Here is a 144,179-nt window from a genome sequence, read left to right on the forward strand (position 1 = left end):
GTACTAATTAATGCTTATTCATCACGATTCTATCATCTAAATGTAAATAAGTTTAATATAGATATAACAGCAGGTGGTCTTCTTCTTGTCTCCCAGAAATGACAGGACAATTTCTCCTGTTTTGGGGCCTTGGTTATCATCTCTGCCTCCCGTGAGGAGTACCCTGGTTACTCAGCTTCAATTTCCTGTTTATCCTTTAAGTATCAGGTTGAGTCCCAACTTTTCAGGCAAGAGTTCAGGCAAAAGTATGGTTATCACTGTTGAGATTTGTTATTGCTTCTATTCCTAATATGCATGGAGAATTTAAACCAAAGTTCCCTTTGTTAATGCAAGTCAGTTTGACCAACCTTATGTTCAAGTTTCTTGCTCTTGATGTTTTCTGAAAAAGTCTCATCTTGGGTCTAGATCCTTACCCTGACTGTTCTAATTTCCTAAGGTACCTGGCCCCTAGCCCTGGTCACATACTCTATAAACCTGATTTGGATCTCCTTGCTACAGGAATTGCACTAAATGATACTCTGTCTATATTACTGGATTTTTCACTTCCATCTGATCTTTTGGATAGTGAAGCTAGCTGAGATATGAATACACTTGGATTGGCTGATTTAGACTCATCATTCTTTACAGAAAATTTCCAGGCATCCATTATGTTTATTTGGTTCATCACTCCAATTTTCTGTTCCAGTCCTTTCTTTCTCCTCACCATTTATGTCAAGCAGAGAGGCAGGAAAAAATTAAGGGAGATAGGCTATCAGGGGCCACAATATGCTATTTTATGAGCATTTGGGTTCTGGTATCACAGCTTGGATTAGGGACATTGCTCATTTCCTGGAAGTTGTATTTGCCAAACTAAAATGCCTTCCTAGCCCTCAGATGTGAATGGGAACCAGTCAATGTACGAAAATAGAATAAGGGCACTACATATCAAGCATAAACCCATCTACAGAGGGTAACATAGTCATGGGATTCAGAACAGGCAGGAAAACTATTCTGGCAACACTGTATGACCAGTGGTCAACATAGCGAGCACACTGATTTTCATGTCAACCTAATTGGAGAGAGGACTAAATAGGAGAACTCAGAGACTAACACTGAGTTAGTTATCATGTTGCTGGGATGATTTTTGATTACTTGGTTCCTCTGATTATGGTGGCTTGGAGAATCAGAAAGGACAAAATCAACAACAATGACTTTCTAGAAAAGAGATGAGTATACATAAATGTTCAGTATCTATTTGATTAATACTATCATTTTATTGTTAGTGGAGATTTTTTTCTTTATGTTTATATACATTTGGCTAATTTTACTTATGTCATGTGGATTTGTTGTGTTCTATTGTAAAACTTTATTATTCAAATGACTTAGATCCTTGCCAACTGCAAAGCTCTATGCAGAACATTAAGGATTATTTGGTGGGGATGATATAAATATAATCAACTCTCAATCATTCAGGAACTTTTAGATATTTTCGCCTGTGACTAACAGCTAGTCATTTTTCCAAACCTATTGAATGAGTATATCCATGTACTATAAATAACTTTTTTCATGATTTTATTTGATAAATTCCTCAAGATTCATGATTTTCAAACCTGCATTGATTGAAATAATGTTGGTCTGATGATAATTTTATACCACTAAGTTTTGAGAGTATTCTGCAATTCCTTAAAACTCTTCTTTCATGATTCCCTCAAAATTCAGTTTCTTTAAAATATTCATTTAAATAAATAAGTAAATTTCTGTATTCTTGCAATGGATACTACCATTTCTGGTTTTCTTTCATCCTGCATAAATAGTTTCATATTAAAAATATCACAGACATATGAACACTCATTTTAATGGGAAAATCTGGGGTTGGGAACATTACCATTTTTTTACATAAATCTTAAATTAAAAAATAGTGCTAGGCAAATAATTATTAATAATAATGGGAAAGAAGTAAATGTTTTATTTGGTGCCTCTTTCTTTTGGGTCACCATTGTGTTGAATATCAAAGCACACTTACCTGTATTTGGGAGTTAACAATCAAATGCAATGATTAGGCAAATTCAAAAGTTAATATTTATTTCATTCTTCCTTTGGTTTCTTCCTTACTTCTTGCTGCTTTCCTTCCCTCCTTTTCTTCCTTCCATTTTTCTGGATTTTTCTTTAATAGCAAACATTATTTTATTTATTCATATTCTTGCATGAGTGAGAGTTGGGAAATGGTCTCAAAGGCACATTTTATTCTGCAAGGTTAATTAAAGAAGGAAAGGGTCAGGACACTTTATTCTTCCCATGAATCAGAGATGAAATATTTGTTGGAAACTCTAAACTTGTCACCACTTTGCAATAGTTAAATAAAATCTCATACAATTCTTAACCTATATTCTTTCACTTACAAGGAAATAAAGGATAAGCTTTACTATTATTTATTCTCGCATAATTGAAACTTTATATCCATTGAATAGCTTCCCATTTCCTAGGCCGTGGCAGCACTATTGTATTCTTTCTATGAGTTTGGAATCATGCATTATTTGTCTTGTGATTGGCTTATTTTACTTAGCATAATGTCCTCCATGTTCATCGATATTGTCACAAATGGAAGGATTTCTTTTTCTTGTTCCTGAATAATATTCCATTGTATGTATATACCACATTTCCTTTATCCATTCATCTGTCAGTAAATACTTGAGTTTGTTTCCATATTTTGGCTATTGTGAATAATGCTACAATGAACATGTGAGTACAGATATTTCTTCAAAATTCTGATTTCAATTTTTTTGGATATATATTCAGAAGTAGGATTGCTGAATTATACAGTAGTTTTATTTTTTATTTTTTGAGGAAACTGTATGCTTTTTTTCAATAATAGTTGTACCATTTTATATTATATTCCTACCCATGGTATAGAGTTTCCAATTTCTCCATATTCTTACCAACACATTTTTTTTTCTGGTAATACCTACCCTAACTAGTGTGAGGTAGTATCTCATTGTGGTTATTTGCATTTCCCTGATAATTAGTGATTTTGAGCATCTTTTTTAAATCGATTAGCCTTGAGCATGTAATCTTTGGAGAAATGTCTGTTCAGTTATTTGCCCATTTTTAGTCACTTGTTAAGTTGCTATTAAGTTGCAGGAGTTAGGTAACAGTTATTTGCCCATTTTTAGTCACTTGTTTAGTTGCTATTAAGTTGTGGGAGTTAGGTAACAATATGGTATTGTGCACTTCAAAATTTATTAAGAGAGTAGATCTCTTGTAAAATGTTCTTACCACAAAAGAGCCCAAAATAATAAAGGGACAGAAAACATTGGAAAGTGTTGGAAATATATATATTATATATATATATATTATTTCCTTGTTTGTGGTGATAGTATAATGGGTGTTTGCATATATCTAACCTTATCAAATTGTACACATTAAATGTGTGATTATTTGTATATCAGTATAACTCGGTAGAGTTGTTAAAAATGAATAAGGTTAATTATTAAAGGGGGTTAAGATGAAATGAACTTTGAAAAGAAATTCAGTTAAGTCTCATTAACTTGGGGCCAATTTGGAATGTTAGATAATTTTGCTAAAGAATGAAATAAGGTTGAAGTATTCCTTAATTTTTTTGAAGAACAAATGATTGGTTCAGTATGATAACTGCATGAATGTGTTATGTATTCTTCCTTCAAACTGCATTTAAAATGTTCTATTCATTGCTATTTTTTCATTTCTTTATTCATAATAATCTCCAATTAGTAATAACAATGATAGCAAACAAAACTGTATTGGATTGACTAATGTTTTCCCAAAACTTATGTGTTTCCTGAAACCTCAGGATGTGACCATTTTTGGAGATAAGGTCTTTGTATATGTAATTAACAGGAGTTTCAGTTAAGATGAAGTGATATTGGAGAAGTGTGGGCCCTTAATCTATGACTGATGTTTTCATATGAAGGGAAAATGAGATACAGAGACAGACAAGGAGAATATCATATGATGAGGCAGAGATTGAAGTGATGAATCTACAAGCCAAAGAATACCAAGATTACTAGCAACACCAGAAAACAAAAGAAAGGTGTGAAACAGATTCTTCCTTAGAGACTAATAGAGATTGGAATGGTGGATTCAGAGTCTGGCAAAAATGGGGAAATATTGGTCAAAGAGTACAAACTTCAAGTTATATGATTAAGAAAAAGCTTTGAAGACTCTTATGTACACCTTGGTGATTATAATTGACAAGATTGAATTATACAGTTGAAAGTTTCTGAGAATAGATGTTAAATGTTTATCACCACACACACACACACACACACACCACACGGTAACTATGCAGTTGATGGAGGTGTTAAGTAATGCTGTTGTAATCATTTTGCATATCTAAGTGCATCAAAGCAACATGTTGTACACCTTACAGTTACACAGTGCTATATGTCAATTATATCTCAGTAATGCAGAAATATAAATAAAGAGGGACAAGATGTAATCTTAGACCTTGATTCACTGTTGAATATGGAATTCAACACTTCACTGTTGGATATGGAGGATAGACTTGTAATGAGATAAGGACAATAGAGTATGGTAAATGCTGGCAAAGAGGTAATCACAGGCTTCAATGGAAGCCCGTAGAAGGAACTTCTTATTCATTCTTGTGTGAGCAAAGGTTTGCTTGAAATGGTAATTAATCTCAAATTAATCTTAAAGAATTATCAGTTGTTAGAAGTAAAAGGTAGACAGGAGAGCACGAAAGTAAATCAAGTAGAGAAAATAACATGTGCAAAGGTCCAGGGTAACAAGGGCTCCTTGTCACAATTGCAGAATGTTTTATTATGACCACAGCCTGCAATAAAAGGAATAGCATGATGAAATAAGGCTAGGGTGGTTATTAGGGTATAGATCAGGGAATCAGGGAAGGCCTTGTGTGACACAGTAAAGAGTTTGAACTTTACCTGGAGAGTATTGGGGAACTGGTTAAGCATTTTAAGCCTGAAACATCCTGCTCAGATTTGTCATTTAGAAGAATCACCCTGGCTACACAATAGATAATAGATTTGAGACAGGCAAGACAGAGGCAGGAAGATTAGTTAAGAGACTGTTATCATAATTGATACTCAAGGGAATTGTAGCCTGAATTGAGATGGCAGCAGCATGGATGCAGAGAAATGGCTATATTCACTTCACACTGAGAAAATAGAATATTTAGAGTTTGCTAATTGATTTGATTTGAAGGATAAAGGTAGGTAAGCAGCCCGGCCTGATTCCCAGGTTTCTGGTTTAGGCATTTAGGATGTCACTAAGTTAGGGAATAAAGGAGAAGAAAGTTGTGAAATAGTTAATTGAGATAAATCTTCTGTAAGAAATATTATACAGTTATTAAAAATCATAGAGTATTTACTAAGACTATGTACTTTTTTAAAAAAGATTTTATTTATTTATTCATGAGAGACACAGAGAGACAGAGAGAGAGAGGCAGAGACACAGGCAGAGGAAGAAGCAGACTCCATGTAGGGAGCCTGAGGTGGGACTCAATCCCGAGACTCCAGGATCATGCCCTGGGCTGAAGGCATGCACTAAACTGTTGAACCACCCAGGGATCCCCAAGACTATGTACTAGTAAGAAATTTATGCTACCAACTTAAGAAAAGTAGCATGTAAATTTTTTTTAATAATAAATTTATTTTTTATTGGTGTTCAATTTGCCAACATACAGAATAACACCCAGGATGTAAATTTTTATATGCAACTGTGATTATATCTAAGTATAATATGCAAAGAAAATAATATAGGGAAATAAAAGAACATGCTGAAAACAATTCTGTTAGAGCATTGGAATTTTATTTTCTGTTATCTGTTTTATAATTGTTAAAATGATTATGTTGGTTTTATAATGGACACTATTCTAAGAATAAAACATTTAAAATAATTGATCAATTTAACTGACCAAAATGCTCTCTCTTATGTAGTTATTGTATAAATTTTATTAAATAAAAACTTTTTCAGGTCATCTGGGTGGCTTAGTCAGTTAAGCGTCTGACTTGATCTTAGCTCAGGTCTTGATCTCAGGGTTCATAAGTTCAAGTCTATCATTAGGCTCCATGCTGGATGTGGAGCCTACTTAAATTTTTTTTTTTCTTAGGGAAACTAATTCTCTCACAAATGTATATTTTTGTAATTTCAGATTTTAATATATTCCTTTAGAGCAGACTATATGAAAAAATTTTTTTATTTTTTTATATGAAAATTTTAATACATTCAGAGGATTTATGGATTGGATGTTTTGTAAATGAATTAACAATAGGATTTCCTTAAATGGCCAATTTGGATCAAGCTTTTATTATATCATTTATTTTACCTTAAATATATGTATTTCTTTGGAACTTTCTTGGAAAAGATCAAATATGAGAAGGATTTTTATTGAAAGTTGGCACATATTTGCCTAATTTTGGATACATTTATGCTCCAGAAGGTTGAGAATTCTGGTTGTAATAGCTAAGATGATAATAACAGATAACACTTAAAGGCACTAAGTGCTTTATTATATTAAAGAATTTTACTTCCACAATAACTCTAAGAATATAATATCCTAGTCTTAAAAATAGAGAAAAAGAAGCCCAGAAAGGTTAAATCAGCCAATAAAAGAGCCAGGATTTGAAGTAGTAAATATGGCTTTAGCATCTTTACTCTCAACCACTGCATGTTGAGCTCTAGTGTCTGTACTCTCAACCACTGCATGTTGGATCTTTTGTAAAAATTATATCTTCCCATGTAGGTTGAGATTGACAAATTTTGCAGACTTATATAGAAATGTGAGATGAATTAAGTTTCTTCGTATATGAAACTGTTACAATATTTTCAATATTGACTTTCAAGGCAAAATGGTAAATGGTCAGGACTCACTGTTTAGGTTTATTTTTGGTATTCATCATAAATTTAAGGCCTTAAGACATTATCATATAATTTAGCATAATTTCTAATTTAAAATCCAGATTATTGTTAAACAATTTAGATTTGGTTTGAATTTCAAAATAATGTTCCACTTCACAGTTTAGAAAATGCATACTCTTTACTGCTTAAATTTATTCAAAGCTCTTAAACATGAAGTGTTACAATGAATAGCATAGTCTTTTTAAGTGTCTTGCTTGATGTCTTAAAATTTATTTTGAAAAATCGAGACCATGTTATTCATCATGTAATCTACAAATAAAGTCTAATGACCCATTTTGTGCATTGCATGATTTATCACTTCCCTTATTTTATTTAGGCAGGGAATGCTATGTGTCTCTATGATGGTATCTGGCTTACTTTTGGAAGATACCAAAATAATGTTCAATTAAAATTCCCAGTAGAGAATTCTTGGTAGAAAAATGTACAGGCTATTCATCATATGATAATCATAGGTCCTAATTTAAGTTTACATTTATTTATTTATTTATTTATTTATTTATTTATTTATTTAAAAATATTTTATTTATTTATTCATGAGAGACACAGAGCAAGAGAGGCAGAAACACAGGCAGAGGGAGATGCAGGCTCCATGCAGGGAGTCTGATGTACGACTCAATCCCAGGATCCCAAGGATCACTCCCTGGGCTGAAGGCAGGTGCTCAACTGCTGCTCAACCCCTTAGGACCAGGGGTCCCTAGGTTTACTTTTAAAGTATAGATTCAAAACGTATTTTTACCTAACACAGGATGTGGTGCACTTCTCACATAGAAAACACTAAAAGTCTGTTAACTATTCCTTTTGCTGAACCTTGTTTTTTGTCCCAGTTAGATATTTTCTCAGTAATCTGTAGGATATGGAAGGAAACAAATTGAATTTTCATAGATAAAATAAATAAAAATGATTATTTAAAATCTCATCTACAATATCTATATAGATTCAGCTATAATTTATAAAAATCATTTTACTCTTCCTTGTTAAATATTTGAGAATGAAAGAAATTTGTTAGAAGATTTATAAATACTTGAAACATTTTACATGTCACATTAATGTTTAGTAGCAAGCTTATCACCTGTTTTCTTTATGGAATTCTTTTTTTAATTGAAATATAACTGATGTACAATATTAAGTTAGCTTCAGGTACGAACTCTACACATTATGCTATACTCAGTGCAAGTGTAGCTACCATCTGTCACCATGACACTATTATAATACCATTGACTATATATCCTGTGCTATACCTTTCATTACTATGACTTATTGTTTTTATAACTGGGAGCCTGTATCTCACAATCCCCTTCACCCACCTTTCCCATCTCCATTCCCCTCCATACTGGCAACCATCAGTTTGTTTTCTGTATTTATGGGTCTTTTTGTTTGTTTCTCTGTTCATTTGTTTTGTTTTTTTCTTAGGTTCCACTAAGAAGTGAAATTACATAATATTTGTCTTTGGCTTATTTCACTTAGCATAATACTCTCTAGGTCCATCCTATTGCTGCAAATAGCAAGATCTCATTCTTTTTAATGGTTTAGTAATAGTCCACTGTGTGTGTGTGTATCTGTGTGTGTGTGTGTGTGTGTGTATGAGCATGAGTGTACAATATCTTCTTTATCCATTTATCTACTGATGGACACTTAGGTTGCTTCTGTATCTTGGCTACTGTAGATAATGATGCAATGAGCATATAATGTGACATATATGGGGTTACTCCTGCTATCCATTCTCCTTAGGAAAAGAAACTTCAGTTTTTTACTAGATTCATGGATACTCATAATAAAAATTAAACTTACAAGTGTCTATTGAAACTAAGAATGCTCATGCGATTAAATGCTGTCCAGGAAGATACAAACAGAAGCATACTACTTCTTCTGCTTTCTCCTTTCTTATTGGCCAGAATATTTACATGTAGTTGAGTGATTTCAAATCACAAAAACGAGAACAACGTTCCATAATGGTACAAAGAAATAAAAGATACTGTATTCCTGGCATCATGAAATCATCACTTTAATAATGGAATATTTGTACCCAAAGAGCTAAAATTCTATCTTGTTGAATCAACTGTTATTTTAGGTTTCTACTGGAGTAATCAAAGCCTTAGCCTAATTTATAGCTGTTTAGCTAAGAGACCGTGCTCTTATTAATGAGCTAACTTCTGTATCTCATTTCTCATTTACCAATTATTCCCCCTCTAAAGTGAAATCAGGAATAAATTATATACATATTTATATATAAAATATTTAAATTTCTATATAAATTTTACAAATATTTATATATAAATTATATATACATTTATATAATTTACCATGAAAATGGTTTTCAGTTGTCATTAGTCAGGAGATATGGAAAGTGAAATTTACTTATCTATTACTGTCATTCAAATTAAGTTCCAAATACATAGAAACAGATGGTCTGGATAGTAAAATACAAATTACAAACTTTAAATCCAGATATTTTATGGTCTTAATAAAATGTCAATGTTAATAACATAAATAAGAATATGACATCCTAAATTTTATTGCTACTCAGAAATGTTCTCTCAGATGCTCACATAATGTTTCAACAGAAGAATAGGGAATGCAATAATCAGCACTTCTATTACTAGATTTTAAGTCATATTCTATTAATAGGTAGTTAGAGAATAAAAATAACCAGTGCTATAGAACTAAGGTCACTTTCTTCTTAATCCAGGATCCTTTCTGATTATACTAAGTATAGGTAGAGTAATTTGCCTTTAAATATATTAAATGTTTTTTCATAAAATGGTTTTATGTATCTTCATTGTAAGATATAATGCTGACACCTGGGCTTAGCAACAGCAATCCCTTCATTATTTGGTCTCTGCTTACTTGTCCAGTTTTTCTCCTCAGGAATTCTGTTTGATAGTTTCAGAGATATCATATAATTTTTAGCTTTTTAAATTTGAAATGTTCGGTCATGTTTTCACGTATTGCTCTTCATTTGACATAGATTACAGTCTCACTCTCTGTGGACTTCCCTGACTCCTGTAGGAGGCAAAGACAGGCTGCCCCAACATGGACCACCTTGGTAAAAAGATAATTTTTGAGTTAAAAGCAATAAAAACCCAGCAGATCCTGGAAAAGCTCTTTACATCTCCCTCAACTGCCTAAAAAGAATTTAGATAGAGGAAGAAAGGCGCCAGAAAGAGAGCTATTACTGAGAGAACTACATTATTACATGAAGTAGGTATGGTGGACAGGGAGGAATCTAGCAAGGCCTATTTGATCAAAGGCCTCTGTGTCCCATTGCTTCAGGATGGCCCTGAAAATATTTGTTTACTAAATTTTAACTCTTTTTCATCTTCCTATGAGTTACATTCCTTCCTTTTGAAGTCCCAGACCCCTCTCCCCTTCTTCCTAGTTCAGGATGACACTTATAACTCATTTTGCCTGTCTTTGGAATTTCATGTCTGTGTGGATCTCACATATGTATGAAATTAAATTCGATTTCTTCTTGCTAATCTGTCTCGTGCCAATTTGATTCTTAGGCTAGAAGGACCTTGGAGTGTAGAGAAAATTCTTCCTCTCAAAACTCCCATAGGAAGACTCAGGGACTCTTTTCTTTGTGTCCATTTTACCTTCTTTCTATCTACATTTTAACTCAGTACTTTGATTTAATTGTCCATTTATACACATATGTCTCTCCAAAATGTTTAAATTGGTTGAGGATAGGAGTCTTACTTTTACATATCTTTTCATTATTTTAATTTATATTATAAAGATTAATTTGTACTAATGTTAGAAAGCTTATCCAACATAGCCATGCATCAAATGATGATCTATGTTTTGCTAATAATGACTAACAGATATTTTATCTTAAGTTTTAATCACAGAGCATAAAGTGAAATGTTTTATGAATATTTAATTAAATGATTTTTTAAAGTTTTAAAATAATTCTTCATTTCATAAAGCATTCATGTTGCTAGCTACCTATCTACAGCTTTATGTTTCCTAGGTCATTGGCTATTTTTCCTTCTATTAATGTTTTAGTTAAGGAATTTTTTTCTGTTATTTGGCATAATTTCATCATGCTGCAATCTTAATGTAGAAATTCTTTCAAATATATCTACCTCTATTTCATCTTCTTTAAGAAAATGAAGGAACTTAAATAGCCAAGACAAGCATGGTGTCATTTGATTTTTGGTAATTTATAGGCTTAATTCTCATTCAGTATAAAACAGTATGTTTATCTCTGCCAGTGTCACATCATGAGAAAAGCATATGATTTTTACACTGTATATTCTTTAAAAGCAGGGCTACTTTAGGAAACAAGTACATGAGTTTTCAAAAGAGGTTCAGCCACTAAAGCCACTTATCTATGGAAATTTCTTTGCATTATCTGCCCCAGAACCCTAACATTTAGTGTTCCTGTGCTGGGATTTTTCTTTTGGATTTACTGTTAGCTCTGAATCCTCTTTTTCTCTCAGTACTGCAATGTCTATGATTCAATGACTATGAAAACGCTCTTAGATTGTTTTCTATGTGGCGGTTTTAAAATTAACACTTTAGTTATGGTAGCTCATTTAATTCCAACAATTATATCAGGTATATGGAATTGTTGTCTTATTTTACAAATGAGAAAACCGAGATGCAGAAAAATTATATATTGTTCAGGGTTGTATTGTTAACAAATTTTGGAGTTGAGAGTAGATCACAGAAATCTCTTTGTCACTATATTTATCATACCCTATCCTGCCTCTCTATGAATGAGTGATACATGTAGGAAAGTGGGTAACTGAAGTGGGTAAATGACAGCCTACTATCAGCTTCATAGTTGAATTCCTGTTAGTTGCACAGAAGGCTTGGGAAAAAGTAAATAATTTATAGTAAGTATATTGGAGTAGCTAATAGAATTGAAGGACTGTTCAAAACAAACACATAAAGTCCTTTTGGGACTATGCTGGTAGGATTCAGGGACCTCTTCTTTCTTGAATGCAAGTGACTCAACTCCACCGACTTCAGATCAAATTGCTTTTTCCATTGAAATTTATATATTTATTTTTATCAGAATTATTTTAAGTTCAAGTTAGTTAGCATATGGTGTAGTATTGATTTCAGGAGTAGGATTTAGTGATTCATCACTTACATATAACATCCAGTGCTCATCCCAACAAGTGCCCTCCTTAATGTCCATCAACCATTTAGCCCATCCCCCAATCCACCTCCCCTCCAGCAGCCCTGAGTTTGTTCTCTATACTTAAGAGTCTCTTATGTTTGCCTTCCTCTCTGTTTTTTTATTATTTATTATTTATGAAAGAGAGAGAATGGGAGGAGGGGCAGAGAAGATCCTAAGCAGGCTCCACAGGGAGCCAGGCAGCCACCTAACTTGGTTTGTATTCTCATAATATATAATGTACCTTTCTGGCTTATGTGGTAATATGTTGGAATATGAACAGAAATAAAATATAGTTAAACCATAGATGCATTAAGACAAACTGCTTTTCTATTTACCCACCCCTTCTTAATTTTACCTCTCTTATCTTTGCATCTTACCTAGTCACATATTTATGATAAATGAGATCTATGTAATATTGTTACTGAAAAACCCAAGTTTGGCTGGTCATCACTCAAAAAACCAATTATTAAGAGACAAGATTTGATTGGAAAGGAATATAAACTTCATTCAGGAGGCCAGCCACCTGGAGAGAAGACAGACTCCTGTCCAAAAACCAACTCCAAGGTTTCTGCTTGTCCCAAAGAGTTTTGAAGCAACTTTAGGGTAGTTAATCAGTAAAAGGGGATCACATTGGCCTGCAACACTTCTTGATTGCATGTAAACTCAGAGGTGCCAGCTACAGATTATGATGGTGCTTAGTGGGTGTATATTGGTGCCCTGGGGTGTGGGGCGGTAATACAAGAGGATTTGGTTCTGAGTTTTTCTATAAAACAGTGAATGATCTACAGATATAGAAAGAATGTTTTAATTAGTCAATCATATGGGCTAGAGGTGCTTGCTACAACTTTTTTTTTTTTTTTTTTTTGCTTGCTACAACTTAAAGACTACTAAGTCAGCTGGAGGAGCCGAGGCAGCAGCTTCAATATTGACCAAAATAATTTATTTTTATTTATTTATATATTTTTTATAAACTTATTTTTTATTGGTGTTCAATTTGCCAACATGATGCCACACCCAGTGCTCATCATGTCAAATGCCCACCTCAGTGTCCGTCACCAGTCACCCCCACCCCCGCCCACCTCCCCTTCCACCACCCCTAGTTCATTTCCCAGAGTTATATAGTTAACTATTCGATTAACTGAATTTCCAAGTTCCATATAGGATATATGCAGTGTAACTTTTATTTAAAATTAAAATAGGAAAATAGGAAAACAAATGGATTCCTTTGCTTGTAATTTCCACAAAGATGTTGTTTGTCCTCAAGGCTGAAAATGCCCTAACATATTAAGGAAGAGAAGTACTCCTTTTTACAAAAGCAAGTTTAAAGGTAAGTACATGCTACTATAAAGCACTCAGAAATTTTATGCATTTGCTAATGATTGTAAAGAGATGTACAATAGATCATCTCCAGGGTTGAAGGTTTGCCCTCTTACATTGATGAAAAGTTATAGAGGCATCATACTAATGTCACAAGTAATGGAAATCATTTCTAAACTTGGGGAGGTCAAATGTGGTTTGTAGTAAGTAAACTGCATTTGCTGAATCAAGCTTTTCAATCTAATTAGTTTAAAGGCTCTGTGTATACCTTATGACCTTTGGAACAGTTATCCATTTGAAAAGATTTTTGCCCCTTAGACCTCTGTGAACTCTTTTCAGTATATGACAAATTTAATACATAAAATCTTTCCAGACTCACTATTTTTTTATTAAAGTTTTGGTCAAAAGATAGAAGATAGTACTTAGATTGGGAAGACTACAGATAACCTGAGAAAGCAGCCTGAGTTTTGAAGATATCAGTACATTTTTAAATTTATTATCTAATAAGCAAAATAAAGATAAGATCATGGATCAGGCAACATCAAATAGGCTCAAAAATCTGTGTTCCCAGGCTCTATGAGCTTTGGGATTTCTGTTCTGCCATATCAATTTGACCAAACTTAAACTACCAAGAACAAATAACATAGATAAGCCATCAGAGATGTCATTTACCTTTTTTCTCTTAGAATATAAACCTATTTCAGTACCTTGAACCAAAGCACATAAAGAGTTGCCCTAGAAGGACTGTGAAATTACAATTTTAGACTAGGTATAATTTTACAAAAATGCTTGAGTTTGCAAGTTTGATTGAGTAGAGTATTTCAGGATAACTGCCTAGAAATCTTGACAATTTTCAAGATACAGAGATTCGTGGTGGCAAATCCTAGTATTTGCAATTATGTCATCAGGTGTCCACATAAAGAAAGTATATTGTTATGTTTCCTTGAAGGTGTGTGTACGTGATCCACATGTATGACTTAGCTTTCTACCAAAGAAAGGAACCAAAATACCAGTTCTTGTTATTAGTTAACATTCCCTACATGCCTTCTTCTATACCTTTTCTTCTTTCTATATCTGCTATCTTGGTGGATGATTCTATCATCCATAATGTAACCCAATTCAAAAGTCTGAATTATTTCCTTTTTCTCAAAGACAACTAAATAAAACTCAGCAACTGGAAGGTCTTCACCTTTTGGCTATAATGGGGCAACTTCTTAAGACTAATCCTCTTGGAAACAATATTTTTAAAATCTGGACAAAATATAAAATCAACTGATGAAAGCATCAGAGGACAACCAAGGCAGATAAACAAAGGAGCTAAGATTCCAGAATCAGAGATAGAACTTTGAAGTGAGGCTTATATTTGCCTCCATTTTGCTCCTGAGACATTTGCCTATTTTTGCTATAGACACAATAAGCTAAAAGTCATAAATTCTGAAACTTGCCACAGTTTAACTGTACAAAGCAGCCAGGGTTCAAAATGTCAGTAACCCAGAGAGAGCAAGAGAGAGAAGTTGAAGAATAGTAAACCTGGCACTTCGCTCACAATTTTTCTTTAAGGCCAACTTCTTAGTACTCATGCATGGACAAGACGCCAGTGGCAAGCAGAAAGTAGTTGCTGAAAAACTAAGGAATTAAGCAAAGATTTCAGTGGTCATGAGGTGTTGAAGAGACAAAGGCTCCATGTTAACAAAAGAGCAAGCCCTCTAGATTCTCAGTTGAGTTCTCTGAAGACCTCTAGAGACACCTTATGCAGCTGTGGTAAGTCATTGCAACCAAGGAGGGATAGAGTTCCCTGCTTATTAGCCATATGGAGATGTGGTAGTTCCTGTTTATTCTCAAACCAATTATTTCAATTCCCATGAATTCTGCAGACCTCTAAAAACCTTCTAATTCTGTTCTTCATCTTTTTAAAACTCAGCCATAATTTTGTTCTTGCTATTGTTTTGTGGAATCAGAAGAGCTATTGAAAAATTGGATGCTGGGCCAAAGACCCTCAGGCAAATTTGGGTAATTTTTTATTCTTTTCTAACCAAGATGGGGTTACAAGGTGGAAAAATTTCTATTTGCAATTTGGGAGAAGAATCTGTCAACTTTGTTCTCCTTGGTAGAAAAAACAAATACATTTTCCCCTACAACAGAGCATATTTGGAAGGTAAGTCTCTCTGATAACATGTAGCTTCTATAGATAATATTATGAAGGCTGGGGAGAATTCAGGAACTGCAGCTGGGGTAGTATCATTGATGATTCTGAATAGACTAAAGAAAAACAATGATAAATTCAAATTTCTATTTTTGTGTAGTATACATAGACTGAAAATCGGGTACTTTCACTGATCATGCTTAAGGAGCCTTTGTTATCTTGGAGTCATAGTACTAAGTAAGATACTGGAAAACCAAAGTTAATGTTTGGAGGAAAAGGATGAGCTCATTTTCAGTTTTATAGGGGATAATTTTACTTTGTCTGGTTGGAGCACTTTTGAAAGTATGAGATATAAATGTGAATTCTGGGCAGCAAAGAGGTTACAGTATAATGCATCTTTGTAATTTCTGATTTTTCTGCATTTTTATATACTTTGCAATAGCATCTTAATTTTCTGTTTGGGGATACCTCCCATGCCCTAACAGTGTGTAGTTTTGGTACAAAGGTACTTTCTGTAAGAAGTATGGGAAGATGAAGGAGACAGATCCTCCCTCTGCTCCCATGGGTAAGACTACATGACCTACATAGTCAGAAAATACTCTGTTCTCAGATGTGAGCCCTGGAGTGAGGGAGTGAGTAAGTGGATGAAGGGGATCATTGGAGGTCATGCACTGTAGCAGTGGTATCCTCAGTAGACCATTTTGCAAATGTCCAGATTCTGTCTTTCTGACTTCTCAATCTCAGGACGTCAGTTTTTCTGTTTCCAATATTTATGATTCTTCAGCTCCAATTAAATCTGAGAAGATCCAAATGTCTTTTATTAAATTTAATTTTACTTAATTAGGCAGAAGTAACTTTTACCCCTTTTACCCAAGAACTCTAATTGATGTCTATATGGTTCATGGGAAATGAAGGAAAACCATGTGAAATAATTCATGTAAAGTCTTCACATAATACCTGAAATATAAAAAGTAATGATTAAATGTGTCATAAATTTTTATAAGCAATAGAATAATGGAAATGACAATTGGTATTTTGTCAAGTATTTTCACATAGTAGAAATTTAAGTCATCATCTTTTACCCCAGTTAGAATTCCAAGGTGTATATACTTAGTTCAAGAAGTCTAATTTGATTGAGTCCCTCAGTGCCTTTTTCATTGTCCAATAAACCCTTTAAAAATTGGCACTGGACCAGAAGGATATAGGCCTAAAAGCTTGTAGAACTGTGAGAGACTACAATCTATCCTTAAGTAACTGGCAGCTGCATGTCTTGATGGAACCATTCTCAGCCACTCTGCTCAGAATAACATTTGTCTCCATCTTTCTAGTCTGAAGCTCAAAGGCAGGTAAGGTAGATTAACTGCTTTGTTGTAAACCACATGAACTCTGAGTTAATTAGAAACCCTTTAAAGATAGTTTGGGTTCCTTTTTGGCTCACGAATGCATTTTCTCTTTAGATATGTCTTCGCAGGCCAGAAACAAGGTTGAGAAGTTCTCACTGATTATTTCCCGCTGTCCTTAGAAGAGAGGGACTTTCCAACACAATATCTAGTTTAATATGTTATAGAAAATATTGTGCCCATTTTGATTAAACATAATTTTCTAATTTTAAATAGTATTTCCAATGCATATTGTATTTTCTATGAATGAAATTATAATTTTCTAAAAAGGAAGGGGAGATATTGTTATGTTGTTAGATGAAAACTTGCAAAATTTTTTTCTTTTGAAGAATTTATAATTTTTCAATTTATTTCTTTTAAGACTTTATTTATTTATCCATGAGAGACACACATAGAGAGAGAGAGGCAGAGACATAGGCAGAGGGAGAAGCAGGTTCCATGCGGGAAGACTGATGTGGGACTCGATCCGGTGACCTCAGGATCACACCCTGAGCCAAAGGCTGACGCTCAACCACTGAGCCATCCAGGTATCCCTAGTTTTCCAATTAAAGCCAAATTCCCAATGTCTTCTGGGTCTAGCCAAGTCTTTTTCTTTCTGTTAAAAGAGAGTAATTACACTACTGCAGAGTGGAATCTAAGTAGAGACAAAAAAATGGGCTTAGCAAATATATCACAGTTTCACAACAGAGCCATTTGGTATAGTAATATGAGACATTGATATAAATCAATCCTTGTAAGTAATAAGCACAAATTATAGTCATGTGCTAAGTGTTACTGAGAACAAAATAATGTAATCAGTTTTTCCAGGGAGGGGGTTTGAAGGAAAAGCCTTTACAGAGAGTGGAAGCCTCAGTTGCACTGTGATAATTAGTAAGTGATTACTTAGACAAGAGCATTTCCAATCTTTAAAAATGGCATATTAAATGGCATAAGGTCATAAAAGTGAATAGATTGCTCAGAACTTGAAGTAGCCAAGTGTGGGTAAAATGGTCAGAGTTTGATGTTGGGGCAGGGTATGATGGGGACAAAGATGGTGAAATAAAGGCATGGTAGAGAATTTAAGCTTGTTTTACAGGTGGAGTTGTACACCGGAAGTAGCACCATTCTCACTGTATTCTAGAATTGCATAATGAGGCAGCCCTGCCTCAGAGATACTGAAAACCTACCCAAGAGGATTATAATAGGAATGACACAATCCATTTTGTATCTTAGAAAGATGACTCTGGCAAGAAAATGGATAAGTGGTAGACAGTGCTGTCTAATATAAATAGAATATATGGGCATCTGGATGGCTCAGAGGTTGAACATCTGCCTTTGGCTCAGGTTGTGATCCTGGGGTCCTGGGATTGAGTCCTACATTGGGCTTCCTATGAGGAGCCTGCTTCTCCCTCTGCCTATGTCTCTACCTCTCTTTGTCTCTCATGAATAAATCTTTAAAAAAAAAAAAAAAGAATGTAATCCAGGGACTCCTAGGTGGCTCAGTGGTATGATCCCAGGTTTCCAGGGATGAGTCTGTATTGGGCTCCTGCAAGGAGCCTGTTTCTCCCTCTGCTTATGTCTCTGTCTCTCTCTCTTTGCCTCTCATGAATAAATAAGTAAGATCTTTAAAAAAATTGGATGTAATCCACATACGTACTTAATTTTTTTTCTAGTAGAAATAAAAATAAGTTTAATTTTAAGGTTCTATTTAATCCAATTTACCCCAAATATTATGATTTTAATGTATAATCAATAAAAACCTTATTAATGTGATATTTTATACTTTCTTTTCCATATTATGTCATCAAGATCTAGTGTGTGTATTTTAATGTATAGCATATTTGAATATGGACTAGTCATGAAATTTTAAGTGCTCAAGAACCACATGTGTTTAGCGGCTTCCATACTGGATAATGAACGAAAAAGAATTAAAGATGTGGAGATGAATGGATACAATTTTTTTAATAGAAGAGATGGCTGTTGAGGATTAAAGCTAGAGTAATAGCAATGAAAATAGTGAGAAAGAAAACCAAAATGGAATCAACAGAACATGGTAATGGATTGAGTATTGTAGGTGAAGGAGTAGAAAAAAATAAAACAGCTGGGGTTTTACTTTGGTTGACTGCTACGGAGGATTAAGTTTGGCATAAAAGATGATGAGTTTGGATTTATATATTAACTTGGAGACAATTTAGATATTTTCAAATAATATATGAATCACAGGAGCTAAGGTTTTGGAGCTATTGATGTAAATTTTGAAGTTAATCCATATGAACAAATGAAGTCGTTCAGTAAAATAGAGAAGGAGAACTGGGATGGAACCCTCAGGAATACCAACATATCTAATATTTAATGATATTCCATAAGGAGAAGAGCAAAAAAAAATAGGGAGAGAGAAATAATTATATGAGATGTAGGATAAGAGACTGAAGGGAAAGTACCTAAAGGAAGAAATTTTATGTAAGGAAATGGAGGATCAACAAGCATGAGAACTAAAAAGGGAGATTAAAAGTTGGTAATTAGATCACTTGTTTTATTTTAAAAAATCAGTTGCATACTTGTGATTTCTACATTTGTATTTCCATAGAAAGTGAAAAAACTGATATTACTGACTCTTCCTACAGTGGTAAACTAAGATCAAATATCTTAACACATTTAACCATCTCTACAAATTCAGAGAGGGCATTGTCAGCCACTTTAATGATGATGCTTATCACTAAGTCAAGTTACCTGGGAAGGTCACCCTTCGAATAAATGGCAGAGTTGGGATGGAACCCAGTTCTGTTCTTCTCAAAATCTTGTGTTTTTGCTCCTACATCATGCTGCATTCCCCAAATTCCTGCCAGGTCTTAGCCTCATAGTTGCCCTTCTTTGCTATTAAAATCTTTTATATCTTGTTATCTGAAGAAATTCTGAGCAAGAGAAACTAGGGGAAATAAGATTGCTAGAGAATGAAACCCTTAATATTGAGCAGAGTGCCAAAGGTTAAGGAAAATACATCTCTCTAGAATCAAACATCAGGGTTACTTTTTCTCTGCTCCTGCATTTGGAATGCAGTATGCAAGGCTGCACTTTCTAGCTTTCTTGAGGTCACCATGGTCTGCTAGTGCTATCCTTTTGAATAATGTATGTTTGGCCCAGAAAATGACCTTATCTGCTGGTTAGCATCTTTTATATTGAAAAGTTTATAGCATTCAAGTCACTGAAGAGTTTTTTGGTAAACATTTGCTTTTCATTTTTATTTACAAATGACATTTTAAATTCATGCATCATAATATGCAATTTTAATAGGAATTGTGGAAATACCATCAACACAAATTTATGTATCTTATGTATCCTTTCAATTTTTTAATTGCATCAAGTAATTTAGTCTTAAATTTTTCAAAATGTGTGGGTAAATATTTAATGTGATGTTAGACTTTGTTGTCTCTGCCCAAGAAAGATCAGGGATCCCTGCCAGCTAAGGCCACATTTGGTGTGGGCTTCTGATATCAGGAAGTTAGAAGATATTTCAATCATATTATTAATTTAATTTAAAGGTAGCTCTTAAAGTGGATTTTGAGAAAAACAACTTGAACTGTGTTAACAATCCTAACCAAACCTCTGGTGGAAATTGCATAACTGCAGATTTATGGCTTTATGTTGCTGATGAGGGAGATATAGTGATATTCCACTTAAAACACGGAAGGATGCTGTACATTCCATTTCCAGACACTAAAGTCCAACCCCTCTTTTGTGCACATCCTTGAATACCTCGACTTCCTACAACTGCTCCTTTTCTCTCCCATTTTCATATTCCTCTGAAGAGTAAATATTGAGAATATTTTGTAATTATGTTATGACATTATTCATATTCAACCTTTTATTGGAGGGACTGGTGTTCTTTTTATTTCATGCACTCTAATAGATTAAAGATTTTGAAACTATAACCATTTTCTTTTATGGTTTTATTATGGGATGTGCTGTGGCACCTACCTTCTAACTCACATACTTAGTTGTTGCTTGATAAATACTTATGTTTATTTTTGAAATAAAGGTGTAAATTAGTGTTGTCTTTTGGGGGAAGTGAAGTAAGATCAATAATTACTGAGAATGATAGCTCTTCTTACATATGTTACCTGTGTCTCAGTTTCTTGTTTGGTCACAGTTCCTATCATTTTCCCTATTATGCTTGATTCTCATAGAATCAAACTACATTGTGTCTGAAAATGCCTTGTATCTTTATCTTTGTTTGTATTGTTTCTGCTTTCTTGATGTGTATGTTTGTGTGTGTGTATACATACCTGGGTACAAAGGTGGGGGCTAAACAGTTATTTTTTATAAATAATAATAGCTAATAGTTATATAGTGCTGACTCCATTCTTGAAGCTTTTCTAAGTGCTTTAAAATATGAACTTATTTGATTTTCATAACAACCCTATGGCTTAGGTACTATTTTTATTTCCATTTTTCTTTTGATAAAAAACGATGAGAGCAGAGAGGTCAATTAATTTGCCCAAATCATGCAACCTGAAGTGACAGTACGCAAGGTAGCATCTGCAATAGAGTCAGACCCTAGCAGAAGGCTTGTGCCCACTTAAACTATGCCACCTGCCATGATACTGAGATGTTGTGGCTAGGATGAACCCTCCTGGTCCCATACAGACAAACCAGCTTTTTATCTATACTCGCTTTTTTTTTTTATAGAATTAATCACTTTCAAAAACAAATTTTATTATTTTTTATGAGAACTGACAAAATGTCTTGACTTTCATTTCTGATAGAATAGAATAAACAAATATGGCATTTATATACAAATGAAAACTGATAAATGAGCCTGCCATCTGTATTTTCAAGTAATTTGTTATTGATGTATTACTTTTTAGAAAATTCTTCCTAAAATGACCAGGGAAGTAATTTTACCATTCTAGTCTTAATATTTATTGGTATTTTTGATATTTCAAAATAATTGATCTGCTTTTTAAAAAGTGGTTTACAATAATGCACATGGGAGTTTTTGTATATGTGGATTAAGAGCTAAACTATTTGGTTAATATTTCTATAAAGGAGCTCCTTAAAACATTGGAAAATTCTTATAAGAACCAGTCATTGGAAAAAAAAAAAAGAATCAGTCATTGAATAGCCAATAGAATATCAGAAATGTATATCTAGTTTAATATATCTTATAAGAAGCTAAGCTGTTTTAGTAGAATAATAAATTTTATTTAGCCAGTAAATAGAATTAGATAAAATACTTTGAAAATTTTATTGTATCCATGAAAACCAATTTTGTCATTCTAAAGATGTCAGTGGTAGCACTTCTATTATCCTTTCAGCAACCTTTTGAATGTTTTTCACTTAGAACTAATTTCTATTGAAACTTCACATTTTTATTTTCTCTTAGAATTCTCAAAAATATCTCAGTCAAATGCAGTCTATATTTCTCTTTGCAACTTTCTAGGATACTTAAATACATATTTTTTTAATCTGTAAAATGCACACTTAACATCCTGTCCTTCTTTTTTCTGTTTAATAACGATAATAACACATATAAATAGATTAATTTGTGTTTGGTGGTTGAAAGATGCCTAAATCACTCCTCCACACCACCTGGTTTGCTAATTCAGTGTGTCCATTATATTTAGATTTTGTTTTAATAACTTTCCTAGAAGCTACAATCTGTAGATAAGTTTTTTTTCAATGAGAATAAAATGGGGATATAAAACTTCAGAAACATTAGTTCTACCTCAATTATTGTGATTATTTTCATGAGATTAGTTTCCCTTAATTCTCTTGTTAAGCCTTCCTGTAATTAATTCTTTCACTGACCTTCAAGGGATATGTCTCTTTCTTACTAAAAACCTTTTAAATACCAATTTCCTCCAATTTTCTAATCAAAATGTTTATACCCCTTAATACAGAATGCATTACCAGGATCCCAAGTCTCTCTAGCCCCAGCTCCCATCAATTTCCTCTGATACTTGATTGCTGAGCAGAAGTGCACCACATTTTCTCTGACAATTACTTGTTTCTTTGACTTTGCAGGTGGTGTTCCTACCTGCCAGGATACCTGACTCATCTCCTTTCTTGTTAATCTCCTGTTTATTCTTTAAAGTTCAGATCAAATGACACCTCTTCGAGAAATCCATGGCTAATTTCCTTGGATATAGTTGGCTATTCTGCTCTGTTAACAGCTATATCTTGTGTAAACTTCTGTTTTAGAAATTGACACCTACTAAACAGTGAGCTTATTGCAGTCAGGATCATATTTTATTCATGTTAAGTCTTTGAGAATTAATAGAATGTCTGGTATACTTTCACTATTGTAATAGTAATATTTCCATTTTAATAGTGCTTACTATGGACCAGGAAAGACACTGTACCCTTTAGGTGATTGATTTTGTTTAATATAGGATCCCTGAGAAATGGGCATTACTCACCCACACTTCAGTGATTGGAAAAAAAGAGTCAGAAAGGTGGACTGACTTGTCCAGAGTCATATGACAGTGAATACTGGACCCATGATTTAAACTCAGATCATCTGGATCTAGAAAAAGTCTCTCTCTTTATCCACCATGTAATAAGACATACCAAGAGACTTTTGGGATATTGACTTGCTAGAAACAAACCTAAAATCTTGCATATAAAAATTTTTTTGAACTTATTGATAGGTATCAAGACTATAAGATTAAGTTAGTGAAAAAAACAATTTTTTATTGTTGACATGTAAATCTCTTACATGGATAATTACTTGGTATTCTGAGAAATGCTTTGAATTTCCTATGTTATGATAGGAAGTGAATACTACTGAGCATGTTTCTCAAGCCAAGTGAAAGGCTTTCAAAGTTTGACAGAATTGATATGCACTTAACTCAGCAACTGACTGTTGCTTGATCTTGAATGCAATTTAGTGGCAAAGCCTGTTTCAAATGCTCACATACACACTCTCCACCAAGCATCCAGAAGCCCATCACCTACCATAATAGATTTACAGATAGACACTTTCACCCTGACTTTGTACTTAGACAAATTTTTCTGTCCAAGGAAATTTTGAACATCAGAGATACATCCTTTCTCTAAAAATTCTTTATTGTTGTATCAGTCTTAAAGTTTTGCCATTCTTACCTTCTTGTAGTACTTATGGGAGTTGCAAATGGTGGTAATCTATGCTCACCATTTCTTACAGCCTAAAATGCAGTTTATACTACTGCCTTTTGGGATCCCTGGGTGGCACAGCGGTTTAGCGCCTGCCTTTGGCCCAGGGCGCGATCCTGGAGACCCGGGATCGAATCCCATATCGGGCTCCTGGTGCGTGGAGCCTGCTTCTCCCTCTTCCTGTGTCTCTGCGCCTCTCTCTCTCTCTCTCTCTCTGTGTGTGTGACTATCATAAATAAATAAATAAAAAATTATACTACTACCTTTTTTACTGATAGCAATAATAGGGGCAATATTTGTACTGACTAATGAATAAGTGGGCAGATGTCAGTGTAACAGCCATAGGATTCTGCAGATACTATAAATTTGTCAAACTAAGAAACTGTAGGAGCTGTCAAAGTGTGGAATTATTGATCTCTATATGTCCTCATAACCTTATCCATCAAATGACTGAAATCTGTGGCAGGAGGTAAGAGACTGATAAACTAGATAATCAGAAACTGAGACTCATATAGTATTCCTGCTCTAATGAGCAACTACTTTATTAAACACAATAAACATGTTTTTGTTTAAGTAATCATTGGTTGAGAATTTTATAGGTAAAACTAATAGAAATATAAAGATTTTATTGCCTGTAGAGGACATAATGTATAAATATTAAGATGAATATTAATGTGATAACCAAGACATCAAAAAAATAATATGAATATTTAATTTCCTGGAGACTTAGATTCTTGAGCTTTAAAATGAGGATGATAATGATTCCCTTTTAGAAGTATTACAAAGACTGGGATCCCTGGGTGGCGCAGCGGTTTGGCGCCTGCCTTTGGCCCAGGGCGCGATCCTGGAGACCCGGGATCGAATCCCACGTCGGGCTCCCGGTGCATGGAGCCTGCTTCTCCCTCTGCCTATGTCTCTGCTCGCCCCTCTCTCTCTCTCTCTCTGTGACTATCATAAATTAAAAAAAAAAAAAGATTTTAGAAGTATTACAAAGACTAAAGCAAAAGTATGCATACAGTGCTCCCTAGCACAGTACTTAGTACACTTTTGGAACTTAGTAGCATGTTAGTCTTCTTTCCTCAGTATAAACAATCAATATTGAAATGAAAGATGTTAACACAGACTTTTCTTTTTTCTTTAGCTGTGGAAATTAGCTAAGAGCTTTAGCTAATTTTTTGTAAGCCTTGGACTCTAAAATCCTAGACTAAGCATAAGACCTTCAAAATAATAGGAACTAAAAATAAAAGCTTGAAATAAGTGGTATCCTAATGCATGCACTATTTCTTCATTTATATTTTTGTGTTTGATAGTTATGGAAAAGAGCTCTTCAAGAAATGACCAGGAGTATGAAGAACAAAGTGTAAACATTTCAGCTATATTACAACATGAGGATCTTCTATCATATTTTAGGAAACACAACTGTTGGTTAAAGAAACAATTGGCATGTAGCTCTTCTTATTCTATTATTCACATGACATTAAAACATGAAACAAAAATTTAAAGATAGAGAATAGATCATTGCTTGCCAGAAGTTAGGGGTGGGAAGCCTGATGGGGTGTGGGTATGGCTACAAAGGAGTAACATGAAGGACTCTTGTGGTGATAGCACAGCTCAATATCTTGATTTTGGTGATGTGAGGAAGCTGTGCATGTGATTAAAATTGCATAGAGCTACATGTATACAAATTATAAACACATACACACATATACACACATACCACACAAATAATTGCATGTTTAACTGGAAGAACCTGGGTAGGCTCTGTGGAATCTACCAATGTCAATTTTCTGGTATTAGTACTGTAATTACAACATTACATGCAACATGTAAACATAGAAGGGTGCTGGGTAAAGGATACATGGCATTTACCTGTACATGTCTTTGTAACTGCACATAGATCTATAATTATTTTAAAATAAAAAGTTAAAAAGTATGATATTAGGTGGAATGTGCAGGGACTTATTGTTTTCCAGCATCCAATGAGCACCACATATGCATTATAATTTTTAATCTTTACATCTGTTTGAGTTAAACTATTCCCATTTTTCTTTTACAAGTAAGGAAAATTGTAAGTTGAGTAGTTAAATAACTTACTGAGAAGGAGATAGTCAAGTAGAAGAGTCTTCTCAGTGACTAATTTGATATCCATTATATAGACCACTATATAATGCTAAATCACCACCAGTATTATTTACTGAAGTTGATTCTTCAAAGTTTATGTGCTGAAGTTTGTGGTGAGATATAGCTCTTTCCATAAAGTCATTAAATGATATTTACTATCAGAAAACATCTGTGAAGCTTTCTCTCAAAATAATTCTTGTCTGATCTGTTTTTATTTTGTATTAATGAAATGTTCTGTTAAAATATATAATGGCTACTAAAGCATGTTTGAATTAGTTGATATAAAGCTTTGAAAATACATGCTGAATGTGGGAAGAAGGGAAATAGTTCCCCGTCTGGAGATATGGTGATCTATTTAAATGCAAATTTTGATATTTGAAAAAAAAAGGCCAGCTAATATGACAACTTAAGAAAGAATTTATTGTGCTTAAGAACATTTTACATGAGATTTGCCTTCTTAACAGATTTTTAAGTGTACTGTAGCTAGGTTGTGGAAACAACTAAAATGTCCATTGAAAGATAAATTAATAAAAAATGTGGCATGTACATACAGTGGAATATTATTCAGTCTTAAAAGAGAAGGAAATCTTGTAGTATGCAACATGGATGAAATTTGAGGACATTATGCTAAGTGAATAAGCCAGTCACAAAAGGATAAATTCTAGGCAATGTTAAGTGACATGATTACTATTGGTTTATATAGGAAAATAATTTACTCCTAGATATTTACCCAAAACATAGAATGAAGGATTTTTCAGAAATAAAATTGGCCTACAAAGAAGTAAAAAAAAGTCTTACTTTGTATACAATCTGAATGTGGAGCCAATGGCTAATTTAGCTCTGTGAGATTTTCACTAGTGTGGAGGGATGTGTGTGGAGTAATAACATGATTGATAATTAAGAGTCAATGTAAATTTTTATTCATTTTACCAAAAATCAATGATCTTTTAAAATGTTGAAGAGTAGCTTGGCGAGTGAGAAGAACCAGGTATGAAGGAGGCAGAATGCCACTGTTAATTGTAGTCATTCCTAGAGGCACCTGGGTGGCTCAGTAGCTCAGGGCGTGATCCTGGAGTCCTGGGGTTGAGTCCCACATCAGGCTCCCCACAAGGAGCCTGCTTCTTCCTCTGCCTATGCCTCTGCCTCTCTCTGTGTCTCTCCTGAATAAATAAATAAAATATTTTTTAAAAATTGTAGTCATTCCTGTATTCCAAAGAGTTTGAATTAAAGTAGAACCAGGTTTGTTATGCTAGCTATCATTTTTTGAAGCCTTACCTTGTGCCAGAGACCATACCGTTTTCACCGAATTATCTTGTTTATTCCTCTCAACAACCTTGAGAAGCAGCTGCATTATTATCTCCATTTCAGTTATGAAGAAACTTAAGGTTGGGAAAATTATGTAAATTGCTCATTGTTACTTAATAATTGAAATGCTGGTTGAACTTCTATAACAAGAACCAGAAAACAGAAGTTCAGGTCTGATGATATGGTAACCCCCACCATACCTGAAACTGCTTCTCTCTTTTTTCTCTACACATCTGTCCTGTAGCATAATGTGGCAGCTGTAGCACTTGCCATTGTATCTGAGTTCCACCAGTGGGATGAATGGAAGAAGAAATGCAGAACGTCCTCCTTTTAAGAACATGATCAATCACTTGCTTACTTTAGATCCGCTTACACTCCACTGCTCAGCCTATAGAAACATGTCCATACCAAGAAGCAAGGGAGGCTGGAAACATAGCCTTTAGCTGAATGGCTATGTTCTTAGCAAAAACTATGAGTGAAGAACTGGAGAACCGATACTGTTGAGTACTCAGTCATCTCTTCTAAAAAAAATTACTGTGATGGGTCAAATGTCTATGTACCTTTCTTCCCACACACAGAATTTATTCATCTCTTACCAAGTAACAATCAGAGTGTATCTAGTTCAAAGTCCAGAAATAAGTTGTCATTCTTTCCATTATGTCTCAATATTGATCATCATGGTCTCACCCACTATAAGATAAAACATAAATTTTCTGTGGATCCCCACCCATAGCTAGCTAGCATACCCTTACTATGGGATGACAGATTAAGAACAGGACAGTTGCCATAAAACTGCTACTGATAAGTGGAAAGAATGAAGACAGACATTAGTCACTAGTTCATGGAAATTTACAAATCCCATTGAGCAGAAATTGCAAAAATCATCTTCTCTGCCTACTCCAGAAATGGAATAACAGCCTCAGTTGTCAGATCTGATGCTCTCTGGGTCTGAGTTCCAGGTAAAAATGGTACCTTTTATATATTGTCTGCCTTCTTTCCTGGCCTGCTTCACATTCTACAAGATTGCTATTTGTCCCCTGTACATGTCCATTGGAGAGAATTCACTTTTTGTGGGCTGTTGAGCTTTCATTTGCTTTCTGTCAATGCATTTTAAGGACTTAGGATTTTTGGGGCAGTCACAGGCTTTGTGGTTCCTTTGGCAATACAAATACCAAAAGTCAGTCGGCTTCTTGTATATACATCTCTAGATAGTTTCATACATGCCTATATCTGGTGGTTGTTCTTCTTTGACTGGGAACTCTAACGACTTTCTAATATCTTTAGTTTTGTCTCTTACCTTCTTTCCCCCCAGTTTACCACCTTTCTTCCCTGGATCATAACCACTTTGTTTGATTTTTAGAAAGTCTTTTTATTCTTTTAGTAATTTGGCAGAAGTCTCTACTCCAGTGCTAGGCACTAAGGATATAGGGATGAACAGGTGTGATTCTCAGTCTCAAGGAGTTTACTGTCTGCTTGGGGAGTCAGACAGTAAGCAGAAGACTATTCTGATTGTTAAATGTTATTCTAATAAAGTCTACAATGGAAAAGCATAGTGTATACATATACTAATAGTTTTTAAAATGTAAATTCTATGCAATTTTGGCATGTCCTTTTCCCTGTTAAATAATCAATTCTCTACCCTTGATCCTTTTTATACTCCCCTTATTAAGTACTCTTCTTCCTAATGCCCAGGTCTTTGTTAGTTTGGCTTGAGAAATAAATGCTATCATTTATTTTTCTAGAAAGTTAGGTACAGCACTAGTTTTTCACTGCGACTGTTACATATCAATAAACAGTCTTTGGTCATTGATTAAAGACTATAATATATCTTTAAGTAAAATTTAACTTAATTAAGTCCTATATGTTTCCCATTAATCTCTTTCTAGCATACTCAAAGACTACAACTATCAGAAAAGAGGATTTTTCCCTCCCTTTTAATCTTTGGAGTTAGACAGTAAAATTTATGTTTTTAGCAGGTGTGTCCTTAAGAAGTAAGATTACTAGCCCAAACTATTGTGAACAATATTCACACTTGTACTTCAGTTTGACAACCATGAATATGTTTTTGTTATGTACTGTATATTCACTTGGTGTTTTTACATCTTAAGTGCATTTCCCCCTAACTGCCACATGCAGTTTCTATGGTTACAGGCTCATTCCATTTCTATTTTTGCCTTTAAGAGGCCATACTGCTATACATGGAAACAAAAACCAAGAACTTAGCCCTGATGCTTCTTCTCTGGATTTTGTTTTCAGTCCAACAATCTTGAGTACAAAATTGATTTTGTATTATTAATCTACTAATAATAAACAGTAAAGTATAGAATTTTTCTCCTCATTTCTGTGTAGCATGAAGACTGCTTTTGTAGCTGGACATATTTAGTCATTTACCAATGTTCCAGTGTTTTGTGTAAGACGTCTGCCAGAAAAACCATCGTCTTAAAAGCACAGTGTGACTACTAATTATCTTTCTTCTTTGAATCTATAGCTCTCTGTTTAGAGGGGAAAAAAAAAAAGAGTAAAAACCACACTCTTCTCAGTTATATTTCTTCCAACCTCAACTATCTTTTTTTCCCAAATAATTTGAAGCTACTGCTTGATGGACAAAATTCTAGTTGCTAGCGATCAAAGCAAACCAAAGTACTATAGCTCCTATTTTATCATGACCTAGTATTCAGAAAAATAACAATAAAAGTGAGACGAATCAGTGTGATAGGATCCCATTCAACAAGACATGATCAATGAGGTTTGAAGTCATTATGGAAAGCTTTACAGAACCAGTGGGATGGAGATACCTTTTATAATTATACGGAAGCTGCTTGTGGCAGGATAAAGCATGTTCATAATAAGTGTCTTTAATACGTAAAACAGCATCTAGCCACATGCAAAATTGATGGCCATGGAAGGATAGATTGCTGCCAGTAAGCTAGGATTTTAGTTAAAGGGAGAATGACTTCGAAGTTGCTTTCCCAAACTATCTGCCTACTCTTTTCAATCTTAGTGATTTATTCTTGGTCTTAAATACCTGATATGGTTTTGGCATCATTTATATATATTTTTTTAATGTTGGATCCATTTGATACTGAGTCAGTGTTTGTTGATTCAAAAATATTCACTGAGTACTTTCTCTGTTCTAGATATTCTTCAGTGTGCCAGGGATACAATAAATGTACATTTCTAGTTACTTATCTAGTCTCTTTTCTTCTTATTTGCAAAATAGGAATTATAATTCCTGTCTTTTATACCTTATAAAGTTATCACACCTTGCATTTTAGATAGTTTAGTGTTAGCTAGAAACTAATTTTTTTGTCATATCTCCATACAATCTATACTATTATTTTGACTGAGCCAGCCAGGTGCCCCTAGTTATATATTTCTAATATGCATTGTACTAAATATATACTCTTCTTTGTGGTTTTAAGCATTAGTAACTTCCAATAAATGCTACAAACTCACTAAAAATCATTTTAAAGTTTGAGTATTTAAGTATCTCTTATATATATTTGGTTTAATTAATATTAGTAATGCATTTTTAAATGTTGCTGTGGTAAAATGATATATAGCGTACAATATGTGATTTTAACCATTTTTTAAATATACAATTCAGTGGCATAATTGCATCCGCAATGTTGTGCAACCACCATTTAAAATAATTTTTCCGTCACCCCTGACAGAAACTCTGTACCTATTCAGCAATCACTTCCCAACTTCCCATCCCCTCACCTTTTTGAATTTGGTTTTAGGAGGGGAAAGCTGAATTGATGTTAACTTTGAGTTTTTAAAATAAATATCTTTTAATCATATTGGAGAAATTCCCTTCAATTCCTAGTTTTCTGAGTGTTTTATAATCATGAAAGAGTGTTGGAGTTTGACAAATGCCATTTCTGTGTCTATTGAAAAGATCATGTCATTGTTTTCCTTCATTGTATCAAGGTGGTATATTACATTAATTGATTTTTGTGTGTTGAATCATCCTTGCATTCCTTGGATAAAGCCCACAAGGTTGGGTTATATAATCTTTTTGATACATTCTAGGATTTGGTTTGCTAGCATTTTGTTGAGAATTTTTACATCTGTTTGCCTAAGAGATTTTGGTCTGCATTTTTCTTTTCTTGTGATGTCTTTATTTGGCTTCAGTATCAGTATCAGGGTAATGCTGGCCTCATAGAATGAGTTAGAAAGTGTTCCTTCCTTTTCTGTGTTTTGGAAGAGTTTGAGAAAGATTGGTGTTATTTCTTAAATGTTTTGTAGAATTCACCAGTGAAACCATCCATCTGGTCCTAGACTTTTCTTGGCCCTGAATGTCTTTTGTTTAGGAAGTTTTTGATTACTGATTCAATCTCTTCACTTCTTATAGACCTATTAAGTTTTTCTATTTCTTCTTGAGTCAGGTTAGTTAATTTGCATATTTCCAGAAATTTTTTTCCACTTCATTTGATTCATCTAATTTTGGGGGCATAACCCTGCTCATTGTATTCTTTGATACTCCTCTTTATTTGAGTAAGATCAGAGGTTTATCCCCACTTTTATTTCTCACTTTAGTTATTTGTGTCTTCTCCCTTTTTTTTCCTGACCTAACTAAAGTTTTGTCAAAAATGAAGAAATGTAAGAAAATCTAGCATATATTTAGTGTTGTAATGGATAGCTATAAAATTCTAAGTAAGGCAATATTACTGACATTTACCAAACTGGAGTCAGGATAGATAAGAAATCTTCTAAAAAGTAAAGATTGTGGGAGAGTAATTTTAGGAGGATCATTAATATCAAGTAGATGATTAATAATCATAATTCCTACATTCTCTCAGTCCCATGACTTTGGTTTTAAAACTAGAAAATTGGGGATCCCTGGTGGCTCAGCAGTTTAGTGTTTGCCTTCGGCCCGGGGCATGATCCTGGAGTCCCCAGATCGAGTCCCACATGAGGCTCCCTGCATGGAGCCTGCTTCTCCCTCTGCCTGTGTCTCTGCCTCTCTCTCTCTCTGTTTCTCTCATGAATAAATCAAATCTTAAAAAAATAAAACTAGAAAATTGATTTAGGGAAAACTGAAAACTTCAATGTGATATAGTTCCTGGTAAGCTTTCTTAGGGTGTGCCTGGGCGGCTCAGTCTGTTAAGCATCCACCTCTTGATTTCCATTCGGGTCATGATCTCAGGATTGTGAGATCAAGCCCTGTGTCAGGTTCCATACTGGGCATGAAGTCTGCTTAAGATTCTCTCTCTGACCCTCAACCCACCTTTCCTTTTCTCTCTCTCTCTCTCTCTCTCTCAAAAAAAAAAAAAAAAAGATTCCTTAGTAAGTATACACTTATTAAAAATATAGACTTTATGGGTTATTTTGGACTCAAAAGTTTAGGAAATCATATATATAGGAGAATCTCAATGGAGAAATTCATAATAATTCCCTATGCTATACTAAAATTTTTCAAAGAAATATCTTCTATAGAAATGAACCAAAGATAGTCTTTGTATGTTGGCCCTTAAGCTGTTTACTTTACAACAGGATGAGAGCTGTTAGTTCATAATCTCTCTGCCAAAATCAAAATTTTATACATATAATTGTTTTAGCCATTAGAGCTGTCTGATTTTCTTATCTAGGGAAACTATGCTTAACATCTACTAGTCATACATTAGATAAATCTAGGTAATATGGCTTATAATACTCCTGCCCTTCCAAGCTCTCTAACCTGGAAACTTCACACCATGTTGCTGAGCAACATCCATCAAGACACATTAAGGTCTGTAGCCAATCTCTCTTTCCCTTTGTATTCCTCTTCTGGATGGTATCCCCTCCCTAAGACTATAACCTTGGGTGATTCCATGCTGTGAGAGACTTACCTTGCATGCAAATCTGTCGGTTTCAACAAAGAAAGCTTGTGTGTGCTACTATTTTTGTGTTGTTATTTTTGCCTTGATAAGCTGAGAGCCCTTGAATCCCCTTGAGTACATTCTATTAGATAGGGGTGGCATACAGCCATATTTCCATTGTAAAAACAAACATACAATTCAAAATCAAAGGAAAGGCTGACTTGGGTTTTTCATATAGATACAACATTTGCAGAAGTCTTACCACAAGAAAGGACTTGGCATTTGAGGGTGTGAGAGGTGGCTAATATACTTGGAGCACAGTGTATGAAGTAGAGTAGCACACAATGTTTCTGGAGAGATTGGCAAGACCAGATTGCTCAAGACCTAATAAAGCATGATTAAGAGGTTGCATTTTATTGCATGTATACTAAGAAGCCACTGAAAAATTTATTTATGGAATGACATAATGTTTATGTTATAATGTTATAATAATCTTTTAATGATGAATTTTAAAAAGACAATATAAAATTCTTATTTACAGCACAAACTGAAATAAGTAAAAACATACATAGAAAAATGATTTGGTGGAATTCAACTGGTCTTTTCTTTAAACTTTTCTGTTAGTCTGGCCAATATGAGGAGAAGGGGAGAGAAGTTTAGCATGGAGTTAGGATGATGTGCCAATAGGCTGCAGCATTACTCAGATAGTGTGCAAGTAGGTTGGGCCAGGTGGCTGCAGTAGGCATGAAGAAACATGCTAGGACTTAAGATATATCATACAGATAGAGACAACAGGTTTGCTGGTAGTTCAGATGGTGATTTTGATGAAGAGAGTGTCTGACCTGAGCAACTGTATGGATGGTGTTGCCATGTTTAGAAATGGGAAAGATATAGGGATATGTTTTAGTTAGTACTGTTTTGGGTGTGTTAGGGTTAGGTGGCTTTGAAACATCCAACGGCTGATATTAAGAAGTCAGCTAAGTACAAGAACTGGAGATATGAAGAGACCTCATGTAAGTGAGGGATTCTTCAGAGAATATAGAATGAACTTTGAAGGTCGGTCCCAAAGGGGACTGAAATGACAATTTTATGTATAGTTAAGTAGATAAGACATGAAAAATAGTCATGATCACACTGGAAGTATTCAATTCTAAGGTAAAAACTGAGCTTGCATGGCAAGGGGGAGTTATTGGATGTTTTGTATAGGAACTACTTTATAAAGTCAGTGATTGTGAATACTAATCTGGTGGTGGTAAGCTGGATAGGTTGAAAGGAAAACTGAAGTGAGGAATATGAGATAAAAGGCAGTTTCATCATTACAAAATTATCAAATATTTTTAGACAGTGTCACTCAGTAATATGAGAATAGAGTAAAATATATATGGCTGCTGAGAGTGAACATCACTGTGAATTCTTTGGAAAGAAAATTTACTAAAAATGTATAATGTATAAGCTTATTTTATTTGTCTCAGAAATATCAGTTCAAGGAATTTGCATTAAGAGGGAAAAACAGCTTCACAGAATCCTCAAACAAGAAAAATTCTTATACACAGTCACTGCAGTATTCTTTAAATAATAAAAACAAAATAATTGGTTAAATAAATTCTAATATGTTCACATAAAATAATACTATGAAACCATTAAAGCAATCTTTATGCAATGTTTATTTAATAATGAGGGAAGTACCATATTTATATTGCTATGTAAAATTAAAGATTATATAATATAATTTGCAGTAAAAACTAAAAACTAAATTATTTAAAACATGCACAGTAAATGTTATAGTGATATTAGTAATGCCTTCTTCTTTTCCTTTTTTAAATATTCTTTATTAAAATACTGACCATGGAAAAGAATTAAAAAAAGATTGGTAAAAAGAAAAAGCAATTGTAGGCATTTAGATGTAAAGTAATAAAGGGATGAATCAGTGTGTTGATTCAAATGGAAATAGAAGAGCAAATTTTCGTAGGTATAATCATTACAATTTTCAATATTTTTTGAGTACTTACTCTGGTTGAAATTTTATTAAACATTTAAAATACCCTGTTTTAATTCTCTATCCTATTTAATTCTCACAATGAACTTGTATGGTTAAGGCCAATATTCTATCCATTATACAGACAAGAGTTGTATTATCTTGCAACAGGCAAGATAAGTTGACATGGCAAAATTCAGACCCATTTCTTTTTTTTTTTTAAGACTTTATTTATTTATTCATGAGAGATACAGAGAGAGACAGAGGCAGAGACACAGGCAGAGGGAGAAGCAGGCTCTATGCAGGGAGCCCGATATGGGACTCGATCCTGGGTCTCCAGGATCACACCCCGGGCTGAAGGTGGCGCTAAACCACTGAGCCACTAGAGCTGCCCTCAGACCCATTTCTATGTAATTCAGAACCACCATACAATAATTCAGGAAGCTCTCAAAAGGATGATGGCTGACTTTATTGTGGTAGATGAGATAACTAAGAGGGATGAGAAGAAAATCTTGTGGAAAGATCATATTTGAGGCAAGGAATGGATAAGGAGATCATTGTTAATACAAATTTGCTTGGAACATGATTCCCCTGCCCTCCCTGCATGGGCGTTTTGTTTGCATCAAATTATCAACTTAGCATGTTTGAAACACTCTTCTCAGCACCAGCCCCAGTCCTTTTCATCCCAGTTTCCTCTTTCTGACATGCTTTCACTCTGCAAAGCCAGATGGATTTTATCAGCCCTCCCATCGCCCACGTTAAAGATTTCCTGGAAAACTGCACACCTCTCTCAACTTTGCTCATTGTTTTTATGAGGCTCTAATGTGGAGTTAACAGTCAAGACAATTCTAGTTTAAATATATATCAATTCTGATATTATTGAGAAGTTAACCTGGGGCTCAACCAGTTCCTGAGATGCAAATGGAAAATCTGTTTACATAAATAATTGAGGCTCTTCGGGACCTCTGATGTACAGTTGCTACAAAGGAGCTACAGCAGAAAAAAGAAAAAAAATGCATTTTCTTGTGATACATTTATTAGCAGATAAACTGAAAAGGAGAGACACTAATAGTAAAGTGCATTGATTTACAAATCTTTCAATCAGTCTAGGTTATTCAGTGCTACATTAGATTTGGCAGAAAAGGTGGAATCAATTTTACCATTCTTGGTTTTGACACTATTTTTTGTGCCTTTTTTTTTTCAACATTATACCCTTTTCTGGCTTTATCTCTTCAGGTTGAATACACTGAAGTGCAGAAAATAGGAAGTACTGTTCAAAAGCATTCGAGGATATTTGGAATATTTTTTTCCATCATTTTTTCATCATTTCCATCATTCCAATCAGCCATTATTACATAAGGTGAAGTAGGATATCTAGGTCCTTGAACAATGGCACAAAGTCTCATAGCCAAGATTTGTATGTAAGGGCAGAATTGGTTGCTTTGGTGTTACTTATTAATCTTATGTCGTGTGATGCAGACATGCCCATTTTTATTATCTGCTTAGTTGAAAGCAAAATCACTACTAATTAATAGAGGATATTGATTTCCAAATCTTTCAAAAACTGGTGACTATGTCACAAGGGCAACCTTTAATTTCCAAACTTTCTTCTGCCATTAATTAGGCTTGAAGGAACAAGATTAGTAAATGTGAATGGATAACAAGGTCTAGCTTCACCAGAGGTATGTATGACTTTTTATGAATATAACGTTGGCACATTAAAGACACAATACATCTTAAAAGTAGAGATAATACCACAGAGAGCTATTAAAAACACAACATGGTATTTCTAAAATTCCTTGCCATCTTTCATATGCTTTGATGAGGGTCAGGGAATGCTCCTCCAAAATATGCCACCTTGGCATATTTATTATTTTGAATTAAAGTTACATAAGAAGCAGCCTGTGCAAGAAGGACACTGATGACCTTTGTCTCCCTAAAGGCAGGAAAGAAGTCTCTCACTCTCTCTCTTTTTTAAGATTTTATTAATTTATTCATGGGAGACTCATGGAGAGAGGAAGAGACATAGGCAGAAGGAGAAGCAGGCTCCCTGTGGGAAGCCTGATGTGGGACTGTATCCCAGGACTCCGGGATCACGCCCTGAGCCAAAAGCAGATGCTCAATCGCTGAGCCACTCAGGCGTCCCAGGAAATAAATCTCATATGTGAAAGGTGCCCTCTCTGTACCAGGAGAAAAGGTGACATCATTATTGCCAGAGATAGGGAATCCAAGGCTGAGAAGGTCAAATAAACCAAACTTGTTAATTCTTTACTAACTTAACTGCCCCAAGCCCCAAATTCTTTGTTTTGTCAATTCTTCACAAGTTTCTTGTTTTATTGACTAAAAGGTAAATATATTTGACTTCTTTTAACACTTTCTTCATAGATTTACTGTTTGAAAGTTGCCTGAACCTATCTTGACAGATACCATATTCATTTACTAGGATCGTTGTAACACACTATCTCAACCTTTGTGCATTGAAATAGCACAAATCTATTTTCTTACAGTACTGGAGGCCAGAAGTCCCAATTAGTTTCAGTGAGCCTAAATAGCTCTGGTCCCCCTGGAGGCTCTAGAGTTTGCCTTGCTTTTTCCAGCTTCTGCAGTTTGTTTGCTCCTTGCAGTTCTTGGCTTGTGGTCCCTTCCCCCATTGAAGCCAATAGCATATCTTCAAATCTCTCTCTCTCTGCTGAGGTTATCTCATCACCTTTTCTCTTCTGTAGGAGTATTTCCCCCTCTGTTTTGTTTTTATTATATTTAAGTTCCACTGGTTAATTCAGGAAAATCTCTGCATCCCAAAATCCTTAACTGAGTCGTATCTGTAAAGTTTATTTTTATAGTAATATTCACAGATTTCAGAGATCAGGATCTGGATATCTTTGGGAGTGATTAGTTCAGCTTACCATTATATAGCCTCAGAGAGACATATTTCAAATACTAAAAATAAGGAAAACAAACATTTTTCAAGATTTATGAACATTCATGGTATCTCAAGTTCTGATGTCAGGAAATGTCATTACTTCTCTGGTTGTCACCATGGTACTTGTTGAAATTTGATGAGGTTAGAAATCAGTAGGATTATAATTAGAACCTCAGGTGACTGAGAAATGTATTTTGATCCATGTGATTTTTTTCACATATAGTTCTTTTAAAAAAAAGTAACAAATGAAGAGAGACAAATTCAAAGATATGAATACATCTTTCTTTGAGGAACTATAATGTTCTTTAAAATATATCCTTTTCATGTGTAAAATTGGTATACAGATTCTATAGAAATTATTTTTTTTTAATATTCTAATTATTATACATATTAGAATGTCAATTAGGATATCATTGCCTTTGGGGATAAATTTCATTTAGTTGATGAAAATGTTTGATGATTTCTTTTTAATATACTAGTAGTTCAAATAAATTATCATGGTCACTAGGTTAAAAGCTTTCTAAATGTTTACATGGGCTAGAAACCCAAGGATATTTCTAAACTATCAAATACTCAGACACGAATCTATCTTAACTTATATGACACTCTGAAGGTTGAATTGCATTTGACACAATCCATATATTCATGAATAATGTGCTATGACTGTGCGTAAAAGATTACAACAGAGAAGGCTTTCTCTGTTCAGCATGCCAAAGGTTAACCGCAGGCATAAGTAACAGATGCAACTGGTGGGGTCTGTGGAGCTGCATCCTAGTTTTTGTGTGTGTGTTTTTTTTTTAATAGAATCATTCTCTCAGGTCATCATCTACTTCATTGAAAACCTTCTGTGATCCAGATGTGACATATCACTTGGTTTCATGTTTCATTGCCACTTTCATAGTTTTTAGTTCTTCTTAACAATTTGACATTTTCTATTTTTTTCATCACCAATATAAAGTAAGTCAGTGAATGATAAATAGGGAAAACAGAAGACCACCAGCTTGACTGAGGCTGGCAGAAATGATTAAGGGGCTGCATAAATAGGAAGAGTGTTTTGTGTCTCTAGGAAAACTGTAGCTACCCTATAATTCCCTATAGATCCCAGCAGCAAGTGCTAAACAAATGTTTACCAAGTGATAAAATGTGAAATGGGTTTCATGTTTATATTTCTGTAACAATATCTAAACACTATAGTAGGACCTTTTCACATATTGAAACTTAGTCTTTAACAACAACAAAAAAAACCCTTTAAAGATACAAGTGAGACAATAAAGCTTTCTATAGACCTCAGAACTCTATCAGAAACTATATAAAGTTCTATTATATATTATGTGCATATGCTTAACTGAATGATGTTTTCTTTAATGATTCATTGGTATAGCAATTAAATGCATCCCCCAAGAGTAAATTAAATAGTAGAGAGTTAGGAAATTAAATTAAAAAGCCTGTAGAATGTCCTTAATCAACTGAGTATTTCTCCTAGTGCATTCCTGCAGAGACGCAGAAGGCTGGGTCAAGCTTTAAAATTTCTGCTATTTGTAGATCTTGGCATTGTAGAAAAGTGGCAGAATCAAGCTCATACAGTTTGGCTCTGGAGAATTATGAACTAACACTGCTTTCCGTGTCGACAAAGGTCTGCCTTAAACAGTGCCTTCAATTTGTTTCTGGTTTCTGCCTCGGACTCTGTCAACCTTTACCTTCAAACTCTAGATTCCCATTCCAGCTGCTTCTGAAGGTATTCTGGTTCATTTTGTTTTCCTTTTTAAAAGATTTTATTTATTTGAGATAGTGAGAGAGATCAAGAGAGCGCTGGAGAAGCAGACTCCCCACTGAGAAGAGAGCCCTATGTGGGGCTCAGTCTCAGGACCCTGGGATCATGACCTGAGCCAAAGGCAGGCTCTTAACCGACTGAGCTACCCAGGCACCCAGGTTTTCTGGTTCTTATCGAGGAGTCAATTGGTCCCTTTACAGACATTAACGGAAATCACTTAGATGCCACATTTCTCTTTAGGCAGTAGTTAAAATAAGTAATCCTATTATTAATAACCCTACTTTACTAATACTTCATTTCTTTACTGTACTAGACACAAGCACGTTTTGCATTATCATTAATTTTTAATATTTTTAAAATAATTTTTTAAATTTTTGCATGATTTTGTTTTTATGTTTATGTTATATGTTTGTACTTTTATTTAAAACAAAAAGAAGCTTAAATTAAGAAAAATGTAATAACTTACCCATCACCTATTGTATTTGGGGTCCTGATGGCACATTGCAGAGGAGGCTTTCTCCACTGACCAAATTCTCCCTACTCCATAGACCAAACTTAGTTCCAACTTGCATTTATGAAATTTTACTTTAATTAATCCCCCCCAACCTTCCCCCTCCCCCAGCTTTTGTTAGTTTAATACAGATTTTCTCTCACCTTGGGTGTTATCAGATAGACCTTACTTCTTCTGGCTCCTCCTCAACTAACTTCTCACTCAATTTTGTGCTTATTTTGATAGTTTAGAAAGACTGGACTTCTCCCCATCTGCAATTGGAGACATGGTATCCTGATATCTGGAGCTTGGAAGTTGGCTTAGAAAAGTTAATTATGAAAAAATAAGAAAGATGAGGATATAATTTTGTCTTGTCTTTTCTTTCTTTTTCTTTCCTCTTGTGACCTAACTAGGAAAGAGGTAGATAACCATAACGTCTACTTATGATCATACATTGTTTTCTAGTGTAAGCACATTTCTTATGAACCTCTTTCCTTAGGAGGTTCACTAGCACAATTTTGCATTAATGTTATGATCATGGAGTTAAGGTAAAATTGAATTTGGTTTAAATAATATATCTTTGCTAATTTAATATCAATCCATGTTCTATTAATAAACAGGGTCAAAGCAAGAAGGAGTAATTGATATTCCAGTATACTGACAATAATATAGGCTGATATGTTATAATAATGTAATTTTAGTATAGTTGCTATAACAATGCAATTTATATAACACTTGATTAAGCATCTTCATCAAAAACTAAGAATGCATAGTGGGGCTTCACTCAATTTTAATATGTTAATTTAAACTTTTTGATTATTATAATATCCTTTCATTAGCTTTTGTTATGTGAATTGGCCTTCTTTGCAATTAATGTCTAATTGGTACAATGTGGGACTATTATTGCATGCAAAACCACAATAATATTTGAGGTGTAGAAAAAATTTTTTTGAAAAAATGTTAAAAGTACTTAAACTTTTATTCTTTTAACTTATAGTGAAGAAATAGATGGTGAAGGGACAGAAAGGGAGAAAAGTATAGTGGTCTCTTGCAGTGGGGTCTTAGATGTGTACCTTGAGAGAGAGCCTCTAGACTTAAGATCAGATCCTCATATTTCGGGGTTTAGAATGCTCAGATCAACAGAAAACTCTACTTATTTTTTTAACTATTCTTAGTAATATAAGATGCTCAATTAATTTTGATTGCTGTCTTAGACCAAAAATGACTTGAGGATCACATAATCAGAGCAAAGGGATATGGTAGTCATGAAAGACATTTGATATAACTTTCTTTACAACATACTTACCCAGAAAATAGTTATGCTATGTGGGTTCTTAGCTACTCCATCAACATCTTAGATCTAGTAGTATAATTATAGTCTCTTTTTTTTTGGAGATTTTTATCAAATGTATAAATTTGAGTGTTTTCTCTATCTATCTTCCTTTTGTATTCTACATTTCTAGTCTCAGAATTTATATTTTTAATTGTGTTGAACAAATTCTAATTCGTGGGCTCTTTTCTTTTAGCCTTTATATGAAATGCAACCCTATTCTTATGTTAGAGAAGTAGATAGTCCCTCCTCTTAGTAAATATTTGTCTTTACAAAGGGTGGTATCATGGGATTCATTTCATATTAAGTAACATGATGATAAGAAATAGCCTGAATGGAATTCAGATATCTCTTAGTTACTTTATTTGGTTTATTTGATCTACATACTAGCTTTACTTTCAGTGATGATATTTCCTAAACTTGCCCTCTAATTCTGGGGGTTATATCTTGTTGAAAGCCTGCAACTCACTTTTCACTACTGCATTTAATGACAAGGTAACATTTTATACAATAATAAATGAAGTCACATGGACATAAACATTAGTTCCTTAATGAAAGGATATATTTTGTTACTGAAATATTTTATCTAAAAGTTTTTCAAATCAGTTTGCTTTTCTATGAGGGTGTATTTCCTAGGCATTTTCCTTGTTAATGGCTGCAAATAGAATATAAATGAACTAGGAAACGTTCTTGCCTTTGGGATGCTTGTACTTTGAAGGGCTCTGAATCAGGTAAGATGTGAGTGATAAAGTAGAGTTAGAATAAACATTCTACATCCAGTCAACTTCTTATCTTGTCCTTCTTCTATAGACATCTTTTTCTTTAATACCAAAAGAAAACATCCTGACAGCTGGAAACTTAATCTTAAAAATATCTTCAAAGAACATATGGATAAGTTTAAGAGTTTAAGTAACCATATCTATCCTTAGTTATAAATCATCACAAACTTGAATCTTTGGATATAGTTTGTGATTGTCATAGTAGCTTGTGCTTTTGCTATGAGTACTACAAAGCTCTCTTTTAATTAGAAAAGAAAAGCCAAAAGCTTTAGCCTTATTGATAAATGCTTTAGGACCAATGCAGAAAGTCAAACCCAGAGAATATACTTATGACACAAATATCTTTGCTTCTCTGACATCATCAAGATCTAATAATCTGATTACAGTCTAAGTAATTAGTAATAATCTGATTACAGTCTAAGTAACTTCCCCAAGTTTCCATTTTTCCTTATTTTTCATCTAGGTTATAGTTTTATATTTGGTAGTCACATATCACTGAAGGTTCAGTTTTTCTATTAGAATCCCTAAAATAGTTATTTTCATAATATAAGTTATATCTAATTGCAACTTCCAGTCATTATTCTAGTCTGAGGTACTTTAAAAAAAGAATTTTATTTTTATTAATTTATTTGAGGGGGGCATGAATGGGGTGAGGGGCAGAGGGAGAGAATCTCAGTCAGACTCCCTGCTGAGCATGGAGCCCAAAGCAGGGCTCAATGCAGGCTTGATCCCAAGACTGATGAGATTGTGATCTGTGCTGAAGCCAAGAGTTGGGTGCTCAACTAACTGAGCCACTCAGACCCCCCTAGTTTGAGTTAGTTTTGGGTAGAAAGTAGGATTTGTGGTGTGTTTCAGGAATGTTATGGGGAACATCTATTTTTGGTGGCAGGAATTCCTTCTTCTGATATCACAGTTCCTCTTTTCCTTTCAGAAAATGACCTTCAAATATTATCAGTACTCACAAGCTCTTTCCTTTGATATATGACCCAGAGTTTATAAATCAGACTTCAAACTGATTCATTCAACAATGGGCACTTGATCCAATCTACCCTGGAGAATTTTATTTAGTTTGGAATATTTGGAAAGAGGTGTTCCTTAATTAGAACTGCATGCAGTGAGAATAAGTTTAGATTTTTTTCTTCCTTTGGAAAGATATATTAGTGAACAACTGTCCATATGACAATATTATCACAGTTTTTATGGCTTTAAACAGCACACTTAAAAAACTATATTTTCGGGATCCCTGGGTGGCGCAGCGGTTTAGCGCCTGCCTTTGGCCCAGGGCGCGATCCTGGAGACCCGGGATCGAATCCCACGTCGGGCTCCCGGTGCATGGAGCCTGCTTCTCCCTCTGCCTATATCTCTGCCTCTCTCTCTCTCTCTCTCTGTGACTATCATAAATAAAAAAAAAAATAAAAAAAAAAACAAAAAAAAACCACTATATTTTCTGGGAGTTTTAGTGTGACTCAGCTGGGTCCTTTCTTTTGGGGTCTTACAGGGCTACAGTTATGATAATGGCCGGGGCTGCAGTCTCATCTGAAGCACAGCTAGGGTAGAATTAATTTCCAAGTTTAATGGTTGTTGGTAGAAAATAGAATCCACAGATTATTTATTATGGAATCAGGGTTTGGTGCTCTAATAAGATGAAAAGAGGGGTTAAGGTGATATCATAAAAAGAAAGTAAAAAACCCAAAGACATGGCTTATCTATCCCAGCCATTCAGACCTCTGGCTCAAAGTCAAGGTAGTTGTTTCAATGCGATCAGATTTCACACTGATTTTAAAAAACAGTTCTGTAGTATTAGTTGCATGTTAATTAAGCCTTAGTATAGGGGAAGAGATTATGCCACAAAGATCCATATCTCACAGTCACATTGGAACACGTCATTCAAGGACTTTCCATGAAGTATAAGTAAAACCAAAAATAGGACATCTAAAAAGCCTCATTTGTGTTCATTTTTAAAAAAACTCTTCATATCATTAAACCATGGTATACTTTCTTTATACTTATGTATGTGTTGATGCCCTGCAAGCTATGTTAGTGCTCTTCCAGAGTCACCATTCAGGAGCTCAGCATGCCAAATTCTCACACACTCTGGTCTAATCTCCCAAAACAGAGTGTGGGTGCTATTTCAGGTTAAATTCTCCAGAAGCAGAGGTTAGGGAAGAAACTCTTGAGAAAGAATTTATGGAGAAGTACTCTCAAGGGGAATTTTACCAGATGTCTGATTATACCCAGAAAACTTCATGCAAACTTACAAATAAAATGAAGTGCCCTTGGTTAAAAAAAAATACATAATGCCATACAAGTGAATTGAATTTTCATAGGTGAATTATATACAGTTAGATATTAATGCAATATTAAAAAATCAGGATTATCTGAAACGTGAAGTTTAGAATATAGATCAGGTCCTTATGTCCTCTCTTGGCAATAGTGAGAGATTATGTATTGGACACTGAGAGGCTGCAATAGAGAGGGGGTAGTGGTCATGGAGGGGAGAGAGAGAAGGGGGGACAGAAAGAGAGAGAGATTGAGAAAATAGTTCAAAAGTAAATCAAGTGATAGCAAAAAGCAAAGGGCTTAAAGCAAATGACAAAGACATAGAAAAATTGATTCTTGGGGAATTCCTGGGTGGCTCAGCGGTTTAGCACCTGCCTTCCGCCCAGGGCGTGATCCTGGAGTCCCGGGATTGGGTCCCATGTCGGGCTCCCTGCATGGAGCCTGCTTCTCCCTCTGCCGGTCTCTCTCTCCCTCTCCCTCTCCCTCTCTCTCTCCCTCTCTCTCTCCCTCTCTCTTTCTCTCTGTGTCTTTCATAATAAATAAATAAAATCTTAAAAAAATTGATTCTTGTGTAATTGAATTGACTATGGACAGATAAATGGCATAGAAAAGAGTAAGATAGACAAAAGGGAATTTCTTCATCAGAATTCTCTGATTATAAACTGCTGCCATTTTCTCCCAATTTTCACACATGCATTTTCTCTCTAACCATTATTTATTTTACCTTGAGACATTTGCATATGCTCATCTCTTTGCCTTGGATATTTTTTCTTCCCACTCCATTCTTCTCTTGGATAGTTCCTCCTTTTAAAGAATATATTTCAGCTTAGAAAGGAGCAGTTCCTTCTAGAGTCTTCCCTGATCACTTAAGTTCTGGTTAATGATGACTTTCTTGTGTAATTCCCTAGCACAGCGTACATACCAACAGAACACATTTTCAGACTTTATTTTAACAGCACATTAATGAATCTGGATCATTGTTCTGTAAAGACAGCAAGCATCGCTTTTTAACCTACCTGCATCTAATGCAGAGGTAAACACAAAATTTTATACTTAATTTGCATGTAGACTGTTAGTTAATGGTCAAATTAACTAACTCTATGCATTTAATTGTTCACATTGGAGTAGGAATTTTTACAATTTTGTATTCATAAAGTATTAATAAAATTACAATTATTGTTCAGATTTGGATATTTTAGGTTATCATTAGAATTAAACAAAAATAATCATCTCAAGCTTATCATAGAAATAGACAAACATGGAAAGAGAGAGGCAAAAGTAGAGGGGCATAGAGAATTTATAGAGAGACATAAAAGAGCAAAAGAAACATCTGAATAAAAAGATAAAAAGACTGCATTTGGTTTTGAGGGGAAAACATGGAAGATGTGGAGAAAAATTTAGGAGCAGAGCCAAATACATAGTCACAAGAAAAACTGATTAAAAAGAAGCTAATTAGAGTCAGAGAAATAATATTAATAATCACGGTTGTCAGTCTCTGCTATTCAAAAGCCAAACAACTGCTTTATCTTTATTAAGATACCAGAAGGTCTTATTCATTTCAATATTTCAGCGATATCTTGGAATTAAGATTTAATAAATTATTCTGGACATTTTCCCATCAAGTCAAGTTTGGTTTCAGGGTTTATGTGAGTAGGTATAATTTATAATTAAAACCAAAATGATGGAATATATCTTTAGACATGAAGAAAATTACAACTATTAATAGCTCTTTAATTTTCAAAGGCTTCATGCTGGATGATATGGCCATAAGAATCTAACTTGAGAGACATGATTCAGTGGATTATAACCTGTAGTATTAAATATTATAAATGTTTAACAACTGGTTCTGAGGGGAAGGAAGGGATAGGCCTGGTTTGTAGCATTTGCTAAATTCTGTGGTGTAAATATTCCTACAGTGGCTATTTCAAGATCAAAATATGGATCTTGGGAGCAATGTGCTCACTTAGTTCTCATGGCATTTAATGGTGATGATAACTCACTTTTTCATACTAAATAAGCATGGAATATGATTTTTACCTGTATAAGATTGCATGTTTTTTCAGCTGTGAGTGGCATAAATCCAACTTAAATTAGCTTCATTTGGTTCTTTTTAAAAATATTTTATTTACTCATGAGAGACACACAGAAAGAGGCAGAGACATAGGTGGAGGGAGAAGCAGGCTCCGTACAGGGAGCCTGATGCAGGACTTGATCCCAGGACCCAGAGATCGCACCTGAGCTGAAGGCAGACAGTCAACCACTAAGCAACCCAGGTATCCCACTTCATTTGGTTCTTAAGCATCATGTTCCTTCTTCACGTCACGGAGAAGGCTAAATTTAAGATTGATTTTGCCATCTTGAAATCCAGAGGTTCAAGAGGTTTTAGCTTTCATGATAGATTTTTACCTTTCCTTCATCCTTCTTCTATGATTGCTATATTTTCAGGTGGGCTTTTCTGTAGTAGACAGACTCTAAGGTGATCCTCATGTTTGCTATTTCCTTATATTGATACTCTTCTGTGATTCTATCCTGATCCTTTAAAAATGAGACACCTCTGCATTCAAAAAACTTATGGTCTGGTAATAGAGGCAGATATACATGTCAATATGCTAAAGCACAAAAGTATAAATTCCAGGAAAGGAGAAAAAATGTGTTAACCAGCATTAGTTTTATTTTTATACATGTATTAAAAGATTTCAAAAATAAATGATCAATTCCTTAAAATAATGGTTATATTTTATAATTTTTTCCTTTATGATTATATAAATGTGGATGAAAATTAAAAATCCCTCCATTATGGTATTTGCTACAATGACCCATAAAGTACCCTGTTTCTTTACTGTCTTATTACCAAAAAATATATCATTGTCTTCTAGAGTCACATTTTCTGGTTTGGATGGCTGACTTCTTTTGTCAAGACTATCTATCATTAACAGCAAGCCGTAGAACTAGAAAAAATAAAATGATACCCTACTTACTTCATAAAAATTTTATCTACTTCTCTTCTGATATTTCTCTTTGAAGTCAGAACTTCCTGTGCTTATAAGTACTGGCTTCTTTTCTGTTTTTTTGAAAACTGGTTATGAAGGCTTTCATTTAGACAAGATGACTTATGCCCGATATGGTTAACAGCTCAAAAATTTTAGTGTGTTGTTAAATTCTATCTAAGATGCATATAACCTTTTAAGCAATTAGCTGTGATGATACTCTGAAGTGTCTAAAATGTAAATAAACCAATATTTGTGTTTTTTCTTTGCAATTTTTTTTAAGAATTCTATTCTAACTCTGTTTCAATAATATTTGATTATATAGAATGCAGGTGTTAAAAATAAAGCATGAACTTGCACTCAATGATAAACTTTTCAGCTTTCACCTGGTAGGAAGTTCTAGAGTTAATGTATTCAGTTTGGGAGAGGAATAAAAATGTTTCCCAGATTTTAGTGAGGTTACACTGAGAAAAAATATGTTACCATATAATGTCTTCAAATAGACACAAAGTTCACCTTGAGGCTACTTTGCACTAATGTAATAAAAGAAAAATAAGTCAGTTTGTATCAGCCATTTTTCACTTCTGTGAGTGTTTAAACATTTATTCAAATATAGCTGTTCTGAATCTCTAATTGTAACTGGTGACAAGTGCCCTCAGGTCTTGCAGTTTAATATTTGAAATAAGTACTTGTGATTCACAAACCCTGGCATACATAGATAGGACTTACACTTCGGTGACAAATAAAATGTCAAAAATATCTGATAAATTAAAGAAAAACAAACAGTTAATAAAGAAATAAACAGAAAATACTCTCTTAAAACTTTGTTTTTAATAGCCTGTTATAGCAATTGAATTTCATTTGGATCATTATTTAATTATTTTGTAAGCATACAAAAGTTTCAATGTTTATAACTTTTGAGTAACAATTCCCCATTTATCTTCAGCATTTTTGCACATCTTTTTAGCAAGGCGCTGAATACTCCTTGTTCCATAGTGTATTTTGTAATGTTTGTGTAGAAAACCATCTTGAAAGATTTAGTATCTTCTCCTAGAGCAAAGGGCAAATATGCCTACTATCCAGTATAATAAGATAATGCTTTCCTCAAGTATGCTTTTTGGCCATCGGAAAATATTCTAGTTCCCTAATCTTGGAGTTCCACTATCATAGTCCAACCTACTGCCTGTGTAACTATCTGATTCACTTCATGCAGCCACGTGGGAATTGTGGCTTAGGGAAACAGCACAGGAATGCTGATACTCTAGCAATCTCTACACCCAATGTGGGGCTCAAGCTCACAACCCTAAGATCAGGAATTGCATGCTCTACCGACGGAGCAGCCAGGTGCCTCTACTTGCTCTGTGCAAGAATCTATCCTCATTTTTGACCTAGGAGTCTTGTGTCTTCCATCATAACCCATAAAGTTGTGGCAGTCTAACTTATTAGCTTGCAGGTAACGTAAAATCTCAGACCTTTAATAGTTCTTGGTAATAGACTAATCACTGCCCAGTACAGCTGACAACTGAGACATTCTGAAACTATTATAGTAGTCATTTTACTAAGTAAATTTGTTCATGTTGTATATTACACAGGCCAGTCTCTGGAAACTTAGGCATGATTTTATGATATTGATATATTAGGACTAATGAGTGCCACAGACATTCTATTTGGATTAGTTCTGCAATGATTTTTTTCATCCAAAAAAAAAAATATTGCAGAACTGTAGATCTCTAGAGGTATTTATGAAGCCTAATTTTATTATCTATATGTACTAGAATTGATAGGCTTCATTGGAAATTCTATTTGGATTTTTTAAAATTAGACTTTGTTTTTTATTAAAAAAATTTTTTAAAGATTTTATTTATTTATTCATGAGAGACACAGAGAGAAAGGCAGAGACATAGGCAGAGGGATAAGCAGGCTCCATGCTGGGATCCAGATGTGGGACTCAGTCCCGGAACTCCAGTATCATGCCCTGAGTCAAACAAAGGCAGATGCTTAACCACTGAGCCACCCGGGCACCCCAAGGCTTTGTTTTTTAGAGCAATTTTAGATTCACAGCAAAAATAAGCTGCAGATACAAAGATTTTCCCTATACCTCTGCCCCATACATAGACGGCCTCCCCTACTATCAACATCCCACACCACAGTGGTACTTTTGTCACAATGGATGAAACTACATTGACACATCAGTATCACCCAAAGTCCATAGTTTACATTAGGGTTTTTAGGTGTTACACATTCTATGGAGTTCAGAAATGTATAGTAACATGTATATATCATTGTAGTATCATACAGAGTAATTTCACTGCCCTGAAATTCCTCTGTGTTCTGCCTCTTGATCCCTCTTTCCTCACAAGATCCCTGGTAACCACAGATCTGTTTACCATCTCGAAAGTTTTGTTTTTTCCAGAAGTTTGTAGAGTTGGAATGATATGGTATGTAGTCTTTTAAAATTGGCTTCTTTCACTTAGTAATATATATTTCAGTCTGTTCTATATCTTTTCATGGTTTGATAATTCACTCTACTTTAATGCTGAGTAATATTCTATTGTCTGGATGTACTATAGTTTATTTATTCGCTCATCAACTAAAGGGCATCTTGATTCCTTCCAAGTTTTGGAAGCAATTCCAAATTCCTTCCAAGCAATTATGATTAAAACTGCTTTAAATATGTGTGCGTGTTTTTGTGTAGACACGTTTTCAACTCTTTTGGGTAAATACCAAGCAGTGTGATTGTGGATTATAGGATAAGAGTATATTTAGTTTAGTAAGCAACCTCTAAACTTCTTTCCAAAGTGGCTGTGGCCATTTTGCATTCCTATCAACAATGAGTAAGAGTTCTTATTACTCTATGTCCTTGCTAGCATTTGATGTTGTTAGTGTTTTGGATTTTGGCCATTGTAGTGTGTGTACAGAGATATTTCATTATTTTAATTTGTAAGTCCCTGATGACATATGATGTAGAGCATCCTTGCTATTTGTATATCTTCTTTGGTGACAAGTATGTTCAGATCTTCTAAATCACATTTTTTTTTTTTTACTGTTGAGTTTCAAGAATTCTTTGCATGTTTTGGATAACAGTCCTTTATCGAGCATATCTTTTGAAAATATTTTGCCCAGTCTGTGGCTTGTCATCTCATTCTCTTGATGGGTTTTTTATGTAAGGATTTTACATTTGAGTAAGCATACAATCAACAAAGCTAAGAAAATTAAGACAAACATAATTATTTATTGTCATGAAAACATTTAATCAGATGTACTAACTGTTGATCTATTCTATTTTTAATAATCTCTATTCTTTTAGAAAAATTTTCAAACATTATAGATTTCTCATATAGCAAGTTATTTTCACATGAATCCTGGATTTTTGGATTTGACTAATGTTCTTTGAGGCTAAAATAATGAAATTTGTCTCCATCCTAAAGGAAATTACAGTGGGAAGATAGACATATAAAACAAGGAGGATATCCAAGGAATCAAGTTGTAACATGAGCCAAGTAAGTCAGGTTTGTGAGAAACAACTGAGAGTGTTCAGAGAGTGGTGAATTGAAAAAAAGTGTCTGTGCTCTAAGTACAAAGTATCAGGTACTACTGGGCCAGAGAAATTGTATCTGTGTAGTAACAGGTCTTTGCATTTTTAGGAGAAGCCAGAAATCCAGGCTTTGATATAAACATTTTAAATTTTAGATGTGAGGAAATATGGTGTGGACCAAACAAATCTGTGAGCCTGATTAGTGCTTTTAGCCACATTTAACAGTCTCTGTTCAAAAAATAATTGCAAAATAATGTGATATGTACTATAATGGAGGTATATATAAAGTGCATGGTAGCATTGGAAAAATTACATTAAAAAGGTAAACTCTGAAGCAGTCATCCTTGGAAGGATGTATAGGACCACTCCTTAGCATTGCTGAAAGATGCAAACAAACAAAACCCAACATGTGGAAAGCATGGAGGCTTGAGAAAGTTCTCCATATTTGGGAAACTATTTATGGTAATATGGGATACAGATAATAGGACGTGGAGAGTGGCAGATGTGCTTCATCAGATTGGAGGGCCAATTTGTGAAAATCCTTGAATACCATTCTGAAAAGCACATTCCTTAAGTGAAGAGACGGCATTAAAACATTTTGAGTAAGAGATTGCCTGGTCTGGTTTGTATTTTAGAAATAGCACTGGTTGCTCTGATGAAGATTGAATGGAAAGGGAGCCAACTGGAAACAATTTTCTCTAATGGGAGAAGGGAATGGGAACCAGAATTCAGGTGACTGGATTAGGTTTAGAGAACAAGAGGAGCTCATTCATGCATTTGATATAAAATAATTTTTTGATATGAAGGGATTTTACTTCTACAGATCTATATTAAAATTATATTTTATTATGTTTTCTCACATGAATTAATTCAGCTAGTGAAAATTAAAAGCTTGCTCAAATTAAAGTGAAAAATATAGAGAGCTGCTTTTAGTAACATATTTTAAAAGTATTTTCAGAAGTGCTGTTTTCTGAAGGGATGACCTCATATCATTTGAGGCATGCTAGACCCAGGTCACTGGGAATCTCTCTCTTTCTCTATCAATGCCCAGAAGTCAGTGGCATTTCTATACACTAACAATGAGACTGAAGAAAGAGAAATTAAGGAGTCAATCCCATTTACAATTGCACCCAAAAGCATAAGATACCTAGGAATAAACCTAACCAAAAATGTAAAGGATCTATACCCTCAAAACTATAGAACACTTCTGAAAGAAATTGAGGAAGACACAAAGAGATGGAAAAATATTCCATGCTCATGGATTGGCAGAATTAATATTGTGAAAATGTCAATGTTACCCAGAGCAATGTACACGTTTAATGCAATCCCTATCAAAATACCATGGACTTTCTTCAGAGAGTTAGAACAAATTATTTTAAGATTTGTGTGGAATCAGAAAAGACCCCGAATAGCCAGGGGAATTTTAAAAAAGAAAACCATATGTGGGGGCATCACAATGCCAGATTTCAGGTTGTACTACAAAGCTGTGATCATCAAGACAGTGTGGTACTGGCACAAAAACAGACACATAGATCAGTGGAACAGAATAGAGAATCCAGAAGTGGACCCTGAACTTTATGGGCAACTAATATTCGATAAAGGAGGAAGGACTATCCATTGGAAGAAAGACAGTCTCTTCAATAAATGGTGCTGGGAAAATTGGACATCCACATGCAGAAGAATGAAACTAGACCACTCTCTTTCACCATACACAAAGATAAACTCAAGATGGATGAAAGATCTAAATGTGAGACAAGATTCCATCAAAATCCTAGAGAAGAACACAGGCAACACCCTTTTTGAACTCGGCCATAGTAACTTCTTGCAAGATACATCCACGAAGGCAAAAGAAACAAAAGCAAAAATGAACTATTGGGACTTCATCAAGATAAGAAGCTTTTGCACAGCAAAGGATACAGTCAACAAAACTCAAAGACAACCTACAGAATGGGAGAAGATATTTGCAAATGACATATCAGATAAAGGGCTAGTTTCCAAGATCTATAAAGAACTTCTTAAACTCAACACCAAAGAAACAAACAATCCAATCATGAAATCTGCTTTCCTTAGTGTCTACTTGAGTCTCAGTTCCCAAATGGTAGAAAGATAGTCACTAGCTTCTCCAAGCTAAAAGTATTTTACCATCTTAAAAACTTCAAGGTAAAAGTTTGTTTTTCTCAATAGCTCTGACACATGATCAGTGTGAGTCTTTATTAGACCAACTTGAGTCATACATGTATACTTGAAAGAAATTTTTCTACCAGAGCTATGATTGCTCATATTGATTAGTCCTGGGCCATACAACATTCTTGGAGATAGGTTTAAGGTCAGCCATATTCAAATAACATGGATTGAGATTGGGAGCTAGGTAGATCCCCAAAGAAAAAGCAGGTGGCATTTGTTAAAGAAGGAAAATGATTGATAAGTAAAACAACAGCAATAGCAAACCTGATGAAAATGTATACCAAAAAAGAAAGAATATCATCTGTTCCATACAAAAACAAAAATTTTAGTCAATTGCTGTATGTCAACAGAATTCAACTATACATGTGTTTAATTGAATTAATTGAAGTTTATTTATGGTTTGTAACAAAATAAAAAGTTGTGTACCATTTGGATACAACCAAATATTTAACCTGCACGTTTGCTTAAAATTACTTCATTATATTAACAAAAGAGAATGAATTAAAAATAAGAATAATAGATATAAAATCCTACATTACTTGGGATGTGCTTGGAATTTAATGTCACTTACTTTGAAATAATTCATTGAATACCTTCAAGACCTATAAAAGGAACTAAAAAATTACATGACAGAGTTAATTGTAATTTTGGCATGAGCATTCTTATTCACTTGACTGCAAGAGCCAATTAAAATTTTCTGATATTTGAAAATTTACTTCAAAAATTATTTCTGCTTACATTATATATTCAGAAAGTTGTGTAGCATTATGTAGTATTTGTGACTATGTCAAGAGGTTGATGAACTGAGAAAAATGGGCTAATATCTGAGGGTAAAAGAGCCATTTTTAGAAGCTTTCTTAATTCAAAATGTGTTAATGTGATAAATGCTCCATAGTCTGATTAGTGGACAAGTTAGCATAAAATCTTCACATTAGTCACTGTCCAGTTTATTTTTGCATTTCACCTTGAATAATAGCACCACTGACATTTAAATGACTATTAAGTTTATTTTGCTTTTCCCATCTAAGGGTAGAATAATTACTTAAGTCAAAAATAAGAAGTATCATTAATTGTATATTTTAAACATATTTGCAAATTGCCTATTACTGATCTAGTTAAATTATATAAAAAGCTTATTTACAGAAAGTTGGTGTTCATAAAAGCATGGGACACATTAACAATGGCAGCTATGATTCCTATTAATCCTGCTTTAAAGTTTATCTACAGTGAATGGACATTAGCTCTAACTAGGGAGTTAGGGAACACATCTTTCCTACTGTGATAGATTTCTGTCATCTTACTTTGTAGTACAAGGATGAGGCAGTATAAGTACAAGTTGATTATGTGACTGCTTTTCTAAGAGACCTCTCTCCTTACATCATTTTATGTTTATTATTATTGCATTATTTATCTTCATTACTATTAACCCCATTGATGATGGAATCTTGCTTAATTCACGTAGTAACTTTACTACATTTATTGCATGCTTCTGAGAAGTATAATCAAAAGAAATTAAATGTTTTCCCATCCCCGATAATTTATAATCTAACACAGAGGAAAAAAATGTGTGTGTGCATGAGCATTCGTGTTGGGTACAGAAATAGCTAAATCAAACGTTAAGATGGATATTTTATTTTTCATTATTATCATTATTATTTTATGTTAGCTTTTAAGTGAGAGAATAAATGAAAGTTATTGAAATCAGTAAAATAATACCTAGTAGCAGGTGACTGTGAGTAGAATGGTTCAATAAGAAACATCTCTGAAGAAAACGCTAAAAAAATTAAAGGAAGTACATGTAGCTAAAGTTGTAAACAGTGAAATATATTTCCACATTTGTAAAATTTGCTGTAGGTCACACAACCCATGATTTTAGGATCCCAGTTACAAGGCAAATGATTAAAAATAAAAATCTCCAAAGAAATTTTAATGAGGTTTGAACCTTTTTAATGAGCTGAACTGAGGAGATTGGAGCACCGCATAGCAGGACATTCTACAAATGTGAATGTAACCAATCTGCAGTTTCCTAAATATTTTCTGGGGAGAAATAAAGGTTTGATAGAGTGTTGCCCTTTAGTCATTAATGTAATACTTTAAAATGTGCAGGTATTTGATTTTCTAAGTAATTGCTGAATATTTCAGCAGTGGTGTAAGAATTTTGCCTCTGGGTGGCTCTTAATAGTGTTTTATGTGACATGATTGGCTATCGGCTTAGAAAAGAGATTAAAAATTACAAGAACATAGTGGATATTTTCCAGCCCAGTTGCCTCTTAGGCTTTATTCCAAGTGAGGCTTATTTCAAAGGTCTTTGGGAAAAAAAATCACAAAGGCAGAACCTGTTCAGTAAGGTTTAGCAGTAGTTAAGACTTCATTCTGTGTATTCTGCTCTTTTTAGCTCTAACCCCATGATTATCACTCTGAAGGAAGAAAGAAGACTGATTTTTGTGGAGTGGTGAAATTGCAATGATTTTTTTTTTTTATTACTTGCTTGATTTTTTTTTTCTCTTAACAAAGTCCACCTATATTTTAGTTCTGTTGTGAGTAGAAGTGTACTACTTCCATGTGCATATGAAAATATATTAGCATAATATTTTATGAATGTTTAATATAATATAAATATGGAGCTTGCCGATGGTACCAAACTTCAACACAGAAATTGCTTTTTCACTTGAGTTCCCAGCATTTATCATAGAATTTTCAGATCACTTCTCCATGGCTTCTTCCTCAGATATATCTTTAAAATTTTTTTATTGTGGTAAAATACGCATAACATAAAATTTACCATCTTAGCCATTTTTAAGTGTACAGTTTAGAGGGATTAAATATATTTGTAATGTGTGCTACCACAACCACATTCTCTCTCCAGACTGATACAGGAAAAGATCTTGTGTAACTGAAACTCTGTACCCATCAAATAATAACTCCCCATTTCCTCCTTCCCTTAGCTCCTAATAACAATCATTCTTCTTTCTGTCTTTATGATTTTGAATTATTCTAGGTACTTCATATAAGTGAAATCACATAGTATTTATATTTTGGGGAATGGCTTATTTCACTTAGCATATGTCCCAAGATTCATCCATGTTTCAGTATATGTCAAAATTTTCCTTCTTTTTAAGGCTGGATAATATTCTATTGTATATGTATACCATATTTTATTTTTCTGTTTAACTTGTAGCAATTAGATTGTTTCAGTTTCTTGGCTTATCCATTCACCTATTGATGATGGACCGACCCTTGGGTTACTTCCACATTTTAACTGTTGTAAATAACCGGGTTTTTTTTTTTTTTAATTTTTTTTAACTTTTATTTATTTATGATAGTCACAGAGAGAGAGAGAGAGGCAGAGACACAGGCAGAGGGAGAAGCAGGCTCCATGCACTGGGAGCCCGACGTGGGATTCGATCCCGGGTCTCCAGGATCGTGCCCCGGGCCAAAGGCAGGCGCCAAACCGCTGCGCCACCCAGGGATCCCAATAACCGGGTTTTTAAGGATAAATACCTGGAAGTGGAACTGTTGGGTCATATGTTAATTCTGTATTTTACATTTTGAGGAATTTTGTACTGTTTTCTACAGCAACCATATCATTTGACATTTCCACCAACAGTGTATAAGATTCTAATTTCTCCATATCCTTGCCAACAACTTCTTATTTTCTGTTTGTTTTTAAAAGTAGTTATCGTAGTGGGTATGAAGTGGTCTCTCATTGTAATTCTTATTTGCATTTACTTAATGATCAGTGATATTGAGCATTTTTCATGTGGTTATTGGCTATTTGTATACCTTCTTTAGAGAAATGTCGGTTCAACTCCTTTGCCCATTTTTGAGTCGGATTGTTTATTTTTGTTGACTTGAGTTTTAGGAGTTCCCTCTGTAATTTGGATATTAAACCCTTATGAAATATGTGATTTTCAAATATTTTCTCTCATTCTGTGGGTTACCTTTTTATTCTATTGATAGTGTCTTCTGATGCACAAAAATTTTTAAATTTTCATGAAGTCTGACTTCTCTATTCTTTTGTTGCCTATGCCTTTGGTGTTATTTCCAAGAAACCATTGCCATATTCAATACCATGAACCTTTTGCCGTATGTTTTATTTTAGAATTTTACAGGCTTAGTTCTTACATTTAGGTCTTTTTTTTTTTTTTTTTTTTTTTATTTATGATAGTCATACAGAGAGAGAGAGAGAGGCAGAGACACAGGCAGAGAGAGAAGCAGGCTCCATGCACCGGGAGCCCGATGTGGGACTCGATCCCGGGTCTCCAGGATCGCGCCCTGGGCCAAAGGCAGGCGCTAAACCGCTGCGCCACCCAGGGATCCCCATTTAGGTCTTTAATAACTTTTTTAAAAAGATTTTATTTATTTATTCACGAAAGAGAGAGAGAGAGAGAAGCAGAGACATAGGCAGAGGGAGAAGCAGGCTTCCTGCAAGGAGCCCGATGTGGCACTTGATCCCAGATCCTGGGATCATGCTCTGAGCCCAAGGCAGATGCTTAACTGCTCAGCCACTCGGACATCCCAGATCTTTAATAATTTTCGAGTTAACGTCTATTTATGATTTTAAGTAATGCTACAACTTCATTCTTTGAGTGTGGATATCTAGTTTTCCCAGAATGATTTGTTCAAGACTGTCTTTTTCCCATTGAATGGTCTTGCATTCTTGTTAAAAATCAGGGGAAGGTTTATCTCTGGTTTCTTGATTCTATATTATTGGTTTATATGTGTTTTTATGCCACTACTATGCTCTTTTGATCAATATAACTTTGTGCTTAGTTTTAAAATTAGGAAATGTAAAATCTAAAATCTCCAACTTCTAAATCCCTTGGAATTCACTATAGCTAGAAGGCAGGTGCTTGGAACAATTTTCTGCCTCTGTCTGCATCTCTGAGATCAGAAGCAGTGATCATAGCACACATCCCCAATATCTGGAGGATAGCTCCTCTTTGCTCAGTTTGGCTTTTACAAGCTGCATGCAAGCTGCTTCTAGAAATCACACACAAATGCTTGCCATGAGGTTGGGGATTGAGAGATGGGTAGCTACTACTGCGTTAAGAGGCGGAATTGACTGAAGCTACCACAATTTACTGTTCAAGCCTTCTCGTGGAAGCTGTAAGCCTTCAGTGGACCTCAGAGTTCCAAAATAGTTACATCTGACTGATTCTGCCAGTGTTATTGTTGTCTCGGTGGAGAGATAGATTCCTAACACTTCCAACACTATCATCTTCCTGGAATCCTTTCAAATATATATTTGAGACTGAAATTGACAAGGTCTCTATAAAAGTGGTGAGGTGGAATGGGCTCAGGATCTGTTGTTTCAATGTCTCCCTTCAAGTATGGCCTTGGGTAAATCTATGTTTTCTCAAAATCTATGTTTTGGTGAGTTTTCTCACCAAATGGGGATAACAATAGGTCTCGATTCACAGAGACCTTGTGGGTAATAAATAAGAAAGTGTTGTAAAGACACACACTCAAAAATGGAGAAGCTGCGGCCCCTTCACTCTGTATTTTCCTTTTTATGAGGTGTTATACAGAGAAGAAAATGTTCATGCAGTCCAACTGATTATTTATAGGCAACCTGCATTCCCAGAAGAATTCAGACAACCTAAATCAATTGAACTGCCAGTGACTCCCGGAACACCACCCTCTCAAAAGATGATATTAGAATTGCGAACAATGAGTGTTCTCCCTTGTGTCCCTTATGTTCTAGTTATAGACAGAATAAAAACACAAAACCCCACATTCTTGCTTCAACAGCATTTCTGTAGCTACCTCAATCAAAAATAAACTCCGTGTCATGAGAACCAAGGGAGTTGAAGATAATATTATATTTCATGAAATGAAGTCACTTTTAAAAGTGATTTTCTAAGGTCTAAAAACAGTGAGTTTCTTTTTGGTGTGTCCTCATGGGTTTGCTCCAAACTTTGTAAAATGTCAAGGCATGACATTGCAGTTGAATAAATTTCCAAACCAGTAAGCACCATATATACTACACATATGATCTCTTTCATTTCTAAAGTAATTTTATGAAATAAACACAAGAAACACAGGTGAGCTATATTATAAAATGTTGAACATATTCAAGTACTTATTTTGAGGTTCATATGATATTCCAGTTTTTGATAACTAAGGATTTGTTAAAGTCACAAGACAAAGGGCAAATATTAAAATGTTTATGTAAAAAAATGTGCCTTGAATTTTGTCATTCTGGTCATTACTAGTGTTTGCCTCCCCCCGCCCCCAAATTCTCACTTGATATTTCCCCTAAGAGATTTACATTGCTTATACTTCCTCTCATACAGGAGTCACTAACCATAATTGTGGGTAGAAAGCTAAAAACGTTTTGGTGAACTCAAAGCTTTGGTTTCACTGGGAAGAGCAGAGTACTAGGAGAATGTATTTTCCAAAAATGTTCAAGTCCTGCTGTTAAGTGTTCACATTATGGTTATTTTTGACAGATCTCTGGTGATTTCTTCTCAGAGAATTAAACTGGAAGAATGTTTATGTTCCTAGTTAAACTCAAAAATTAAAAAAATGCTCAGATGATAGCACTCATAAAAATCTTCACATTAGCAGAAATAGGGCTCACCTCTAAAACAAATGAAAACAAAAACAGGAATCAAGAAGACAGTTTTTATCTCAGAGAGTGTGAGCCTCTTGCAAATCCTTAGAGACTACTGCTGCTGTCAGATTCTTAACTCAGGGAGAAGTGAGTAAAAATAAATGCATTTACTTCGTGGAGAATTGAGATGCTTATGTTTCCTCACAGGTAAAGAACATAGTCCTTATTTAATCTAACATGCTCAGACCTCATAAAATCTGATTCTTTTTTTTTCAAAATGTAGGCTTTCATTTTATATAGAAGTAACTAATTTTTACATATTCTTCTTTTCATACACAAATCTCTTTAATATGCCTGTTGACAACAATAAGTACTCACATGCACCTACATCAAGGTGTTATTGGGATGTGGTTGATTTAGAAGTTAATTCTCCCTGACTCTTTGACTTGAACCTTGAGAGATGAGTTGGGGTTTGTCAGATGAACAAAGAGTAAAGGAGATTTACACAGAGGATGTTACAAATGTTCAGACCTAAAGATTTCAATAAGCTGGTGGTTGTGTATGAGGACCATATCATTTGTCATCCAAACTGAAATGCATTTGAGAGTAAAAGAGGACACTAGAATTAAAATTACATTACTTTTTGAATGCTTATTGACCCACAAATTTAATTTAATAAGTTGATAGAATATAATAATTCTAAGAAAATTTACTTTCAAAAGCATTCTTTTTTTCTAAAAATTAAGCAATATATCTGTATACTAAGGAATATTTTAAGATTCTCTCTTCATTATTAATTACCTGAGTATGAAATTCAATAGGAGCAGAATACTTATTTTTGGTGCACCTTAATGACAAGAGTTTTTGGTTGTTTCTGTCTCTAGATTCTATCTCTAGTATCTAGTATGGTCTTATTATTTCATAAAGGAACCTACAATTCTAACGATTGCATTTTATAGCTAACACACTTGATATTGTTGATAATTTAAATTGATTCTTCTCTGTAGGTAATAATAGTTAAAATGTTAAAATATAAAATATGGGTAACATATAACATTACCTTTTTTGGTATAAAGTTCTAAGAATTTTATGACACTTATAGATTCATGTAACCACCAATATAGAGTTAGCTTAGTTCTATCTGCTGAAAAGTTCCACACTTATAGATTCATGAAACCACCACTATAGAGCTAGATTAGTTTTATCTCCCCCAAATTTCCCTATGCTTTCCTTTTGTAGTCATACCTTACCTCTAGTTCTAACTCTTTTTTTTTTTTCTAGTTCTAACTCTTGATAACCACTGTTGCCCCTTACTACAGTTTTGTCTCTGAAAAAATACTCTTTCATAATTCATAAATTCATAAAGGTATAAATATTTTACACTAAACGTTTTCAGGGTTACTGCCTTTTTGTCTCCATTGAGAATACCTTTACGTGATAGTTTTTCTTTAAATACAAAACTGTTAAGTTAATCTGTCTGTATGATTCTTTTGATGATTCTAAGTATTTACATGCTGCAAGAGTTGTAGATTTTTGCAATGCATTTTTATTACAAAACAATATAAATTTAAACAATAGAAAATAGGAGCCTCAATAAGAGATTCTTTCTATAATTCAAGATATTTCAAAGCACAATCATAAATATGAGAATTAAGCCCTGTATAATAGTTGAATTCCATCATTTCATTTTCTGTTATTCCAATTCATTGATACACATAAATTTCAAAGTTTTACTATTAGAATAGCTTTCAAGAATTACTTAATAAAGCAAGCTTCAAAACCCAATACTTTTTGGAGCTTCTGGGAAAAATGAGGGAGTAGGAGGACCATAAAAATCACCTTGTTCCCTGGATACAACTAGATAACACCAACAGCAATGGAAATAACCCAGAAAATGACATGAAGACTGCCAAAACAGACTCTTCAGCTAAATATAAAGAAGAAGCCATGTCAAAGAGGGTGGGAAGGGCAGAAATGTGGTCAGGAGCTAACCTGACCTCGAAAAGGAGAGACTCTCATCAGGAAGGAGGGACACTGTGGGTGTAGAGAAGAGACAGAAACAGACTCTCATACTGGGCACCCAAGGCATGAGGAACCTGCAGAAGGAAGATAAGTCCCTATAACTGTTTTTTTTTGAAAACCAGAGGGGCATAATTTCAAGAGTTCTTATAGTCAGTGGGGCTTAGCACCTGGAACTTTAAAAAACAGGCTCAGCTCTGGGAGAGCCAAGAGGGTAAGAGGAAACTTAGTCCCTGCCCTTAAAGAGACAGCATAACAAACCACCTCACTGAGATACAGCATAGAAGCAACAGTTTGAAAAATGCCTGGGATATACAGGTAGGACATTTGTTTACAGATCTTAGAGTGTGTACTGGAGGGGCAGGGGTTGGAAACATTTCCAAGAACAAAAGAGCAGGTTAGTGCCATTTCCCTACCCCATCCTCTAGCCTAGACTCATGGACACTGAGGGGAACCAGTGCAGCACAAACACCCACTACCTAACTTACTAACAACATGCCCTGTCCTCATGTTCTTCTGTAGACATGCCCCCTTCAGCCAAGTTCAAAGTTCCCTCCCATGAAAGACCTGCATAAACCTTGCTAACATCATGTGCCCTGCTCCCGTGTTCTTGAGTACCTGACCCCTCCAATATGTCCTTAGTTAACAGCTCTTTCTAATCAGTGTCACAAATTTAGCAGTGTGCAAGCAGCCCCAACAAGGACTAGCAACACTCCAAAGTGACTCCTGCCACATGGAGAGAGGAAGACAACCACACACACCAGTCTGATGGCAGCCCAAGTAGTGGGCTGTGGGCACACATCTGGTCTGACTATAGATCTTGCCCACCAACACAACCTTCTCAGGGCAAAACACGGGGAAATCACCCTGGAGTTCACTGCTATCACATCTCTGGAAACACCCAGCCTGATTCAACTCAAGCCCAAGGCAGGTACAGACTTGCCCGCTAACAACACAGGGACCACACTTAACCACAACAGGCAAAGAGAGCTATTGCAGATGGATGGACTGAAGGCAAAAGCAGCTCAGTCACAACAGTAGGGCACATGCAATGCACATAGTAGACACCTCTCTGAAGCATCAGGTTCTGATAAATAGGGCACACTGCACTGCAGGGCACTACAGGACATTTTCTTTATATGGCAACTATTTTCAAGAGCAGGAGACATAGCTGACTTTCCTAATACATAGAAACAGACACAGAAAGTTATACAAAATGAAAGACAGAGGAATATGTCCCAAATAAAAGAATAGGGCAAAATCACAGCAGGAGAGCTAAATGAAATGGATAAAAGTAATATGCTTGATAGAAAGTTTAAAGTAAGGGATCCCTGGGTGGCGCAGCAGTTTGGCGCCTGCCTTTGGCCCAGGGCGCGATCCTGGAGACCCGGGATCGAATCCCACGTCGGGCTCCCGGTGCATGGAGCCTGCTTCTCCTTCTGCCTATGTCTCTGCCTCTCTCTCTCTCTCTCTCTCTGTGTGACTATCATAAATAAATAAAAATTTAAAAAAAAATAAAGTAATGATCATAAAGATATTCACTAGGCTTGAGAAAAGACTATAGGACCTCACTGAGACCCTCAAGGAATTAGAAAAAATAAAAACCAATCAGAGATGAAGAACTCAGTAACTGAAACATAAACATACATGAGTAAAATAGTAGACTAGAGGAAGCAGAACGGATCAGTAAGTTGGAGGACAGAGTAATACAAAATGACAATATACTTAATGACACCATCAAGTATAATAACATTTGCATTATAGGGATCCCAGAAGAAAAGAGGCAGAAAATTATTTGCAGAAATAATAGCCAAAAACTTTCTGAGTCTGGGGAAGAAAACAGTAATCCAGATCCAAGAAGTAGAGAGAGCCTCAAATAAAATCACTCCAAGGAGATCCACATAAAGACACATAGTAATTAAAATGGCAAAAAGGGGTGATATAGAGGATTTTAAAATAAGCAAAAGAAAATAAAACATATATGCATTGGAGACTCTCTAAGGCTATCAACTGATTTTTTTCAGCCGAAACCTTGCAGGCCAGAAGAGAGTGGCATGATGTCTGTAAAATGCTGAAAGAAAAAAAAAAAAAAAAAAAAACTGCAGTCAGGAATACTCTATCCAGCAAGGCTATCCTTCAGAATAGAAGTAGAGATAAAGAGTTTCGCAGACAAACAAAATTTAAAAGAATTCATGGCTACGAAACCAGTCCTACAAGAATTGTTAAAGGGGACCATTTGAGTGGAAAGGATTGACCATGAAGAAGAGTAAGAAAAGTGGGAAGCACAAAAGCAGTAAAATTAAGTATATCTATAAAGATCAATCAAGGGACTCACAAAATGGAAGCATGTAAAGTGTGATACCACATACCTAAGAATGTGTGGGAGGAGAGAAGAGTAAAGAATGGGTTCAAACTTAAATGACCATCAACATAATATATAGACTGCTAGATGCATAAGATATTATATATACACCATTACCATTAGGTAATCACAAATCAAAAGTCAGCAATAGATACTCAAAAAATAAAGAGAAAAGAATCCCAGCATATCACTAAAGAAAGCCAACAAACTATGGGAGAAGAGAGCAATAGAAGAACAGAGAACTACAAAAACAATGATTAAACAAATAGCACATTGGCAGTAAATACATATCTATCAGTAATAATTTTGAATGTAAATTGACCAAATGCTCCAATCAAAAGACATGGGGGTAATGGAATGGATAAATAAGAAAGACATCTACATGTTACCTACAAGAGACTCATTTCAGACCTAAAGGCACATGCAGATTGAAAGTGAAGGGATGGAAAAGCATTTATCATGCAAATGGAAGTGAAAAAAGGCTGGGATAACAATACTTATATTGGACAAAATAGACTTTAAAACAAAGACTGTCACAAGAGACAAAAAGGACTATATAATCATAAGGGGAAAAATCTAACAAGAAGATATAACAAGAGTAACTGTGCACCCTACATGGGAGCGCTCAAATACATAAAGCAGCTAATAACAAACATGAAAGAAGTAATTAATAGTAATACAATAATAGTAGGGGACTTTAACACTCCACTTACATCAATGAATAGATAAACCATTAACAAAGAAACAGTGGCTTTAGATGACACATTGGGCCAGATGGATCTGATAGATATATTCAGAACATTCCATCCTAAAACAGCAGAATACACATTTTTTTCAATGCACATGGAAGACTCTCCAGAATAGGTCACATGTTAGACCACAAAACAAGTCTAAACAAATTCAAAAATGAGTGAAGTCATACCATACGTCTTTTCCAATCACAATGCTTTGAGACTAGAAATCAACCATAAGAAAAAAATCTGGAAAGAGCAGGAATACGTGGAAGCTAAATAACGTGCTACTAAACAATGAATGGGTAAATCAATAAATCAGAGAATAAATTTTAAAAAATACATGGAGATAAATGAAAATGAAAACACAACAGTCTAAAATCTTTGGGATGCAGCAAAAGCTGTTCCAAAAGGGAAGTTTATAGCACTACAGGCATACATCAAGAAGCAAGGAAAATCTCAAACAAATAACCCAACCTTACATTTAAAGGGGCTAGAAAATTAAGAACAGACAAAACCTGAAACCAGTAGAAGGAAGGAAATGATAAGTAATAGAGCAGAAGTAAACAAAATAGGAATTAAAAGAAAACAATAGAACAGATCAATGTAACCAGGTACTGGTTCTTTGAAAAAATTGATAAATCCTTAACCAGACGAGAGAGAGAGAGAGAGAGAGAGAGAGAGAGAGAGAGAGAGAAGAACTCAAACAAAATCAGAAATGAAGCAAAAGAGGACAAATTATGACTGACACCACAGAAATACAAAGGATTATGAGAGAATATTATGAAAAACTATATGCCAACAAATTGGACAGCCTAAAAGACTTGGGTAAATTCCTAGAAACATATAGCCTACCAAAACTAAGTCAGGAAGAAATAGAAAACTTGAACAGAATAATTGCCAGTAACAAAATTAAATTAGTAATAAAAAATTCCAAACAAACAAAAGTCCGGGACCAGAGAGCCTCAAAGGTGAATTCTACCAAACATTTAAAGAAGAGTTAGCACCCATTCTTTTCATACTATTCCGAGAAATAGGAGAAGGAAGGCTTCCAAACTCATTCCATGAGGCCGGCATTGTCCTGATACCAAAACCAGATAAAGACACTACAAAAAGAGAAAACTACAGGCCAATATCTCTGATGAAGATAGATGCAAAAATACTCAACAAGATACTAGCAAACAAAATCCAAAAATAGATTTAAAAAATCAATTACGATAATAAAGTGGGATTAATTCCTGGGATACGGCGTAGTTCAATATTCAAAAATCAATCAACATGATATATCACATTAACGAGAGAAAAATAAAAATCATATGATCATTTTAATAGATGAAGAAAAAGCATTCAACAAAATACAGCATCGATTTGTGATAAAAATCCTCAACACAATACATTTAGAAGGAACATAACTTCAACATAATAAAGGTCATATGTGAAAAACCCACAGCTAATATCATACTCAACTGAGAGCTTTTCCGTTGAGATCAGAGACCAGGATATTGACTCTAACCACTTTTATTCAACATAGTACTGGAAGCCCTGACCAAGAAATAGAAATAAAACGATCTAAATCGGGAGGAAAGAAGTAAAACTTTTGCTATCTCACACGACATAATGCAATATATTAAAAAAATCTTAAAGGCTCCACCAAAAAACTACCAGAACTGATAAATGAATTCAGTAAGGTCTCAGAATACAAAATTAATATACAGAAATCCATTGCATTTTATAGACTAATAATGAGACAGCAGAAAGAGAAATTAAGAAAACAATCCTATTTACAATTTCACTTAAAATAATAAAATAACTAGGAATAATCTTAACCAAGAAGGTGAAAGTCTTGTACTTTGAAAATGTTAAAAACATTGATGAAAGAAGTGAAAGATGATACAAACAAATGGGAATATTCCATGCTCATGGATTGGGAGAACAAATATTGTTAAAATGCCCATACTACCCAAAGCAATATACAGATTTAGTTTAATCCCTATGAAAATAACAACAGCATTTTTTTTACAGAACTAGAACAAATAATTCTAAAATTTGTATGAACCATAGACAATCCTGAACAGCCAAAGCAATCTGAAAAAGAACAAAACTGTAGATATCACAATCTCAGATTTCAAGTTATATCACAAAAATGTAGTGATCAAAGCAGTGTGATATTTGCACAAAAATAGACACAGAGATCAGTGGAACAGAATAGAGAGCTTAGAAAAAAACTTACGGTTATGTGCTCAATTAATTTGCAACAAAGGAGGCAAGAATATGCAATGGGAAAGAGTCTCTTTAACAAATGATCTTAGGAAAACTGGACAGCTACATGGAAAAGGATGAAACTGGAATACTTTTATACACAATACACAAGAATAAATTGAGATGAATTAAGGACCTAAATGTGAGACCTGAAACCATAAAAATCTTTGAAGAGAGCACAGACAGTAATTTCTCTGACTTTGGCCAAGCAACATTTTTCTAGATTTTTCTCCTGAGGCAAGAGAAACAAAAGCAAAAATAAACTATTGGGACTATATTAAAATAAGAAGCTTCTGAACAGCAAAGAAAACAACAAAACTAAAAACCTATTAAATGGGAGAAGATATTTGCAAATGCCATAACTGATAAGGCAAAAGGTTAGTATCCAAAAGGTATAAACAACTTATACAACCCAACACCCCTAAATTAAATAATCCAGTTTAAAAATGGGCAGAAGACATGAACAGACATTTCTCCAAAGAAAACATACAGATAGTCAATAGACACATGAAAAGATGCTGAACATCACTAATCATCAAGGAAGTAGAAATAAAAATCATAATGAGATACTACCTCACACCTGTCAAAATGGCTAAAATCAAAAACACAAGAGAGAAGTGTTGGCAAAACTTGGAGAAAAAGATCCCTCTTGGACTGTTGGTGTGAATGCAAATTGGTTTAGCCACTATGGAAAACAGTATGCAATTCCTCAAAAATTTTAAAATGGAATTACCATATGATCTAGTAAACCCACTACTGGATATCTACTGAAAGAGTATTCAAAAAGATATACACACCCCTACGTTTATTGCAGCATTCTTTACATTCGCTAAAGTATGAAAGCAGCCCAAGTGTCCATCAATAGATGAACATATATACATATATATACATATATATATCTCACACATACAATGGAATTTTACTCAGTCATAAAGAAGAATGAAATCTTGCAATTTGCAACTTGAATGGATCAAGAGAGTATAATGTTAAATGAAATAAGTCAATCAGAGAAAGACAAATACCATATGATTCCATTAATATGTGGTTAAGAAACAAAGAAAAATAAAAGAGACAAACCAAAAATACTTTTTTTCTGAGAGAGAGAGAAAAAGAGCAGGGGTGGGGATGGAGGCAGGAGGGAATTTGAAGCATGCCCAGTGTGGACCCTATGATCATGACCTGAGTGGAAATCAAGAGTCAGATGCTTAACTGACTGAGCCACCCATGCACCCCTATACTGGACTTTTTTTTTAAAGCTGATATTTTTTGTACCAATTGACAAACATTTTGGTTAGGATTTTCAGTTGATTTGCATTTGAACAAAATGCAACAATGATTTAGAAGTCTGACATTAATAATTATTGATCATCAACTGTATACCAGGATTGTGCTCAACATGGGGGATATAATGGTGAACCAGACATATGTGGTTCCTAACTTGACAGAGCTTTCATTTTGGTACAGGAGACAAGTAATTAAGTGAACAAATAAATAAATTGTATATTATTATAAATGCAAAATATGAAATAGACAAAATTACATGAAGAGGGAATAATTGATATGGGTGTTAGGTAAGTTAGTCAGGGAATTTCTATTTCTGCAATCTTGATTACTGATGAATACACCAAGCCTCAGAGAGGTTGACATTCAACCACTGATATGTGCTGGAGTTGGAATTCAGATTTAGGTCAACCCAATTTCAAATTTTCCATTTCTATTTTATTCCAGTGGGTGGTTGGAATAAATGCTGGATAAGTCTCCTTTGGACCCCAAGATGCTGAATTTCATGTGACATAGGCTTTCATGGATGTCAGTGATGTAACTGTAAAACTGCCTCCATACTGATCTTTTAATTATTTTTGATATTATTAGAAAGATTTTCCTAATGAAATACTGCTCAAAAATTAAAATAAGTAGAGATACGGTAAAGCATAGGCTATACAGGATGGTGAGATTTTTAATCTAAAGATATTCATTTGCATTTTTGTAATACATTTTCTTTGTATTCAAATACTGCTACTAAAGTTAATATTATCCACCAAACTAAAGTGTTGACTGAAGAGAAGGAGGTATTTGATGAAAAATACTTGCTTCAAAATCACAAAGTATAATTTTGTCTCAAGAATAGATCCTGTTAGAATACTTGCACAGTTGATAATTCTTGATATGTTCCTCCTAGATTTTGTTGTAGCATTCTGTTAAATAATTACTAGGACTTTAACTGCAAGATACTAAAAAGAGATAACTTTGGATATGAAATGCATTCTGAATTTGCACTCAAATGACCTGAGTTCTAGTCCCAGCTCTACTCTTCAATTTCCTTTTTATCTGTCACATGGGCATACCATGAATGAGTTCACAGGATTGAGTGTTGTAGACCAAAATGCAGTGCTGTGCTTCCAGGGGAGAAATATATCTTGTTATGACACTAATTCTTAAGGAATAATACTTCCTATGCTCACTCAATGTTCAGAAAGAATTTCTTTATAATTCCTAAGTGCTGAATTTTCTATATATGTTTAATTTAAACATGTGTTTCAAATTAAATATAATTTTGTATATCCTTTACCCCAACAGTAAAAAATGGACATTGTGACAAATGGAATTTTTTGGAAACTCGTTTTCTTTTGTTGCCCTGCTAATTTTCTGGGCCCCATGCCATTCCTACATCACACCTGTTGAATCAAAAATGGGCTCTTCTTTGTTCTAGGGTTTAAGCTACTTTTAGGGCCTCTCTTTCTCTATCTGCATTTTTCTAAACTACATCTTCTACATTTATGGATTTCTGTTGCTCTGGCTCTCACTGTTTCTAAGTTGGTCCTGAATAGATTTTTGGGAGACTGAAGCTTTAAGAATGTTTGTTCTCTTTTAATAGTTATTGTACAAAATGCCTACTTGTAAGCCAGGGGTTATATCCTTCTCTAGCAGGAGAAAGGTCATCTGGATTGTTTCAGATATTGGCTGTAAGTGAATAGCTTTCAGGTTGGTCACCACCTGAGAAAGCTTTCCCTGCTGTGTGGAAGTCATTGACTTTAGGACGCTTACTGGGCTGCACACACTCGAAGATTTCTCTAGTATGCTGCAGTCTGAGATTTATCGTTTAACTATTTTGAGCCCAGTAAATGCAGGCTATGAAAATGTTTTATAATCTTCAAATTCTCATTATGGAAATTTGTTATGTGCCGGGAACTCTTCCATGTGCTCAGAGATACACCCATTTATATTAATTATATTATCTAATATTACAAAAATAATACCTTTGGAGGGACTTCAAGCTGTTAACATTATCTTTTAGTGACTAAATATTAAAGAACTTATAAATACTTGATATCAGTAGTTCTCAAAGATTGTCCCTGGACTGGAAGCATCGGCATCACCTGGGAACTTGTTGGAAGTGTCTACTGAATCAGAAACTTCGGGGGTGACTCTTCAGCCATGTGTGTGTAACAAGAAAGTAAGGAGGATCTAATGTGGAGGGTAGAGACAGAAGAGATTAGTTTTCATAATGTAAAAAGAAAGTAAGGAAACGGTACACATTTCCACCACGAAAGGAGAGCAACTGGCAAGAACAGTTCAGTTAAGGGACAAGAAAAGCCTGGATTTTAGCACCTAAGCAGAGGGTGTCCATATGGAAAGAGATATGAGCAATGAAAAGAATGAATTTAAAAGCTACTGAAAATTCACTTCAGATTTCATGATTTGCTCAGACATGATTGGCTCAGCAGTGCAAAACATTGCAGCATCCACCATGCTCATGCCAGCTTTAGTACAATGCACACTCTAGCAGATGCTGTGGGATCATACAGTCCTTTATCCTGCGATAACTAATATATCTGGTCTTTTGGATTTGTTCTCCCAATTTTTTGGTTGGTAACTTGTTACTCTGTAGTAACTTGTTACTACATCTGCAATAATTCATAGACCACAGCTATAAATAAGATGGAACAACATAACTGCCAAGGAGACTTTAACTTAGTTGGTAGAATTAATCTTTGTAGCTCTTCTGAAAGACATTCTGGTCTCCTTGAGTATATTTTGCAAGTTGATCTCTCTTTCGTCAGTGATCTGCTCAGGGAGTAAAAGTCAGTATAAATTTTATTTCATTACTTATGATGAACATCTTTGTGTAAAGAGTTTCTTTATTCAAGTTGCTAAAAATCTTCATTATATTCTTGTTTTTTTGCCCAGTTCATGGTGCTTACAGATGTCAGCATGCACTATATGGAATTTCTCCTGTGAAGTTCTAAATAATTTAGGTTAGTGTTCAAACCAGTAAATTTGGATCTAGAATATGAAGGGAAAATAAACGAACCCTTTGTTTCATTTTCGATTGTGTGTGCCGTACAGATCTCTCCTTCCTAAAAGGCAAAAGCCTGCATGGTCATTTATACATTCATCCTTCTCTAATTACTACTTGTAGGAGCTTTCAACTACACTTCTAGATTAAATTATATCATGTTGCTGCTAAATAAAAACAAATCATTCTTCATTTAGTAAATGATGCATCTTAGGGACCCTCAGTAAATATTAATTAGACCATATTTCATGTAGTTGAATCTCTTTGAATTGCACACTCCGCATCCAGATAGAACAAATGGTTAGAAGTAATAGTGGTAGGTAAGTTTGCTATGGAAGGAGTACCAAGTATATGTTTGGATACAGTAAAGATGAAGGCACTGTGAAGTGGTAAGAGTCAAGGGAAGCATCATAAATCTTAAATCATAAATAATGTTTTGGTTAACAGTCAGCAACATTTGTAATGCTGCCCCAATTGGTTAATAAACTAATTAAATTGAATATATTTTTTCCTGCTCTTAATCTTTCATTTTTCATTTCTTCTCTTTACTTTTATTTGTGTGTAATACACGCAGATCAATTATGAAAATGCAGTGTGTTAATAAGTACTTTGTAAAATTAGAATGTTTACAAAGTTAAGATATAATTTTTACTTGCTGGCTTTGTATTCTCAGAAAAGTTACATTATACCTAGACATTTTAGTTTTTCCTGGAGTAAAACTTCTGTGAAATTCACTTCAGAAAGGTAGTACTTCATCTGTTCTTTCATCATTCAGTAACATTTATTGAGTGTCTACAGTGTTGCAGACACTGCTATATGCAGTGGCTGTCAGTGATCCCCTAATATATACAAGACACATTTTGAGACACAAAAAGAACATACATAGGAAGAGGAAATAGAATAGTATCTAAGGCTTTAAAAACTAGAGTATCTTCTAGTCCCATGGGAAAGACAAGATATAATAGTAGAGACATACACAAAGTCCTACAACTTGGAGCTATGTATGCAAAACACACAGCCATTTAACAAGAAGGGGGGGGAGGTTAGTTGCAAAAGTATTCTGGACACTGATTGCGGTGTCCATATTGCAATCTATGCAGAGGCACAGGCCTTGTAGTTCTAGCATTATAGAGAAAATGTTTATTGGGATATAAGAATCACTTAAACTAAAAAAGGAAGAATATTGAGCAAGAGAAAGAGATGTTGTAAAGTTATTCTAAGGATCCATGCAAGAAGGTATTATTTCCAACTTACAGATGAAGAAATTGACATATGGAGATATTATCATTCAATTTCTTGGAGCTAATGAAGTCGACAATAAAAATTTCTTCTAAATCTAAATCTGATAGCCTTATACCAGTATACTCTAAAATCATAGTTGTGGAAAATTAAACTTTTCAGTATGTGAGGGCAGTGGAGGGCAAACTGAGAAAGCTGGGAAAAAGTGATAATGAGCAAATAGTCAAAAAGCTTATTGGTGAGAAAGGTCAATATTGAGAAAACAATATGTTTTGGACGACCTCAAATGAGATGTTGTCATGGAAGCTTAAGCTGTAGGGATTTTAGAATGGCTGCTATTGATAACATAGTAAATCAGATAACGTTGAGAATTAGTGGAAAGTTAATCAGCATACAGTTTTAGCAGAACAAAGAAGTATGGGGTTGTAGAATGACATAGAATTAATAATTGACTGGATAAGCCCCATGTCGGTGTTGGTTTAGAAGGTAAGTAGACTTAGGAAGTCCGTGAGTTACCATATCCAGCAGCATTAGAAATACCATATACCTGGAATCAAGAAAGACTTTTCACATTATTTCTCTTGGTGTCTCTGCCCATAAAATGAATAAATATGAGCTAAGTCATGGTAAGATTATAAGAATAAGTGACTACTTGGCTGGTCAGAGCCAAGATGTGTTGAATAATAATTGATTCATTCTGGGTATCTGATTCAGCTACACTGGCTTTTTTTCTTGTTTGTTTGTTTGTTTGTTTGTTTGTTTGTTTGTTTTAATAGACCAGGCATAATTTCACCCCAAAGCTTCATAGTTCCTCTTCACCTATTTACATGATTTTCTTTCACTTCATTTAAGTTTCTGCATCTTTAAGAAGGTTTTCCTCACTACTTATTTAAAATAGGTACTTTTACACTCAATTCATATTACCATAGTTTATTTTTCTTTGTAGAACTTAACAGAATCTGCCATCATATTTTATACTTATTTGTCTTCCCCCTGAGGGTGAGGACTTTTTGAAACGTAATAATGTTGACACCTCAAAAGTACCTGACACTACAAAAGCGGTGCCTGGGCACTCATTAAATATTTATTGGATCAATGAATGTCTGAATCAATGATTGAGATGGGATTTCTTGAATTGTACAGAATTGTACTTTTTAATCAGTAATTATATAACGGCGTATATGGCAGCTTATCAACAGCATGGGAGGAAATTCTGGGAAGATGGCAAAGAGAGTAGATGTGTTAGGAAAAGCTCTGTGCAAATTTTTTAACACAATGCTTGGAATCTAGACATAACAAATAACATTTCTCTATATCATATGCCTATGAAGTCATTTGAATCAAAGAGGTGGAAGACACAAAGCTAGGAATCTCTAATGTGATGCACTAAAGCATTATGTTTCAGAAAGATTTTGAATAATAAGATGGGCTACATTTAAGAAAATGAAATGTAACAGGAAAACTAAAAACTTACACTTGGATTTTTAAAACATTGAATTAGTATAAGATAGGTGAAGTTACAATTAAAAGTAACTCATATTATCACTGCAAGCACAGTGATAATTATTCCATTATACTCTGATTTAAATATAGCACATCTGGAATATACTCTTTATTCATTTATTCATTGTTTAATTTTTTTTGAATATCTACTGTGTCTTAGGGACTATTCTAAACACTGAAGATACCAAAATAAATGCAAGTCCACATCTGATTTTTCTGTGTGATAGTGTATGCATTTCTGAAGCCATGGAAAGCTACTCACTTCTCTAGAACTTATTTTAATGAAAGCTTTGCAAATTAGCATCCATTTAGCCAAAGTAAACATGAAAAAGATGAAAAGAATGAAATTGATAAAAATGAGAAGACTTGCTTTAAGTAGGTGAAGATATGTTTTTTGATAGAGGGAACAAATGAATTTCACATTGCTTTGAAATTGAGAACTAAAACCAACAGATGAAAAAAAAAATAAAACCAACAGATGAATTTAAGTGTCTATAAGTCCAAATTAAGTGGCTCTTAACATCTTTGTCCACCAGTGTTGATCTTTCCATCCTTAAATATTTTTAGCAAACTCTCAAGGGCCATCTCAAGAGAAGTGTAAATGTTCTTCATTAAGGACTGAATGAGGCCATTTCAAATTCTGAATATTTGTAAAAACTAATTACATTTTCTGGAGCAGATTCCAGAACAAGAGAATTGTGGTAAGTGAGTCACTGTCAGAATGTGTTTAGAAGGTTAAATTTTAGACTTTGTGGTCTTGGAATTGCAAACATTCTGATTGACTTACAAAACCAATCGTAATATTTTGCTTCTTGCTTTATAAAGTCAGAGAGGGGCGCCTAGGTGGTGCAATTGGTGAAGCCTCCAACTCCTGGTTTCTACTCAGGTCCTGAGCTCTGGGTGATGAGATTGAGCCCCACATCAGACTCTGTGCCGAGCAGAGTCTGCTCGGACTCTGCTCCTCCCACTTCTGCTCTCTGTCCAAAATAAATAAATAAATCTTTAAAAAATAATTAAAGTCAGAAGAGGTGAAGCAGGGTCCTGATGATGAAGATGGTAAAGAAAAGTGAGACTGGACTGTAGAAAAGGAATAAGGAGAGAATAAAGAGGAAGATTGTGACTCAGTCACTGAAACTATTATGCTTTGCTGAAATGAAAGTGGGTACAAGTTGTTTGCATGATGGATGTGGAAATTTTAAAAAGGGCAGGGTCATAGCAGAATTTCCCAATTGGCTTTGTAATCACAGTTTTTCTTTGGAGAGTGGGCAATAGTGCAGTTGGAACTGGAGATGATTTAAGGAAAGGGATGATATTCGAACAAACATGATCTTCTTGGAAATAACATGGGAGGAGGTCTTAGGAAGAAGATCAAGGTAATAAGATGACTTTATTGAAATCCAGTAGAAATATCAAAATGATCAGATTAGCTAAGGATGGAAAGAACCTCTGGACTATTATTCCAAGCTGTATGGTCACTGACTTAAAGAAATTGGTAGAGAGATATTTGCACCCAGGATAATAATTAGGGATAATAGGATGATGGAAGCAGTGATCTAGTAGGAAGAGTAGGGGGACTTTTCGGAACTTATCTCTGGAAGGTTGATCTGGAAATTGCTGAACAGTATTATTTTTGCAATTATAGGAGCATACCTCCTCAAATTCTGTTGGTTACGCCAAAATTTATTTGGGAAAATAATTCTTTGAGTGTAAAAAAAAAACCCCATTTAGAATGACCAGAAGGGATGAACAGACATGATGTGAGGTTTTGACTTGTGCAGAAGTAAAGATAAACTGAAAGAGGGCAGTTGATTTCATAAAGACTGTATAACAGACATAGTTAACTTGAGAAGATGGATTGAGGCTATAGTTGAGAGGGAAAAGTTGTGCCTTAAGGTTAAATTAACTGAGTAATGGATGTTTGCACATTACGCAATCAGTCACGTGCCTTGTGGAAAAATATAGTGGTTAAGAGCATAGAATGTCAAGTTGGACCTCTTGGGTTTGAATCTATGATCCATAATTTACTGTCTAACCTTGTGCAAGATATTAACATGTCTGTGATATAGTTTTCTCATTTGTAAAAAGAAACCAATATAAACACCTCAGAAAGTTGTATTAAAATGAGTTTATATATGTAAAAACAGACAAAACAACTTATAAACAAAAAAATCAAAGTCTTGGCACATAATGAGAAGTGTATACGAGATAGTTAATATTCTGAGTAGGTGACCAGTTGAACTAGTGTTACTTTTGGTATTTTCCATTGCTGTTGAATCTCATTACTGTAGATCTTGATGAGGTGCAATAGAAAAAAAAAAAAAAAAGCCAGAACCTCTTAGTTAAGGATTTCCCTATAGGCTTTGTTTATCATAGCTATTTTCTTTAAAGCACGAATAAGTGGAAGATTTATCTTTCATTTACCTGCTCTTATAAGACAGCCAGAATGAATGACAATTTTAAAAAGTGGTTTTATCTGTCCTTTTTGGAAATATCTATGACTCATTTTGTTATCAAAGATTTTAAATATTGGAGCCACCTGTTTTCTTACATTATTAAAGTTCTCGATGGCATTGAAAATGCCCTTTTACTCTAATTTGATCATTCTCTGTATCGGTCTTCAGTAACTTAGGAATCCGTATTTTCATAAACGCAATCAAATCATCTCCTCCTTCAGAATTCACCGACCCTGGAGTCTAGCAACACACAATTGAGTTTGGTTTTTAGCCACTCAATCTTGTTTAGCAAAATTTGATTAGATTCTATCATCCTACTCATTAAAGATTCCATCTGTTTAAAACTTCTTTTCTGTTTATAACAAAATTTCTTTCTTGTTCTCTGCTTTCTTTTTGACTTACTCACTATTTGAATATTGTAATCCAAAAACTATATCTCCAACATGTTTTTTTTACTTTTAGTTTTGGAAAAAAAAATGTTTTGTTTTTCTCTCTAGAGAAGTTTAATCACTTTCTAATTTATAAGTCAAGAATCCCAGACAGGCTGCCCCACTTGATATAGCATAGGGTTGGGCTAAAGTGAAACCTATGTGGCACACAATATTAAGGGTTATGAGGTTTAGTTAAGAATCCCAGATATTAACAGTATGGGAAGATTGTCACCATTGGTACCAAAAATTTAGTCAAGGGAGATTTCAAAAATTTAACTAGCATATCCATGTGGAGGAGAGAAGCTTTGGGGATGGATTATACAGGAGAAGGAGAATAGTGTGCCCTTAAAATGGACCATGATCAAGAATTGGAAAACATAATCAGGGCAGGATTAATATGGGATCTGGAAACAATCCTTTCTTGTCATCCTACTCTCTAGCTAAGTTACACAAAGGTAATGAATTTCAAATTACTTTCTTATGAACTGGGATGAATGAAACCTACCATTGAAGGTTAAATTAGATAATATGGAATTCTTGCTATATATATATATATATATATATATATATATATATATATATATACACACACACACATATACACACACATTTTCTATTTCTCCTAGAGGGGTAACATTATTCTGACTCCTACATACAACTTTGAATGTGATCTACTGCAACTGCTCTTAAAGAATCAAATGTCAGCCATACAGAACTCTATTCTGCATCTTGAAGACATTGCCCTCTTTACCTAGATTGTTTAAATTCTCACATGGTCAACTTTGTCAATCACTTCTAAGCTTACTGTCATCTCAGACAGTCCTCTCCTATCCAGTCAATCTATGGTATCACCATAAGTTTCTGTTTTTCTCATAGCATAGACTATTTTTTAAAATTATCTTGCTCATTTATATACATGTTTATTGCTTGTTTCTCTCACTGGAATGAAATTCCTTGGGAATCAAAGATGCCTTATTTTTGAATTCTCAAAGTCTAGAACTAACTTTTTTGACAGAGTAGGCAATAATTATTTGTTGAACTGATAAACTTAATAGATATGAATAAAGTACATGATCTAGTAGTTATTCAAGACACAACAGTTGTTACTAAGTACCAGGAAGCATCAACCTGGGGAGAGTTGCAAGTAGGTTAAATGATAAGAAATAATTTACCTTTCTTCTTTGGGGCTGTTTGAATTGGATGGCCCAAAATGGCATTATTAAATCTTGCTCTGTGAAATACTAGGCACTAAAATTGACAGGAATAGATTTGGGATAAGTATTACAATTCAAATCAGTGGATGTCTACTGATCCTCAGTTACATACAAAGTGTATAGAATACAAAGATGATTAAAAGGTCTAAAGTTTACAATAAACAAACATGTAATTTTATTTTTCTCTAAAGATTTTGTTTATTTGAGATTCACAGTGAATGGAGGAGGGAGAGAGCATGAGGAGAGGGAAGGGCAGATGGAGAGAGAGAAGCAGACTCCCTTCTGAGCAGGGAATCTGACCCAAGGCTCAATCCCAGGACCCTGGGATCATGACCTAGGCCAAAGGCAGATACTTAGCCAACTGAGCCACCTAGGCACCCCACAAACATGTAATTTTCAATATAAAAAAGGTTTGAAAACACATGATTAAATAATAATAAAGCAAACCATTAGAGCTTTTCCTTGATGTTTTACTTTTAATTATGAGAAGGTCCTATTGCTTAACATGTAATCGGGAAAGAAAGTTGATGGCTATTGAAGACTTATTGGCCACTTGTGAGAGCAGGAAATAAAAGAAATTAGATTCTGATATTCAGCCAAAGTAATGAGGTCTGCTTTTAGGTGCAAATGGCTTAGAGTATATCTCTAGCTTACTAAAATCTTCTAATAAGTTCTAGAGTTCTTCATTCTACTAATACCAAAATATCTAACTACAGTGTCTGATGCCATATTAGCTCTCAAAAAATGTGAATTAAATTAATTAGTGGATGAAAATATGGAGACAACTAAAAACATTGCATCCTATGATTACATTTTGAATGTGGATTTCAAAATTAGGGTTTGAAAGTTGGATAGCAATTCATGGGTAATATACATTTTAATAATCATCCTATGATTACATTTTGAATGTGGATTTTAATAATCATCCTATGATTACATTTTGAATGTGGATTTCAAAATTAGGGTTTGAAAGTTGGATAGCAATTCATGGGTAATATACCTTGGTTCTTATTTTATGTTCAAAACTGGAACAAAATGGTGAAATGATTTGTCCAAGTTAATTGCAGAACTCGGAAACCTGAGATTTTCTATCATTGTCTAATATACTTCTCATTATATGACATTGCCAAAAATAAAGATTTCATAAAGAAATGGTGTATCAAGCAGGCTAGGTGTTCCTAAATGTAAAGGAATACAGACTCTAGATTTTATAAGCAAAATGTGTGTGCCATCATGTGTGTTTTTTTTTCTAGTGACACAGACCATAGCATTCTTCAGGTACTTCAGACTACCCATGTGATTTAGGAAAAATTAAAAATGATTAAATTAGGTCTTGGAGAATTTAGAGAGGCTGAAGGTGAAGTTGGCATTCTAGTGAGGTAGGAATGCTTATGGCTGCTTCAGGGAATATTGAGTCATTTCAATTCTGGCTTGAACATAGGATTTATAGGATTCATTCATTGAAGAATGAAGAGGTAAATTGAGAACAGACCATGTAAAATCTTGACTGCTAGGGATTATTGGCTGGGCAATGAGTATCCATTAAAGGGTAACATGAAATAATGGGAAGGAAAGGAAGGGAAACATGAAAAATACTAATTTATTCTTTTTTATCCTAATTTTTTAACACAGTAATTTATTAGGAGGAGAATAAATAGAGTTACTATCTTCCAACATTCATTTCAAATTGGCCAGCTGGACTGTGTCAGATAAATTATTAATTCTGTAATAATGGTGATTTTTTTATGATGAAATACAGCTCTCCAATTTTTTTCACTTCTTTTAAAATTTAGTATGTCACAGGAGAAGGGGTCCATAATATCAATAATGTTAATATTTTCCTTATGTTACTTTTCTTTCTTGCAGAAGGACCCAAGATAGTATGAAAGTATCACCGAGATAAGAGTGTTACATATTGGAAATGCACTGCAACACGGGATAGAGGGATAAAGATAACTTAATATGCGTTTTTCACATATTTTCTTACCTGGTCTCTTGGTAGCAGTTTTGAGACCATTGGACCAAAATCTGCAATCAAAGATCATGGACCAAGCATTATTGAATACATGGACTTCTAGAGGGAAGAGGGATGCTGTGATTATCAAAGGTCTGCCTGGAACTATAAAATTCATATGACATTTAGCTGTCTTCTGGGTGTATTAGTATACATATCAGTAGTAACAGGAGAAAGTGATAAGAAATATATATTTTTCTCAAAGAGAATCCTTTAGCTATTATGTAAAGTTAATTTTAAAAACTAAATTTAGAATCTAACACAAATGGGAAAAATAGCCTTTTATTTTCTGAAATATGGTAAGCCAGATAATATGGGGGAAGACAAAGTGCAAATTATATTAAGTGGTATATGGAGAAGAGATCTCATGGAGATGAAAATTGGAGCTTGATTTTGGGATAGAGAGGCTGTGAGGTCAAACCAGATACAGATAAAGAGACACACTTTTTAAAAAAATTGTAATTATTTATTTTAATTTAGAGTGAGAGAGAGAGTGTGTGTGCAAGCAGGGGGAGGGACAGGGGGAGAAGGAGAGAATTTCAAACAGACCACACAGGACATGGAGCCAAATGTGGGGCTATATCCCAATGACCCTGAGATCATGACCTGAGCAGAAACCAAGAGTCTATGTTTAACGGACTGAGCCACTCAAGCACCTCAAAGAGAGATTTTATTTAGAACAAAATACTCTAAGAATATGGTAGTAAGCAATAGGTAGCAAGCATGGAAAAGTTTGCATATGAGAATTAAACAATAACTAAATATAAATACTGGACAGGATGAAAAACAGAGTGATAGAAAGATTAGAAAACTTGTAAATCGGAGTAGGTAAGCAATTGGATAAAGTCAAACCACTGGGTGATATATAAATGTATTTCTCTCTGGAGTTGGGATGGAAAATAGAGCCCCAGATATAATGGAATCTAAGTAATGGGTTGGTACTAAGACTTAAGTATAAGGAGGGATGAAAGAATTCCATCACCTGATTGGGGTACTTGAGTTCTGACTCTCAGGTAGGGTACAGTCGTAGAGTTAGACTTAGTTTAAATACCTCTATACCTCAAGCTAAGGTCATTCTAGTCTGAGAACTTGAAAATTCCCATTACTTCACTGAAAAATGAGTTTCCTTATCTGTAAAATAGGAATAATGAAAATTAGCACATAAAACAGTTTAGGTATGCTGGTATATAGTGAGCATTCAATTTATGATGATTGTTAATATTTTAATTAATTTAAAAAATTTTAATTAATACATAAGCCCTATCTATCTTCAAAACAGTATTGTGAGAAAATGATGACCAATAATAAAAAAATATATATCCTATGAAGAATAAGATCAGAATATAAGAAGTTCTACTATAGAGTGAAGGATCACAAAGTTTTGTACAGAATTTTGTTAATCATCCATCACCATAAAATTTTCCTGAGCTTTAGGTGACTGAATCTACTTCAAAGAATCAATTTCGGGATCCCTGGGTGGTGCAGCGGTTTAGTGCCTGCCTTTGGCCCAGGGCACGATCCTGGAGCCCAGGGATCGAATCCCATGTCGGGCTCCCGGTGCATGGAGCCTGCTTCTCCCTCTGCCTATGTCTCTGCCTCTCTCTCTCTGTGTGTGACTATCATAAATAAATAAAAATTTAAAAAAAAAGAAAACAAAGAATCAATTTCCGGCAACTAATTTAAAAGTGGGAGGAAAAATATATGTACAATGATTTTCAGTGTTAGTTTAGTTATTATAGTAAAAATGTAAAGCTATTTGAAAATCCATCAGAAGAGAAAAATTTAGGTAATTCAGAAGACTAACCTGGGTGAAAAGTCTATTTTATGAAGTCAAATGAAAGACATATTTTGTGATCTTGCAGGTGATCTATCCTGGAGAATGCTCCATGTAAGCTTGAGAAGACTATATACTACTGTACTGCTATTGGGTAAGAAGTTCTGTAGTGTGTGTTAGGTTCATTTCATCTAGTGTTGTTCAAGTCCACTATTTCCTTATTGTTTTTTTCTGTCTGGATGTTTTATTCATTATTAAAAGTGGATACTGACGTCTTGTACACTTAATAGATATTTTCCAAAGAAGATATAAAAATTGTCATCAGGTATATGAAAAAAATGCTCTACATCACTAATCATCAGGGAAATGAAAATCAAAACCTCACCTATGTTAGGATGGCTATTATTTTAAAAAAACAACTAAACGTAGCAAGTATTAGTATGAATGTGGAAAACCTGTAACCCTGTGCACTCTTCCTGGAAATATAAAATGGGGCAGCTACTATGAAAACCAGTATGGAGTTTCATCAAAAAATTTAAAAAATAAAACCACAATGTAAACCAGCAATCCCATTTTTAGGTATATATCCAAAGGAACTTAAATCAGGATCTTGAAGAGGTATCTGCACCACATTCATTAACTCTGGATTTTTCCCTTATTTGAATCCATGGATTTCTATTGTACTTGACTTACTTTTTAGTTTTTAATAAGATAAAATTTTGAATAATAGATGAAAAAATCAACTAATGGTGTAAGACTTCTAAAAGCCATTTATAATTCCAAAGACTAGATTTTTATTTCCTGGATTTTACCTCAAAATATATTGAGAATTATACATTTGAATTATATATGTAAAAGTAATAGACCAAATGTCCTCTTTCTTGCATTGCTTAGCAATATTATTATTTAATGTTATGCCTTTTCCTGAATTCAATTATTTGTATTTATAGAGCTGCAATCTTTCAACACAATAATGAGTTTATGTTAATTTCCCAAGAATTAAAAAATTTCCTGATTTCTACTTCAATTTCTCTAGAAACAAAATGCAAAGTGAGCTCCGTAACCATTGAAGCCAACTGCTGTTAATCTATTTTAGGTGACAGATTCTGGGACATTATGACAAGAGTACATAGATGACATCTTTAGATAATCCTGAAAGAACAAATGGCAAACCTATCAAATAACTTTATTGTACCAAGCCAAAAAAAGATCACACAGAACAAGAACGCTTGGAAAAACGTGAACAAAAGAAAGGGATTTATGGAAGTCATTTTTAGAATGTTCCCTTATGGATCCTGACACAGCAGAAAAAAAAGAAGGTGTTGGCGTACATAACACCTTTTTTTCCTGCTTAGTTGGCAGGCACTTCTCACTTGGGGGAACTTTATTTTATTAAATGACTGTCAGGAAAGAAAAGGATCTGCATTATCACATTTTTCAGGAGGGGTAATCTGGTGCAACAGCTGTTAGCCTTTGTACATTATTTGTAATTCTGTCTTTTCCAAGGTGTATCAGGAGGTTTGATTTTGATTTACAGGATTTTATGGAAAGTATAAAACAGATTACTGGCAGCATGCACAAAGGAAGTCTAGTTTTCATACAAAGCCATTTTATTCAGGAAGATGCATGTCACTCAGGATTGTTACACTTTCTGTAGTTCTTTTAAAGTAACTTGAAAGTATATATTTCTGAAAATGATTTTTGCATGTAAAATTTATCTTACTGATTTTTTAAATGAACAGGTCATGGACTTAAGTTATGTACTTCTTTTATGAAGTCTGCAATGCAGATTTTTATTATCTCTTTAAATATCTCTCCTCCTTCCACCTGCTCACCCAACTAGATTGTGAGCTCCCTGGGGGCAGGGATTATATGGCATTTTCATTTTATTTATCTTTGAAACCCCAAATCTCATACAGTGTCTGAGTCTGTAGTATTTGGTAATTATTTTCAGAATGACTGACAATAAATACAAAGAAATTCATTCTTTCAATGATTATCTCTTGTTAGCAGTGGCAGGCATTTTGTCTGCAGTTAATCATGTATTTTCTTTAAATCCTTACTACTACGTTTTCTGGTAGAGAGTATCAAAAACTAGGCTCAGGCAAGGGAGAAGTTGATTATATGCCTTCTATCTTTGATGGCTCCATTTCATATCCTTTTTTTTTAAATTCAGCATTTCTTAAAGTGTATTCCAAATAAATTTAGACCAATGATGTGCTCTGTGATAAATAAACTCCATATTCAAATAAATTTGGAAATGCTTCTTGTATTCTATATTGGCTTCTTGGAAATTCACATAGAAACTACAAAAGAAAAGCCTTGAGAACGTTTTTACTTATTTTACTGCAAATCAATTATATCAAGACTGTGTTTGCCAGGGGTGCCTGGGTAGCTCAGTCAAGTGTCTGATTCTTGATTTCAGCTCAGGCCATGATCTCAGGGTTGTGGGATTAAACCCTGTGTAGGGGCCCCATGCTCAGTGTAAAGTCTATCTCTCTCTTCCTATGCCCTTCACCCCATCTGACTCTCTCTCTCTCTAAAATAAAAAAAAAAAAGATCTTAAAAAAAAAAACCAAAACCCTGTATTTGCCAAACTTATTTGTGTACGTTTTTTTTTTCCTGTAACACTTATTCATATCTTATGCTGATTATGATGAAAACACATTTAGGTTATGATGTCCACTATATTTAAAAGTTACACATACATTTTGTACTCTTGACTTTGTTCTATGGTTTTGCAAGCTCCAGTTACCCCAGTAAGCTGTTATATAAATACTTAAGTCTTTTGTTTAAGCAAAAAATAAAGAACTTCTCCAACTTCCGGTATTCTGCTGTATAAGATTTGAGATCTCCATTTTATTTATTTATTTATGTATTTATGTATTTATTTAATTTTTTTTTTATTTTTTTTTGAGATCTCCATTTTAATCTGACTGATTTAGTGTCCTTTTATGGTCTCTTTTCTACTTCATCTTGAGTTGAAAAGTTATGAGCCAAGATTTTCTCTATAGAATCTGGCCTGATCTTCAACCTTGTTTAAGTATCATCAAGAAAAAACATTTTCTCATCTTCATATTTTCATCTCACATCCTCTGATAAGATTAACCAAAAGATATTTGAAAAAAAATCAAGATTTGAATTACATTAAATAGTCTCTAGTAAGATCCAAGACTTATATGAAACAAGACGTTTCATTATAAGTTTCATGGCTGTTTCTCTTGGCAGAGATGAGGAGCAGACCACTTATAGCAGAGTAGCTTGCTCAAGTGAGAAATTCATTGACACATGTACATTTTATTTTATCTTTGAGTGTATAGTCAGCATAGAGCTATTGAGATCACAAAATCTCTTAGACACGTAGAACTGCATTTTCAGAGTGTTGTTAGAGTAATGACCTCTAACTGGGGGAGGTTGCATCACCTCTTGGTCCCCTGCATCCCATATTCATTGCTAATGTCATCTGCTCTATAATATTCTAGAATGAGAGCTTCAAGTTTTTAGAGACAAAATTCTAAACTATTTTGTAAGCCAATTAGGGAAATCTATTACTAAACTAGAAATCACAACTTAGTTAAAAAGAAGAAGAGGTGAATGCATGCTTTCATTTTTTCTAAACTATTGGTATAAGGTACAAAAATGAAAGATTATTTTTGTCACAGGTATCTCAGTAGTTGAGCCTTTATTTAATTTTGTAATTGATTTTGTACTCATTTTCTGAACTTGATGCTGCTATTTTCATAATTTCAAATACAAAGCTATTCCTAAAATTCTATACAACTGTAGTAATGTTTTATCTCGATCCAATGACTACAGCTAAATATTGCATGCAGCTAGCATTCAGGATCATTAATATCTCAGTAGCTCAGTTCTAACATTCACTCAATTTAGATAAGTTGTTAAAAATATCATTTGTTAATTTGGATTTTTCACATTGTATTTTGTGAAAGTTAGGCAAGAATACCTTATGAAATTTCATGGTATTTTAGTAGATATGTACATTGCATTTATAGTGAAATCCAAGGAATATAAAATACCTAATCAATTATATCAGTTATATATCCAATTCCTATTTCTTTTTCCTACTGCAATATCAGAAATGTTTAAATTTATCACAAGTAAGTAAAATGAGATTTATCTGAGTTTTTGAAGATCTGTTTAAACAAAAAATTAAAAATCTGACCTATTTCGGGGCACCTGGGTGGCTTAGTTGATTAAGTGTCTGCCTTCAGCTCAGGTCATGATTTCAGGGCTTGGAATTGAGTCCCACCACATAGGTATCAGGCTCCCTGTTCAGCAAGGAGTCTGTTTCTCCCTTTGCCCCTCACCCTGGCTTGTGCTCTGTTTTTCTCTCTCAAATATATAAGTAAAATCTTTAAAAAATCTGACCTATTTCTTTAAAATCAATTTGATTCTATTCTATTGTTGGTTCTTCATAGTCTCATAACTGAAGGATCTTTCTACCTATCCCTTTTTTAAAAATTTTTATTTATTTATGATAGTCACAGAGAGAGAGAGAGAGGCAGAGACACAGGCAGAGGGAGAAGCAGGCTCCATGCACTGGAAGCCCGACGTGGGATTTGATCCCGGATCTCCAGGATCGCGCCCTGGGCCAAAGGCAGGCGCTAAACCGCTGTGCCACCCAGGGATCCCTCTACCTATCCCTTTTTGAGAAACTTCTATGGAAAAATTATTTTCTCCTCCTTCTCTATTTTCCATTCTGAAAATAGTTTTAAGGCTTAATAAAATTATAACTATTAAATATGTATAACTCTTAGTATATGCTATTTTAACTATTAAATTCTTCAGTGGCTTATAACTTTTTCTTCATTTTAATTTTGGTTTTAAAATGAGCCAGATAATTCCAGAAATGTCAATCTTGTTTAGGGTTTATTTTTTATGGATCTCACAAATAACCTAGATCTTTATAAAGTTTAGCTTAATAACTGTATCGATGAATTAATGTATATATTTCTTGTTCTGATTTGGATATATGTGCCACTGCTAAATAAGAGAGAGAGAAATGCAGTTAGTTAAGTCCTTCAGAAGCCTTAATTTAGACATTTCACAAGGGATAACGGACTCTGAGCTATAACAATCTTGAAGGATACCCAGAGAAGGTTGGTGGATCTGTGCTCTGTCTTTGTACTGAGTAAAGGAATATAGATGGCTACATTATTGAATGCGGCATACACTTACTTTCCTAGTGCAAATCCTTCTTTGAGGGGACTTTTGATATGTATTTTGAAGAGCTAGGCAGCAAAGGATTTTTCATATATGAGCTTGAATATGAGCTTAACTGTCTAAAAGTGGTACTGAGGGTAAAACAAAAGTACTATTTTGGTTGTGATTTATAAGACTTTAAGATATTTGGAAGGATGCACACCTGATTGCAAAACATAAATGAATGAGGAATGATCATAAGAATGTACTGGAAATAATTAGTGGGAGTCAATCACTCCTAGAAATAGGTTGTGTTATGCTGGGGATATTCTATTACCTGGGAAGGTATTTTATAGTTAGGACAATGTCAAGCTCACTGCTCAAAATCTCTTCAATACCCACCAAAGCTTTCCAACATTCAAAATAACCCCTTCTAAATGCTCCCCTATCATCCTTGTAGCAGAACTGTCATATTTATTCTTATGCTATTTTGTAAATTATTTCTCTGTATCACTTAACAGACAATATGATAATGTATGAATTGTATCTATTATATTCCCAATGTTTAGCACAGTGCTAGATAGAGAAGAGAGTTAGTAAATATTTTGTCAGTAAAGAAGTGAATGAATGCAGCATGATTGGATAAAATCGTTGAACAAGAGATATGGCATTAAAATTTGTCCATCATTTCTTCAGTCATCATAAAACATGACTCAAAGCACTCATATAATGAAAAGTGTTCCTAACTCCATCCTTAGGAATATTGTTTCAATAATTCTGAGGTTGAACCTAGGAAGTTTTATTTTAAAAATTTCCCCCATATCTGGGAACCATTATTCTAAATAAACTTTAGATTATTAATACTCCTACAAAATTGCTTTCACTGATTGTAAGTTGAAATGATGAAGTCTTTGTGAAGGAGAATGACATAAGGAGTGCATGTTTTAAAAATTTTGTTATGACATTAGATAATGTCTTCTCCATCAGAATACTCTCAAGATATCTGTATATCCTTAGTATTTGCATAGTTAGGTGCTCATTAGTAACTTTTATTGTCTGAACCTGAGTCTACATTCTCATATATATAATCAAAATCATTGTATTCTTTTTAAAACAAATTATTTTTATTCTGAAGTCACTTCGTATTAAATAGTGTTAAATTCTAGTCATTGCTGGGACCCTTCCTTTTCCACGGTGGTACCATAATCTGGGAGCCCTACATGGCACCACCAAAATGGGTGAAAGAGCTATTAAAAATGAATCTTGGCCATTAAAATAATCTTAATAATATGACACTCTTCATAATGGTGAAATAACCACATTACAGACTTCTTTGTTTTGGGTGCTTTCTTAAGTCTTCACATGCATTATGTCAAAAAAATTATTATGACACTTGTTAAAATAATTAAGCAGTTTTTATTCAGGACTATCACGATATGCATAGGGACTAATAATTGGGGTTTTTCAGTAGGGAAAAGGAACTGGGCTCAACTACCAAAGTATCTGTAATTAGCGCCGTATCTCACAACTTGAATGCCTAAACCCACAGACTGCCCCCTACTTCAAAGACCAATTGCAAATCCAAGATTATCAGATGTATTTCTGACCTACTGGCTATAAATTGCACAACCCCCTCCTTGGGTTCAATAATTTGTTAGAATGGCTCACAGATCTTAGGGAAACATTTATGTTTGCTAGTTTATTTAAAAATATATAACAAAGGGTACATATAAACAGTTAGATGAAGAAATACATAGGGAGGGGACCCAAGCACAGGAAACTTTGTTCCCACATGGTTGGGGTACACTCCCTGCTTGGCAAGTAAACATATTCACCAACTTGGAAGCCCTCTGAGCTCCATACTTTTGGGATTTTTATGGAGGGTTCATCATGTAGGTATGATCAATTATTTACTTAATTTTCAGCCCTTCTCCCTTCTCTGGAGAACAGAAAATGGGGCCAAAAGTGCCAAGCTTCTAACCTTGGCTTGATATTTTTAGTGATCAGCCCTTCTCTACGAGCCCACTGAGAGTCTCCACCTTAGAACAAAAGTTGTTCCTATTACTCAGAAGACTCCAAGGGATTTAGGAGCTCTGTGTCAGAAAACAGAAATGGAGACCAATATATATATTCCTTATTATTTCACAGGTGATCAAGCAGAAACAAGTTATTTGCAACAACTGAAATTGTGAAGAGATTATAGTTCCTTAAAAATATAAGGAAATAAGATATAACACTAAGGAAAAAATTGGCTAGAGGGAGGTAAAAAGGCAACTTCCAAGGGGATATCCAAAGGCTAATAGGTATATGAAGAGATATCCAATTCATTAGTAATAAAAATAGTAAAAATTGCCTTTTACCAAATAGCAGGGCTATAATCAGAAAGGTATGCTATTACCTAACATCCTTTAGGTGTTGATGAAACTCTGAGGAGTTGGCACTCATATTGAGGTTACTGGAAATATAAATGTTTAAGAACATCTGAAATTTACTAACATTTAGCCATATGTCTAATAATCCCACTCCTGAGTAGTGCAGAGTTGAAGGTACCTTTCACAATTACATAATTGGTGAGCACAGTTATGTATCTACTATATTTTCCTTCAATGAAGGATTTGTTAAACTGTGTGCTAAGATTGTTGTTTACTGACAACAATTGTTGTTGTCAACAAGTTGTTGTCAGTAAACAACTTTCAGTCTCAGCTCCTTCAGAGCATACCGAGGTTATAGCTGCAAAGACCATCTAGCCCAAGCCTATTATAGAAGACCCATACCCACTGTCTCATATGATGCAGATAAAGCTTTGACATCTCTATCCAGTTGAGATAAACTGAAGGACCATTCTAGCTCCAGAGTTTCCAATGAGGTTGCTGTAAATTATTGTTGGATCTGCATCACAGCTTGATTTTTCCTCCACTCCCTCCCACTTCCTTCCGTTCATTCCTTCATAAACCACCTGCATGCTAAATTCCATATTGGAACAAACTTCCAGAGAAGCCCAACATGTCTGAGAAAGCAGGTGAGAAATATGAAGTTTTGAAGCTGGATCACTTGCTACCCAGCCAACAATGAGAATTTCATCACTGGTTGTAGGTGAAGCAGTGAATCCTAGCATAAGGTAAAGAATTGGGATTATATACTGATGGAAGGGGATGTATTAGCCAGCATGGTACATTAGGGATTTGAGAAATCATGAGAAACTGGCAGCTATAAGGAAAACAAAATTAGCCATGGTTAAATTCTATTGATGTTTTAGAAAACACTGTAACAAACAGCTGACCCTATCTGCAGATTACTTCTAGGTCTTGCAGTGTGGGCTGCTAGTTTAAACTCTAGTTCTCAAATGAGATATCCTTCCACTGAGGAAACAGACATTGAATTTTAAGTGATAATTGTTGCCTGAGGACTTCAGGCTCCTTGTTCTAAGGGACCAGAAGGCAAGAAGGGGAGTCACTATCCAGGCTGGGGTAACAAATCTTGATTAGGAAGTTATAGGGCTCCTGTTACTCAATGAGGAAAGGAGGGTGATATGTTTGTCAGCCAAATCATCCAATTAAATGTGTCTTTTGATGGTAAATGGACATTCATCAAAGTTGGGCTGAAAAAAAGTATGATGATCATGGGATTAGAACTCTCAGACATACGAGTATGGGTCATGCCACTTATACATAAGCCACCAAGATGGCAGAGGTGTTACTAAGGATTTGGGATGGATAGTAGATGAAGACGATGATGAGACCAGCAGCAATTGTGGAGCATTGGTTTTATTTTTCCATGATTTCCCTAAAAAAGAAAGAATCATCAGAATCCCGGTGGAACTGCTTCAAGAATTGTGTTTGAAGATGTGGATTCAAACAACTAAAGGAATGAACCATGCTGACATTGCACTATGTCACCCAGTCTCTTTCAAGGAAGGACATGTTGATGGTGATGCTGGGAGTGTGCTCTGCAGAGAGACTTCAGCTGTCAGTTCAGGGATTATGCAAGGTTACACCCCTTCCTGGTTGGCCCTCATTCATCAAACTATAGATGTAGAAGTATAAAATCCTGGTCATTCTGGGCCAGAGAAAGATATTTTACCTTAATGCAAGATAGACTTGAACATGTTTAAATGCTTTCGAAAAGAAGCCAGTAGGCAGGAGAAATTTCTCCAAAAGCAGGAGAAGGAAGGAGGGCTATGAGATTCAGATCACAGGTGATAATATAACAAGAGGTCACATGTTATTAGTACTAGTTAAGAGGCACAATTGAGTATAATAATATTTTCATGAAAAGCATCACTATTACCTTCACTGAATTTTAAAATTCACACTTGTATAGACAATTATATTTGAATCATTTAATGTTGTCTTTATTTGAATTTTCTATACTTTATACCAATTTTGATATTGTCATCAAATTATCAGTATGATAGTATTACTCCCAAATTCAGGTATCTGTAATATAATATAATATTATAATTATGCTTAAATTTTTATTTTTAACATTTTTCCCTATGAATTTTGATTGAATTAGGCTATGGTTGTTGGCAAAGACCTTGTATTGGCTCTGGGCTTCATACCAAATACTGTGTCTTTACATAGAAATAAAAGAAAACTTCTTATATCTAGATCACTGGGGAATGGGGCTGATTTGGATATATGGGAATCCTGAAAGCCTGGCTCTCTTTCAGCCATGTGGCCACTTGTTCTCCTCCCTTCTGGCTAGCCCCATTTTTGCTTTGGGAACTCATCCCACCACTGCTTCATGCCAATTTTCCTTTGGATCCAGCTGGCCCTAACTCTATTGCTGGCTTTGGCTCTTCCATGTCATGTTTCTACGACAGACTAAGTCTTCTATTTCCAATATGGCTGGCCCCATCTTTATTTCTGGTCTCAAGCCAGACTCAAATTTATGCATATAAGCTGGAAATTTGGGTGTGGATAAACAGAGTTGGGGTAGATATTTGGGATTGTCTTTTAACCCATCAAATTTTGCAATCACGAGATGGGTAATATTCTATCTTCAAAGGGAAAGTATTTCCTGTCATTCTTTCTCCTTCACCATGCCTCTATCTCCCACTAGCTGAAAATCTGGAAGGGCAAGGTCTTGGACATTCTTTTGAATTAGACTGGTACCATGTAACATCCTCACCATTCTAACATACTTTGTTGAAATTTAAATTAATCACAAAGTATAAGACACTAGCCATTTCTAGAAAGTAGATTACAGTAACTGGTTTCTCTGAATCCTAAGGCACTCTCAAGCTAAGCAAGAAATGTCAATAAGCAATGCAGAAGGAATCTCTTTACCATCTGTACTTGGGGATTTTTAGTCTCAAACACTCGGCAGATAATTAGGCAACTTGTTTGAAATGAAAAGCAAAGTTGTAACTGCAAAAACTCCCAAATGCCCCTCTTTTTATCCTGCTAGTGTTGAAACTATTTAATAAAAATAAATCAAATTTAGAGATAAGTGGAGCAGTATTTTAACAGAATGTAATGACCATGCTAATAGAGTTGTAATTTTAGTCTATTTGTATACTTACAGATATAAATATATTGCTCATCTTTATTGCATAAATCTAATTTAAGAAACACTGCAAATGCAAAATAAATCAAGTGATTATATTTAAAGATACTATAATGATTTATAAAAGCAGTTGTTTGAGAACCTATAGAAACTAAAATAGGTTGAATGTAACTGCATGTACCAATTTGTGAAATGAGTATTTTTTTGCCTTCCTTAATTCCAGGTTTGTTTTTTTTTACAAAAACAAACCAGAATTTTCACCATCTGTTTCTAAGCTGCACAGATGGTTGCAAATTTAAGTCTGTTGTAAAAGCGTATTACTTAGTGGGCTGTCCACAGTGTTCTCTGATAAGTGTCAAATAAATCAATCGACAGTTAATAGTATCACTAACTTTTCATCTACCTAACAATGGTACTAGAACCCACTAACCCATACAGAATCTGTCTTTTCCTAGCTAACTCCCTGATGTTCCCTTCTCACCTGACTCTCTCCCCCAGGTTAAAAAATAATGACAATCAAATGTCCATGTGTCTTATTACCCAAATTAAATGTGTATAGTATTAAAATAGTGATATAGCATAACATGATTGAATGGCATGACATGAAATCTAAATACATGTAAGTACCTACAATTGTTCACTGTGAGAAGCAATGCTTTATTGTCACTGATATAATAAAATTAAAATACAAATTAATCTATACCAATTTGGTCATGCTGACCTATTTTGTTTGTTTGTTTGTTAGAATGTTGGTTTTGCTTTGCTCAAAAGTGGTGAGAGTAAGGGACAAAATTCCTCCATATATAAAACATGGCACATATATACTACAAAGCAAAAAAAAAAAATTGTCATACAACTTGTTCTCTAAATTTGATGCGGCTGTGGCTCTTTCTCTCTGAATTTTTTTTCTGGTCCTTGGCCACTTTGGCAAACATTTTTTCTGTAACTTTCACCTGAAGATAATTTAACAGGATTCTAGCTTGAGGATTCAGCTGAGCATCTACTTGAATCAAGAGGCCACAAATCCTCCAAAGTAGTCAAGGACATTAAATCATTTATAGTTTAAGCTTTAATCACTTACTCTAAATTTAGGGGCTATTGTGCTTCATAGACTCTTTTTTTTTTCTCATAGACTTTTATATTTCATTTATATGGGAAGAATATTTGATATTTTATTAAACTCACACTTCTTAAATACCTTTTATTGCTTATGCACCAATGATAACTCATTTTTGATATATATTACCCAAATGTCCATTAATTTTACCCATAAAACCCCATTTCTAACATTACTTGTGTGAATACAAGAGTCTCTGGTAATAATGTCTGGTTAGTAAGTTGCCTTTCTTCCTAGCTACTTTATGATCCTTGGGATGTAAATTTCTAATAATTACAGCAACTCACTGCACCAGGGATGTGATGTAAACAGTGTAACTATATATATATATATTTTTTTTTTGTAACTATATATTTGTATATTCTATCTCTGGTGACCTCCATGCATATCTAGACTAGTTTGTCTTTGGCAGGGAGTTGAATGTGAGAAAGCACCTCATTTGCCCTCAACTAATTCCTCATTAGCATCTTAATTTTCTTGGAATTCTCTCTTCTTTCTTTTGTCTTGGGTTAAAGATGCTGAAGAACTGAAAATTTTCAGCAGACCCTAACAGGATCATAGCCTCCAAACTGGTCCTCCCTTCTCCCTAATCAAAAGAGCAGCCAATTAATGGCTAAATCAATTAATGGCTAGCTGCACTCTTGGTCTTGAGGTCTTGCAACCTTTCCCATCATTAACACATCCTCTGATTCCCCATGCCTTCTGAAAAAAAAATTTTTTTTTTTGCCTTCTGAAAATTTTAACAGTGAACAATTCTTGAAAGAAAACTGGACTTTGATCAATCTTTCTTAGTTTGTTCCATAAAATCTTTAATTATCTTACTCCTCTCCAGGAACTGTCATCTTGAACTATTGTCACTTAATGACATTATTAATAAGTTATTGAACTAATGGATTTTGGTTGATTTTCCTCCTTCTCTATTTGTGAACATCTTCCAAATTTGGAGGCTTCTGGACAAATTGCCTTGTATTCTGTACAGCTGGTATAAAGAAAAAGATGTGCTGTTTTTGAATACTTTATACTATTTTTATCAATATTTATATAATACCACATGCACTACTTTAAGATCTTTAAAAGTATTAACTACTGGGGTGCCTGGGTGGCTTAGTTGGTTAAGCATCCAACTCTTGATTTTGGGTCAGGTCATGATCTCAATGTCATGAGATTGAGTCCCACATCAGACTTCACGCCAGGAGTGGAGCCTGCTTAAGATTCTCTCCATCTCCCTCCCTCCACCCCTGTTCACTTGCATGATCTCTCTCTCTCTCTCTCAAAAAGAAAAAAAAAGGATTGACTATAATCCTCATAACTATCCTAAAAAGTATTGACTATAATCCTCATAACTATCCTATAATATAGACACATACATTATCTTGACTTGTAATGTAAGTAAACTGAAGCACAGATAAATTAAGAGTCTTGTTCAATGTCACACAGCTAGTAGGTGGCACAGCTGAAGTTCAAAGCAAAATAATCTGATTCTAAATAATGTGCTGTTAATTACTTATAATACATAACACATCAGTCTATGATTGATTAGTATATAATTATTGATTAATCAATAATTTCATATTCACTTGTCTTATTTTCTTCTTCAATTGATCACCAAAAAATGAGAGGCAATTTTTGTCTTCAGCCATCCAACATTTAAAGAATTACCCAAACTACCTGTCCTGCAGGCCTGAATTCCCTCTTCATAGGTGATTACTAAGGAAATGTTATTGCAATCCTAAAGTATGAGTAATCAAACTGTCTTACCTAGGAGAGAAGAGAAATCTAGAGGGTGTAGGGAGGAGTGTCCTTCAAGAAATGCCAAAAAAGAATAGAGAATTCCTAGAGTTTGGGGGCGTTTGAGAAAGCAAAGCCTCTTGAGGAGGTAATATTTATTGACATTGATACAAAGATGCTTGCACATCACAAATTAGTTCTGCCCTCGTGCAGAAGCTAAGATAACCAATATCCAATTGAACATAAATGGACTTACTCCTGTAAAGAACAAAGATGTGAAGTTTTAAATGTACCTAAACAAGGGATTTGTTTTCTTATTTTTTTGTTCCCAGATTTATTGAGATATAATTGACACATAACACTGTGTAAGTTTAACATGTATGAGATTGTTTGATACATGTAAGGATTGTGAAATGATTATCACTATAGAGTGAGTTAACACTTCTATCACCTCACATAATTACAACTTTTATATTGTGGTGTAAACATTTAAGATTTAGTCTTTTAGCAATTTTCAATTATATAATACAGTATTATTAACTATGGTCGCCATGCTATACGTTGAACCCTAAGAACCTATTCATCTTATAACAAAGTCTATACTCTTTGACACACATCTTCTCATTTTCCCTATTCCCAACCCCTGGCAATCATCCTTTCCCTCTGGTTTCAATGAGTTTGGCTTTTTTAGATTCGACATATAAATGATATCAAATAGTATTTGTTTTTTTCTTATTTCATTTAGTATGTTTCAAGGTTCATCATGTTGTCACAAATGGCAAGATTTCATTCTTTTTGGGGCTGAATAATATTCCATTGTGTATATATACACAACACATTCTCTTTTTAAAAAATATTTTATTTAAACTCAATTTGCCAACATATCATATAACACCTATCGTCTCATCATGTATCCTCCTTAATGCCCATCATCCAGTTACCCTATCCCCTCTGTCACCTCCTCTTCTGCAACCCTTTGTTTGTTTCCCAGAGTTAGGAGTCTCTCGTAGTTTGTCTTCCTCTCTCATTTTTCCCCACTCGGTTTCCCTCCTTTCCCTTGTGGTACCTTTCACTCTTTCTTATATTCCACATATGTGTGCTTTCTTTATCCATTTATCTGTTGATGGACTCTTAGTAGCTTCCATATCTTGGCTCTTGTAAATAATTCTGCAGTGAACAGAGGGGTGCATATATATTTTCAAATTAGTGTTTTTGTTTTCCTCAGATAGGTACCCAAAAGTGGAATTGATGGATCATCTGGTATTTCTATTTTCAATTTTTTGAGGAACCTCCATACAGTTTTCCATAGTGCTTGTACCAATTTGCATTCCCACCAACAGAACTCAAGGGTTGCCTTTTCACATATCCTTGCCAACACTTGTTATTTCCTGCCTTTTTGGTGATAACTATCCTAACAGGTGTGAGGTGATATCTTATTGTGCATTCCCCAGGTAATTAGTGATGTTGAATATTTTTCCATGTAGCCATAGGCCATTTGTATGTCTTCTTTGGAAAAATGTCTATTTTGGTACTCTATTTCTTAATTAGATTGTTCTCTTTTCTGCTATTGAATTGTATGAGTTTGTTACATATTTTGGATATTAACCTCTTATCAGAAATATGATTTGAAAATTTTTTTTCATTATGTAAGTTGCCATTTCAGTTAGTTGACAATTTTTTCCCACTACTCTCTACTTTGGGTGCAGTGAGGGAGAAATGGGCCTATCTGGCAGCATCCCACACAGCTAAGGAAGCTGGGCACTCACTCACATACTCTCACTTTCCCCTGTGGGAAAAATCAGGGGCCATGAAGAGCTTCCCTGGCACTGGGTTGTGCCACCCTGGGGGAGAACTGACATTGGTAAAGTCAAATTGTTCTGCTTACCCTCTCCAGTGTGTCCAATCTCAGGTTTACTGGTTTGTTCTCCAACAGTGTGCTGGAACTTCTCTGCTGGGCTCCTGGACTTTAACAAAGGCTCCATGATCCCCCAGTGATTGTCTAATCAGTGATGTCCAGGGACTCCCACACCAAGGCCAAGAGAAGCTGGAGCTAGCTCCCAGTTCACATCAGGGTCCACAGCCAGGACTGAGGTATGTTTACTTCTTACCCGATGCACAGATTGGCTAGATTCTTCCCAGTCCCTTGGTATATAGAGCTGGTGACTGAACCAAAGCCAGAATGGCTATAGCCAAGTATTCAGGGATATGGAGCCTTTTCCAGATCTATAGACAGAATCACAGGTCAGCACATCAGCTGCTTGGGCTGTGGGTTTGTCTTCTCAAAATGACTCCTGGAGTTTGGACTGTATCAGCATTTCACAATCTTTTACCTAAATCCCACAAGCTCTCACAAAGGCACTTTTGTCTGTAGATGGATGCCAAATTGTTATCGTTGAGGGGAATATGATCCAGGGGTGTCTTATTTGGCCATCTTCTTGATGTCACCCCAGCTTCTCTTCTAAACTTTCTGGACTGTGTAAGCCTGAGTGTGCTTTCATGACTTAAGGCCAAGGAAGTGTTGCTATTAAAGACGTATTTGTATACCTTTCAAACCCAGGCCCCTGGAGGCTTGAGATTTAGAACTGGCTTTAATTTGGCTTAATAAAATAATGTTTTCTTTAAATTGTACTTGTGTTGGGACGCTGGATGACTCAGTGGTTGAGCACCTGCCTTCCACCCAGGGAGTGATCCTGGAGTCCCAGGATTGAGTCCCACATTGGGTTCCCTGCATGGAGCCTGCTTCTCTCTCTGCCTATGTCTCTGCCTGTGTGTGTGTGTGTGTGTGTGTGTGTGTGTGTGTGTCATGAATAAATAAATTTTTAAAAATTAAAAAAAAAAAAAAGAGAGAGAGAGAGAGACGCCTGTGTGGCTCAGCAGTTGAGCGACTGCCTTTGTCTCAGGGTGTGATCTCGGAGTCGCGTGATCCCGGGTCCCCATGGAGTCCCGCATCAGGCTTCCTGCAAAGAGCCTTCTTCTCTCTCTGCCTATGTCTCTGCCTCTCTCTCTCTGTCTCTCATGAATACATAAAATCTTTAAAAGAAAATAAATTGTACTTGTTTGTGTGTGTGAAATTGTTTAAAACATAAAAATGTGGCCACAATATGCATTCTTTTTTGTAATCTAATTAACTTACCTCTTCCTGTTACTGGTTTTATATGTCATTGTTTATTCAAAAACTCTTGTTAGGTGTTAAATATTTTCTAACTTTGTTACTAGTAATGTGGCAATAAATATTTTAATATACTAAAGTTTTTTAAATTTACCACTTTTACTTCTAAGATTATTTGATGAGTCTAATTATTTTGGAAATTGTTACTAGGTCAAAATGGTTTTGTAACATTTTGATCTTTAAAGATATTGATTTGCATTATTTTAGCTGTTTATGGGAATGTTCATTTCTTCAAATACTTGAAATTGTAATAATTCTGTGCCAAATCTGAGTATTATTATTTTTTAAACAAATCTTTGATAATTTTACAAAAGAAACTGATAGCTCATCAATGATGTCTTTTGCATTTGTTTGCTTACTGGGGAGATTTCATGGTTTTATTTATTTTTATGAGTCAATATTTTTCCTCCTTGGTGGTTTGCTTACTTTGATTCCTGAGCAAATGTTTCTTAGATCTTCTAAAGTTATGATATCACCTTTTTATCTTCAGTAGCTGTATTTTTATTTTATTTTATTTTATTTTTTTATTTTATTTTATTTTTTAAATTTATTTATGATAGTCACACAGAGAGAAAGAGAGAGGCAGAGACATAGGCAGAGGGAGAAGCAGGCTCCATGCACCGGAGCCTGACGTGGGATTGGATCCCGGGTCTCCAGGATAGTGCCCTGGGCCAAAGGGAGGCGCTAAACCGCTGCGCAACCCAGGGATCCCCCAATAGCTGTTTTCTTTGGCTCAATAAATTATCTATCTCCTTAACTTTTATGTTTCAGGATAAACCTTGAGTATAAACGCATATTAATTTTACCCAGTTAAAGTAACTATTCTAAGACACCAGGGAATATCACAGAAAGGGAAAATAATCACATTCTGATATAATGGCATAGTCTATTTTTCTTATGAAGATAAATAGCTTATTTCTATAGAAATTTATATTTCTATAAATATACAAAAAGAGCCACTACCAGTTGATGTATTACAATACTGCATACCAAATAGACTTTGAAAGGGGGAACCCTGGGTGGGTCAGTGGTTTGGCACCTGCCTTCGGCCCAGGGTGTGATCCTGGAGTCCTGAGATCGAGTCCCACATCAGGTTCCCTGCGTGGAGCCTGCTTCTCCCTCTGCCTGTGTCTCTGCCTCTCTCTCTCTCTCTCTCTCTGTGTATGTGTGTCTTTCATGAATAAATAAATAAAATCTTTAAAAAATAGACTTTGAAGCTGTTATTTCTACTTTATTTTCTCATATGTGAATAAAATTACAGAATAAACATGACTGACTATGAAATAAATTAAATCACAGAATGGTAAAAGAAAGTTGCCAAGAGTAAATATAGAGAGCAGTCTTGCTACCCCTAAAGGTTTTCTGCATTTATTATAAGCATTTATTAGACAAGCCTGAAAAAAATTCCTTCTCATAGGTGCCCTGAGATTGGTTGAATCACTATTATAAAACATGTCTGGTAGGCTTACTAAAGTGTATGCAGGGCTATATGTCATGAAGAATTTATCTCAGGGTGTTAAAAGTGATTTGAGAATCCCATTAAAAGAAATAACCTTAATCATCCACAATAACATTACATTAATTATTGATAAATCTAATCAGTAGTCTGAAATTGCTCACATCTAATATTAATCAGAAAGGCAGATGAATTCCCAGCATGATGACATGCTCTTTGTGCCTTCAAGTACCTTTATAGTGTTATTATTTACATGTTCCTGAGTCAGAGAAAATTTATCTGATTGAAAATCAGAAAGATTAGATCCTTCAAAGATATGATCCTACTGTGTTTGGGTTCTACTCTCAAAATTGGTATATACAGTATTGTCAATTCATGGAAAAATGTAACTTCAGCATTTTTTGTTTTAAACTGATTTTCTTATAAAGTCAAATTATCTTAATATATTTATTTTTATCTTGATTTCAAAAAGCAAATGGAGAGAAAGGGAGAGAGAACTGTATGCTGAATGGCAATATACCCATAATGCAGCTTGAGAGGTAAAATATTTCAATCATATCACCTTTCCCTAATCCTCTTACATCATATTCTCCACCCTCCCAACTAGAGTTAATCATCATTTTGAATTTGAAGTGTTTACAAATTTCATTTGTTCCTTGATACTTTATGTATGTTTACAATTATACTTTATATATGTATACAAATTAAACAAAAGCAATATATGATGTCATTTTTGTTTTAATTTTTATAGAAATATTATCATTTTGAGTCATGTAGCTCTGTATAATGTACTTCCAGAGCTGGAGAGTGCCCCATGTATACATACACTAGAATTTATCATCTATTCTTTTGCCAATAGACATTTATTTCTAAATTCCTAGGAGTTCAAATACTGCTGTTTTGAACATTCTTGTCATATCTGTAGGAGAAAATATTCAAGTATTTCTCCAGGGCATAAATCTAAAGTGGAATGGCTTGTGTGAAGCATATGCAACTCTTCAATTTTAATAGGTTTTCAGCAACTTGATTTTTAAATGGAATTGTGCTCATTTGCACTCTCACCATCAATGGCTAAAGTTTTCAGTGTATTCACATTCTAATTAACTTAATTTTTTTTTTTCCAGTTTGCTGTATGCGATATTGATTTTCACTCTGGCTTTCCTCTATTTCCATGATACTTGTGAGATTGAACATTTTCTACTTGTATTGACAATCCCATTTTCTCTTTTGAATTGTATGTATTTGTCATGTGTTATTGCTATTTAATTGTCTTGGTAATATATTTTGCAATTAGCTGCCCACATCTGTGATTTTTTTTTCTTTACTGTTTTTGTTGTTTTTTGGAGCACATAAATTTTTATTTAAATACAGCTAAAACTGTCAGTAGTTTCATTTATGGCTTATACTTTTTTGTTTGTATGCTTTAAGATATCATCCATTTTTGAAGTTAAAAAGGTATATATTTTTTCTAAATGTTTAATAGTATTTTTCCTGATAATGTTCTTTTGGAAATGATGTGAAATAGGAATCCACTTATATTTTTTAGTATATCATTCCAGCATTGTTTTGAAAAATGACTCCAACTTTTCCCATTGATGTTTGATTGTATCTCTCATCACAAATGACACTTCCCTACACAAGATATTTTTATGATGGCTCCTATTCTGTTCCATTTGTGTGTTGATTTTATCTTTACATTAATACTTTACTGTCTTATTATTTTTTCCACAACACTTGATACCTTATAGTGCAAGTTTATCCACCTCTTACACACACCAGTTCTTTTTCTTAAAGAAGGTTTTGGTTATTCTTGTTTTTTTTTTCTTTTGTATAAATCTTAGGATATATCCCGCTGCCAACACACACACAAAATTGTAACAATTGTTATTGGAATTATTTTCTTTTATACATTCATAATTGAAATCAAGAAGACTTTTTATTTTATTTTATTTTTTTGATTTATTTATTTTAAAGCACATTTTCTAACTTTATTACTGATTTTTATATATTGATTTATCTTTAACATGTATATTGATTTGCATTATTCATCTTCTATCTAAAATCTTTACCTGTCCTATTAAGTATAAAAATGTGTAGCTTCACTTAAATAATTATATTGTCAGTACATGAACATATTTGCTATTCCAATCTTTAAACTGCTACTTATTTTTCTTATCTTCCTGCACTGACTGAATCATTAGTAAGATATTTAATACACACTGCGATATTTGGATATTGTTTTATTCAAACTCTTCAAGCTAATATTTCTAACATTTTAATATCCATTATGTTGTTGCCGTAGGCTTTTGATAGACACACTTTATTAATCTAAGAAAATTTACTGTGTCCTTTTATTTGTCCTTTTTCAAGGATTGACTCAATCTTGTTAAACTTTATAGTCAATTAATGTTTTCTATTTCTTACTGAGTTAATTTTGGTAAGCTATATTTTTTTCATTTACTGATTATTCTTTCTAAATTTTCAAGCTCAATTATTCAAAATATATTCTTTTTATATATCTTTTTTTAAAAAAAATCACTATTATATTCCTCTTTTTAATTCTTAAAATTTATTATTATTATTATTATTATTATTATTAATTATTTTAAGTAAGCTCTACACCCAGTGTGGGACTTGATCTCGTGACCTTGAGATCAAGAGTTGCATGCTCCCAGGACTGAGCCAGCCAGGCACTCCTTCCCCTTTTTAATTCTTAATATTGCTTATTTGGAACTTATTTTGTTTTCCTCGATCAGTCTTGTGAGTGGCTTGTCTAGTTCACTTGTTTTGCTTTTATAAAATCAAAACAAAATAATATTTGGGCACCTGGGTAGCTCAGTTGGTTAAGCCCACCGTTCAGGTCATGATCTCAAGGTCCTGGGATTGAGTCCCTGAGCAGGGAATCTGCCTCTGCCTCTGTCCTTCCCTTTGCTTGTGCTTTCTTTCTCTCTCTCAAATAAGTAAATAAAATACAAAAATAAAAAAATAAACCCATATTTGTATTTGAGGATCTTCTGTATTGCATTTTTGTTTTCTGTTATTAATTTCTTATTTTATATTTATAAAGCTTATATTTATACAGCTTTTTATTCTCATCTTTATATAGCTTATTTTCCATTAGCATTTTAAGGGTATAATTAGTTTTCACTACATTTAGTGTTAAGTATTTCTGGAATTCTATTATTTCATCACACTTATTCAGAAATATACTTTTAAAATTTAAATTTATTTTATCATTCCTTGTTTATCTTTTGGATATTGATTTCTAACTAATGGTAAACTGACAAAACATTGTTCCTTTGAAATGTGATTAGTTTTCCTTTTGAGTTAAATAAATGACAGTATCACTGTTTTTTCTGCAAATGCTTGAAACCGTATTTTCTAATTGTTGACTGCAGGGTTAAATGTGCTCATTATTAATTTGTAATCAGATTGTTCAGATCTTTATTCTTTAAATTTTTTCCCATTGATCTATTTCCCCATTATGAGAGTTGTGTTAAGCTGTACTTTCTTGTAGTTGTGGATTTACTCATTGCTTTTTATAATTATGTATATTTTTTCATAATCCATTTTTAGGCTATGATATTAACTTCATTTTTTTATTAGTTCACATTCAAACTTTCTGTGGTCTTATGTCTTAAATATGTGGATTTTAAGTTGCAAATAGGTTGTATTTTATCCAATCAAATAACTTCTTTTTAACTTTAACTGTTGAATTTAATAAATTTATATTCTTGGTGCTTCAGGGACTTTGCTTACAGTTCGCCTTACCTGGCACCCAGCACCACATTCTCTGCTGCCCACCTCTCATCTTCCTGCCATGGTTGGTGAGTGGGGAATTGAGTCGGGAATATCCAAGAAACGTGCTAGCTGGAGCAACCAGCAAAAGTATGACATCTAAAAAATTATGGACAGAGGGACCTTTTAAAATTTTATCCCCATTGGAGGTGCTAACTTGGGACACTTGAAAAGCCAGAAGTAAGACAGATCCCTGCAAGGCTGCCTGCCCCATGGAGTCTAAGGTCACCAATGGTTCAGGCCTTTAGGGGGAACTCATCACAGACTTGCTGGTGATTGGCTTCCTCTACAACTGCTCCAACTATAGTTTCCACAAAGAGTTGGAGGTGTTGCATCACGAATAACCATGCCAGCTTCCCTGCAGGAGGACCATGATCATGAACTACAGACAATGCCAACTGGTGCAGCCACTTCCTGAAAGGGAGGAGACAGATTCTGAGAGGAAATCATCTGGAATATCACCAGGTAACCTGCCCAAATAGGAGCCCGGGTGAATCACAGCATCCACTTAAGACTAGTATATAACCTGGCAATGCAGTTTATGAACGTGAGCCTGTGGGAGGAAGGCAGAAGGAAGTACCTCACTGCTATGTTGAAACAGGTCATGCAGATTTATCTTAAAGACACGAAGAAAGAGAAGGCCAAACTGATACCAACTCATGCTATTGGCCAAAAAGGTGGCCAGTCATACACCATCCTTGCTCTGTGGTGTCTTTCACACAACAGTGAACTTTATTAACCAGAACCTACTCACTTATGTGAGGAACTTAAGAATGAGATGGATTGAGTGGACAACTCTTCAACAGCATGACTGTTAAAGATTTGATATGGTTACAACAGTATACCTTCCTCCAGTGGAGATGGAGCTGTGGCCATTTAAATAAAATTCTTGGAGAAGATAAGCTTAAGATAATAGTGATTTATTTCTTACTATTTTAAAGATGATGTTTTAAGCAGGTGATCCATTTAGAAATCTTTACATTAACATCTTGAATGAAAATGTCAGCTTGTGCATATTTGAATGAGTTTCATGCCATCTTATAAATTCACTACATATTGTGCCTTTATCTTATTTCAGCAGTATGGGTCTTCACTTGAAAATTAAATTTGAAAACAGATTGTAAGGCAGAAGTAAAAAAAAGCCCACCATTTTTTTTATTTTAAAAAACAACTTTAATGTTTATTAAAGTACAACCTTGGGGCATGATCTTACAGCAGGCGTGTTTGAGGAGAGCAAGGACTGGAAACGATGCAAATACTTCTCACAAATGAAAAATTATTTTCAAACAGTATGAAAGGTTCTGGACTAAAGTTCTATCTCAAACACTGGAAAAATCATGTGTTTGATTATTTTTTTCTTTTTCTTTTATTTAGTTATTAGAGAGGAGAGAGAGAGAGAGAGAGAGAGAGAGAGAGAACAAGCAGGGGGAGCAGGAGAGGGAGAAGCTAGGCTTCCTGATGAGCAAGGAGCCCAGTATGGGGCTTGATCCCAAGATCCCGGGATCATGACCTGAGCTGAAGGCAGGCACTTAACTTACTGAGCCCTCCAGATGCCCTTGATTTTTTTGCAATTTTATTTCCTTTTATTTGAGTCAAGAAAGACCACAGGCAATTCAAAGGCATGGAGGTTATATAAGGTCCCATGTCAACCATAGTTTCCAAAATCAAGTAACTAAATGCAACTTTTCTCTTTCCAAGAAGTCAAAGCTTTGATGAAAATTTTAAGCTAATGGAGTACCAGAAGCTACTGCATACATCCCATGGGGGAATGTCTGTTAATAATCTTAGATTTTTATTTCCTCCTATATGGCTCAGCTGATCTTTGCCCAAGAAGCTACATCTGAAGAAATAGGTTTCTAGGCATAAAAGATGAAAGAACAGCTAGAATTTTTAAAAATTCAACCGTTGAGATGGTTCTTCTCTTAGGGACACAGCCAGAATGCAAGTAATAACAAAAGCAAGTCACTTAGTGCCAAAGAAAAACCAGTGAGAGCTTACATCTAGAAACAGTGGAACACTGATAAGCATTTCCTAGGATTTTGTTTGAAAGTATGATGGTGGATGCTGGGTCCATATCACACACGTTACTCTTACTCTTACCAGTAACACTCTTGTTACTGTGACTATGACACTCTGGGGAAGCATATGAACAAGATTAATTAGGTACTAATAAATACTTTCTTGTTACCAAAAACACTTTTCTCTTCCTTGAGAGTTTAATCAGAAAGGAAAACATGACTATATTGTTCAGCATTAAATACATACTACACTGGGGCTGGTTCTCAATCTGATATCTGCAATATGCCACAAATCCTAAGAGAAGTACTAAAAGCTATGCAGTATGAAGGCTACTCTTTGGAAACAAATCTTCCAGTAACAGTATTAAAAAGTGAAAAATTTATATTCTTTATTATTACTGATAGATTTATACGTATCTATTTTATGCTATCTAGATGACTTCTTCAACATATAATTTGATATTTCTGGAGAACATACTTGTTTTTAGAATGTATCTAAAAGTGGATTGTTTTATTTTAATTCTTGTTCCCCAGCACCCTTTGCACTGAATTGAAGTTTACGCATTTTATTATTTTTGAAGTTAATCTTAAATATTAATACCTATACTTTTATTTAGTAATGCTTAATGCTAATTAATCTTTTTAGTTTCCTCTCCTTTCCCCCACCCAACATCTGTGTAACAGTTTGAACTCGTCATTGCCTTCTTGTCTTAACCTGGAGTTGTAAGTGGAATTCTGCAGTTTGTTTTCCTGAAAACTGTGTCTAATATTGACTAATTTCCTGGTACATATTGTAAAATTAGAGCTTATAAGCTCATGTACACAAGGCGTTATCTGAGAGAATTCTGTGAGGTTTAAGATGAGGATGTGTTCTTGCAGAGGATATTTTAGTTGGTGTCTTGACAAGGCTGCTACCAGCCTGGGATGGCTTTTTATGGCAACTTCTCAGCGTTGGAGTGTCTGGACAACACAGATAGTGACAATTCAATACTCACATACAACAGGATAGACTTTTGTTGTGAATTCCTATGGGAGACTCTTTTTTCTTTGTGGAGCCTAAATCAATCAGATAAACTTTCTCCTTTTTCCTAGTATATCCTTTTGCTAAGAGTCCAGCTTTTTATCAGTTCTGTCCTTACATAGAAATAAGGCATGGTTCTGGTTCCACATATAGCCTTGTTCCCCTTTCTTTGTCAGGCTTTCCTTGTTTTTCTAAGACTAGCAAATGCCTCCTAAATAACCCAAACTTCAGGATTATTTGTCCCTCTGTGTTCCATTTTTCTCTTGTTTAGGAGTCCATAGATATAGGGAAGAATTAAATAAGACATTTTTAAATGCTTTGATGATCAACTGTGCAAACGCTTACTTCATTTTATAGCTGACAACAAGGAGCAGAACTGTTGAGGTTTACTGACTTGATCCACATGCAGAAATTTCTATGATGGGGAAGTAATTGGGAGGTTACTGGTGATGTTAATCTACAACATTTATCAAGTTTCTGGCACATAATGCACACTCAAAATAGTCCCCTTTCCCCATCTGTTGTCATTCCCCTTGTCACCCAGAGTTTTATGCTTGTGATCAGTAACTGTAAAGCAAAGGCTATAATTCAAGAGCACTGTCCTCACTGCATCCAGTTCTCTTTGTAAGATTGATAATATAACAAATAATAGGTTTTCTTTTTCTTAATATATTTCTAGCCCCCAAAGAAATCAAAAGTCTAGTGTCGTGATTCATTAACATAGAACTTTGCCCACCTCCTGTTAGACTAATTGGAATGAGAACCAATCATATTTTGCATTACCTGAGGATAGCTATGATTTTAAAATATATGAATCTAAGTGTAATTTAAATTTTCTTTAATCTTAACATTTAAGTAACTGGCACATTGAACTTGTAGCAATAAGACTGTATAGCAAAAAAATGTAATATGGTATTATAGGTATCTGAATGTTATTCTACAGTGTACACAAATTCATAGTTAATGAAAAATGGTATAGAAAATACATTCTATAAACCTTTTTTCTTTCCTTATTTAAAAGTCTCACCTGTCTTAGCTGAACAAGCTGCAACTTTAAGATAGAGTTGAATTGTATGATTGGATTCTCTTTTTAATTGCTCTGTAACGGACTTCATAGAACCATGTCAAATTTAAGAAGAATTACAAAAGAGAGTTTCACCTGAGTTGTACGTGTCACAAAGAGAGCTGTTGAAACATGGATAATGGGTGTGTGTCCTGGGTTTCTTTGATTTAATTGCCTGAGGTCTCTTCTGTAGTAATATGTCTGGCTAAGGTTTTCAGAGTGAAAGTTGCTAGACTGTAGAGCTATTTAATAAAAACCTTTCTGACTGACTTTCAAGATACTCAGCCTCCCCAAAGACAGGAAAGCCTAGTTTGAAAGAAAAAAAATAGATTAATTGATCTTCATGTGAAACTTTCTAGATAACTAGACAGATATTTAACCTTTCTGAAAATTCAGAGTTTAATCCTCTCTGCTTGAGATACGTTGCCTTTATAAAGCTAAACCGTCCATGAAATGAACTTGAACATTATGGAGTACAAACAAGGAGATGATTATTTTATCATCAACTTTACTAACACAATTTATTAAAGGTCCTGGCTGTGGTACAGGGACTACTGAGTGAGGTACTAGAGGGAATTATAAGGAAGAAAGTTGTTTGGCCCGACTAGGTTTTTAGTCCTAAGAAGGACCTCTGGAAGGCCTGAGAAAGGGGAGCTAACTTTACTGAGCCAAGGGAATTGAAAAGGAAATAACCACCCTGGTTTCACTGTAATTGGTCCCTTTGAGGCTATCTTTGCCTGAAGTAGATATAATTTCAAAAGGAGGAAGACAACCTGCTTGGGTACTTCTTTAAAGGATCTGAGAGGAAGCATGGGATTAAAGATTGGGAACGTATTCCTTGGAGCTTTTCCTGTCACTGAGCTGCATCTCTCTTTAGCTCATGGGATATCTTGGACTTTTCTTGAATCTTTTATTTTTACATTTTATCGCTCGAGTTTGCTGAGTCTAGTTGTAGAAGTATCTGAATAGAGACTTTTAAACCCCATGCTTAATTATTAATGCCGATAAGGAAGTACAACTGTAAATATACACAAAACATAGTGTATCTGTATCTGTCTATGCATATCTAGACATCTATCCATCAAAAATAAATGAGTTATTATAAATTGTTGATTAGAATAATGCAATTATTTCTGAAATAAAACTCCTTCTCGGAAAATCATAAAAATAAAACAAATATTTCTTAAACACCTATCTAATAAAGAGCAACATGCCAGATATTATTAAGGATACAAATATGAAGGCATGGCCCATGGGTGTGAGGTACTGACAATATAATAGTGGACACAAAGTAACTTCAACACGTGACAGAAACTGATGAGTCCCACAGGAAAGAAAAGTTTTGTGCTAATTTAGAATGAGCAGTGTTTCTTAAACTTTGAGTATCAGGATTTCTGGGATCTTGGACATTATGAATATTTGTATTCCCCTCCTTCTAAGATGGACCTAGAATTTGCAATGTTAGTTAAATCTCCAAGGGATTGGTTTTTTTAAATTTTTTTTTTATTGGAGGTCAATTTGCCAACATTAAGCATAACACCCAGTGCTCATCCCGCCAGATGCCCCCCTCAGTGCCCATCACCTAGTCACTCCAACCCCCCCCACCTCCCCTTCCACTATCCCTTGTTCATTTCCCAGAGTTAGATGTCTCTCACGTTTTATCACCCTCACTGATATTTTCACTAATTTTCTCTCCTTTCCCTTTATTCCCTTTCACTAATTTTTATATTCCCCAAATGAATGAGACCATATAATGTTTGTCCTTTTCCGATTGACTTTTCCGATGACTCAGAATAATACACTCCAGTTCCATCCACGTCGAAGCAAATGGTGGGTATTTGTCGTTTCTAATGGCTGAGTAATATTCCATTGTATACATAGACCACAGCTTCTTTATCCTTTCATCTTTCGATGGACACCGAGGTTCCTTCCACAGTTTGGCTATTGTAGACATTGCTGCTATAAACACTGGGGTGCATATGTTCTAGCATTTCACTGCATAGTATCTTTGGGGTAAATCCCCAGCAGTGCAATTGCTGGGTCGTAGGGCAGATCTATTTTTAACTCTTTGAGGAACCTCCACAGTTTTCCAGAGTGGCTGCACCAGTTCACATTCCCATCAACAGTGCAGGAGGGTTCCCCTTTCTCCACATCCTCTACAACATTTGTTGTTTCCTGCCTTGTTAATTTTCACAATTCTCACTGGTGTGAGGTGGGATCTCGTTGTGGTTTTGATTTGTATTTCCCTGATGGCAAGTGATGTGGAGCATTTTCTCATGTGTTTGTTGGCCATGTCTATGTCTTCCTCTGTGAAATTTCTGCTCATGTCTTTTGCCCATTTCATGGTTGGATTGTTTGTTTCTTTGCTGTTGAGTTTAATAAGTTCTTTATAGATCTTGGATACTAGCCCTTTATCTAATATGTCATTTGCAAATATCTTCTCCCATTCTGTAGGTTGTCTTTTAGTTTTATTGACTGTTTCTTTTGCTGTGCAGAAGCTTCTTATCTTGACTAAGTCCCAATAATTCATTTTTGCTTTTGCTTCTCTTGCCTTCATGGATGTATCTTGCAAAAGTTGCTGTGGCCAAGTTCAAAAAGGGTGTTGCCTGTGTTCTCCTCTAGGATTTTGATGGAATCTTGTCTCATATTTAAATTTTTCATCCATTTTGAGTTTATCTTTCTGTCTGGTGTAAGAGAATGGTCTAGTTTCATTCTTCTGCATGTGGATGTCCAATTTTCCCAGCACCATTTATTAAAGAGACTGTCCTTTTTCTAGTGGATAGTCTTTTCTGCTTTGTTAAATATTGGTTAACCATAAAGTTGAGGGTCCACTTCTGGATTCACTATTCTGTTCCATTGATCTATGTGTCTGTTTTTGTGCCAGTACCACACTGTCTTGATGACCACAGCTTTGTAGTACAACCTGAAATCTGACATTGTGATGCCCCCAGCTATGATTTTCTTTTTTAAAATTCCCCTGGCTATTCAGGGTCTTTTCTGATTCCACACAAATCTTAAAATAATTTGTTCTAACTCTCTGAAGAAAGTCCATGGTATTTTGATAAGGATTGCATTAAACGTGTAAATTGTCCTGGGTAACATTGACATTTTCACAATATTAATTCTGCCAATCCATGAGCATGGAATATTTTTCCATCTCTTTGTGTCTTCCTCATTTCTTTCAGAAGTGTTCTATAGTTTTTAGGGTATAGATCCTTTACCTCTTTGGTTAGGTTTATTCCTAGGTATCTTATGCTTTTGGGTACAATTGTAAATGGGATTGACTCCTTAATTTCTCTTTCTTCAGTCTCATTGTTAGTGTATAGAAATGCCACTGACTTCTGGGCATTGATTTTGTATCCTGCCACACTGCCAAATTGCTGTATGAGTTCTAGCAATCTTGGGATGGAGGCTTTTGGGTTTTCTATGTACAGTATCATGTCATCTGTGAAGAGGGAGAGTTTGACTTCTTCTTTGCCAATTCGAATGCCTTTTATTTTTTTTTTTGTTGTTGGACTGCTGAGGCTAGTTAAATCTCCAAGGGATTGTAATGATTGGTCTGTAGACCACAATTGGAGAAACATCCCAACAGGCAGAATGTTACTTATGTTACTTATGGGTAAGGATGATGAGGAAAAATAGTTTTCATGGAGCACATAGGACTTTTGCTGTCTCTCAAAACTAGACTTTTAACAGAATGGAGATAGGGAGAGAAGACCATTCAGGTGATAGCAGTAGTATGAAAAAAATGCATGGAGGAGTTATTCTCAAAGACTACCCCTGAAACAGATAGCCACTGATAGCAGAACTGCAGAAAAGCTGACTTGTGTAGACTTGGGGAGTCATCAATAACTAGCATTCTCAAGTGCCCAGTGGAACTTGGCTACTCTACTTCTTTGGTTAACTCAATTTTTGTTTTGGAAAAAGAGCTGGGATGGGAGAGGTCATGGAAGGAAAGGACAGCAATAGTAAATTAATGAAAATATAGCTTGTCTAAGCTTTGTTATCATGTGAATATTGTAAAGAAAATATTTGACATCTCACTGTCTTCACAGCCATTTGTAAGATGGAGACAGTGTCCTTCTACCTGTGGTGGTCTGTCCCCCTTATTAGAGAGAATGGGATTTTTGTCGGTGAAGAGTGATCACTTGCTTGTCTTTTTTCTAAGCTCATGAAGTGCTCTTGTACTGGATTTACTTCTGTCCTAAAATAAAGCATAGTGCCCATGTAATAGGTTAAATGAATTAAAATAAGTTAACATTTGCAAATTACTTATAACAATGGCCATTAATGTAAAATAAACAATGGGACAAAACAAAGCAAAAATAAACTTCTTGTTTTCTGCCTGTATCTCTTTAGAATTATGTAAACTGCTGCCTAAACTAAGTTCTTGCTACCATACATTTCTCTTTAATTCTTAATCAATTTTCAAGTTCTATTCTTCCTGGTTTAACCCTACATTCTGACAGTGATGCTTTGCCTACTGCTGTATTTCTGAAACCTGGTCACATGAACTCTTTACATTCATAAAGAAGGGAGTTCTAATTTTATGCCTACAACCTTTCTTGGTTCCATTTTGTTGACTCAGAGAGAAAAGTGTTAATACATTTTTCCTATTCTTTCACATTTCCTGCTCCACTAATGGCCATTAACGTCTGTGCTGGATATTGTCCATTTACTCCTCCAGATCCACTCCTAACACCATCTCTGTGTCCTAGCGGCTGACCTTTATAGACTGCAGTACCAGACTTCCTTGTCCTTTGGTTTGGACAATAGAAAGCCCTTGCAAGGGATCAGATTCAATACCTCACTGAATGTCCTCAACAAAGGAGAACTTATATGAGTTCAAGAGACAGTGCTATATACAGTTCTGGAAGAAAAAAAAAAAAGATTGTTAAATGCTGTTGCTTTTTATTCAGTGTCATTTGGGAGGTTTTTTCCTTAGCCTTTCCTCTGTCTTTCATGGATCTGTTCTGTTGGTAGAATACAAGGAACTTTAGCCTGTTTCCACATGAAAGAGTTCCCTCAATTTAGAAGGTGAAACAGAACCCAAGGTCATTCCTAAAAAATAATAATAAAAAAAAAGAGCATTGCAGATGTATCTTGAGCCAACTCTACTTTCTTTCTCTTAGATTCGTTTTTTTCATGCCTGAGGGGAAAAGGGTCAGCATATGGAACTAGTTTACTTGTTAAAAAGGGGAAATTTGTGTTACCTGCACCATTAGTTTTGTTTTGCTTTGTTTTCTTACATGACAATCCCCATGCCAGGTCTGCTGCTAATGGAATGGCACTTTTTCCTCTAACCTGCGTTCTGCATCACCATCCTTCCCAATACAACATTATAGGTAGCCACTCCCAATCCGTCAGAATTGGTATTCAAGATGAAGTATATTTTTCATCCTTTCTAAGAATAGAGGGACAAAAAGAGCTCCCAAAGGTCATCTTTGGTGTAGTTTATCTCCCCACAGAAAGAAGAGTATATATGAATTTGGAGCCATCATTCTAACAAACAAAAGAGTTTTCCTTTTTCACAATTTTGGAGAAATGTTGTGTTAAATTAAACAGCCTAAGCAGTCAATTTAGAATTTTGTATATGCTAATATGCCTTACTCATCTTCAACAGATGAGAGCAGCCTATAGTTTGAATTAATCAGCTTTATTTTGGTTGTAAGCGAGGGAATTCCAGGTGGAATAAGTTTAGTGGGGGGAAGACAATTTATGGATTCCAAACCACAGAAATGCATGGCAAAAGTAAGCAGTAGTTCAAAGCAGGCATGGAACCAAGGAGAGGGATATTGTCACGTTCTTTCCATATCTTATTTCTGCTCCTATCAGTTTTATTTTATTCTTTACTCTCTCTCCTTTAGACTGGCTTTTTCTCTATGTAATGGAATATTCTACTAACATTTCCAAACTAGTATCTCAGGATCCCAGGGCTTTTACCGAGAGAGAGAGAGAGAGAGAGAGAGAGAGAGAGAGAGAGAGAGATTGAGAGAGAGAGTGCTCCATCTTACATTTTTTTTTTCAGTTAAAAGAATAAAAAAGGAAGCATACAGCAGGCTTAGTTTGGGACATGCCTTGGATGTGGAATATTATAATAGTCCCTAGATCCATAATGGTCAAAGCTTACAAATGAAGAGCTCAAAATCAAAAAAACTAAGTACTTTGTAAAGAGCAAAAGTTATTCAACAGGCAAAATTTATTTGATCATTGAATCCATTTTTTTTTGTACAGTGTATCTTACAAGAACCTCTAATCTGCTAAATATATTCTAGAAAATGTTGGTTGATTTTAAAGATAGCTCTCAGAATACTGAAGTGGTAGTATACGACTTCTAGAGAAATCATACATTCAGAATTCTAGCCATATTCAGTACATTTATACTCAGCCAAATAAAGCAGTGGTTTTTCATACTCAAACAAAATATTCACTCTCTTTCATCATTTTACTTCTTTATAATATTTTTATTATCAATTTCTTTTCTTTCTGTTTACCCAAATTTCACCTAAACTTTTGGCAATATTCAAATTCCTCTAATTGTAGAAGCTCAGTGCCTAGTGAACTCTTAATGTCTTTAAGTTTTTATATAAAGTTATCTTACAATTATCTGGCAAATTTGCAGGTACTATAAATAGTCCTGTTTGTGTGTGTGTGTGTGTGTGTGTGTGCGTGTACATGGAGTGGATGTATGTCTGTATATGCGCATAGATGTGCATATGTCAGGTTGTGCTATGTATATAAACTGAGGGCATATGACTCAATCATCAAGTTCTGTCATAGATCATAGAGAAAGATATAGTCACATAAAAGGCCTTGGGAATCAAGAGCAGCCTACAAATTGTCCTACCTGTACAAAAGTTATTATTACTGGTGAGAATGTGTTGTTTTGGTGATCAAAACTATGTTCTGTAGTAAATGACCTGGAAGAAAAGAAAAAGTTATTTTTCTTCTTTAGTTATTTCTGTCTTACTTTTTAGGGAATTTAGATATCAAATTGTTGCCTGAATTGTCAACATTGTTTTCTATTAGTTATTCCAAAATAAGAATCAAACCAAAGTTATGCAAATGCATACACATTATTTGATAATTAAAGAATGTATCATTTAGGATAATGATGGGTTGAATGAAAAAGAAAACCCAAAATATTGGTGATTTAAATAAAATAGAGCTAAATTCTCTGCTCTTTGAATTAAGGCCACAGGCAAATTGTCTTGGTCATTGTGAATCGTCCATACATAGGAAAGGTCCTTTCTCCTTTCATTCATGACTAGTTGCAGGAGTTCTTTTTTTCATGGTATAAATTGAATTTCAGGGAGAAAAAAAAAAACCTTCAGTCTTTTAAGATGTGTTCTCAAGAAATGTTATCCAGCAATTCTACTTCATTGTCTCAGAGTCTAATCCCACATTCTCAACATTGACCCTTTTTATTATTTATTTACTAGTTGAATAAATATTTGACACACTATGCAAAATCTAGAATACTGACAATAAATTTTAAGTAATATCATTGTCAAAGTCAATTCACTATAGTTCAGTCATTCCCTGATTGGACAAATTTGTGTGTCTTGACCTTCACAACTAAAGTTAGCCCCAGACCATGGTGAATTTATCTAGGCGATATTGTGCAGGGATACTTCCCAAAAGCTGGCCAGTTGGATTTTTTTTCTGGTGACATCTGAACTTCTAAAATACCTTTCTTCAAATTCAACATGTCATAATCTTTATGGTTGCAAATGCCAACTTTGTAACCAAGTGTATCTACATTTACCTAACACGTTTGAGATAACCAAGATCTTTATTTACAAAGAGCAAAATATTTATAAACACACACATTTATAGATAAATTAATTAGATACAGGACAAAATACCTAATTCTTTAGTAGGAACAACTTGATAGGTGAGTCATTGCCGAGTTAGAAAGTCATATTGTGGTTTTTAAGACAGTAATTTTACTCTAGTCTTTATTTTCTGCAATTCAAAATGAAATAGAAGTTCATTAATTTGATAATTTCATGATGTCAGCCTTCAGATTAGTGTTCAATATTTAGATGCTAATAGATTTATTATATTCCAAATAATATAGATGTAAAGGAAAGATCCTTATTTTTCCTCCATATACACACTCTTTTTCCTTAAATTAGAATTTGTGGCTCTTTGGTCTTCCTAGTAAGCTTTGTTCCTCTCAGCTTCAGAATTTGTGGATATAATCTTAAAATTTGTTGATTTTTACTGTCCTTCAAATCAAGCAACATCCAAGTCAAGGCCAGCAAACTTTTTTCCCTATCACAAGTAAACTTATTTGTTTTGTATTTTTAGGGTAGATTTATGCTTAGTAAGTTCTTTTAGCTGTGCAATTATTTTTAAAGAATTTTCCTTTTTCTTTTTGAGGTTGCTATATGGCATTTATCTTAGATCAGATGAATTAAAGTTAACTGAGTTTTGGGAATTAGAGGATTTAAAGCATAGATTGAATGACTGATGACATCTCTGGGTAGTAATTTCTAACCTGAATTATGGTTCCAAGGGTTGAAAATGGCAAGTGATATAAATTCAGCATGTGAGCAAAGAAGAAGTGAGCATAAACAAATGCAGAATGAATTCCAGAAGAGAAGAAAACATTATATATGTGAAAGAGGTTGACAAAACTTACTACAAATTGTAAAAATCCACGAATCATAAATTAAGACAGTGTAAAATATTCAAACATCTCTGGCTGTAGCTTATGTTGAAAATACAATCCCACCTTAGGACTGCTAGCTGCCAATTTGGAAAATACTCTTTAACTTGAGGAAGGGAGTAACCAAAAAAAAAAAAAAAAAAAAAAAAAGACATCTCCTCCCTATAGGTAGGATCCTTGTGTTATGGGTGCTGGAAGACTCTACCTGTGTGACAATAGGACATCTTCCCATGAAGAAGACATGAAATTTTCCCTGATAAAAGGTCTATAGTTTTTAAAAGAATTACTGTTCTTCTCCACTGTTGGAAATGGGTCCTTTTGCCCATTCGGCAAATGTCAGTGATCACTTGATAAGTATTCAGTCTCTAGAGTTTAAAAGGAGGTAGGAATTATTTCTTTTCCATAATATACTTACTACCAAGTGTTAGATATCAAAGAAGGCAAATATTGCCAAATGTATAAAGATTTAATAGCAGGAAAGCACAAAACAGTCTTATGGCCTATTCAGTAGCTCTCTTCCTTCAATATTTTCACTGGAAATTTTTATGAAGACTTAAGTCCAAGTTGGACTCATAAATTCTTCAGAACAAAATTAGCCAACCTTATAGTGAGGTCAAGTATATGTTCTCTGTGAATTTGGATACAGGAATGAATGTCTTAGTTTGCAGTTACTACAATAACACTACTAAAAGACACAAAATCTGAATGGCATAAAAAACCAAAAAATATATATTTAGCTCAAGTGTTTTCATATTGGCAGGTGAAAGTGAGGGACTTGACTGGTTAAGGGCTCTGCTTTAAGGTATGGCTGGACTTGCCTTTTTTGCTAAGATATAATTTGGTCTGGAGCCCAATATATTAGAGAAGCAATTACCTGGGTTAGCTCATCTTATGAAAATAAGAGAGGTAGAATGGGCAAGTCTACCGGCACAAGTGCTTTTTTAAGACTTTAAGTTATGTGGCTCACACTACTGGCTAAGGTAAGGCATGGCCAAATCAGTAATAAAGGGATAGAGAAATATACTCTTCTTTAGTTACAGAAACAGAAAAGTCAGATCGTAAAAGATATAGATGTAGGAAAAGGTAAAAAACTGGAATCATTAAAACAATCTAGCCCCAGGACCAACAAGGTTATAGAAAGAAGATCTACATGCCCTGCTTGCCAAATTCTTAAACCCAATATTAAGAAAATGAGACTTGTACTATCTTCCTAATCAAACACTTTTTTTGAACATCACCATTTCATCAATGAAAGTATTGCTTCTAACATCCTCTTGCTAATTAACATTGATATCAGAAATGTTAAATAATATTGTTTGGAGTATTGTTGCCTTACTGAAGGTACTTCATGCACTGTCAAAGTAATCTTAGTGTTGTTGACACACATATGTCACATCCTTTATGCTGGAATATGTTTAATAGAAGTTTACACACAGACAAAGCCCAAGACTTTCAATGAAATACTACCTCCTGGTTTTTGTAAGGAAGTCCCACCTATGTTCTGGAAAACTAGTCCTTCAGATTTTAAATTGTGTATGCTTGGTTGAAGAGAATTTCAGGCTTTTTAATAATTTATATTGAGCAGAATTATAGGCCACAGTTCACTAGTTAAAAATTCCTTTCCATAGTTCATTCTTCTTTTAACCTCACTTGGCCTTGAATACCTGGTATTACCTGTTCCTGAAGTATGGCCACTCTGACATATTATCAGTTGGTTAACAACTATCCTAGAAACAACTACAAAGTTCTAAAAACCATTGATAATGTCAAAACTACATAAAATTTCTTCTAATAAAAAATTTACCCTGGAGGGAAACAGAATTTCTATCCCAGCTAGTTAACTAGAGATTGAAAAGGTGAGGAGATCAATCTTTCAGAAATGAGTGGCAATTCTTGACTGCAATCATCAGGAAGGAGAAATTTGAGTAAGTTGAAAAAATATTCACACAAAAATTGCTCTCCTGATGCTTCCCAATGCTGGTAGGGGAGGCCAAGCAGGCAATCATGCAAGGAAAGTTAATTGCCTATGAGGCTTGCAGCAGAAGAATAAGCCAGAGGGAAATCATTGGATTGGAATCCAAATATAAGTTTTCAGAAAGGAAATTAGTGAATGATAATAAAGTCAAACATAGGGAAAGAAAGCTTGCAAAATACTACTAAAATAATAACAGACACTTGAAATGTTTCTAAATATTATAAAACTATGCCTTTAAGTTATAGCCTATTTGTATACTAATATACCTGTTAGCGGACAAAATGAGATTACTGTTATTTGAACAATAAAGATTAGAAGTAAAAGGTCTATTAGAATCCCTAGAGTGAAGGTATGAATCACAAAACATCAGACTTTCTTTGAAGAGAGATGTCCGGCAATTATTATTTGAACCATTAAGGAAAATAAAACTACCTACAATATTTCTGAGCAGTAGGGAAATCATTACAATATATCTCTAAAGGAAAAATATGCTGAAGTTTTTAATAGAATATATAAGAGGTCCCTGAGGCTCATGGGCTTTTTCCAAAATCTCTACAAATTATCAGTGAAATATTAGGTATATTTATTATGGAGCATTTTTTATTTTGTTTTTGATGATACCTTAAATTTTTTTGACTACTGACTTAAAAAAATGATTGTAAGCTACTATTGTTTTTAATTTATAACAATATATTCTAAGATGTAAAAAGTTATTATTTCCTATCATTTCAAAGGTCAAATGTTTAATAAAATACAGTGTACAGGCTATGTGTAGGTGGGGACAGAGGATAAAATATAATTAGAAACTTCAATGTCATCTACTTCAACCATTTCATATAAATATGACAAAACCATTCTTGGATAAGTTAAGCACTTTGCACAAGTCAGAATTTTCAGTTAGATATTAGTCAGGTCTTTGGACTCCTAGTCAAGTGTTCCTAAACTCCAAAATTCCCAATAACATTTTGACAAGAAAGAAATGTTTCGTATAGATAGTAAATGAAATATGAAAGTCTTAGCTGATTGCAAATTGAGAAATATTTTTATAAATATTCTCTGGAACGAGAATGAAAATAAAATAAAAATTTTAAACTATCTGAGGAGTTAAAAAGTGTAGCACTTTATACAAAATATATGACAAAGCTACAACATTATTCTGAAGAATATAAATAGTTTAAATGCCTCCACTGCTAAAGAAAAACATTGCTATTCAAGGACTAAATTACTCATTTTAAAGATTTAGTGAGAGATGCCTTGACTCTTGATTTCAGCTCAGGTCAGGATATCAGGGCCATTAGATCAAGTCCTGGTGTGGGGTCCAGGCTGAGCACAGAATCTGATGGTCTCTCTCTCTCCTCTTCTGCCCCTCCCCCACTCATGTGTGCACATTCTCTCTCAAATAACTTAATAAAATCTTAAAAAATCGATTTAGGGAAATTATAATGTGAATCAAAATTATAGGAGAATTAGAAAACACACATGAAAAATCAAAGAATAGATAAATTCTGAAATTGGTTCTTAGAAACAGAACAACAGAATTTATACAATGATTGATTAAAAAATAAGAAACCTATAAAGGTTTAGAAATGAGTTTGGATATATAACTACAGAGAATAAATTAAATTATAGAATCTATGAAACAATGAAGAATTTAAACTTCTAGAGAAAATAAATTATTTCCAAGTAAAATGTAAATTTGCTAAAATTGGCCCAAGAAGAAGTTGAAATTTAAACACATTTCTTATCAATGAAGAGATAAAAATGAGGGTTAAAAAGTTAATATTTTATACACGAGTATTAAATAACTTTTTAAAGAACAGGAAGTTTCAGTGCTCTTGGAAATGTTCCAGGACTATAAAAAGAAAAAATTTCACAGTTCCTATTTATGAAACTAGTTTAAGCTTAATATCAATTTTTAAGATAACTAACAAATATAGGCCAATTTTTCATTTGTTTTTTTTTAATTTTTCATTTGAATATAGATGCAAATATTCTAATATGTTAACTAATGTAGGTAGTGATGTAACAAAGTTTGATTGCATCATGACCAAACAGTGTTTATTTGCAGGGAAGTAAGGGCAATTCAATGAGAAAATTCATTCATTCATGCCGATTTATTGAGTGCTTTTTCTGCACCAGGAGCTTTTTGATTTTCTTGTGAATATCACTGAAGGTTGACATATTCTTATCCCTGTTGCTTCCTTTATGATGAATGACAACAGACAATAAAAGGGAAACAACTAAATAAATAATATTATTTCAGGGAGTGAATAAGACTATGAAGAAAACAAAAGCAAAAGGAAGGAACTGGAGTGGACATAAACTGAGGCTCTTGTAGAGGCAGTTTTGATAGACTGTCTCCTCCAAACAAACAAACAAACAAACAAACAAACAAAATGATATTCAAACAAAGATCTGATGTGAGATGCAATCTATGCAAAGATCTAGAGAAGAGAATTTTCTGAGGCAGAATATCAAGAAATCCCATGTAGATGAAACACTGTTGATAAGGAGAAGAGTGTCAGGTAATGAACCAGAAGTGAAATCAGCCTCCAGGCCAAAGCCAGGCATATAAAGTCAAAGTAGATTCTATTCTCAGTATTATGGAAAACAATTTTCATGTTTTAAGAACAATGATGATGTAATCTAATTTACATTTAAAAATATTATTCCTGGTGTTTGAAAAAGAACTGAATGACATAGTGGCATAATTAAGAGGGTCTTTTTTTAGATTTATTTACTTATTTATTTCAGACAGAGGGGAGGGGAGAGGGGCACAGGTGGAGTGAAAGAGAGGGAGAGAAGCAGACTCCTTGCTGAGCGAGGAGCTGGCCTTGGGGCTTGATCCCACACTCTGAGATCTTGACCTGAGCCAAAATCAAGAGTCAAATGCTTAAGTAACTGAGCCACCCAGGTGCCCCAAGAGGTTGTTTTTAGGAGTTTAAGTAAAAAGTGAAGATCTTGGGATTAGCAAGCCTTATATGTAGTGGGGAGTAGTTGAATTTGACATGTATTTTGAAAAAAATTGCAGCAAAATGAGAATAGTAGATTAATTTGGGGGATGATAGCAAAAAAAGGAATCAAAGACAGTTTGTTACTGATATGTATACAGATATGTATACCCACATGTATTTGTTGCTGTTTATGTATGCATTCATGTGGGGAGGTGGGACGTGCTTCTGATTCATAATGCAATTTATTAAGATGGGAAGAATAAAGTATAGCATGTGAGAGAATAACATTCATTTTTAAATATCAAGTTTCAGTTGACAAATTGATTTGAGCTTTTTTTTCTCTTGTGGAAAATTTTTCAATTACCAACTGAATATATTTACTATTTGTATTTTTTACTCTTGAGTTAACCCTGGTAATTTTGCCATTTTAGAAAAATTTTCATGTCATCTAAATTTTCTAAACTTGCTAGCATGTTTGTTAAAAAAAAATGCTTTTATAGCATCACCTCCTCTATATGGCTCTTCCTTGTCTCCCTCAAATGGAGAAACAACTCTTAACATTATTTTCACACCTCCCTTAACGATTCAGATTCTCTCTCTTACAACACCTCACACGCTATGTTGCAGTCAGGAATGTGTGCACCGGTCTCTCCAACAGACAATGTATTCTTTGAAATCCCAGGCTTTGTCTCAATCATTTGTTGAATTGCCAGGGTCCTTTCAAAGGGCCCAGCCCATGGTAGGTGCTGGATGTAAATTGGGTTCCCCCGAGACAGGGATTAGATTGCAAGAGATTGATTATGGATCTCCTCCCAGGAAAAATGTGTAAAGGAAAAGAAAGCCAAGAAAGAGGAGGAAGCCAAGCTAAACTGTGATTTTAGGCAAAAGTCTCATAGAGGAGAGCTTCAGTCTGATCCCACTGGGACTCTGAAACATTAGTCTATGTCTCAGCAGTTTAAACTGGGTTTGAAAGAAAAGAAAGAAAGAACAAAAGAGAAAAGGGAAGAAAGAAAAGAGATAAAAGAAACATATTTTTAGTAACTGTAATCCAATAGTGATATTTTATCTTTTATTACTGATTTTAGTTATTTATATCTTTTATTTTCGTGGACAGCCTAACCAAAGGGTTTATCGGTTTTGTTATTTTTAACAAAATAAATTTTTTATTTCATTGATATTTTTCTTTTGTTTTCTGTTTTCTAGTTCACTGCTCTCCCCTGTAGTTTTTATTATTTCCTTATCTTTTTCATGCTTTGGGTTTATTTAGATATTTGAGAGAGGGTGTGTTGATCTACCCACTTCATTATGCCAGAAATGAATCTCTAGTTAAAGTAGAGATGCATCATTTCAGATCTCATTAATCAGAATCTCTGGAGGTGTTTCCACTGAGTGTTTACTTAATAAAATTCCCATGATGAATCTAATGCTCACCAAGATTGAGATACAATTATATTTGGCAGTATGAATTTGGTTAAGTCTGTATTCAGAAGCAATTATGTTCATATTCCTGACATAGGATAATCAAGCTTAAATGATAACCTAGGTGAGGAAACAACAAAAGTTATGTATATTTCATATATATGAAACTTTCAAAATGGTGAATAATATATTATTATCACATCAGCTGTTTAGAACACTCTTTTCTTCTGAAAACCAATCCACATGTGAAGTCAAATTGTAATGAAAAGCTTGTTTGACATGAGTAGGTAATTAGGACAGAGAAAGCTAAGTAATTGATTGATGGTTAATTTTATTAGGTTTTGAGAGCTTGATATCTCCTTTCTCACTTGATGATTACACCTGACATAGTAAATTCAAATATCCAGAGCAATGAAGCACTCTTCAATGGACAGCAATAGAAATATATTGACAGCTTTGCCTCTTTGGTCGCACCTACTCTAGATTTCCTTCATATTTGTAATTAACAAAGCTGACTTAAATGCAGGATTAGTTTTAGTTACATGATTGGATCTGCACATATACAAAGTCTTCACAGCCACATATTTAAAATCTCCTCCATTATAGGCTACTTCTGTATAGATCCTCATTATTTTTTAAAAAAATGTTTTTAGATCCTCATTAAGAGGGGGCAATATACTATCAAATGACACTAGACTAGAAAGGAGAACATCTTCATTACTGATGTTTTAGGAGCACTCTAGAAAAATGTCAAGAGATGAGCATAACATTACTTTTTCAACATTGGATAAGGACCAAAATAATCTTGATGCTACAGTTTTATATCTGACAGAAGACCTTAGTATAACTTTATAAATACTATTAAGTTACTATAAAAGAGAATAAGACTCGTGTAACCTTATAGGTATTTGGCTTTAGTATCCACTCAGATCAAAGTTCTCTACCAGCCTTCAGGCTGTCAAATGTAACATTTGAGTTGATAAAGTCTCAAGTAGTCATGAAAGTATTGTACACATTCATGACTATTTGGACAGTTTTAGCACATTAAAACCACATATTTTTGCCTTTGTTTTCTTTGTCTTTTATTGCAAGAGATTTGGACCTGAACTTCCTGGACTCCCCTGTCTTAGTTTGGGCTGCTGTAACAAAGTACCATAGACTGGGTAGCTTATAAACAACAGAAATTTATTTCTCATAGTTCTGGAACCTGGGGGTGCAGGCACATTTAGTATCTAGTGGGGACCCAGTTTCTGATTTATAGATGGTTATCTTTTCACTGTGTCCTCACATGGCAGAAGAGGTAAGTAAGTGAAATCTCTGGGATCACTAATCCCATTCATGAGGTCTCTACGCTCATGAGCTAATCACTTCCCAAAGACCCCATCTCCAAATACCATCACACTGAGGATTAGAGTTCAACACACTAATTTGTAATGGAAACAAACATATAGTTTATAGCAATCGCTGACTTCACTTTGCATATGTAGATATAGGAATGCTCCTGTGACCATATACACCTGCTCATTCTGCTGAGAATCTAAGAAAGAACAAAACAATTGCATTTGCATTGGACAGGACAATTAACACTAATTTTTATGTCTAAGTAAGAAATCCTTAGAAGCAGTGGAATTCAGTGTGTTCTTGAAAAAATAATGGTCATGTTTGTTGTAGTAAAAAGTCTACAATTGGGCTGTTTTCATATGGGCACAGATTTCTTTATACAGGATTTCCTGCTAGCAAAGCAAGTTTGCTTCAACTAAATTACATAGAGACAACGCTTAAGAGACTCCAGAGAGAGCAATCCCAACTCAGTAATTCCCAAGCAGCTTTCCCTATGGTGATTCATAGTCTATACTCCAGCAGTGTTTCACTTAGCTTGATTGTTGCTAAGCTACAAATAGGGGCTAGGGGTTAAGCTTCTAGAATCACTTACACATTAATTATAAGTGAGCAACATGAGGAACATGAGAATAATGGAAGTTTTAATAATGAAGGGTATTACATATGTTGTCACAGTATGCCTTTTTTTTCCTACTCAAGAAGAGAAAGACCTATGTGCTACTTGTCATGGCGAAATGACATTTCATTAGCATTTGGAGGTACCAAGGGAATAGGTTTTAAGAGAAACAATTAGGTGTTTTATAGCTATCTTTTCCTTTCTCAAAGGTTTTCTTTCCTAATTGCTATTGACTTTGCATTCTTTGAACTACTGAAGCTAACAATAGCGCAAGTAGGTGTTAAGTTTCCTAGTTAGGAAGTTGCTGAAGTGTTTTGATGATTGCATGATTGCCAAAGACTTTTAAATGCAAGGGAATTAAAGACCATTAAATGCAAAGAAATTAAAGACCAATTTTTTTCTTCTCTACATTTAGAGATCTTGATCACAATTTAATTTTCCCACCAGGAAAAAGCAATATTTTAAAATCATGGTGCATATCCATGCACATTTCCCAAAGTGCTTGCACTGCTATCTACACTCTCTTTGGTGAAGTATTCATGTATTTCTACATGACTTTCCTGTCTTTCTAGATGAAAAACTCTGGGACATGTGTTAGCTTAAGCAAATACTCTTTTTTCTATGGTAGCAGTAAACATTTGGCCCTTAAACTATGGAAAACTTGAAATGTTGTCGGTATTGACCTGCCAATAGATGTATTTATTCAGACTGGAAAAGCCATTTTAGTAGGGCAGTGTAGGCCTCTCAATCAGCAAAACTTCAATATGAATGATTTTAGTTACACCATAGTTTATCAACTAATACCATTTAAGAGAGCTTCACATATATAAAAACTCTTCAAGAAGAGTGCACAGTATAGTGAAAAATGAAATTCAGATAAATACGAGTCTGATTTCAAGCTCAGGCACTTGATATTGGCATAACCATGGCTCAGTAATTCACTGTTTCTTTGTTTTCATTTACTCACAAATAAAATGGGGGAGGGGAATGTTAACCTAACTCAGAGGATAATTATATGACTGCTGTAGAGATGACTCTTCCTGTCAGCCACACCCACTTTCATTTCTTTGCTACATTTTTATCTTTGTTGGCCAATGGGTTTTTCTGATTTTCCACTCTTGTACACCATCACATGGATTTATCACTGGGAAAAGGAGGCAACACCTTTCCTCTCAGATACTACCAGATAACATTTTGCTATTTGTGTATGAAATTAATATAAAATGTATAGTGATCAATCAGTGCCAAACACTGAAAGAAGTGATGTGATTGGCTACACATCTGTGCATCTCTTATTTATGTGGTAATTCGTGGCTGAAAAGGTAGCAGTGAAGTCTGTACTTTATGAGTTTACTCACTGTAACTCTCACCCTCATTCTAACTCTAACTCTAACTGAAATTTGAACAATTTTATTGTGACACTGGTGCCACTTAACTAAACCTTGGTATCTGGAAGTTATGTATGTTACAACAGCACACAGCAAGGGCTACTTGTGTATGTGGATGTATCTACCTTTCTTTCTCCATGAGAAAGCATGGACTTTGTTTTATTCTCTGCTGCCTCCCTGGCTCTCTGAACAATGCTAAATACCTAATGATATCTAAAAATGGTAAAAGACAGAATGAATGTTATCACATGCCCAGAGTCTTATCGGAAAGCCTGGAATATATAACAATTACTCTCTAAATGCTGGGTTCCTTAGTATTTACTTAATGCCTCTGGTTTTAAAAAGCGATAGATTTGTCAAAATGAATTAAGCACTAACTGTGCTCTAAGGGTATATTTGGCACAGTATAGTTTTGTGAAGGAAGATAGAATATATTTCCCTGAAATACTCTGATGGTACAGCTTAAGGCTTTGTGCTTTACTGTCATAGAGATCTAAATTTGACTCTCGGCTTTGCTACTTCACCCTTGGTAAGTTATTTAAGCACTCAAGGTGTCAGTTTATCTATATAAGGACAGTTACTATGTCTACTCACCTAAGTAAAGTGAGGTCCAAGAGAAATTATAAATGCAAAGTGTTTAGCCCATTATCTGGCACTTAGTGAGCACACAAAATATTTTAGCTTTAGTTTGTGAGTTTCTGGCCTAATAAGGAAGAACAAAATTTAAACAAAAAAGATATAATGAATTTAAAAATGTAGATGACAAGATTATCCTACAAATATATCCAACTGTGACCACATGCTGTATTTAAATTTCAAATATAATTTCCACCAAGTGTAATTGACTTTTTTTGAGAGTAAAATGTGAAATTGAGAAAATTCCATGTCCTTTTCTTAGAGGAAACCACTGCAGACATTCATAAAGCAGGAGTCTATAAATGTCTATAGAGAGATCAGAGCTGTGGAAAATTAAAGGCAAATTTAGGATTATTCTGAAATCAAAACCAGTTAAATTATTCAGTATTTTATTTAGTGTTCAAAATATGGCAAGGTTATTAGTATCTATGTGCCTCAGTTTCTCCATTTATAAAATGGAAATGGTAAAAATTTCTATCTCACTGATAGGTATGAGGGTCAAATGAGAAAACACATTTAAATTATTTATCATAAATTCTGGACTTAGCAAGAAATTTAATGACCTTTCTATTTCTTTGCCCATATTAATCTTAATCCCTGACAAGTCTTTCCATATTATGTATTTTATTTCTGCATTTTCATTTCTTTCTTTTTTATTATTTTGAATTTTCTTTTTCATTAATGCTATTTCCCTTCTAGTCACATGCTCATTACAAGATTAATGTAATCTTGGTTTCCCTGTCCTCAATTGCTCCTTCATTCACCCCTTTCCTGAAGTTTTTAATCATTCTCTATTGTACACAAGAAAAATCCAAACTTCTAGCCAGCAGTTACAGTTCTTACAAACATTCCAGTTAATTTTCCCTATATTCACCCTGTTTCAAATAAGTCTACTTATTCTTTCTCTATTATATTCCACAGTAATCTTTTTTGGCCACCATGGATGAACAGAACAGTTCTCTGTATTCCATCTCTAATTGATTGGCAGCTACTTCTTGATGGGCATTCTGAGGCTGCCTCTAAACTCAGGAAGTGGAGAAAGCCACAGTTCATTAGTGATGTATGCCATGGGCTGAAGAGTGGGGACAGGACGAGCATCAGATATTTGTCATTTCTGACTTAAGTCATCCCCATGACAGGAACATCCGTATATGTCTTTGCTTCTCTAAGTTCTAACTTTTTCAGAGATTCAGCTCAAATTGCACGTCTTTTGTAAGTATCCTATCTGCAATAATCGCTACCTTTTCACATCGGGCTTACAACCCGAATCTCTTCTTTACTACTAATATATGCCACTTATACGTATACAACTTCTAGGTCCTGTGATGTCAACTATAGTGTGCTTCTTTTCAGAACAGAGACTTCTGTATGCATTGATTATTCATGGTTTTAAATAATCCATGATAGCAATACTTTACATTTTTTATCATTTTATATTTTGACATATTAAACCCATTAAGATTTAGTTTTGTGTGGCTTTATCAGAATCATGTATTAATATATTGAATATCTACTGGCTTTAGTAGAAAGCTTATAGTCACCAACTTTATTTTCATGTTAGGTCCTATTTAATTCATAAATGTAGACTTGGAAAAATCTAGGTAGTATGTCTTACAACTCAGCACATTTTTATGAGTTCATACTATCAGTGACAATTCAGTTAAATTAAGTATTAGAATGAATATTAAGCATGTTTATACAAAGTAACTGTGAATTCCAAATTAGAAAAAAGGGAATATAGTATTACTCCTTGAGTCTTGAAAATATAGAGGAACAGTTTTGCTCTTCAGGATAAATTATAACATTAATTTAGAGTCATTCTACTCCACTTTCTCAGATCTTTGTTCTTCAGAACTCCTAAAATGGTCTAGAGATTAAGTTTTGGGATTATTCAAACAAGAGTTCAAACCTTAACTGCAATGCCTACTAATAGCTTGATTTCTGACAAGCTACTTAATTTATTTGAACTTCAGTTTCCTTGCAGTAATTTGAGATTAGTAATCTTATTTTATAGATTACTGGGTGAAGAAATCAGGTAAGGTCTCTTGAATATAGTAAGGATTCAGTAAATGGTAAAAAAAAAAATGTACTATGTTTGACAGTTGTTATCAGTACCTTTATTGATTCATAAAGGGTGCATTTATCATTTTCATTATTATTTGAATTTTAACATCATACTAATGTATTTCAGTGACTGGAAATACACAACTGATTAATTATTGAACACTATATCTGAAACTGATGTTGTACTATATCTTGGCTAATTGAATTTAAATAGAAAAAATTTTAAAAAGATCCTTTATCCTGGAACACAGATCAAATTCTAAATAAAGCATTAGTAATTGAATCTAGTAGTGTTTTATAATAATTCTATAGCATGACTATTTATTTAATAAGATAACAAGGATGCTTTAATTTTATAAAATCTATTGATATTTACATTCATATCAGTATATTTTTATGTTGTTTATAGTTTATATAAACATATATTTTTGTAGTCACTTATATTTATTAGGTGTATTTATTTATATTTATTTTATTGCTGCATAGCAAATCACTCCAAATCCTAGTGGCTAAAAAACAACCATTAATTATTTCTCTTGAGTCTGTGAGTCAGCTAGGAAGTGCTCTTGTTCTGGGCCAGACTTGGCTGACATTGACTAGACTCATTCATGCTTCAGTAGTGAGTTAGTAGTTGATAACCTCATTTACTCAATGGATAGTTGGCTGGTTTGGGATTTAGGGAAAATTCATCATTCATCAACCTGGCTCAGACTTGCTCACCTCATAGTGGTCAGATTTCAACGGGAAGCATGGAAATATGCAAATTCTTTTTAGACCAAGGCTCAGAATTGAAAAATACTGCTGTTGCCACAGTCTACTGGACACAGTAAGGCATATGAACAGTAGAAATTCAAAGGATAAAGAAATTGATTTCTTACTGTCAGGAGCTACAAAAGCATGTTTTAAAGAGGTATACCTATAGGGAGAGGTAGAGAATCGTTGAGGTTTTTTGTAATCTGTCACAATATTAATAAAGAGGAAAATAACAATAGAACATATCAATTGTACCTGGTGAGAGGTCATTATATTTAACAAACATGATACAAACTTTATGTAAAAGAGAAGTAGAAGAACATCTCCTTAACTTGATAAAGAATATCTTTAGAAACCTACAGATGTCTTTTCTATAGTCAACACCTGTATTAGTTTCCTAGGCTTAACCCCAACAAAATAACACAAAATAAGTGGCTTAAAACAGCAGAAATCTATTGTCACAGTTCTGGATGGTAGAAGTCTGAATTAAAGCTGTCAGCAGGGTTGGATTCTACTGGAAGATTTGAAAGAGAATGGTTCTATGATTTTCTTCTAGCTTTTTGTGGTTGCCTACTGGCATTGCCATCCATTGGCTGTTTAGCTCCAATCTCTGCCTCCATCTTAACATGTTTTCTGCCAAGTATCTATCAGTTTATCTCCTCCTCTTCATATAACAGTGGATGCATAGTGGATGAAGGGCCCATCCTATTCCTGTATGACCAAATCCTAACAAAGTACCTCCGTAGCCATCCTATTTTCAAATTAAGTCTTTTCCTGAAGTTCCAGGAAGGACATAAATTCATGTGGACACCACCCAATCCAGTACAATATTACTGTGGCAGGATATAGATATGTATTGCTCAACTACTTTTTTGAATATTTATGTCAATAATTTTAGATGATAAGAAATAAGACAAACTGATTTGGATAGGTGATCAGTTATTCTTACTAATAGCTAATAGAGTTATAATATTATATATTTATTTATAATATATTAAATATATGTAATATATATTTATAATATTATATATTTTCTGATAGAACTATCAGAAAATTTTGATAGATTCAGTTATAAATCATTATAATTAAGATGATAGTTTAGTAGAAGGGCTGATTTATAGGCGAGATGTGATATAAAGCTAGTAAGGAAATATTGTGGGGGAACAGATACTACTCATATAGAGACATCAAAACATAAAGAAAGTAAATGCACAGGTCATGTATGATGACACATGTAAAATATTTCATAAAGATAAAAACCTTGTATAAATAGTGTGAAAGAACATTTTCTAAGTAGAAGGCTTAAATATTACAAGGATGTTATTAACTACAATCATATTAATATCCATCTGGAATAATTATAAATATAGCCAAAAAATTGAAGACAAGGAACAATTAAGTGGGACCTGCTTTAACTGGTGTCTAAAATTATTGTAAATTTCTAGAGATATAAGTAAGAGGGTGCTGATTCAAGACAAGACATAGATCAATGGAACAAAATAACAGGTTCAGAATCAAGACAGAGGACCTGTGGAAGTTTTGGAATGATACTTGTGGCATCTCAAATTAGTGGAAAATACTTGTTTTTCAATAGATGACATAATTGGTTATTAGTTTTGGTAAACATAAATTAAAGCCCTTTAGTTCATAATGGTAAAGATTTTGACATTATGATAACAAAAACACTAGGATAAAAGCTGTTTGTATTCTTTAGCTATAGGTCATCTTCAGTCTCTAAACTGAGAGATAATAATTGATTGTCAGGTTTGATCACATAAAATATTTGAAAGGTCTTTATGGAGAAAAACATCATAAAGAAATGTAAAAGACAAATGATGGTATAAAGGAGAATCTTAGCAAGACATATAACGGACTTTCTTTAAATCAATAAGTAATAATCATATAGCCTAATAGAAAAAATAGAAAAGATGTACAAATGGGTAATTCATAGAAAAAGAAAAGGAAATGGCCAATAATCTGCACAAATAAATGCTCAAAAATCACTGTTCATCAAAGAGATTGAATTGAGATTTCTTAAAACATTAGTTTGATGAAATTGGAAAGACTGGATATATGTATGGTAATAAGGACATAGGAAACATTCTCAGATACATAAAAGTACAATAACATAGTGATTAAAAGCTAAATTGCCTTGGTTCAAATCCCAGTTATGCCAATTATGTGTAATCATGGACAAGTTATGGGACTTCCCTCAGAATCAGTTGTCTCACCTGAAAGAATACTACTATTACTACTACGACCACTACTACTACTACTACACTAAATAACTCTCTGATAGGGATGGGGGATAGTAAATAGGTTAATATTTGCAAAAATTGCCTAACATACAAGAAATATTGAATAGATGTTAGCTGTAAATGTTATTCCATATTTGAAGGGATATTTACTATCCTATTTTGGAAGGGTAGTGTGTCTATGTGTGTGTGAGATTGTGTACACAAAGTATGATACTCATTAAAATGAATTAGATCATGTCTATGTACTAATATTAGTAGCTTATAATTTAATTATAAATAAAAAGTGTACACTTGTACATTAAAATTGGATAACAACAGGTATATCATGATCTCATTTTAGTTAGAAGAAAAGGAAAAAAAGCTTATTTTTCTGTGGATAGACATGTATAATCAGAGAATATTTCCATAAGCACCTAGCATAATGCTGGTAGGATACATAGTGACTCTCTCACAGCTCCAATCATAAAATTCTGGGGCGAGTTTTGGAGGGGCCTTATGAATACTCTACTCCCAGCCAACCACTGTGACTGGAAGGGATAAATGTTCTTATTGGCTCACTGTGGGCCACGTATTCAGGCCTATGTATAGAAAATGGGAGATCCTCATGGCTAGAGTAGAAAAGAATAATTCCTCAAAATTGGGGGAACCATTATCAGAAAAATGGTGAAATGGTTTTGGAAATTCAAAAAGATTTTCACATTTCCAACTATTTTATGTATTTCTCATCATAACCGCCCCATCATACACATTGCTCATGTGTGCTCTCACCCACGTATACACTGCATTATTACCACGTCTTTCTCTTTTCAATTAACAATAAATGACTGGCCCTATCTATTTAGTTATAAGAGTAACCACTACTCATTAAGGCCTATTTCCTGTAAGGTTTTTTTTTTGGCTTATTGGTTACAAAGTTGATCTGAAACTATTTCCTATTTGAATTAAAGAATTCGAGTTTCTGCTGTAACTGAATTGGCTTTTGTTCTGGTGAGAGAGATGGGTAAATATGAAGTAGAAGATGGGGTCCTTTTTATGGATACAATTTCATTGTTCAGTCAAATCACATCAAAATGAGGCTTATAAAATAACTTTCAAAACGTTTTCTACCTCTAGGTTATAATTTACAGTGATATTTTGTCATAATGAGGAGACATTTTTATAATCCTTCCTTCTACTTTTCTTTTTGCTAGAAAACCTAACAAAAGCTAGACATAAGGCAGAAAAAATCAACTCATATCCAGTTAGATTTGTTAATGATTTTGTGGCCTTACATCAAGAGTCTATAAACCATTGCCCTTGGGCCAAATCTAGCCAGTTTTTTTTTTTACTGTAGAACATTTTATTGGCATCAAGTCAACCATATTTATGCATGTAGTATCTGTGATTGCTTTTGTGCTACACTGGCAAGAGTTGAGTATGTGACAGGGAACAGGTCCTCAGAAGCTAAAATAATTACTATCTGGCATTTTACAGAAAAGTTTGCCAACCTATTTCTTATACACTCACCTCAACATAGCTAGTAATTCAAATAGCTTCCTTGCCTTCTGCTGAGACTATCAGTGTATATTCTGGTAATTATACTATTTCTTTTGAAATGGGCACTTTCCAGTTAATATTTTTTAAATTATACTTTATTTCCCTTACATGGGATTTTAAAAATGCCTCTTAACAATTTCTCATTTCTAATTTAGCTTTTCCTCTCTTCTTCTAGGAAATTAAATGCTCATGGAACCTCAGTTACATTAAATGGAATGTATTGGTTTGGAGTTTGTTATTATTTGTAAAACTCCAAGCAGCCATTGAAGCCAAGAGTAAATTAATGGAACTGTAATAACAGTAAGGTATTGGTACAAAGTAGCACAAACTACTTATTTACTTGTAAAACTTTCTAAAAGTCTTATGTGGAAAGTATCTTACCACTGGCACAAAATTTTCAGATATTTTATCATGTTTAATTCCCATAAGTGTATGAGATATATAGATAATATTATTTCCATTTTACAGATAACATAATAGCCTAAAGAAATTAGTTGAATTGCTTTAAGTCACATAACTTAAGAGAGGAGTTAATCTCATACCTTTTGATTGATTTCCACTTCTATTGTATATACATATAGTTTGCTACAGTTTGCTATCTATGACCTGTCATCTCTTTATTTACATGAAATTTCGCTATGTCGCATAAAGCAGATAATCTTAATTGCACAGACTGTGTTTTATTTATGCCTCATGGATTGCACTAGATAGCTTAGAGCACTACTTTGAATACAGCAAATCATTGCTTCGAACTCAGTAAAATTTTTGAATATTATGTCATTCTAATATTTGGTAACAAGCTAAGTTTAATTGTAAGGTTGGGTGGAAAATATAATTATGAATCTATTGCTTTGTCTCACTAAGTTACAAACTTCTTGAGCTACCTGTTTAGATGATGTTCCTTGCTTTTTATTGTCTTAGCATCCTCACCTTTCTTTTAGTTGGAAAAACACCTTACTGTGTGTATTGCAGGAACCTTTGATGGAGTCAATTTTAGCTGGTCACCTGAGCTTGCCCAAATGGAGCAGAGATCTTTAATTTAAACTGCATATGCTAGTGGGAACTCTGAAAACTGGAGTGGCCTGCTTCAGATAACTATTATATTAACAAAACAGTGGCAGAGTTATCTTTGGATAATTTTAGTGTGATAGAAATTTTCTTGAGAATTTTAATATGATAAATGGCCTCTCTAAAACAACACTATACAAGCTTCCATCCTCCTCATGTTCTAGTCTCTCCAATGGCAGCTTCCCCCACCATACTGTAAGCTTCAGCAAGGGAGGGACCATGTCTGGCTTTTTTCTCATTGCTAAGCTCTCTGCACCCAGCTTAGCACTTGGCATGCTGTTAAAGGATGAGTGATTAATAGCTAGAAGGGCTGGAGTAGCAGAATGAGAGGGAGTGTGAACATGTGAGAGAACAGCATATATGAAGGCTGAGTGTAGTAAAAAAGTACGCTGCAATTAGATCACTGAAAGAAGCTTTGGAGAAGCTTAAAGAATGACAACTTGGAGGAGAATGGTAAGGGGTGAGAAAGGAGAGCATGAAGAACTTTCTTCAACAGAGCTAAGCAACAGAAGGGCTACTTTATTGTGGAGTATTGAAAGATTTCTACCTAAGGACTAAAATGAGTAGGTTGGCATTTTGGAAAGCTTCATGGGTAAAAATGAGGAGGACAGATTGAATAGAGCCAAAACTGGGAACAACAATCAGTTAGATTTCTGTTGTGGTAGATGGAGGGACTTGAGCTAAAGCAGGGGAAGTAGAAATAAATATGAAGAACATTCAAGGAAATTACAGAAATTATCATTAGAAAATCATTTCTACTTTGCTAAATGTGAGGAGTAATGAAATGAAGGGATTTAGATTGACAGCATTCAAAGATCATGTTTGGGAAGAAAGAATTGAGTTTTAAAACCTTGTTTTGAGGTATTTCTGGAAAATCTAAGTGAAAATCTAAATTCACTTTAAGGGTGTAGGACACAATATTCATTTAGTCACTGTTTATCAATCATTTTGGTTGTGTGTGTGTGTGTGTGAGTGTGTGTGTGTCTAAGACACTGTTATAAGTCCCAAGGGTTCCATGGTAAAGAGACAAGACCTTTGCTCTCCTGAAGTTTAAAAATCCAGGGTAAAAATTATAGGAATCAAGGGGATAAATGAATATATAACACAATTTCAATTAATAATATGTAACGTGAAGAAGATAAAACAGGGTTTGTATCCAGACAATAGATTATTCCATTTTTTTTATAGATTTTATTTATTTATTCATGAGAGACACACAAAGAAGGCAGAGATATAGGTAGAAGAGAAGCAGACTCCTTGCAGGGAGCCTAATGTGGGACTTGATCCCAGGACCCCGGGATCACACCCTGAGCTGAAGGTAGATGTTCAACCGCTGAGCCACCCAGGCATCCCAACAATAGGTCATTCTAAATAGAGTGATCAGAGAATGCCTCTGAGGTGATATTTAAGTTCAGACCTTCACAGTAAGAGCGAATCTTGTCACATTAGCTAAGAGTAAAGAAAATTTTAAATGGTGGCGAGTTGTCTACATTGTTAAAATCCACAGAGTGCAATAAAATAAGGATATAAAAATGTCCATTTGGATCTAGCTATCTAGAGGCTATTGGTGACCCAAATGAGAATAGTTTAAGTAAGTACAGGAACAGATGTTAGCTTGAAAAAGAAAGGCATGGATAGACTTAAAGAAATACAGAGTTAGCACAAGATAATTTTTTAAAGAAAGTTTGGCTGGGGAGGGGTAGGGAGAAGTAGCCCTTAGGATCTGAGGAATGCCAGGAGAGAAATTTGTAAATTTTTCTGGTTATATTATTTTTTTCATGAATCTACAGAGTGAGTACATTTTATATAATCCACATTAGAAGACAAAATTTAGCTCACTGAGAAGATGATATACTATTTTAGAGGAGGGTAGTAGTATTTTTTTTTCTTAGAGCATTAATTTCATGCTAGAACAAAATGGACAAAAGCTGGGGAGCTGTGAGTAAACTATCGGCATGCTGTGTAATATAAAAGTCAAAATCCAGTCACTAAGAGATCGTATCAGAATGACTTGGAGCTAATGGTATTTTCAAAGCATTTCTAAATTTAAGGGATGGGTTTTTTCCTTTCGTCACTGTTTTCATAAGATGAGAGTGATTTTTAAAATTTCCTTAAATTGATTTTGAAAATCATCCTTAAAATGGTTAAAATATTTACTCTTTCTGATTCAACATTATCATGGAAGCAAGTCTTGGTAAAGTATGTTACACTTTCAGTAATAAACATGCAGATACACCTCAGGAAAAAAAGCTGGAGAACTAAGTGCAATTTAGTCTAATAATCTTAGTTCTATCATGTTATTTTCTTTCCGAGTGTATAAGCAATTCTTATTGCACCAAGTAGCACTTACCATGTATTGTCAAATGATGACAACAACCATTATTTTTCTTCTCCTTTCAGTGATTATTCCTTTATCTTACCAGGCAGTGATGCCATTTCTGATTTTTAAAGTAAGACTTTCTAGCTACTTTTTTTTTTTTTTTAAGCTTTTATCAAGAAAGCCTCTGGTGCTGAAAATTAAATGTCTCCAGGAATGTTTTTGTGCCATTAGGATGTGAACTAATGATGAGCTATCAGATTGGGTCTACACCTAGAAATGGCCCAGGAGACCCAGATTTTAACTGACTGCAGCAAGTAAGATAGGGCTGTGCTTATGATGATGCTAGGCGACTGTCAGGTCTCAAACAAATCACTGAGCATTTTTCATAACCAATTAATAGATGACACCTTAAATAACACGGCCGTGCAATTCTTTATTAAAAGAAAGTAGGGCAGAGTTGCTAAACGAAAAAATGTTAAGAATATCTGCAACTCTGACAATTAGATTTCTATTCAGAGTTTCCTGCAATTATTTCTAAAGGTAACAGAGGTGACCTCAAGATTTTCCAGAGACTTCCTTCACAATCTAAACCCTTCTCACCACAAGAACAATGTCAATATTATGTGCATAGAAAGTTACTGAAAATAGGGAACCCTGGGTGGCGCAGCGGTTTAGCGCCTGCCTTTGGCCCAGGGCGCGATCCTGGAGACCCGGGATCGAATCCCACGTCCGGCTCCCGGTGCATGGAGCCTGCTTCTCCCTCTGCCTATGTCTCTGCCTCTCTCTCTCTCTCTCTCTCTCTCTCTCTGTGACTATCATAAATAAAAAATTTAGAAAAAAAAAAAAAAAAAAGAAAGTTACTGAAAATATTTCTGAAATGATGATAGTTTATCTGGTGGCTAACAAATAAAACTAGGTTTGCTTTTTGATCTGCCCAACCATTACTAATTTCTTTAAAGCCTGAACTGTTCTTTAAACTGTGTGTTAGGAGATACTGAGTTCACATCACAGCTTTTCCAGGGAAATAGAAGTCTGTAAATTATTCTCTCACTACTGTTTGTGTAAAAGGGACCAAAGGGCACATAAATAGCTGTATTCATTCAATATCATAAATGCAGACCCCGTTATTACTAGCAGAGTTCTTATTTTCTCTCTTCTAAAAGGTTATTTCAATAGTGGCTGTTTCCAACTCAGAGGAGATTCCTTATGGCAAGAAAATTATAATTGGCCATCAGGTATTAAAGCTCCCACCAGTCCCACTTACTAGAAATTGTACAGTCTACTCATATTACCAATTGTGGTACAATTGAATTGAGGGGGAAATCAAATTTAGGATAAAGAAGGAAGAGGAATAATTATTTGATTTGATTTTCCTAAGTCCAAGATTGGTATTATGCAATATTTTCCAAGGGCTTGCCAAATTATACTCATATCCTATTGTTCTCTCCAGCTTCATGTTATATCAGTTTCTAAGTTTTAAAAATTCCTCAGGAAGAGGGAAGAATGGTTACAAAATTACTAGTTGGCAAAAAATGAAGGAAGGAAGTGAGGGGCGCTTAGGGTGAAATTGGGGAAGGGAATAAAGAGTGTACTTTGGGAACTCCCAACATCTATACAGTGGAAAGTAAAAGACTCATGCAGATATTTTTATATTTTAGAACAATTAGATAATTCAACCATAAAATATGATTGCAAAGACCACTTTGCATAGTATTTGGGAAAAAATGCCCTGCATAGGTTTGAGAATTAATATTCAATAAGTATTGTCCCTCTTCCATGAAAAAAATAATTGAAGATTTCTAGCAAGATTATATAAGCACGTAAAAGAGCATATCAAAAGATTAAGTGAAAAATGCAGAGATATTTTTATATTTTAGAACAATTAGATAATTCAACCATAAAATATGATTGCAAAGACCACTTTGCATAGTATTTGGGAAAAATAGGCCCTGCATAGGTTTGAGAATTAATATTCAATAAGTATTGTCCCTCTTCCATGAAAAAAATAATTGCAGATTTCTAGCAAGATTATATAAGCACGTAAAAGAGCATATCAAAAGATTAAGTGAAAAATGCAGAGAAGATCCTTGGAATAGCTGTAGAAGAATCTTTATGAAGTCATTAACGCAAGTTTCCATTAACATTACATACACAATAAAGTGTCAACATTTTTACAGTGGGAATTACAAGATTCGCACAAGACGTTAAGATATTCGAGATCAATTACATTAATTGCACTAGTACAAAGCTGAGTCAAATGTGGTCTAGCATTTGACCAATTTACTAGGCTAGACCTACCTAAATGAGCATGCTGGAAATGATCACTCCTGCCATTGGTACTTTATCTTAATTCATTTTTATTTAACAAATATGTTTAAGCCCTGGTATGGACTAGATGTTTGTGTCCTCCACAAAATTCATCGGTTGAAGCCCAACCCCCAGAGTGATTGTATTAGGAGGTAGGGCCTTTGGTAGGTAATTAGGTTCAGAGGAGGTTACGGGGTTGGTTGGGGGGGGAGTGTGGAGTCTCCATGATGGGGTCAGTGCCCTAATAAGGAGAGGAAGAGACACAGGAGCTCTCTCCGCCATTGAGGATACAGCAAGAAAGTCTTTGCAAGCCAGGAAGAGGCCCCCAACTGCCACCCTAATTTCTGACTTTCCAGCCTCCAGAACTATGAAAAATAAATGTGCAGTAATAAATAAAATAAATGTGCAAATTTTGTTGAAATTGCCCAGTCTATGATATTTTGCTATAGCAACCTGAGCTGCCTAAAATAAGCACCTACATTATGCCACACAATTTGCTAGGCACAGAGGTTGTGAAATGAGTAAGAGAGAGAGGGAGAGAGAAGCCCTGACATAGGGCTCTATCTCATGACCCTAAGATCATGACCTGAGCTGATGTCAAGAGTCATATGCTTAACCAGCTGAGCCGCTTAGTGCCCCTATATAGGATTTGCTATGTCCATTCTGGTTTATTGATTGAGATTGTAACTCTTGTTTCATTGAGCATAAACTTTTATGTCAATTTTTTAATAATACTTTAAAGTGGTTCAAAGGTAAGACAGTAAAATTGTATTTAATTCATTTCAATTTATCACCTCTTCTTTCCATGTTAATTTGAAATGTGGCCAACTATAGAGGAAAATATGCTGGGCTGATGAAAATGGAAATTGCTGCAGACTTTAATATAGGAATTTGAATATAGATCAAAGTTCTTAAAAATGATTTTAGTCTTTAGTCCCCCAAAATTGGCTGCTAGAAATGGATCAAAGTACATAAAATGTATATATATATTAGATTCTTCCAAACCATGATGTGTGTTATGTTGCCAATAAAAATATATTTTCACCACAGACAGTAATGGTTCACTGACACATAATAACTCTTGGTTAAATGAATAAGTGCATATAAGATGATTAAAAAAAAGAATATGAGAATAATTTTTTCAAAGATTTTATTTATTTATTCATTTTTTTTTTAAAGAAACATAGTTTTTTTTTTTAATTTTTATTTATTTATGATAGTCACAGAGAGAGAGAAAGAGAGAGGCAGAGACACAGGCAGAGGGAGAAGCAGGCTCCATGCACCAGGAGCCCGACGTGGGATTCGATCCCGGGTCTCCAGGATCGCACCCTGGGCCAAAGGCAGGCGCCAAACCGCTGCGCCACCCAGGGATCCCTATTTATTCATTTATTTAAGAGAGGGATAGCAGTAAAATATCCTGTATGATATAATAATAGAGGTGATTATACATTTGTCCAAACGCTCAGAATGTTCAGCAGCAAGAATGAAACCTTATGTAAATTATGGACGTTGAATGATGATTGATGTGTCCATGTACGTTTATCTATTGTTAGCAAATACACCACTCTTGTGAATGATGATGATAGTGGGAAAGTCTATTCAGGTGCATGGGCAAGAGATATAAGAGAAGTATCTGTACCTTCTGCTCAATTTTGCTGAGGACTGCTCTAAAAAAAATTAAAATAAAAACATCTTTTTTTTTAAAGTCAGAGTGTAATATAGGGAAACATTTCTGGAAAATTACTGAACTACTATTTTGAGTGAAGAATTCAGAGAATTTGTTGATGAATTGAATAAAGAGTAAAGAAAACGGTAAATTACACATGATTGTTAAATATTTGGGTTTGGGCAACTAGATAGATAATGCTGTTACATTCTGAATGTGTAAGAACAGATCTGGGGGACAGAAAACAGGTATTTTAAATGTCTTAGCTACCTTGTATTTACTACATAAATTTACTAATTTGTTATATATTTTATCGATATTCCTATAGCCTAGGCTTAGAAACACCAATGCTTTAACACTAACTACCTTGTGAGACAACCTATTCCTAATCTCCAACTGTTTTTAAGCTTACCTGAGATCCTCCAAGCATTGTCCATCTGTGGTTCTTAACTTAGTCCTTTGGAGGAAGGTTGGACAAGATCTGGCAGTTTCTTAAAAAAGTTAAGCTTTTTTTTCTTAAAACTTAAACAACTTAAAAAAATTATTCATGAGAGAGAGAGAGAGAAAGAAAGAAAGAGAGAGAGGCAGAGACACAGGCAGAGGGAGAAGCAGGCTCCATGCAGGGAGCCCGATGTGGGACTCAATCCTGGGACTCCAGGATCAGGCCCTGGGCTGAAGGCGGCGCTAAACCGCTGAGCCGCTAGGGCTGCCTTAAACAACTTTTCTTTAAAAAGTTAAACATATACATTTCATTTGACCCAGACATTTATATATATACACACACACGTGCATGCATATACATGTATATATACACATACATATGTAGGTATGTATGTATTCAAAGACTGACAAAGACTAGCAACAGGTAAATTGATAACATAGAGTGTATGCTTATACAACTGAACACTACTTAACAGGAAAAGGAATCAGCTATTGAAACATGTTGCAATAAGTAGTCTCAGAATATTTTTTTTCTGAGTGACTTAATCCAGTACAAAACTATATAAGATTCTAGAAAGTGCAAACAGATCTGTAGTGACAGAAGTGTATCAATTAATGTTCATGTGGGATGGGAGAGGTGGCAAAGGGTTGGAGTAGAGATTACAGGAGGGATGGAGGAGACTTTGATTGCTATGGATAGGTTCATTACCTTGATTTTGATGATGATTTCATGGATGTTTACACATGCCAAAACTTATCAATTATACACTTTAAATATACGTTTTTTGTATGTCAGGTATATCTCATGAAGCTGTTAAAAATATTCTGGATATCCAGAGTAGTACTTGACAGCTGTAATTTAAATATTCACAGTACATAATAAGAAAAGTCGAACATAAACAATTAACATGTATAAGTTTATTAATCCTGGAATGCAAATTTGTGCAACCACAATTATAAAAAGTAATATTTTCTTCTGCTCACAGAAAATGGAGGCTATGTATGTATCAAAAATGTAATCAATTTAGTCACAAGCTTAATCCTGTGAATGTGTCTTTATATATCTTTTAAAAATATTGTCTAACTAAAAGCATGTGTATGACTTACAGAATTTAGTATACTGTTTTTTTATAGACTAAAGAAATTGTATTTGGAATACCGTAATGACAAAACATTTATTCATCTTACAGATATAATATGTGCCAGGCACTTTCCCTTCAGTATCTCATGATCCAATTTAAGTATGGGATTTGCTTTTAAAAAAATCACTCTGCTGTGTTGAGAATACAATTAAGTATTAGAATTGCAATATAGTAGAAGCAAGACACCTTCCCATCTCTCTGCCTTGATTAGTAGATCACTATTCCAGGTAAGAAAATGGTGTTTTAGCATAGTTAGCAGTAAGGTTTAAGTGAAATAGATAAACATATGATATGTTTTGGACATATGATATGTTAAGAGGACTTGCTGATGTAATCTCAATCGAATGTCTATCTGTGGCTTTTAACTCAGTCCTTTGGAACACACTAATATTGGATAAGTCCAGACAGATTCTACTTTGTTTTGAAACCTAAGTAGCAATTTCTACATATACTAAATCTCTTTAACTTGGGGGGACACTAGTCAGCTTTCACCTTTTAAATGTAATATAATATGAATACAGATAATGATATTTTATGTATTTTCTATTTTGCTATCAATGAATACAATGAAAGCAATATCACAGTAGCTCACAAGAAAATACACTACTACCTTCGGACTGAAAAAAATTTATTCTGATTGTGAACCAAATTTATTTTACCAGTAGATGCCAGTCTCAGCTCACAAAATAAACTCGAGTAATTGCGTATTGGTAAATTCCATTAGAGGGATTTCTGTTTTAAAAATGTGGAATAGCAGAGATTTTATGTAAAAAAAAAAAGGCAATTGATGAACTCTGAAGGCAGAACACAATACAAGCTCCTGAACAAGACTATAACTCTAACAACAACTGGAAATAAGATTAATAGCTTCTTCCAGATTTTTCAAGTTGATATGAAGAGATACTATGCCCATAAGAAGGGAATGAGAAATAAAAAGGGAAAAAAACTGGCACTTACTGAAGTGATTTTTCTGCTTACCTTATCTTCACTCCTGTGTTGTTTTTCCTCTATTTTTGTTTTTTGATGGATGTGGAATAAAAATATACAATACATTAAAAACGACTCAACTGGATTTTTTTTCATCAAATTGCAATAGCCTGAAGTTCCTGAATTAGACAAGGAGAGATCCAGTTAACTATTACCTGTGGATCGACTCATGTCTCACTGAGGCAAGATGTATTCATGTCCTAGATCAAAATTAAGGCAAGTCCTTAGATCATCT

The 144,179-nt window shown here is 34.4% G+C and overlaps 1 pseudogene across 1 annotated transcript; it reads left to right on the plus strand.

Annotated features, from left to right (window-relative positions):
- The first annotated feature begins 14,702 nt into the window (after positions 1-14,702).
- LOC144283197 (BH3-interacting domain death agonist pseudogene) lies at positions 14,703-105,196 on the plus strand (annotated as a pseudogene). Its single transcript, XR_013351615.1, has 6 exons — positions 14,703-15,121; positions 80,567-80,671; positions 82,441-82,506; positions 97,805-97,962; positions 100,969-101,035; positions 104,243-105,196. The product of XR_013351615.1 is annotated as a BH3-interacting domain death agonist pseudogene (transcript).
- The last annotated feature ends 38,983 nt before the right edge of the window (positions 105,197-144,179 follow it).

The sequence above is a fragment of the Canis aureus genome, chromosome 14, assembly GCF_053574225.1.
Source record: "Canis aureus isolate CA01 chromosome 14, VMU_Caureus_v.1.0, whole genome shotgun sequence".
Classification (NCBI taxonomy): domain Eukaryota; kingdom Metazoa; phylum Chordata; class Mammalia; order Carnivora; family Canidae; genus Canis; species Canis aureus.